This window comes from Callorhinchus milii, unplaced genomic scaffold (assembly GCF_018977255.1).
Source record: "Callorhinchus milii isolate IMCB2004 unplaced genomic scaffold, IMCB_Cmil_1.0 Scaffold7, whole genome shotgun sequence".
Classification (NCBI taxonomy): domain Eukaryota; kingdom Metazoa; phylum Chordata; class Chondrichthyes; order Chimaeriformes; family Callorhinchidae; genus Callorhinchus; species Callorhinchus milii.
The window spans coordinates 4,266,833-4,385,721 of NW_024704748.1; the positions used below are offsets into that span (position 1 = coordinate 4,266,833).

Genomic DNA, 118,889 nt, shown 5'->3' on the forward strand with positions numbered 1-118,889 from the left:
CTAGAAATTAGGTGTCGTGTTTGTAGCTATGAGGTTATGATTGCAATGAAAATGGATGTGTACAGTGACTTACCGCACTTAATACCAATCCTGGCATCAGTTGTCAACAGTGGAGATTCCCTCGTGGGGTTAAGACGACAAAGCCGCTTAGTTGAACCAGAACAAACCATTAGTCTAAGAAGCCTGGTCCAAACCGCTGTCTCACTCCAGATGTGGCAAACTGGATTGTGGACATAAGGTCACACGTTGGGAACAGTGGGCATCATCTAAACTCGAGCCTACGTTTGCAAAAGCAACAAGCAAGTGTTATCTTGTAGATCAATAGTTTCTCTAGAAGGTTGGGGGGATGGAGGGGGCGGGATGGAAATCAGAAAGAAAGGATTAAAAAAAGATTAAGAAAAGAAAAATTAATTGAACGGGGGTAGATGACAAAATACTGGTTTCATCCTTGTGCTCCCGCTTAATTTCTCGTCTCATGCATTTCGAATAGTATTTTCTTCATGCCTTTGTTTCAACATTCTGCAAGCCAAACCACAGTCCCAAACATCAAATTATTGTAGTTACCACTCGTCATCCGTTTTACCTCGACTCTTTTCCCCGTCACTCAATCCCACCACACACCCTGCTTTTCCCTTTTTTTTTTTGGTCGCCATTTTTCGCCTTCATTTGGTTACCTCATGGATTTTCACTCGGATTTTAATCACTAGCAAGTTATATATCACCAAAAAAGTGCAGTATTATTTGATAAAAAAAAACTATGAACACAACTCCAGTTTTGTATACTCTAGTGTGTTAATATCAGATCTACCACAAGCCTGTGTTAACCTAGGTAATCCTTAAGCAAGGCATTCCCTGGTCCCTCATTGTGTCATTAGATCCTTACGTTGCATGCTTGTAACATTTATTTCATTTGTATTAAAACTTTAAGGTAGAAACTTGCTTTATTGGTAACGGGTTAAGTCATCTGTGTGTAAATGTATAAAATACCCACGTTTTGGTGGATTTAGTGAGATGAGGTTTTTCCTTTTGCAACTCAGATTAAAATTAATTCCACAGTATAAGTGTTGCAAGTCTAGAATTCACTAGAACGTGATTTGATTTTGGCAAAAAAAAGGTTAATCACTAAAACAAAATTTGCGATAAAATACTTTTATGCCAGATTAATAACCCCTATATAGTCTTGCCCTTCTCTTCTATCCATGTCAGTGCACAGTCAATTGATGTTTAGCACGTTTAGCTGAACAACACGTCAGTATCAACCATTAAAGACTGACATCAACCTGACCAGCGTTTCAGTTGTGCAGTATCTTCACAAGCTGAGCCGTTACGCCTCCACCTTTTCCTTCTTTTTGTTCTTTTTCAGGAACGATGGGGTGCGGAATTTCTTCTTCTTCTTTGAGGGAGATTTGAGGGGGATCCTTCCGGGGAGAGGGTGTCGCTGGCGTTTGAATCTATCTTTTCGGCGGGCTTGACGGAGATCTCTACACTCTCCGCAGTGCTGGTCGTCAATTGGCTGATACGCTTCGTCAAATCTTCCGCTAAGTCGTCTTTTCCACCGTTCACCACCACGACTGGCCTAGCATTTCCCTGGTGATCTCCGGCCTCAAACACTTCACAATTTGCTTGAAAGGGAAAAGAAACGTTGTGAATAGAAGCGACGTGATCAGAGTGTCAGATTCCGCATCGCTGTTTAAAAGGATGGAAGGAGACAGAAAACTTCAAAACTGGAGCTTAAAAAATGGCATGAAAATTGGGACATCTGAGGTGACAATCAGCACTGGCGATAATTAGCATGTTATTGTTCTCTACAATAATCATTATTCAAACAGAATATATGCTGAAGTCTCATCAGTTGACAAAGGTGGGATTTCACTGATATGTCATATGTGGGTCTCAACTTAGTAACACTGGGAACTAATAGACAGAAATTATTCCAGTTACAGCAGTTGAGAACAGGAAACGGATACCGCACTGGAGGATACGTACAGGTGGAGGCAACCTGAATCTGCTATTGGCAAAGATATTTGTGTACATGCCTCGCTGTAAACTTGTCACTTTCTTTGAAAGCCGGCAATGCAAAGACAAAGTTGTCAAGGTAAAAAAGTGCCCTTGTCATCAGATCTTGACATGAGGCAGAGGGGACTAAAAGGGTTTGGCAAGGGAGTAAGGAGTGTGTGGGGTATAGATTGTGTGGAGTATAAACATCGGTTGGACTGGTTGCACCGATTGACCGGTTTACTTCTGTACGGTTCTTTGTAAATCTATGTAGATAACGACAACCATTAAACTACGGCTCAAGCGTCCCACCTTCTAACTTTGCTGCTGTGACTTGTGGGGATTGAGGTGGTGATATCGCAGAACCATCATCTGATGTTAGTTCCTGCTCAGTATCTGCAGAAGAAGAGTTAGTGTTTTTTATATAAAAAAGTGTGCAAAGATTTCATGCTTTTTAGTACAATGGAAAAACTGTACACGTATAAAGAATAAAGCCAGTTGCACTCTCATTTGTTGAAACCAACTTTGTCCGACTGTTCCTTTATGTATCAAAGTATTTTAGGAGTAAACAGTTTATGGTTGGTATGACATTTTCCCTAAAGAGGTGTGTAAATTAGTTACATAAATAAATCTACATGAATCATTAATCAGTTTCTGTGCCACTCCAACACCTCAAGTATTCTTGTGAAAATGGGGCAAATTCTAATTATTTTCTTTTCAAATTGCAATCATAATTATGTTTCAGGTTAAATGTCACCATTCATATCACTAATCTTCCCAAACCACCAATTAGAAACAGAAACTATTTCATTAAATCAGTCATCGTTTCCAGCTCATCTTAGCTGGCTTCATTAAATTTTTATTAGCCTTCAGTTCTGTTCATTTTCTTTTTATAATAATCCTTGCATTTGATATAGCGCCTTATCACGTCGTTGAGATTTCTCAAACTCTTCACAGAATACATTGTAAAGTGAAACGTCTGTTCTAAACACCGAATTCTTTGATAACTCCCATATGTGAAGCAACTTTCACCTTTCTCCTGAATATTTTACCTGCCTTCTTCTTGAAATCCTATTCGCAGCAAATCAAAATCAGAAAGCACACAGACAGTTTAAATTTAATTTGCCACCTGTCTGCTCAGTTAGTTGGATAAACATTCCAAATCCTCTTACAGATCTTTGACTGCATTCTCTTATCACTTTCCCAGACTTTTGTGCTGCCAGAAAATTTGACTGAGATATAGTTGGTTTCAACCTTTAACTCACTGAAGTAGATTAGAAACAAAAATAATTTGACCACTGACCCCGGTGGGACACTAACCCCCAGAATGATATTACAACTCTGTTGTCTTCGCAACTTGATGTGTTTGTCTACTGGCTTGTGTTCTTTGAACAACACGTACACATCGAGTCTGAGGTACAGTGAATCAGTGAGATTTCTCAAACATTGAACATGTTCCAACAATTGGAGAGATTGCATTGTAATTTGTGTCTGCTTGATATTCCCTCAATAAACACAGTCGCTTGTTCCCTGTACCTCAGACAGTGCTACAAGGTACATTAAGAATCAGTTAGTGGAAACATCGAAAACATGTACATTTCTATGAGAAGTGAGGTTACAAGTTAGTGAAGAATACATAGTAACTATACAACATGATGATTAATGTAGTTAATGGAGACATGGAACAAAAAATTACAGCTAAAGTGGTTCAGGTGATAAAATTGTACAGACAGAAATTATAGACAACTTGGGTTCTCAGTGAAATGTTACCTGGCTACATGCTATGGAAGAAAAAGCTTGCCAACCGTCGGTCGCAGTAAACTCAAGCAAAGCGGTTAAACTAGTTACAGCATGACACGCTCGGGTGTGTAACCTCACACTGAGAAAGCATGGAAACACAGTGCAGTGTTGTCTCTTACAACAAACAAGAGCAGTGACAGAGACAGGCAGTTTGGCTTCTCTCTAAACCTCCTAGTGACCAGCTGGATAGTGGCATTGGTAGACACTGAGTCCAAGAGGCCATTTGGAATGCTTATCTGGGAATTGATGCAAATAATAATAATAATAATCCTTGCATTTGATATAGTGCTTTTCACGTCGGGAGGACGTCCCAAAGCGCTTCACAGATCACACCGTAAAGTGAATTGACTGTATATTTGTGGGCAAACGCGGCAGCCAATTGCGCACAGCAATGTCCCACAAACAGTCGTAGATTGAAAATGACCAATTTATTATTGTTTTTGGTTTTGGAGGGATTATTATTAGGCTCTGTGTGGAGTAAGAAAACTTGCCCAAGGTTTCGCCCTGCCTGGAATTGAACTCAGGTCTCTCGCTTGCAAAGCGAGTGCTCTAACCCCTGAGCTACAGGACTCCACAAAGCAAAGGAAGATGAGGAAGAGGGAATCAGTTAAATTAGAATCAGAAAATTCAGAAGTCAGATTGTCATCAAACTCGATATAAATTAAAAAAAAACTACCTGACAGCAACTGAGAGTTGAGGGAGAGGTCCCTTGCCGAATGAGGCATTCAGCAGAAATAAGGTTGGAAATGGTGCATATGTGACAGGATTCATAAATATTGAACCTTGGCAGAATATAATGTGTGGCTCAATGACCTATGAGAACCCTGCATTTGGATGTGCAGGCAAAAAGATTCTGATGTACGCTATTACCAGCAGAAATTTACAATTCCTTTGGAAACCCTACATTTTCAAGAATGACTCATTCTTTTCCTATCAACCTTTATTCCCCCCCCCACCAAAAAAAAATAATCATGTGATGCATTTCAATTTGCAAATTTCTTTTGGTCAGCCAGGTGTCCTGACACATGTTGAAACCCACCACCGTACTGAAGAGTCTCCAAACCAACTGAGATTTCCATGTATCCCACCTACACATGGAAATCCCAGAGATAGATTGTTGGAATGGAAGGCGCGCTCTCTCCCTGGAGGGACGCCTCCTGCATACCTAATTCCGGAAAGTATGAGGCGCAGGTTGGCAAGAGCCAAGGCTTGGGGATAGTTAGTCAAGAGTGAAATTAATAGCTATGTACAATGTATGTCGAACCAGCAGAGGTCCCTATTTCCAGTTGATGAAGTTTTATACCAGGATCCTGGTGAACGCATGATCCTCCAGATCACTTTTCCACTTTTACTCTTAATGGACACAGTGTAAAAGATGTTGTTTTGCATATTGAAAGAAAAAAAAGACTTCTTATTAATATGCTAACTTTCTGATGAGTGTCTTAATCCAGTTTAGATAAATACCTGTATGGATAAATATCACCTAAATATCAGAAAATGATCTACAGTGAAATCCGTCTTCAACAACCTATCAGGGGGTCTGGGCTAAAGTGGTCTTTATATAAGAGTGGCCTCTGAGTAGTGCATGAAATGGGCTGTTCCCGGGTGGTTGTTAACAGGGGGTGGTTGCTGAATGGAGGTAGTTGCTTGAAAAGGTTGTACATATATATATTAATTCAATTTTATAATTATTTATTTAGAAAGGAGAAAAATCATAAAACACATCAAAAGCACCACATTACAACAGCCTTTGAAAGAGAAACGTCAGTTTTAAAATTCTAGTAAATTCAATCAGAACAATCTCTGCGGAAGGGTTTGTGAAAGTCCGTTAGGGAACACTGACTCGTGAAGAGAGAAAAAGAAAGAGGAAAATTTGGGAATCTAAAACAAAAGATGCTGAAAATTCACATCAAGAACACTGCATCCCAAACAGGTAGGATAACACCTGTGTTTTATCTTTTCAAACCTTACCAGTTTCCTCGGTACACTTTGTGTCCCCCCCCAGATATTTTGTGTTACCAAGTCTTCAACCTCTCTGCTCTAACTTTTGGAACTCCATTCCACAGTCCCTTCACCTCACTCCCTCCCTTGCCTCTTTCAAGACCCTCCTCTTTGACCGTGCCTTCGGTCACCCTCCTACCCCCACCCTCTCTGCCCTTTACCCCTCCTGATCCCATCCCCCAGCTCAGGTTCAAATCCTTGACTGTCCAGCACCTTGGGATGTCCCCCCGACCTGAAAAGCGCTGTGTAAATGTAAATTTGTTGTTATCTTTAATTGCTATAAACTGAACACAGTTGCATTTTTTCATCAAGTAAATCCTAATGCAGATATTAAATACACCATCGATTCCTTTACCATCTATTCCGAGCTGCCTCCGTTCAATTGTCTTTTTATACTCCTCCAGGTCATTCTCAGACAGGTAAGTGAATGGGTTTGGTGGGCCGGGTGGCACCAGTTCTTCCTCAGAGTCCAGCTGCATGGGCTAGGGAACAAATAAAACACAGAACAAAGGCCCATTGATGGATCTTAATGTTGTAATATTTTAACAAAGTCCTTTTTCAAAATGTTCTCTTCATTATCATATGCCTCTGTGGTTCTATGGGCACTGGTTGCACTCCATTACCCAAATCAAATAGCCACAGTCCATGTGTAAGCCTAGTGAGTTGAGCTTTGGCAGTATCAACTGTATAGTACAGTGTTGGCCAACCTGTGGCCCCTGGGCCAGAAGGGGCCCCCGAACATTTGTACAAGTCTAAGTAAGTCCGAGTTCGATCGGTAGTGTGTTTTTAGCTTTTTCGTGATTGAATATTTGCTGATTTATGGCATATGATCAAGGAGTCTTCTTAGTAGTCAAAGTACAAGGAGGATACAGGAAACCAACTCAGGGAAGCCAAATTGCAAAGAAGTTTACAATAACTTGTTTACAGGACAATCAAGACTATTCTGACTGCTTGACTACTTTGGTTTTATGCAAACTGTATGCTAGTCACAATTTTTGTAATCAAAAACCCATGGCTATGTATTTAACTTAAAACACAGAGATCACTTAATATTCCTTAAATTAGATAACTGGTACCCCTATTGAGAATTAGATTCAAAATAAAACCAATCACATTCTAGCCACAGTATCACACATCTGTCATTTTGTGGGCAAAATAGTGTTGGCATTGACTGGTCCAATAAAGAAAATGATTGTGAAATGTATAAATCCTGCTAATATTCATGGTTTGTAATAAAATAAACCGAAGGGCAAATGTATCAAAGCAAAGAGGGTAACCTTACCGGACTGCTTTTCTTTTCTATAACAATACCAGCCAGTAATTGTGACTGTGGACCTGCTGTCTTCAAATCATATCGATTCAGTTCACGAATCTAGACGGAGTAAACATCACGGTCAGTGGGCACTGGTTCAAACATGTATGTGTACAAGGGGAACGTGATACCCTCATAAACCTTACATGCCTTTGAGTTGATCAAAGGCTTTAATGCAAGTTCTCTTGGTTTCAATCAAATAAGAACAACATCTGGATCTCGGCTGATCAGAGATGAGATGTTATCCCTTAAAAGTTCTGGGGAATTTGGAGTTCAGTAATTTCCACTACTAATGTAAATATAAACAAACTGTTCAGATTACGCAATTGTGAGCCAATTTCAAATTACACACAGATCCAATCAGAGTATTTCACAAAAGGTATCCTTAAATATGATAAGATGTTGCATAAAACATTAGATCATAAAAAATAAAAAAACAAAAGGCATTTTAATTTTGTGGCAGAAATTATCTTTAATACGAATGTACTCTGTTTCTCCCTTCAGTCATCACACACAAAAAAAGTTGCTTATAATAATAATAATAATAATCCTTGCATTTGACATAGCGCCTTCTCACATCATTGAGATATCTAAAAGGCTCGATTATGGAAATTCCCTCATCGGCCTTCCCAACTCTTCCCTTCGCAAGCAGCACATCATCCAAAACTCTGCAGTTCATGTACTCTCACGCACCAGGCTCCGTGACCCCATCACTCCCACCCTCGCCCGACTTCACTGGCTCCCCATCCCTCAAAGGATCGAATTGTCCTCACTTTCAAGGCCATCCATGGCCTTGCCCCCTCCTACCTCGCTGACCTGCTGACTCCCTACCAACCCTACCGCTCGCTACGTTCAGCGGGCTCCTGCATGCTCCATGTCTCCCGCCCAACTATCGCTGGCTGGGCTTTCAGCCTCTCTACCCCCACACTTTAGAACTCCATCCCATGGTCCCTTCACCTCGCTTGCTCCCTTGCCTCCTTCAAGGCCAGTCTCAAGACCCTCCTCTTCGATCGTGCCTTCGGTCACCCTCCCACCTCTCTGCCTTCCCTCACCCCTACCCCACCCCTCCCCCATGCTCGGGCCTGACCCCTGACTGTCCAGCGCCTTATGACATCCTCCCGACATGAAAGGCGCAGCAAGTGGTTGCTTTAACAAGTTCGACAGAATAAAAACAAATGTATTAAATTGTTTAAAACCGAGACATGTACAGCAATTCAGGTTACCTTGTTTCTCTTGTCACGGACTTCCTTCGGGTCTGTGTTTAATGGAACAAACTGGTTAGGATCTTCAATCTTGATTGGTGTCCCACTGCTGATTTTTGAAGGATCGGCTGCCTTCATCCACTAACAAAGAAAAGAACCCCGGTTACATGGTGTTGATAATAACTGACTGGTGACCTACCTCTGCGACCTGCTACGCCTATGCTACCCTGAATACTCTCTCCATTCAGCAGACTCTGGCCTGCTCCAAGTCCCCTGCCAACCCCACCAATAGCGGTCGGGCTTTCAAGCCTCTCTGCCCCCACCCTTTGGAACGCCATCCCTTTGCTTCTCCTCCTCCCTTGCCTCCTTCAAGGCCCGTTTCGAGACCCTCTTTTTCAACCACCCCTTCGGTCACCCGCCTAACCCCACCCTCCCTGCCCTCCACCCCTCCTGATCCCAACCCCCAGCTCAGGTGCAAATTCTTGACTGCCTAGCACCTTGGAATGTCCTCCTGACGTGAAAGGCGTTATACAAATGCGATAAAGAAGATGGTGGGATTCTGTGTTTCTCCCTTTGCCATGAGCCAGCAGGACTGTCCCAGTTTCAGTTGTGTGTCCTCAGAGCCAGAGTGGAAAAGTTGGTTCAAAATATTTACGATTTTCCTAATGATTGAAATCTCAGGTTTGACACTTAACCTCCTAAAGCACTGCTAACTAAGGAAACATACACTGCATTTCCACACAGGATGACCACCTCCGTGTGAATTTATTAGTCAAAGTTACTGTGGGCAGGATAGGAACTTTCCACCCATGCTTCCTGAGACTGCAGTGTATAAACCAGTGTAGTGCTGCAACACCCCGCTGCATTTCAACTCTGGGATACAATTAATTGAGGAAAGTGAATAATAATAATCATAATTCTTGCATTGGTGAAGTGCCTTATCGCACCATCGAGACATCTCATAGAACTTCATAGGATACACTATATAATGAATTGACTGTATTTTGCGGGCAAAATGCGATAGCCAGTTTGTGCGCAGCAATGTCCCACAAGCAGCCAAGGAGTGAGTGACCAATTTTATTCAGGCAATTGTTGGCCAGGAAACTGGGAGAAACTTATTTTGAATAGTCCCAAGGGATATTTAACGTCACCAAAACAGGCAGACGGGACTTCAGTTTAACATCTCACACGAACGATGATATTATAATAGGTGATAGCATTCTGGGATGCTACCCGGCGTGAAGGACGCCATATAAATGCAAGTTGTTGTTGTTAATAGCATGAGACCTGTTGGTTAGGACAGGTAAATCAGGCATTCTTAGTTGAGGTGTGCTTTAAAATCCAAGTAATGCCATGGCATGTACTGTTAAGATAAATAATTTAAAATGGGGGATATTTACTTAAAATAAACTATAGTTTATAAAATAAGCTATAGTTTATAAAATAAACAAGTTTGTTTTCAGACAGATTACAATTCTTACATACCCTAAGCCCCATGGAAGAGTTGCAGAAGGAAGGTGTGGGAAGTGCTTTTATAAATGTTTATACATTTCGTCACCATGAATCATGTTTTACTGAACTCATTAAGTACCCATCCAGGCCCACAAAGGGAAGTTTCCTGGCACTTGAGGCAATGGAAAGCATTGTTGGTGGAAGCTATGTACAAGGAGTCAATTTGCAGCTGGAAGGCGACCACAGGAAAATAGAACAGCTTCAGCTGAAGGGGCAGAAACGGGGCAGTTAGCAAAGAAATATAGGGACTGGACAATTGTTCAAGGGAATGTGCGAGGAGTCGAGAGTTTATATTTTTATCGTGAACGATCCAAGTGTATGGTGGAGTACTTCTATGCTTTAACATTTATAAATAAGCAAGTTAGCAACAGTTTAAAACATGATCCTACATCAAAATCATTAAATTAAAGAAAAGGTTTGATTTTATTTCAAGTGCTCTGGGACACGAGGGGCGCAACTTTAATGCAAGTTGTTGTTGTTTGAGGCCAGTGAGTAATAGTCATTTTGCCGTCTGTATCAAGCAGTTGAAATGATTCAAATGTATCACCAGAGGGAGCTACTGCTCAGTAAACCAGCAATTCAAGGCTATAACCCTACAGTCTTGAGAAGTTTCAGGTATCACAGATGTACGCGACAGGAAAACATAGTCCCTATTGTTCTGACCCACCAGTTCGGTTTGGTGAACTCTCCTGGGGTTGTACTTGTAGTCATGAAGATCCTGTCTCACACAAATACCAAGTTTGTCCTCAAATATTTAACGCTTCAACTCAAAGGAATTGTGGTCAGGGTTACGGGCAGACGAGTGAATTATGAACCCTTCCCGCAAACTCAAATCCAGTTTCCCTTTGTCAGATGGTTGTGATTTTACTTAGTTGATTAAAATCACTGCAATAAAAGTAGATGCCCGATAACATTAATGTGTTGAATGGACCCAGATGTGCTTGTCGTGGACACCGTTCACAATGACCCTTGGCAAGAGGCCTCTGACTCACAGCATTGAACTTCCTGCTTGCGGAGACTGGCTTCGATAGTAAACAAGTTAAAAAGTCAGCTTTCCGCCAACCGTAAGGGGATGTGTCCAAAGCCATGGTCCAGTTTCTCGGACCGCAATGAGTACAGTGACAGTGGGCATGCGCAGGGGCTTGCAACACACGCATATCGAATTTCATTCGATACGTTAAATAGGAATGGTCCTCTTCACTGATTCCATTGTGTGTATAATGAATAGTGTTTAGTGATAAAAACGCAATTATTTTATCAAGAGCTTTAGCATATCATAATCTGCGAGAGTTAAGGTTGAGTAGTTTATAGCTATCACCTGAACCCTCGATTAGATTACAAAATGCTCCATATTATTGACGTGCAGAGCAATTTACACTGTACATTGAACAATTGTCACATCATTGCCAGACAACAAAGGGATCCACAGTCAACCCCCGGCCAGGATATTCTATGGCCAGAATATGGCAAAAAAAAGATAAATCCAAAACCCACACTGAATGTTGAATAAGTATAGAATATACCGTTCATTGTAACAACTAAACTTTTTTCAGGCTTATCACCAAAAATCTGGATTTCTCCCCCACATCCATAGGATTTTATTGACAATCGGGTGACTGTTCATAACCCTCTAACTTACTGTGGTTTTGGTCCTGGGACTGCTCTCACCGCTGGGAGATTCCCCTGGCACGTTGACTTTCATGTAGGTATTGGGAGAGTTCAGCCATCTTGTCTTCTCACGCTGCTGCTTCTGTGCCAGGTACTTGAGGGGAGAACGCTGAAGAGCATCATCTTCAAAGGAGAAGGCTGTGACGGTGGCCGGGATCTCCACCTCGCTTCTGTGTCGTTGCTTTTCTCTTAGAATGGGCTGCCTGTAGGTGTAGCCAGTTCTGTAGCCCTGCAAAAAACAATTGAGAAGCCAATACTTAATAACATTAATCCTTGTATTTGATATAGAGCCTTTATCGTGCTGTTGAGACGTCTCAAAGCACTTCACAGAATATACTGTAAAGTGGATTGACTGTGGATTTTGTCGGCAAAATGCGGCAGCCATTTGCATACGGCAGTGTTCCACAAAGGCGTGGATTGACCAAATCGTTGACCAAATTATTAATATTTTTGAAGGCTTTATTACCCCTGGAAAATCAATCTGCCAACCGGGTTCCTACTTATTGCTAGGTAAACAGAGGTGTATGGAGTAAGGAAATTTGCCTAAGGTTTCGCCTCGCCTGAGAATCAAACCTCTTAGTTAGAGCAGCTTTATCAGGTCAGCACAAAGCCATCATAAAAATAAGCCCTGATCAGCCAGTGGAAAGTACACTCAGAACTTTATACTGCAGGAGGGTACTGAAGACTGCTAGATCACTAATAGGTATTCCCTCCCCTCTTCATATTTCCTCAGGAGCTTCCTTATTTTCCTCCTTTCAGATGCCCTTTAATGCTTGTCGGGGCGGGGGAGCGCATGGGTGGGGGGCGGGCGGGCGATGGGGGGGATAAGCAAGGTCTCCTTGGAGCTGAAATGACTCCAAGATGGCATACTTGGCAATGGATCGTCAGAATTGAGCCAGCCCTTTGTGACGGTCTCTAATCCGGTTCCTGAGCCAGACGGGTCCACAATATTTCAGGGCACTTCTGATGACAGCACAGACCAGGTTCATCGTCAGGACATGGAAGGGCAGACCAGTCACTGGGGGTGGAGAATCATCCCACTCAGCTCCTGTTAACCCTGCAAGCCAAAGGCTCTCTAATTTCCAAGGTTATCCTTATTCCCTTTTTTATGAATTTGAGTTATGTTTCCCTACTTAACTTCTCCAAGCTCATATACTATAAAAATATCCACCCTGATAAGAATTTTTTTTTAGCCTCTGTCAAATATTAGCATTCAGTCCCGTCCAGAACCGCTGCCCATCAAAGTCATTTGTCTTAAAAAAAGGAAGTCAATTAAGTAAATGCTGTGAAAGTCTGCACTTTGCATCAATCGTATCACTCCCATAATGTACTCACCAGATTGTCCAGCATTCTCATCATAGCTTCAAACTCCTGCTCTCCAATTTTCCACTTGGCCAATGCTCCCATGTTGACTCCTTCAATAGCCACTTTGTGCGTGAAAGGCTTCATCTTTTCCAGATCCAACAGCACTAAGTTATCCACTCCCCCGGCACTGGCAAGAGCCCGCACCTTCAAATAAAACCACTCGATTAAACACCTTGATTAGACACCTTGGTAGAACACCTTGGTTGGGCTGATGGGTTTTCCAAGTGTATTAAAAAACACCAGTTTTTATTTTAAAAAAATCAAAACTCATAACCCCAAAAGGCAGTTGCAGTTGAGAGACCATTAACGTGCGACAGTTATTGCAAAATACAGTGAGGCCTGGTATGGTTTGTGGTTACATTCTAATTTAAAACAGAAGCGATTTGTTTAGCATCAATTATATAAACTGATGCAAAACAGAAGCCTACAATGGTTAAAACGACAAGAGTTTTTAAACTGAAGTTCAATTTACAATCTAATCATAGTATCAATCTGAAGCGAACATGATAAACAAATAATGACTTTACTGTAGGACAGCTTCTGCGTCTATTAATATTACAATATATGGCATGCTATAGACAGTCGTGTATTGATAACATTCTGCTAAGGAAATAGAATCACCGACTGAAATAATTAAGGCTGCTGGGATCGTAGAGATTTCAGCACAGAAGGAAGCCATTTGGATGTTGTGTATCGCACGTAATCTTTAAACGCCTCTACAATGCTCAATCAGCTGTCAGTTTTACCAGCTGATTGCCAATTTACTACCCATCTGACCAGTTTAACACAGGAAAGCACTGTTTATTCAAAATAACAATGAATAATTTGTGAACAAAGCTCCACCAAAACCCAACGCAAAACAGCAACGGGAACCCATTACTGTGCAAAAAAAAACAATTCTGCTGAATTAACATTTGTTCAGTTCATTCTGTGTAATGAAGAAACTCTTGTTCAGAGCCCTGCTTCACTAATTCTGTGAATAAAGCCATTTTGAAAGAATAGGTTGCATCTAAAGCAATTATGACTAATTACTGTAGCCGGTTGATCTCGGCTTCAGAAGGGAACTTGCTTCTGGCCAGTTTGTCAGACAATGTAATCACCGACTCAAATAATTAACAAGCTGTATTTTCTGTTACATTACCAGAATCATTTGAAAGCTCCTCTCTCTCCCCCTCCCCCGGTCGGTGGTGAGTGTATTGCAGTTCCATAGATGCAGGCAGTTCCTCAATGCCTTTGATACCATGCCCAAGTGATTGCTTCAAGGGCCGTTTACCTGTTTCAACTGGAGTAAGGGCTAATGGAAAGAACTGCTCCCGATCAAACACCTACATACATGCACTTTCCAGCATGTGTCACTGGATAACAGTAAATATACTGATTAATAATCTCCCCCCTTCAACTTGGAGATAAACGCTTTCTCCTCTAACCCTTGCACCGCCTCGTGCGGTGTTCCTCAGGGCTCTGTCCTTGGTCCCCTCCTCTTCAATATATATATGCTCCCTCTTGGTGACATCATCCGCAGACATGGGGTCAACTTCCACATGTATGCGGATGACACCCAACTCTATCTCTCTGCCTCCACCCTCGACTCCAGGACCCACTACTGTTCTGACAGAATGTCTGTTAGACGTCAAGTCCTGGATGAGAGTTAACTTTCTTCACTTGAACGTCAACAAGACCGAGGCTCTCTTGATTGGCTCCCGTCAGCGCCTCCTCACCTAAGGCGCTGACAGCATCACCATCCAAATATACACAGTCCACCTCACTGAGCCATTCTGGAACCTTGATGTCTTGTTTGACCCTCAACTATCTTCTCTATCCCAAATCCGTGCCGTGACCCTCTCTGCCTTACCCCACCTCCCCTCTGGCTTTTTCCTTGTACTTTGGTGGCTTTCACAACCTGACCTCTCAGGCTGCTTTTGAGAATCTCAAATTAGTACTGCTCATCCCTGTTGCGAATATTGCAAATGACACCCAATTGTATTATTGTAATACCTCAGCACCGATCAGGGATCAAACTTGATTGGTATCTTCCTGATCTGAAAAGCTAATGCAGCATATTACTTTTCAAACCACCAATAATCATGTGTACATCACGGGTTAAAACTAAGCAACTTTACGGTAAAATGTGCTATATAAGCAGTATGTCAGCGTATCCAGAGTGACACATATCAATAGTTGCATTACCTGGATTTCGCAGGCAAACTGAACAGTATAGGCATAGAGAAAGGCCTCTTCTATGGATTCACCAAGTGCTACCACTCCATGGTTCCTAAGAACCAATATCTGAAGATAAAACAAGAATTAGAAATGGCAACAGTTAATAACATACTCCAGGCTAAGGTTCATTTTAATGCATTGCAATTACAGTCACTCCACTTTACAATATATCCCATGAAGCGCTTCCAGATGTCTCAATGACGTGATCAGGCGCTATATTAAATGCAAGGTTCATTATTATTATTATTAATAAAATCATTGCAAACCAAAAAAAACCCAAATTGTTTTGAAGCGACATGCCACAATCTCATTGAAACTAATATTAAAATAAGTGCGAATTAATTCTAAAGGTGCATACCTGTTTAATAGCGTAACAGAAGATTGTTAATCAGCACAGGTAAGAAGTGCTCATTTTAATAATAATAATCCTTGTATTTGATAAAGCGCCTTATCACGTTGAGACATCTCAAAGTGCTTCACAGAATATACTGTAAAGTGGATTGACTGTGTATTTTGTGGGTGAAACGCGGCAGCCAATTGCACACAGCGGTGTCCTACAAACAGTCGTGGATTGAGTGCCTAAATGATTATTTTTTTCAGAGGGATTATTACCCCCGGAAAGTGAACTTGGGACAATTCAGGTTGCTAAGGAATCAGAGCCACTTCACAGTGGTGTTTGCCATCAGGGAAGCCAAAACCACAGAATCACATTAGATTCTGAATGGGTTTATGCTTCTCACGACCAGTTGCCCGGTCTCAAGGAAGCACTCGAGGAAGTCATAAATTGGACCGCTGTTTGCTTGACGCTACTACTGTGGATGGAGTGGCTCCAGTCATGCATGCGTGGCGCGGAGAGTGGAAGTGGTGCAAGCGAAAAATCGGCTTTGCCCAGCGGAAATTAACACTTTTAGTATTTTAAACATAACTACACGTTCAGGAAATATATGCCTATAGTTTTCATCCGGGTTGTTTCACAAAATGCGTGAATACCTCAATACCACCAATCAACCCTTTGCAATTTTCTGCAAAGCTTACTGAAAGTCCTCCACAATTTCGCGCAAATGTTTCCGCAGTTTTCTATTGGCCCAGGTCATAACCTTTACCTTGCAAGTTGTGCCGAGACACTTTTGGAGCTGAGACCTGTCACTCTCGTCGTCCAGTGAACCGTGATAATCGTGGTACGCCACATCACCCAGAATCAAGGCTTCTTGGGAAATTGGCAGGATTCCGCACCTCATAGTGGAAACCTTGTGAGTGTTGAGAAAAGATACATTAGGTCGCCGAAAGGAATAATGAGAAATATTGCAATGTTTTTAAAAAAGCAAAGAGGAATCATTACTTACAGCGGCAGCTGCCGGGGTGTGTATATGTATGGCACATCGAACATCAGGCCTTATTGCATAGATAGCAGCGTGAGGACTGAATGCTCCGTGGTCAATGCGGAGAGTTGTGCTGCCTTGATCCACCACTTCGCCGATAATATTAATTTTCACCTATTTAGAGCCAATACATGCTTTGGTGAGCATTTATGAACCCCATCACAACATTATTTCTCAATCAAGAATTGACAACAATAATAATAAACCTTGCATTTGACGTAGCACTTTATCACGTTGTTGAGGCGTCTCAAAATGCTTCACAGAATATACTGTAAAGTGAACAGACTGTATATTTTATGGGCAAATGCTTTGGAATAAAATGAATCATACACACGATGAAACATGTCCCATTAACAATATAATATAACAGTCTCAAATTTAAACAAAACAAGTTACACAACATGGACTTAATTACAATGTGCTAGTTTAACCACAAACATGCACACAGGGTTCAGAAAAACAGTGAAATCCAAACTTCCGAAGCTCATCATTCAAAGTGTTTTCAAACAATGAAAAGGAAAAGTTCAACGTGTAAACTTATCCCGGAATCAATGTTTGTTGGCGTGTCCTTTCATGTTTTATAAACTGGATTGAAAATTTTCAAGACTGATGAAACAAACTATTGAGTGAAAGAAACATAACAATAACAATTAGTTGAGGAACATCTGTACAATTCAAAAGAAAAAACTCCCACTGGGGTCAATGATAAATGATATACAATAGTGATGACTGGACTGAAATAAAACACATTACTGTATTTAGGTCACCCAGAAAGCGTCAATGAGCCATAAATTGGGGTTGTCTAAGGTTTCACTGGCATGGTTTTTACTGAAGCATGTCTATAATTATCAATCTGTAATTATCAGCGGTTTTCAGACTGTTCACATTTTCACACTTTGAAATGTAATAGTGTGACTGTGCTTACGATTGCTGCTTTCTTACCCCCTGCTCAACAAATACAGTTGGTATTGCTAACGTGTAAAGTCTAAGCTTAACCTGGCCTTGTAAAATTACTGCCCTTCCAGGGAAAAAGTACAACACGCTGCCAACAAGCATTGTGCAATTAGTTTATTTTGTCCATGGTATTGTGAAATTTTAAATGGAGAAAATATTGTGCGAGACCAAATGAGTCAGATTTTCCATGTGAAAGGAATGAGCAGAAGGAATGAATGACTCTCTCAGCTGCACGATTGAAATTTAAAATAGCTGAACAATAGTAGAAACTATACAAATTATAAGCTTGGAATTACTGTTGCACCTTGATGGCTATCATCGATTAAGATGAAATGGCTTTGTTAATTAACTAATTTAGATTAAGAACTCAGGACCAGTTGTGTATGTGGCCCACAAAGTATGCCCCAGGGTGTCACAGACAAGCAGTTCTAAGGCAAAAAAACTGCACTGAGAAGAAACTGACTGAGACACACCAGTAAAAGTGGTGTCCTGTAGCTTAGCGGTTAGAGCACTCGCCTCGCAAGTGAGAGGACCTGGGTTCGATTCCCGGGCAGGGCGAAATGTGGGGCTCGTTTCCTTACTCCACATGCCTCTATTTACCCAGCAGTAAGTAGGAACCTGGCTGTTAGTCAATTTCCGAATCGCTTTTCAGGGGGCAATAATCCCCTAAAAAAAAATGTGGTCACTCAACCCACAACTGTATGTGGGACACCACTGTGCACAATTGGCTGCCATGTTTCACCCGCAAAATATACAGTCAATTCACTACAGTATATTCTGTGAAGTGCCTTGAAACGTCTTGAAGATGTGATAAAGCGCTATATCAAATGCAAAGATTATTCATTGTAACAGTGGGGAATTCTCCTTTTATGACCATTTACGTTACGTTGCAATACGCTGTATCTCTCTCGTAAATTATAAAAAGACCCCAGGTAAAATAGCCTTTGTGAATGAAGAATCTGTAGATTTCTAACCAGATGTTGCAACAGAATCTTTTGAACAGGAAATCTTTCACCGTTTTCTAAATTCTTTCCAGAGCTGTATCATATGACACGCAAACTTACAAGGTTAGAAGCTGTGGCTTCAGAATACGACAGGCCCCTGGGAACAATGAGAAAGTGATCGTGTTCCTTGCTTACTCTAACCTGAGGGGCACAAAAAGAATTAAAATGTCATTAGGACACCATTTGCACAAAATGATCAGAGCTGTGAGGTTGCTAATTTTTCACCAATGTACAGAGTAAGATTCAAGCATATACAGGATATTATGGAGTCCTGTAGCTCAGTGGTTAGAGCGCTCGCTTTGCAAGCGAGAGACCTGAGTTCAATTCCAGGCAGAGGGCGAAACCTTGGGCAAGTTTCCTTACTCCACACAGAGCCTAATAATAATCCCTCCAAAACCAAAAACAATAATAAATTGGTCATTTTCAATCTACGACTGTTTGTGGGACATTGCTGTGCGCAATTGGCTGCCGCGTTCGCCCACAAATATACAGTCAAATCACTTTACAGTGTGTTCTGTGAAGCGCTTTGGGACGTCCTCCCGACATGAAAAGTGCTATATCAAATGCAAGGATTATTATTATTATTATAATGTGGTATTCTGGGTACATAAAATTTAACCCCAGGAAGTTACGAGTCCCACTTGCAGATCATGGAATCTCATGCCCAGCATGGACTAGCGAGCTTGCTGAGCTTGCGTGCAGGAAGCGGTGGATCAGCACCAATTGCGATCATGAGCGTTTCTCAGTGCTAGAAATGCTTGCAAAGCAGTTTGGGATAATTGTCTGGCTGCCTGCAACCGGCGTAGAAAGCCTGCCAATTATAGTTAACAATTTTCCAAATGGAGGGTATTTCTGAACTCACTATTCCCTAAAATATCTTGCTATTGAAGGTCTATGATATAGCATTGAAGCCAGTCATGTTACATGCTTGTTTGTAGGTGCATATGCTAGGATTGAATACAAGACAGATAATGAAACAAAAATTAATCATTATTAAATAAATAGTTGCATTTTAAGCAACAACTTCTAATAGACCTAACTTATAATAATAATGATCAGTTAGTTATAACACAGAAACCAGCCAGATAAAGTTCGCATTTGAACACAGGAATAGACAACAACTTGGATTTATATAGTGTCCTCCACGCCGGACGGCGTCTCAGAGCGCTTCACAGTAACGGATCCCGGGGCCGTTTACATTGCACAGAACTGTAGCTACAAAATTAAGCACTGGCTCAGATAACTAATTCCCTTGATTATGTTTTTACTTAATGCTGTAACCTCAGAATGCTTTGCCTGGTAGCAAAATCAAAAAGGCCACGAGCAGCACTCAGTCAGGAAGGGGGACGACACAAGAACTCACTGTTAAGTGACCAATAGGTTGCCAAATAACTTCCTGAATTTTAGGGGTAGGATTTAGCATTACTTCCGAAAGGAAGCAAAATGTTTCTCAGTAATGACACGCTAACCCTAAATTATAAATTGATTCACATGCTAGTGAGGTAAAAGGAGCTTGCTACAAAAAGTAAATCGGTTTCTGAGACACAAACTTACCGTGATATAGGTGCTAGCTAAATGTGCCCATCCAAATAGATCTAATACTCTGTATAGGCTTGCGATTTTACACCGAGTCAACTTCTCCCTTTCACGAAAGAAGCGGATTCCACACCACGTAGATCATTGATGGGCGTGACTGTTCCCAGACCTTAAGAGAAAATATTAGAAAATACGACAGTATTCATCAGACAAGGCCTTCAAGATGTAGGTCATAGTTAAGAAATACATTTACGTATTTCAGGCACTTACTCAATTGGGCTGTTGGTAATGAGGTAACAGAACTTGCCATTACAAAATCTGCTATCTGTCGTAAGGCAAGGAGACCTGCAGGGTTATTACCCTTTTTCATTTGTTCTTGAATGAGGGCCTCAAGCTCATCTCTGAAGGCCTAAAAATAAACACAAATGTTTTAAGTGGACATCCTCATGGACAGTTAAACAGACATTAAATATCATGAGACAAAATGCACGAGACAAACCATAAGTCACTTCGGAATTACTCCATTGCACTTCTTGGAGATATTTAACATGCTTCCCGGCTGGATGTGACATACTGTCATTTATTTACATTATACAATCAGAACCAATATGTGTGTTGTGGAATTATTTAATAGACACTGTTGTCCTTGGTGTTTTTTAATTTAAAAACACATATTGCTACACAATTAGCACAGCATCTAAGAAAATCTTACTTAAGTCAGTTAATATCAAGGAATGTACCACTTGTGCGATACATGCAAATTAGCAGCTCATATAATGTGCTTCAGATTCTGTCACGAGCTGAACATTCAAAGCCAAACAGAGCACTTCATTAAGACATCCATTTATTATGCGCCTTCAGCATTTCAACAGTCAACTCATAACTCACTAGCACTGATGAAAGATATTGCATTTCTAAATGTAACAAAACAGTAAAATTGTATAATTAGAATCTGAAATGAAATGACATTTATTTATAAGCAGTGTTTCTGTAACAGAAACATAGCTTCAAGCAATAGATTGATTTCTATTTGGGGGGGGGGGAAGAAAAGAGAGAAACATTACTCAGAAACAATTTTAAAACAAACTATCTCCCTTCTATATCAAAATATTCTGTGCTTTCAAAATACACTGATACTAAATTGTGCATCTGTCAAGCGGTTTGATACATCCTCCCGACATGAAAGGCACTAAAACTACAAGCACTCCGGGACGCTACCCTGCGTGAAGGCTGCTATATAAATGCAAGTTGTTGTTATAACAAATGTAAAGAGTAGCATTATTGTAGAGTAATGCAGATCATTCGATTCAGCTCTAACATTCCTTTCAGAAAATGATGCCTAAATAGTCTGGTTAGAGTTGGCACAATTGTGCATTGGAACTCAGGTGGTAAGTTATGGAGTGACACTCATGACCACCGAAGACAATGAGGTCTTGATCTCAGCTACACAAGTATTACGTGGAAGGCAGAATCTTTCTTGTACGGAGGAAAATTTAAGGGCCAGTCGTCCCAGTCTGTATTTAAGGGCAAATGCCTGGAAGCAGATTTAAAAGTGTTTTTTCAGACACAGGGAATGACAAAGAGGGAAAGTACGGCGCCATAACTTTTACAAAAAAGGAGGGAAACTTTAAGGTGTTTTGACCTTTGCCTCTTCCTTTCTTGTTGACTCCACTCACTACAATCTTCACGTCCTCCACACCCAGTGGTACGGCTGAAATTAGAAATTTACTTTAGGGGTGGGAAGAATGGGGACAATCACTTTGGAGGCACAAATCAATGTCCCGGAATTTCACAGTGCAATGAAAAGGATTGCTTTTACAACATACAATCCCATGTGTTACCTCAAGATTGTTTTGGGGTGAGAGGAGTAAGGAAAACGTGATGGTTAAATTAAAGAAAACTTGAAAGACTTCAGTATTACTGTAAAACTTCTGCTTAAAAAAAATGAATGACCCAACATTACTTTCTTAGAGACCACAATCAAAATTGCACCTTAAATATTACTAACGAGGGGAGATTATTCCTTCAAAAATAAAATGATAATTTGGACACTCAATCCAAGACTGTTTGTGAGACATTGCTGTGCGTAATTGGCTGCTGCATTTCTCCCATAAAATATAGTCAATTCACTTTACAGTATATTCTGTGAAGCGCTTTGAGATAAGGCGCTACATCAAATGCAAGGCTTATTATTATACACATATTACATGTATTAGTAAACTCACAAATGTGATGGTTCCTGCAATTTTAGGTTTCCATTTCAGTGGGATAAACTGAAAGATTTTACAGAGCTGAAGGCAAGAACTGAACAAATTAAAATCAAGACTTTTCTGCCAATATTCCAAATTGAAGCATGTGGGTTAGAATACAAGCCAAAAATAAAGAAGCATTACTCAACGGAACCCATCTTGGAAGTACATTGAACTGTTTCGCTTGAATGAAAAGCAGACATCATTTGTTACAAGCACTTGTAGCACTAAAACATTGCTGGCAAGAATAGTTTTAGCTGGAAACAGAACTATCAATGTTAGAAATAAAAACATTTACGCAATCTCGTACCACTGTCGATGTCTGAAGGAAGTCTAGAATCGTTACACTCTCAATGTTATGGTGAAATGAAAAGGAAGAAGTGCGAGATCATATAAATCATATTAATAATTAACATGAAAGCTATTACATATCGTCTGAACACAAATTTTGTATCAGGCACTTTCTACTACAGATCGACAATTACTTACAGAAGAGCATTAACAGCCAAATGTCACCACAACTGCTAACATTAGTCAGAGACAAACTCGCCTCAGTGACTTTCCAGGTTGTGCCTTGGGTTCGTCTGGAAGGTGAGCTTTATACCCTGAAGCGGGCTTCATTGAAAGGCAACTGAATAGACAATAAATTTCTATCTGATCCAAAGATTTATTGCGGTAATTTTTCTGTTTGTACTGTACTAAAAGGGAAGGATCGAACTTTGACCCAACGCGTATATCTGGGCAAAGTAGGCAATGAGATTGTATTCACACCTACCAGCCGAACCAGCTCTGAAGCAGACAGCATAATACAGTACATGAACCCCAAGGAAAAGCCACAACATGAAATCTCAGTCCAGATCCCTTTATCCTTAGTGCAATGTAGAGAAATGTAGGGGAAGCAGATTATAACAAGAAATAGCAAATAGGTGCACAAATGACGGGGTGTATATTAGCAGAGGTAAATAAGGAAAGGATCCGGGTGTAATTATTGATCTTTCACTGAAGGTCAACAGAAGCAGCTGTCAACCAACCCAAACAAAATACAAGATTGTGAGTCAATTTGAGAGATTTATAAAATTATAAAGCCCTTAAGCAGTGCTGGAGGTTAGAACATTTTTATCCCTCACATTGTGGAAATGTAGAACTCACTCCCAATAAAAGTAACCCACACTGGTGTTGAGGAACCCCTTTAAATACGTCCTTCAGATAAGACATTAAAATGAGGCACCAACTGCCTGTTCAGGTGGATGTTAAAAATACCAATGCACTCTTCGAAATGAGAAGGAAGTTTCTTCCAGTCTCCTAGACAATCTTTCCAATTAATTGGTCATTCACTTAATGGCTATTGGTGAGATCCTCTGTGGACAAACTTTGTCCACAGAAAAGTCTCACTTAGCTGTAATTATCCTGTAAGGTGCTTGGAAACATTTCAAACCCAGGTCTTCTCGCTCGCGAGGCGAGTGCTCTAACCACTGAGCTATTGGACTCCATGGTGAAGAAGATGGGTTACAGGAATATTCTGGGGCTGTTTGCTCAATTACATTTGAAGAACAGATTCAGTACAGCTGTTGGAGGAGGTGAAGTGTAATCCAAAGGAACAGGTCTATGGAACAAACAGACTGAATGACCACAATAAAATTACATTTGTACAGTGCCTTTCGAAGGAGGGTGACCGAAGGCACGGTCGAAGAGAGTCTTGAGAAGGTTATGAAGGAAGCAAGGAAGGGAGTGAGGGTCAGGTTTATTAGACAAGAGAACAGTATTCTCTTGTTCATTGCTTCACCGATTTACATTCTTAAGTTTCATCAGCTCTACTCCAGGTCACTAAATGGATTATTGGGTGGTAGCACAGTGTTCCATTTCAGGTAGAAGAAATCTCATCCCATTACAAAGCAGCACAACCAGTGAGTTCAGCGGAATCTACAACATCCATCATCCTTGCTATTTTGGATGAAAAGCAAAAATTGAGCAGTAAGGGTAAAAGAAAAGGCTATGAAATCTGTGTGATCTCACTTGCTTTCTATTTTATGTCTCCATGAACACTCACTGTTCTCTGCCTTTGGCTCTGCAAGAAGAAGTGTCCCACGACTGGTTGCAGAAGCTTTAAAGGAGAAATCAACGTTTCATTGGTAAAAGGGCGATATAACTGTCATGACATTGTAACATGAGAGGTCGTTGAGCCTGTTTGATCGGTTTATTAAATCAGGGCAGATCTTTTAATCCCAGTTTTCTGTTTTTCTCCTTACCCCAATACTCTTGCTTCCTAAATATTGATCTAACTTCTTTTAGTTATTCGAATATATTTTGCTCTATAGATAATGGTGTGTATAAACACACACACGTATACACACACCCACACAAAAACACAAATGGTTTTGTAATGCTTAAATTTAAACTAGTGACTGAATGCTGGTGTGAAGTGCCACAGATGCTGGTAACTGTCAAGATAATTGACCATTCTATAAATGCAAACGTGCTGAGACTCGCTGGTTAAACTATGTGACCACAGGGGTGGAGAACAATTGGGCAGTATATCTGATTCCAACCATTTCCTCATCACCACATCTACACACATGTCTGGTTACAGCTTGGGTGGGGGGAGTGAGAGGATGATTTCCTTTCCTGCTCCAGCTCAGGAACAGTAAGGGAAACTGAAACTGTCATTAAACAAAACCAGTCAAGAACAACAAATTCTTTGTGTATAATACTTTTCATGTCGGGAGGACATATCAAGGCGATGGACAGTTAAGGATTTGCGCCTGAGCTGGGGATTGGGATACAATATAAAATTACATTTGTAATGCACCTTTCATATCGGGAGGACGTACCAAGGCATGGGAATCTTTGGACATCCCAAGGTGCTGGGATCAGGAGGGATGGTGATCGAAGGCGCAGTTGAAGAGGAGGGACTTGAGATGGGCCTTGAAGGAGGCAAGGGTAGGGGGTGGGGTGAGGCAAAGGGACTCTGGGATGGAGTTCCACAGGGTGATGGCAGAAAGCTCGACCGCCTATGGTGGGGCGGACTGGGGACATGTAGGAGACCAGAGTCTGCTGAGCGGAGGGAGCGGACAGGTCGGTTTGGAGACGTCACAGATCAAGCATGAATACAAACTTCCTGAGCTGTGTATTTAACCACCATGATAGGTAGTGCAAAACATCAAACTGCAATATAGTTGCATAATAAAAAAATAAAACTGTGCCAAACCTAAAGGGCAACAATGAAGCTTTGATGTTTCGTTGACAAAGACAACATATTATGCAGGAAACTGCTCATGAATTGTTATTAAAAGTAAACTAAAGAGGATTCAAGAAGGCAATAGGTAAATAAATAAAGCAACTGTTAAAAAATGTAACCAACGAGAAATTCCTTCTTTTCTAACCTAATCTAGCCATCTTAAGATAATTTAAGTTCTGTAATTGCAAAATATTTAATGCCTTCTTTGCAAAGCATCAAGCTCTTATGCTTTTAAATGGTTATCGTTTGCTGTGCGTACTTCAAATTCAAATGTCTGTGCTACACATTCCCCTTCTGTAAGCCAGACAGTTGCATGACTGGGATTTCAATTTCCTTGCTTCAGATTTTTAAGTGCTACTTCTAAGCCTTTGGAAAAGCCCACGTGACTGAGTTTAGGGCAAAGTGTCAGTGTCTGTGCTGCCAAAGCACACAAAGGCACTTAAAGGACACAGTCTAATGTTCAACCCATACATCCAGACCCTCATTTGTAAACTAGACATGTGTAGAGGCAAAATTGACTGATTTACAAAATAAAATGTGAAAGACAAAAGTTGTACAATTCTTTCAAAAACTCTGGGTGTTCCAGGTTATTCTTGTTGAGGTTAAAGCCACTAAAGTTTAGCAATAATTGAGTTTATGGAAAGGTAATGAATACATTGGTAGGATTGCAAGGCATAGGCTTTTAGGACTGTGTTCAGTTATTCAGGTCCTTCCTTGACATTTACCTGCAATCTTTATTGCAATGAAAGCTGTGTTTGTTGAGGAGTCCTTGGCAGTAGTAAATGCTTCACTAATCATAAACTGGTCCCAAAAATGGTTTAAAAAAGCCAAAGTAGACCTGAATAGGTGAGCAGATGAAAGAATCACAGAAGCAATGCTAGGAGCTTGTTATACGGTCGAGATTCAGAGAACACACTAACACAATCTATCAATTTATCTATCTAGCATCCGCCTCGCAAGCGAGAGGACCTGGGTTCATTTCTCAGGCAGAGCAAAATGTTGGGCAAGTTTCCTTACTCCACATGCCTGTTTACCTAGCAGTAAATAGGAACCCGGTTGTTAGTGGGTTGACGAATCACTTTTCCTGGGGGTAATAATCCCTTCAAAAATGTTTTAATAATTTGGTCACTCAATCCACGATTGTTTGTGGGATGCTGCTGTGCGCAATTTGCTGCCACGATTTGCCCACAAAATACAGTCACTGCACTTTACGGAATATTCAATGAAGCGTTTTGAGACGTCTCAAAGATGTGATAATACGCTGTATAAAATGCAATGATTATTATTATTAACCAAGCCAAGTTTTCGTGAGGATTCCAACTTTCACAATCATCTTTGTTACTTGTCCCAGTGTGGATCACATATGATTAGCAAATGAAAAGGGGTTGCAAACTCTTGAGTTACTGGGCACTGCAGCAACAGATATGTGGACTTTATGTTCCCAGTGCTGAACACCATTCATCTATCTTTGATCAACTCTGCTCGTATTGTAGCTTTCAGACGTTAATTGTATATCTCAAGCAAAATGAATTATATTGCCACAGTAATTTAGATATTTAGTTCAAATAAAACTTCTCTATGTAGTTTAACACTTGGCATCCCAATTAATCATATTTGTAAAGGAACATTCAGCTTTTTAATGTGTACAAGATTCTATTTAATTCTAGTTTTAACACAACAAATATTCTTGGACTTAACAACCACTTGCGTTTATATAGCATCCTTCACACGTGTCATGTCACAGAACGCTTATACTATGAATAGTACATTTCCGACCATTTATAGATGACAAATTTAGAACATGCTCTCAGCTCTTGCGTGTTGTGGAATTACAACTTCCTACAATTGTGCAGCACCAATCTGAACATAGGTGGTCAGAACACTTATTGGTGACAAAGCTAGGAAGTTTCTTTTGCTTCCCTTCCTTCGCTCTAAAGGCTGGGAATCGGTTCCACTGGTGCCAGTTGTTCCCAGTGCTTCCCAAACATCCATTCTTCGTGTCCGAGTGTAGAGAGGGACCATCAATCAGAAGTCCTTTTGAGAGATCATCATACCTGAACCCAATCATGCTTTCATCTGATACACACACACACACGCAAACACACACGTGGCTTTTCCAGCAGTCATCCTGGTGTAGTGTTTTAGAGTGGGAACTCCAGCCTTCCCCTTACACCCCCAACGTAGAGCAGCCTCAATCTTTCTGATCGTTACATTTCAATTCTACACTAGTTATTGCCTTTGCCAATTGGGCCCTCGACAAGATTCTCCTTTGTTCACACACCATAATTCTGCACTGCAACGCCTTGGGACATCCTCCTGACGTGAAAAGCGCTTTACAAATGTAATTTGTTGTTTCAGTATTTTGACCCTTAATTTTTAATGGTTCGCATGACAATTAACGGTAGTATTTGATCTAATTTAAGCCTATGGGCATTACTCTTACAAAAGAAAAATTTGTTAATGTGTATTACTTGCATCAAACCCATACTGAAGGGTTTCAAATACATCCTGGCAAACAGTTGCATCTTAACCCTCAGCTTATATTGCTGGAAGCAATTTAAATGTGTTGCCAGTAGTAAATCAATTGGGGAAGGAAGCTGCCTTTATATTTCCTGCTCCAAAACAGCAATGACTAAAGGGAGCTCTGTGCATGCGCATATGCTGAATGCTGTTAAGCTTTATTTATGGGAATGCCTGCATTTATAATGCACATCGATTTCCTGGCAAAAGAAACATCTCCTCAGATAAATTCCATTTGCGAATGACTTCACAATCTCACATCTTAAACCCAACTGAAATGGAAGGTGGTGGGGGTGGTGTTTGGATTGATTTGGCACAATTTGCATGTCAAATTGACACCGTAAGTACGGAATGTACTACATTTGCCCTAAAGCACTGGCCATTACAGTCTGCAGTTATCATTTCATCTCAAATCTTACCAAAGATGATCAAAGTTATTTTCCATTATGTTTCTCCGAGTTAGTTATAGTCAGGTCATGTTGAACTGTATGTAGCTTGTAGCACGTGAGCATCATGAGAGCTTATATTGAAATGATAACATGTTTTGGTCGCCTTTAATTCCTTCTGTTGCAATTTGTACCATTTGGTGCAAGGAAACAAATGAACATACAACTCAAGCCAGTGTTGGGTTTGTAAAGCCTCCACAATGTACAAGTGAAGATCGGTTAAAAAAACCCTCAACAGTCTGCTCTGTGCAGCTGCTACTATATTTGCCTGTAAAGACATTCAGTTTTAGGGACAAATATAGTATAGCTGAGAAAAGTATGCAAGATTTCAGAATGATCTTCAGGTGAGCCAACCTGACCTTATAACCACAGTCAGTGGCGTAATGTCATTTTTTAGGTAATTTTGGGGGGGATGAGGGGGAGGAAAGAAGGAACTTGTAGTTGAAATAAAAAAAGCTGGATATAATAAATAATAATAATCCTTGCATTTGATATAGCGCTTTTCACGTCTTCTCGACGTCTCAAAGCGCTTCACAAAGTGAATTGACCATATATTTGTTGGCGAAACGCAGCAGCCAACTGCACACAGCAGTGTCCCACAAACAGTCGTGGATTGAAAATGACCAATTTATTATTGTTTTGTTTTGGGGGAATTATTATTAGGAGTGTGGAGTAAGGAAGCTTGCCCAAGGTTTCGCCGATATGAAACAAACCAGGATTTCTAGGATTGAGTCAATCTCCTCTAACAGATACTACAACTGTACCATGCATTTGTCAATTTATTCTTGACAGACCTTTATATCCAGAGGGATAGAGAATATATGTTGCACTTATACAAAACCTTGGTTAAACCATGATTGGAGTATTGGGCCAAATTCTGGTCTTCACACTATAATTAGGATATAGCAGCGATGGAAAGAGCACAGCATGGGTTTACGAGGATTATACCACGCGGGCAGACTACCACTATAAGGATAGACTGGATAGGTCAGGCCTTTGTTTTTGCTGGAAAAGATACATTTAAGTGGGGGACCAAATGGAACTGTTTAAAATTATAAAAGGGGTTAATAAGCATCTGTAACCGCGGACACAAACATAACCAAAACTTGATTTACATAGTGCCTCTCATGCAGAGTAGTGTCACAGAGCATTCAGGGATCTAAAAGCGAATTTAGGAAGAAACCACTTCCTGCAGAGGGTAGTGAGATTGTGGAACTTGCAGTCCGAAGTGGTGGTTGAATCAGATAGTGAAGACGCGTTCAAAAGGAAGCTGACCTTTCACATGAGGGGGAGGAGAATAGAAGGGTGTGGCAGGAAGTGAGAAGCGGGTAAAGGTTTGTGTGGAGTATAAACGCCAGCATGGACTGGTTGGGCCGAGTGGCGTCCCTGAGCTGTATATTGTTTGTAAGTAACCACTAATAAAATCTTTCAACCTTGGTTTCCCCAACCCTGCAGATGAAGAATAGTGTTGTCCATTTGTGGTGTAAAAGCTCTGCTGTGGTAACTATGCCAAATGCAAATCAAACCAATACACTCTCAGCCCATTACCTCACAATTGAAGCACATTAAAGTTCTCGGTCATATTTACATCTGGCCCTATAGCTACTGTTCCGTATTGATTTGAGGGTTACTTCAATCATGATTTCACTGTGGAAAGGCGATTCACGCAAATTAAAAGATTCTGGTGCAATGTAGCACACAATGCAGTTAAGGACTAATGTAGAGGCTTGAGAATATCCCTGCAATGGCACATGAGACATGAGACAGCCATTCAGCCGCTCTACTCAATGGGGTGTATATATTTAAATTCACTTTCATAATTCGTCAGTTTTCTATTCCTTTATGTATTTTTTTCTTAATCAATTAGTAACATTCGAGACTGGTTTTCCTGAACATCGGGCTAATGACTACTATGACATGAACCCTGAACCTGAGTTGGCTTATAAATTGATCCCGAGTAGGTAAATTCAAACAGAAGTACTAAATGAAACAATTGCTGTTGTACACAGTGTAGCAAAACTTCAAAAAACAAGTGTAAGATAGAGGTTGAGGGCATCAAGAAAAAATGCACAAATATTTGTGTAAAAATACACAAATAATACACAAAATAAATAATATTGTAAGAGAGACCATGTCAGTTCTCATAATAATAATCCTTGCATTTGACATAGAGCTTTATCACATACATTACAGGATATACTGTGAAATGCCCACAAATATACAATTCTTATTATGGATACTTACAGGACTTTGTAGTATTTGAGAAACTCGCTTCCTCTGGTCCATCATATTGAAGTCCTGTCTCAAGTCCGGGGACATGTTCCTCTCACGGATGTATTCAGGGTCATTCTCATCAAAGCGGTCAAAATAGCTCTCCTTGTGAACCATACTGGGTGGAGGAGGGGTAGTTATCACTCCCTGGTTGGCATCACTACTCATGGTACAGGTTTGTCTGGTCTCCTGCAACAATAAAACGAAAAGTTAAGTTGCTGATGGGTATTGTCCAACACGCACAAAAACAGAAACAGTGTAAGAAGAGGTCCGCAATTAAAGTTTGTAAAATAATATACCACAGGGAGACGTAATTGTCTTCATAATGTTCTCTACTCCATAGAGAGGTTTAATCTTGTGCACGACAAATTAATGAAACAAGCCAATGGATGTAACTTCCTCTGTCCCCAAAACACTATTGGAAAGCAGTAGCGCTGTTCCGTGCATTAAAAGTCTTGTAGAACAATGCTTCCAAATAACTCAGTTTGGTTTAAAACAAAATCGACTTACTGCTGAAAGGAGAAGGAAATACAACTCCCTGAAGCACGTATGAAGGGTTGATATTTTACTTCTTCATTCATCTCCACATAAATTGCAGTTATAACATTCGGCCTCTATGGGGAACAGTGCAGTTCCAGAGCCAGAATCGAGTTCATTAGGTGCCTTGGGTCCATAAAAATCAAGACACTGTGTTATAATAGCGCCTTGGGATGTCCTCCCAATGTGAAATGTAATTTTGTAGTGTAATTTAGTGTTGTATAACTTGTCCACGAAAAAATAGTCACAAGCATCAGCACAAGACTTAATGACAGGCTGACAATTCACCATCAGGTACTTGTAAAGCTTTATCTAATGTGCACAAGTCTCATAATAACATTTGGTATTTCCTTTTGGCCACCTGCATGACAACATTGCAAAACAAGTCTTAAAATGGGTTACACAAGTAAAACCTGTTTAAAAGAAAAACACACGGAACACATCTCTCTTAAGTGAATCTGAAGGCAGTAACCCAATCTCGGAGTTCACCAAAGATCTCCAACTTCAATGTTGTGGCCTCATGGTTTTAAATGTGGTACAACCTTCTATTCACCATTGGAAGTACAGCACTTCATCTACTGTCCTGTAGCTCAGTAGTTAGAGAACTCGCTTTGCAAGCGAGATTCCTCGGTTCAATTCCAGGCAGAGTGAAACCTTGGGCAAGTTTCCTTACTCCACACGCCTAATAATAATCCCTCCAAAAACAAAAACAATAATAAATTGGTCATTTCAATCCACGACTGTTTGTGGGACACTGCTGTGCGCAATTGGCTGCCACGATTTGCCCACAAATATACGATCAATTCACTTTACAGCATATTCTGTGAAGCGCTTTGAGACGTTGAGCAGACGTGAAAAGCGCTGTATCAAATGCAAGGATTATTATTATTATTACTAGTGGTTACTGGTCAAAAAATTATCTACACAAGACCGTAGGAATGCTTTTAAACCTGCAGTTAAAGAATTCTGTAAATGAAACTGTCGAAAAGAAAAAAAAATCTTATTTTCTTCCACAGTACAGATGAGAGAGAACTAAACTTTATTTTTTTAAAGCTAGGTTGGTTGAGTAAGAATCATTTATTTGAACAGGTTTCATAAATATTGAGAAGTTTGTTCATTTATGTGCTACAGAAATTCCCAGCTTTCTGGATTTTAAAGACCTCGAATTTTAAAAACGTCTATGATTAGAGGCAAGAGCATTCCACTTAATACTCCTAAAGCATTCTTTTCACTTGTCTACTTGGAGTCAGCTCTGTTCAACAATAAACCATCGGCGGTCAGGCCTTCAGCCTCTGCCACTACCCTAGGGAACTCCATCTCACAAGACCCACAAGGACAAGATCCCCCTCTTCGACCGTGCCTTCGGCCACCCTCCTACCCTCCCCAATCCTGACCCTAATCCCTGACTGTTCAGCGCTTTGGGATGTTCTCCCGACGTGAAAGGCGCTTTACAAATGTAATTTTGTATTGCAATATTGCAGTACATTAATACAGTAAAAAGAAGTTTTCTGCACAGTGCTACAAACCTGCACACGTCATTACAGCGCACACACAGTTTATCCACTAGACTAGTAAGGCCAACCAGTGAATTCCCAGAGCTCCGCTTTTAACTGATTGGCATTATATCAAGAACTACAAAAGTTTTGAAGCACGCCTTCTACACCACATTCATTCTATACTGTATTGCTTTTCAACAACAAAAAGGTATCTGCCCAAGGAAGCTGAACAATGTTCAACTACACTCTACGACAATGCACTCTATGACAATTCATTTCGATAATGTGAAAAGGCCCCAAATCAAATGCAAAGATTATCATCACTTATTTTATTTGAGGCTTCAAAAATCATTGAAACCATAGTGTATTGTATTGGAGTCACAAGCCTGATTATTAATACCTTCATCTCCCCATATCAGAATTGCCGAGATTTGGAAATGGTCATCCGAGGATTAGCGGGCACAAACCAGGCAGTAGCCTCAGATGCTGCTGACCCCCAATGTCCTGAGCAATTGACAGAATAGAGCTCAGTTCAACAAATCATTAAATATCATCTGATTCTCTAACTAAAAAGAAATGATTCTGCTCCTCAAGATGTATTTTTTTTAAAATCAGCTCATTAACCAATTCTTTTATTTCAGAATTTCTTTTGACTTTTTGGGGTGGGTGTGGGGAAAGCGAGAGAAAAATAATTCTGCTTTTTAATTTACCACAAAATTATTGCTCTTATGAAATAAATTCATAAGAGTATGATTCATAAACCGCAGGAGCGGTTAATTCATAAAGAGTATGATTTTCTTTCATGAGGGAGACGGTAGAAGCAGAAAGTGTTGATTCTTTCAAAAGCAAATTAGATAAGATTTATTTCAGGAAATAATATCTCGGGATACAGTACAGGAAAAACCTGGTGTGCGGTCACCTTGGTAATCCAGCCCCCTCACAATTGCGGGCACTTTTTCACAGTCTCTTTCATTGTCAATGTTAAAAGATAAGCTGTCAGTAAACCGGGCACCTCACTATTCAGGACAACGGTCGTTGCTTGTGGCTGCGACAGCACCCTCCTCCGCTTCAAACATGGTAGAAACACCCCACTCCGTTACTAACCTGTACAGGACACAGTGTGCTAGGCCTCGGGCTTCTCACGCTGTTTCCTCGGTGCTGCTACTGTGGGTGGAGTGAGCTCTGGTCGCGAACATGTGAGGAGTGTTGGGATCGTGGAAGCGGCGTGAGCGGAAAATCGACTTCACCCGGCGCCTGCGATCTAACCTGAGCTCCTGCGGCCAATTTTTGGTAATTGTTGTAAACATGCCACCATGGAAGGAGTTCTCCTTATGTGAAAGGGTGGACTTAATCAAAAACAATAAGGGTAAAAGTCACATAGACAGTTAGCTGTGATCTATGGCATTGGCAGAACACAAGTTGGATGCATTCTCAAAAGGTAGGCTGTATACGTGACAGCTTTTGTTTTAAATGTGACAATGTGCCCAACTCCACTGGTTTCCCATCACACAGAGGATACAATTCAAGATCCTGGTCCTTACCTTCAAAGCCATCCATGGTCTTGCTCCCCCCTACTTCTGCAACCTCCTAACCCCCTACCATCCTGCTCGCTCCCTCTGGTCAGCGGGCTCCGGCCTGCTTCACGTCCCCCGCCTCGCTCACCCCACTATTGGCGGGTGGGCCTTCTGCCACTCTGCCCCCACCCTCTGGAACTCCACCCCACAGTCCCTCTGCTTCGCCCCTCCCTTGCCACCTTCAAGACCCTCCTCTTCGACCGTGCTTTCGATCTCCCTGCTTCCCCCCATGCCCTCCACCCTCCCCGACCTCGGGTCCGAAACTCTGTCTGTCCAATGCCTTGGGACGTCCTCCCGACGTGAAAGGCGCTTTACAAATGTAATTTTGTTATTGTTGGTGTTGTATTTTAATGAGGTTGCAAAGTATGGTTGTTGAATGTTCATCACCCTTAACAATGCCCTTAATATTACATCAGTGACCTGAATCGCCCGACCTGTTTCAGTAATCAGGTCACCTCACTAAGTATGTGTGCCCAGTAACTTGAGTGACCGGATTAGTGAGGTTCTACTGTATACAATTTGGAACACGACATGCGCATGTGACTGCCAGTATGGTGGAAGGCGAACTGAATGGATCTTGGTCTTCTTTCGTCTAGCAATTCTTATATTCTTATAAAATAAGGCATTTAATTGTGAAAGATCTGATGGGACATTTGTCTCACAAAATCTTTCCCCTCTCCCCTTCTTAAAGCTATTCTTACTTAACGCTGTAACAACCAAAGGTTCAAGTGCTAAGATGAGTTCACAAGTAAAACCACAGCTTACTGCTCTGAAGCTTAAGTTAGTGGCTTTGATGAATCATTGTATTATCAGGTACGAATGAGACTGAATAGAAAAGCACAGCAACTGTAGATTTATACAGCACACTTTACAGTGTAAACATTGTTCGGAGCAGATTAAAAGTATTCAAGAATATAGTTTCCTAAAAAAACAACAACAGATATTTCTGAATCATCAGCAACAGCGCCAATGCTTTTGATTGCTAATTGTACTAAAATCAACTCGTTTCTAAATATTTCCTCGCTAAATGGTTCTTGCACCTAAAACTACAACAAACGATTAAACTCTTTCAATAAACTGACAAACTGACAACATCATAAATCGTAAATGGTTTCCAATTCGGGAAACAGTTACCTACTGTCTGCTCCCACTTTTGCAGCAGAACTCTGGTTTACATAATCACGCACACTGCCATGACAACAAGTGTTCCTATTACAAAGCATTCAAGAAAGGATGGTTCAGCAATTGTTGGGAGTGCTGTGTATTCCTGTACCATCTCCAGCTGGCACGAGACTGGGGAGTTCTTTATTTTCACGCACTGAAGCAGCACATTAAATAAAGGTACACATTCCTCAAGACTTCAGTACAACTTACGCTTTGAATATGATACTATTTTGACATTCAATACTGTTCGGCCACTTAGTGAGCCCTTCCCCGTGACCATCTGGCTATTTTTGGTTTGCTCGAATGCTTTGAATTTTTCGCCCCCTTCTCTTACCCCCCAGGGACACACAGTGGCTAGGTTAGCTATTGTGAGTTTCAGGCTGTAACAAATGAATGCGGCTTTCCAGCACAAAAGTAAAACAAATCGTGTCATAAAATATTTTAAAAGTTCCCGAAATTTGTAACGTGTGAAAGTGGAATATTATCTGCAACAATAACGGGTTTATCTTACCATAATTACCGTCACGAGTACTATGTCAGTCATGTGCCTTGTGAGCACTTCAGTTACTATCCACAGTGCAGTGAATGGAACCTTCAGATGTATGGGCAAAATACGTGTAAAAGAGCAGATCATCATTATTACTCTAACTATTGCATTTACAAGTGAATATCTTTTATAACTTATAGATATGCAATGTTTATGCAGAGGAGGCAGGCAGCATATGTCCCAACAGTACAAACGGGTACATCCCATCCTCTCATTCTAAGCACCGTGTGACTGAGTTTATTATTTTTAAGGAAGACGGGGAGTGAAGAATGTAAAGAGGTGATATACAAAAGATGATAGAACCTCATTTACTTGTGCAATGAGGAATAAAGAACACACATGTGAAGAGGTCTGAGATGTTACCTTACTGGTCATTGCTAACTGTAGTTGTAAACAGCAGCTCCCATTTGCACATATTTAGCACCTTTCATGTAAATATTTAAAGCTACAGTTTCCAATCAATAAATTTTAGGAGCAGGTAAAGAGACCTATCTCAAAATTGGTACTAAGCTTTAAAAGTAGATGATGATTGTTGTCAACAATATTGCAAAATTGAGATGCTGAGGTGTAATAATAAACACACTGGGAGCTGGGTATAAGAAATGTGCCACAGCTGGGTGCCACAGCTCAAAACAGACTCTAAAGTCCTCTCTTTAGAACTTTATCACTTTTGTAAAAGTGAGAATTCATTTTAAATCCTTTAAGAGATCATTGCATTTCCTAATTTGATTCTTAAGGGAATCAAAATCTCGAGGTTTGGCAAATGAAGTTCCATTTCTGATGTTTTTTTTAATTCCCTACCTCACTCTTCTTGATAAAGGCCTGTGGTCTGGTCAGGACATGCCGACAATAGCTGCTCAGTTAAACAAAAGCTATTTCCTTCATGAAGATAAGATTGGAAAAGCAAACATTTTCTCATGGATAGGTTCAATCCCAATTTGCAAACTCCTTTTTTTTTAAATAAACACGGTGTAAAATGATGGATTACACCCTACCTACCACTATACCTTTTCCTTTCCTTTCCCATTATTCCATTGCCATCCCAATGATACTAGTAGATTACATTTAGATCTGATTTTCATTGCATCTGTTACCACATCAATGTTGACATAACATTTTTTATAAAACAAACAAGTTACTGGAGTTTGTAAACGGGTGCAAGTTGTTCCTCTAACCTCAGGATGCTGCTTTTATCAGCTGAGATTTCATACCATGAAACCTGTTCTATCAAGTGTAAAACTCCTTTATGGGTCCGCAGGCTACTTTTCTTCCTGCTGACAAAAGCAGGATTTCCCTTTCATTAAATTCAGATAGCTACAAAATAGTTCTTCTTGAGAAACGTACTCGTCTTCAGACACCCCTCACCAGTCGTCGCGCTCTGAGCATGAATTAAACAGTATTGCCGAATGCATCAAAACCAGTTGTGTCTCTTTAATTAGTGCAGAATTGTCAACACTGAACTGAACCTGTTTCGTAATTATGCACTGAATTAAGTTTTGGCTTTAGACAGCCATTGAGCACACCCTTCACAGGCTCGGGTTGAATGACATTGACAGAATTTTGTACATAAAGAGCACAGCACCTGCCAGACCAACTTGCATAAACTGGTTCTGCAGATTCAACTTTTTCATCACGTGAACCAAAGAAAGTAGAAAACAACTGAAATGACTAACAATTACAATGCCGATAATTCCTGAGATTTCTTTAGCAGAGGGATTTTAGAGATTTTCTTATATTCATTTTAGGAAGTAATTAGAAGAGTTGCTGTGCTTTCTAAAAAAAATCCCCTGAAACTATAATAATAATAATCCTGGCATTTGATATAGCGCCTTATTATGTCGTGACGTCTCACTTTACCAGATATACTAAACTCACTATGTATTTTGTGGGTGAAACTAACATAACAATCAAACTGAGCAAGCACGCAATGAAAAGAATTGATCAATTATCATGGATTGTAACTCCCCCCTATCCCTACCCCATTCTCACAATAGAGGCATCTTTGAAACGCTCACTTCCTAACATTTCGAGAGAGCTGCTGTTTTGCATTAAATCTGACTGACATCAGTAAATATAAAGAAGAAGTCAGTGATTAATCTGGCAGACAACAATGAATGGTTTCTGCCAGTAAGTGGATCCAGTTCAATCCAGAACCATGGGAGAAAGCAAGGCAAATAGCTGTATTGCACACTGTAAACTTCCCAGCACAAGCCGTGTTCAGTTCCTGCTCTAATATCGGGAAAAAAACGTTGGAATTTGGGCGTTCAGTTTCCACAATGCTATCTGTGCACTCTTTGATGCTAAAAGGATTAATTAGAATCCGGCATGAGAACATGAAGAAAGCATACAGGCAGCCTTTTATCCACACGCCAAATAACCACATCTCAGCTGGCTCACGTGTTAAGTCTATCTTTATCATTGAGCCGCTGGAGAAAATACAAGGCATGTTGTAGAAGGAACATTCTGATCCCAAACAATGCAGACGTTTCTTCTGTAAAGGCACGGCAATGTCCTCAAGAGCTCTGAGCAATCTGCTCATTCATTTTGCTCCTCATGTCCAGCCAATGCAGATTTGGCAGCAAAATATCTGCTCAAGAGATTAGACAACATGGTCAGAAGGCACAGAACAGAATGGGATGCAACTTGTAAAATGGATCAAAATTGGCTGTATCAAGAGGAAGCAAGGACTAGCTGCTAGATGTACACAGCATTGTAATATCATGGAATAAGATGATGAGAAGGATAACTAGGAGATCACTACTTGTTTATATACTGCATCTGTATCACTTGAACTTGGAAACAACGACATGGCTGGGTAGGTTTGCAGGTAACTAATGCGAGATGACGTGCGTGTGAACAAGTGAATCATATCCAAAGAGATCTGGCTAAATGGGGTGATTGTGAGAGTCAAATGTGCATTGGAAAACTAAGATGCACAAGAACTAACTACAGGAAAACATCGGGGGCCTTGGTAGATACAGTACTTGAGATTATCTATGCAGTGTAGGATAGCAATAAAGAAAAAGAACTTAATAAGGCAACTAAGATTTGGTATGCCAGTGTAAATTTTCACGTTTTCCACACCAATCTATTTGCCTTGTGCCATTTTGGAAACAAAGCTAACCCTAACCCAAAACTATGGGACTCAGAACCACAGAAATCTACAACAAAATTGGAGGCCATTCAACCTGCTATATTTTTGTCAGGTGGAAAAAATTGGAACTGGATTGAGACTGAGTAGATTTATGTCATATAACCGCTTTAGAGCCAGTAAAGAGAAGGCTGCAATTTCATTCTGGCTTGGTGAAAGGTGCCTGAGGTCACAGAGCAATATTTTAACTCAACTCCCACCACCTTTTCATGATAAGAGTGCTTATTAGCAACACATATCTAGTTTACTTTGCAATTTATCCAACCACATAATAATCCCTCACAATTTGCTGTAATTTAGCTAACCTCGGAGTAGCTGGAACTTAGTAGTGCTGCCATTTGGTTACCTGGAATTTACAGCAAAAAAAATTACTTCAAGTGTAATGCTCTAAAATGATCTAACAATGGAAATCTGATTTTTTGACTTTAATAATAATAATAAAACCCATAAAAATTAAATGCAATGGTTAAGTGCCAATACTGCCCAGAAAGAAACAAGCTAAAATTGCGCAATGCTGCAGAAAGCAAAACAAACTGTTCATTACTTTAGCAAAAGAATACATAGCCAAAAAACAACATATGTGAGACAATTTCATTTCTATGTAAGGACAATTGAACATGCTTTGGTGAAAGAATATAAAAACACATTTTAGAAATCTTTTGGGAAATAGTGAATGAGACACCGAGTCAAAAAGTCTGACGAGCATTCTTCTTCCAATAGCCTATCCCACACAAGGCAACGTTACTCCATACTTCCATTTGCATAAGAAAATCACTAGGGATTACAATATTCAACAGTTTAAGTTACAGATCTAGCTTCAAATCCTTATTAATGGAGTCAGGCTGACATCAATCATTTTATTCTTCCTGCAAAGCCTTTTGCCATAGACGACTGCATGCCACACGAGTAAAATTTGTGGAGTCCTGTAGCTTAGTGGTTAGAGCACTCGTCTCGCAAGCAAGAGGACTTGCGTTTGATTCTCGGGCGGGACGAAACCTTAGGCAAGTTTTCTTACTCCACGCGCCTCTGTTTACCTACCAATAAGTAGGAACCCAGTTGTGAGTCGACTGGCAGATCGCTTTACTGCGGGTAATAATCCCTTGAAAAAAATAATAAAAATAATAATTTGGTCATTCAATCCACTGTTTGTGGGACACTGCTGTGCACAATTGGCTGTCACGTTTCGCCCACAAAATATGGTCAATTCACTTTACAATATATTCTGTGAAGTGCTTTGAGATGTCTTGAAGACACGGTAAGCAGCTATATCAAATGCAAGGATTATTATTATTAAAATACACCACTAAAACTGAATTGTGCAAACATTTCAGAGAAGTGTACTCGCTGTGATGCAATCTGGGCATCTACAGTAAAAGACAAGATTCAAATTCAGTCTATGGTCCCATGCAGCATTGTCTGAAAACTGTACACTATAGCTCTCTTTTACGTTAGAACATTGGCTGTAAAATGTTGAACGTTCTTTGGTTGAACCCAGCTACAATTTACATTTATATAATGCCTCTCACATAGGGAGAGGTTCAAAGCACTTAACTTTCATGGGTTAATTTTTGTTGGTTCGAGTCCGACAAACTTTTTTTTTAACTGACAGAGCAACTATATAATAGACGGTTAACAAATTCATATACCTTGACTATTATATCCATACTGCAATGAGTATCAAACCCATACAGCAAGTGATCCTTCTCAGGAAACCCATCCGCACTAAGACTGGTGTTTAATGAACTCTGAGATTATTAGAGGAAAACGCATGGAGTCAAGAAGACAAGATAGATATTTAAACTCTCATTATACAACAAAATCCTTCAGATTCAAAATCCTTGACTAAGCTTCATTGCGTCATGAAGCACCTGCCAAAACTGATTAATCTTAGGAGCAATATTTACTAAAGCTGATCAACCTTTTTTTCAATTCAACAAAAAGGAAGGAGTGTTCCAACCATCCTGAATACCAGTTACAACTTGGCAGAAAGAAATACGAATGCTGCATAAGCTCTTGGATTCTTTGGGGGCGTTTGAGGAAAAAGAAGGAGCGACAAGCTTAGGAACAGAACTTCGTTCTGTGCTGAACATATCGCCCTCTAAAAGGACTAAAGACAAGGGGCTGCATGTTCTGTGAACAAAGTGCACAGCGCACACATTCAACAGGCTTTGTCTTTTGCTACTAATAATCATGCAAATCAAAAAAACACTGAGAAATGGTGAATAGAGTCACGAAAAGGTTCAGACCTAAGATCTAGTGGTCACATTATGCTTGAAAAGGATCATTAGGCATAGAATGTACAATGTAAAGTAAATCTGCCGTCAAATGTTTGGAAAAATGAACACAAAGGAAACTTCTATAAACTCAAGTCAACCCTCTTCCATACCATAGACAAAAAATGCAACTATATTGGCCTAAGAAATTAGCTGGCTAGAGACGAGTATTAATTTGAAAGTTTTCTTCTGTTTGACCTATTACCTATATCACATTATATTCTGGGCCAGGTGACATACTGCTACACAGGGTGGTGCCTTTACCCACCAAGCCACGCTTCTATTTTAAAATAGCTGCTGAGGTGGCAATTAGCTATTCACAGCCTTACTTATAGTAGTTATTGTGGTTGAAAAGATTGAGTATAATTAAAAAAATTATCTTACAAAAAAACTTAGAAAATAGAATAAATTGGGAGAATTTGCTAAAAAAAATCAGTAAGTTGCACTCATTGCAGAAATCTTTGATTTGCTTGATAGATGCGGAACGTGAAGCTAATATCCTCTTGTGAGGTAGTGAAGAGGTCTATAAAATTCCAATGCACGCTGCACATCCATGCAGAAAACAGACAGTATCCCACACTACAAAATGCATTTCAGGTTAACCAGGTCACTGCCAATGTTTATTTTCCGGCACAATGTACATGTGCACTTCTTGTGCAGTAAGTGTCACTGGCATCAGACCTCAAACCCACCGTATGATGGAGCCTTATAAGGAGGTTCTAACTGTATACATTTGAAGGTCACAGAACTCAGCATACTGGTATGGTGATCCAAAGTTACCTGGAGGTCAAGTACTTTAAAAGACTTGAGTCCTTTAAATTTAGCACCATCAGTGGTTGGGGAGGAGAAGAGCGAGAAAATAGAGGCTGGATATTGTGTATATTGCGCATGTAGCTAGATAGCCAGAGATGTTTCCACTCCTCAGCACACTTACAAATAGTGAGGAAAGAGTTAGATCAGTCTAAAATAAACTGGTATATTAATAAGGTATAAGAGATCTACTGCATATCTTTAGAAACTGCTATACCATTGCTAAAAATCGACCGGTTAATTGTTCCATTGAATTCTCCTGAAACAGATTACTTTCCAAGCAAGGAGGATATTAATCCATAGGGCTTCACGATTACTAGACACAAAGGGTGAGTCCAAGAAAAACTCAAAAATCTGATAGGGAAATTTTAAATAGGAGTATTTTTTAAAATCCAAATTGGATACAAAATTTCATGACCTCAAATTGTGCCACAAAAGGAGCCCAGAGAATGGTATTAAATTTGCTTTTTGCAAGACTACGGTTATCAGAGTTCCAAAAACAACACAGTTTATCAAGTGTTTGATGCAGAGCTGTCAACGTAAGGAGTGACAGATTGCAAGCTGTGGCATAACAGGTCAGTAATTGTGAAAAACAGGGTGATGAAGGGAACGGAAGAGACAATGATTTTCATGCTAAAATCATGAAAAAGATTCAGACTACTTTGCCCCTTCTTTTTTGCACAATAGAGCTAGCGGATGACATTGTCGCAATACCATATGATGACTCAAGGCATCCATGCATACAAAAAAATTGACAAAGGCAATCTCTATAATAATCCTTGCGTTTGATAAGTGCCTTATCACATCGTTGAGACTTATATTGCTCCAAAGGCCATATAAAAGCATGTCACTACAGCTTTTAATAGCTTGGAGCCTCTGAGAATCACAATGGTGAAGTGATGTACAACTTTCCAGAAGTTGTAGATTTTAGCAAGTAACGGGTTAAAAGCCAGGCTTCACTCACAGCTGTGAGTTCTTTCTTAAACTGCCTTTTGCACTACACAAAGTTGTCAACACAAGTTTGGCTTGGTTGCTAATGCACAAAGAGTCCGTAGAATTCATATCCACCACGTCTAATGAGCGAAGAAAGAAGATTGAGATAAGCCAACTTTAATGGAGTGAACTTTTGTTCTTGAGACAAGGTTTCAAAGCTGTAGCATAAACCTTTTGTACTAACAGAGTAATTACTCCCCAATCAAGAACTTTTTAATGATCTTACAGTGTACACATTTTATTGGTCATATCGGTGATCAAGCTTTGAATGTCTTATTCCAATTGACTTTATTCTGCCATTTTGACTCGAGTCTCTGGGTGTGATGCAAGGCCATGACAATCTAGCAGGGAAACATAAATGAGGTAATTGTTAGCCTGCGGATATACAGCTTGCAAGAACACAGAAAGAGCACAACATCTGGATTATGGGGCAAAAAGGGTCCTCTTTACAGGATCAGCTCCAAAAAATGACATATGTAGACTGAGAAGTTGAAGCAGAAAATACTCCAAAACATTTTTTTAAAAAAACTGTAAGTTGTGTCGAGAGAATCGCATAACTGAAACGGGAGGAATGAGAGACAGCCAGATGGTTAAGCAAGTTGCTGAGATGCATAGACAATGTAAACATTAATTTAGATTGCAAGAAAAACAGAGCGACTCAAAAGATTAGCAAATCTCAAGGCTTGTGATAAGAACAATGCTCTCCCCCTACCCTCAAGGTCAAGGTTTGTGCTGAGATGATTATCATGCGTGAAACCAGAAAAAGGTTCAGAAGAACCAAACCTGCATTGTAACAAAGTAAGTTGTAAAGAGGGTTCCACTGCAATAATCTATTGTGCATCATGGTTTTGACATACACTGTTCCTGTAATCCCTCATTGAATGTAATGTAGTTTACCATTCACGACTGGAACAGTTGGCATACGAGGACACAAAACAATTCATCTTATTCCACGGCTAGACAAATTCCCTCCCATTAATGCGCTGAATTGTGCTCAGGTTCCTATTGGCATGGAATATTCCTGTATGAGCAATTACAGTATTCAACAAATCTTTGCACACTTAAAACTGAGGCTCATTTAATGCTTTGCTTCCCTTCAGTCCACCGATATTCTGCTTTTTAAAAAATATTCCGTTTTCAGCTGCCTTTGTCTTGAGCTGCTTTCACTGCATTACACAATAAGTATTTGTATTTTTACAATATTATTAAGCTCTAAATAACAGGCACACTCAGATGATAACAATAATGGATTAATAATAATGTAAAACATATGAATAAAGCATCAATTAAGAAACTTTACAAAAACGTGAAAAAAACTGCACCGGCCAACTGCATAACATCAAGCGATCTGGGAGACAAATGAATGAGGTCAGTTTTTACCTTGTTGAAACATGTGAAGTTTTTGCTGCGGTTGATAATGAATCCAATATATTCTATTTACAGATTTCAAGGTACAGAGCAGTCCTGTACTTTGAGCTCACAGTCAAGGCTGCTATTCCAATGTTTTTGTGTGCAATATTGGTGGAGGTGCTGTCCTTTGGATGAGACATTAAACTGAGGCCCTATCTACTACCTGTTCAGTTGTTCACAAAGAGAAATGAACTTTCACCTGGTGTCTTGACCAACAATCCGCCAGATTAAAAACACATAATTCACTTTGGGGCTGTTTGTGGGACACAGCTGAGTGAAATTAGCTGCCGCATTCACCTACACATAACCAGTCACTTTACGGTAAAGCTCTACATGCTTGTCTAACTGCGCACTTGCAAGGGGCAGCACGGATTTAGCTGATAGCACACAGTGAACATGCCATGAATGGCAATAGCTGAACCTATTGCGCCAGTGGCATGTAAGCTGCCTCAATCAAACTCCGAACGAATCACTGCTGACAGCTACTAAATAGCATCAGGTTTCAATGAACACCAGTACTCTGAAACCCCCTCCCTTCCTTGTCTTCCTTCAGGCTTTTCACCACATCCTGATGATAGATATGCAAGTCCAAATACTCAAATCTGATGCATCAAAGCAAACCTAAAACAATGGTAATGTTTTGCTTTCTGTTAAGGGTGTTCTGTGAAGCGCTTTGGGATGTCCTCCCGACGTGAAAAGCGCTATACCAAATGCAAGGATTATTATTATTATTAAGGGACAGACAGCAAATTCTAAACTACTGCAATTTTGCCGATGTGAAAGGCCCTATGTAAATGTAAATTTGTATTGGATTGTAATAATTATTTGAAGAAAATTTCAATAAAAGAGTGGTGTTCCTCTAATAGTTCAGCTCTAGCTACCTTTAAATGATATTCAAAGGAATATTACTTTGTTCTCTTAAAATTTCATTCCAAAAAAGCTGCAATGAAATTAAAACATCTAAACAGCATATGGAAATTTTTAGAACACACTCGAGCGTTCAAGTTTAACATCAGTTGATATTTAGACACAGTTTTCTATTACACTATTGCTTAAGTATCAGTGTTCTCTTCAATATGCGTCCGTTCTTTCTCCCTCACTTTCTTGCTCTCTCGACTGCAATGTGCTTCAGGCAAATTTCTTCAGTCTGACGTTTTCGAATCCAAGGAAATCAAAACGTCTGAATACCATATGGTAATTTTCAGAACAAACTTGTTTGTTCAGACTTTATAGCCGTTGATATTTAGAGTTAATAAATATAGAAAAGGTCACTGCAGTACATTTAACTTACGCAATACTTATAAAGGAAACTTATTGTATTAAGTTTAAAGGAGCAAAAGAAAAATACACAAAACACTTGCTTTATGACAAGTGACTCAAACGTATAAACGCATTTACGATAATGAACAAAGGAGACCAGACTGTGAAGGTTGATTTTCAAGTGCAACATTTATTCTCAGTTGAAAATAATGTCAAAAGACAACTAAATTTATTCCATCACTGGTTTCACAGCTCCCTGTGTAATGACTACTGCTACTAAATCAATACTATTTAAAGTTTAAATTTAATGTTAGGAGCCTTGGTAAATGCTAACTGGGATGGCAAGAACAAATGGGTGGCATTAGGACAACACTGTTATAATGCAGTGTCTTGGACCCACCATGTTAGAATGGCTACTGGGTCCGCTTATGGTTGATCAGATTGCTGCTATTATGACTTCCTGGTGGATATCACTCTGTACTTCCTGTGCAGCAAACACTAGCGTTATTTACTGTGCCTAAGCAGCATGCAAAAGTGACAATGTTGCTTCCTGTGCATAGCACAGAAGTGAAGACAACAGTGATCTGACAAACTGCAAGCACGGGAAGCTAGCTAGTCGGGAGCTCTGCTCAACTGGGGTTAATTATAATCCTTGCATTAAGCGCCTTAATCATGTCATTGAGACGTCTCAAAGTGCTTCACAGAATATACTGTAAAGTGAATTGACTGTATATTATGTGGGCAAAACTCAGCAGCCATAAACAGTCATGGATTGAGTGCATTGGTGTATAAATGTGTTCATTACTCTCCGACTTGTGAAACCAAAGAATAAATGCGACCATTTAATGCATAAGCAGAAATGTTTAGAACAATGTCCCAATGCCAGCGACGAGCATAAACAGAGTATGAATACCAGTTCTATACCAGTAGCCCTGTGCCAGAAGTTACAATGGCAATGGTGCAGATGAGCTGTGTGTACACTAGTTTCACAGCAATGTGAAGCTGGGCTGTGTAAATAGGCTTTTGAGCTGACTATACAGAGCATATTGCTATTTTGATCCATTGCCAACCACCCATTTCTAATTCTACCGAGAATCAAGTAAATATTGGCACAGGGAGAGTGCTCGAGACTCTAAATGTTAAACAGCTATTGTTCACGGCTGATTGACCCAGTGTTCTAAATTAAATAGCTTCATTTCCTGACAGGAAGTGAATTCCCTGCCGTGTGTGTCCTGGTCATCTGAGTCCCAAATGGAAAGAATGGTTTATCTTCCTTTTTACAAATCGGAACAATAGTGTGCACAGAAACACACAGAGTCAGCATTTATACTTTATAAGTAAAAGGAGCCCATAACTTACACTGGGGCCAAAAGTACAAAACCCCCAGTTCTCACACAGCCCCAGTGCATTGCTTTTTAGTAAAGTAATATTGCCTCCCTAGTATTTCCTGCCCGTCACAAAAAAAACGCAAACAGCAATAAGGTACACAATTCAATTTGCACGCAATATACTGTGTGACCTTCTATACAGTTGGCAATGTCCTCCTCCTATAAATGCTATTCAACAATTGTGAGGTCGCTTTGAAACCCAAGCTGACGTTGGCAGGAAGGGTGGGATACAGCAACAACAAGATTACATTTGTATAGCGCCTTTCACGTTGGGAGGACGTCCCAAAGCGCTGGACAGAGTACAGCATTTAGGACACAAACACACAAACTTAAATAAATCAATCCTTCAGACAGCACTAGTACGACAACAACAACGTGCACTCATATAGTGCCCTTCATGCAGCGTAGCATCCTGGAGCGCTTGACAGCGGCGGAGTCTGACCGCGAGCCAGGGGGAGAGAGAGGGGGGAGGTGACCGCAAGCACGATTAAAAAGGAAGGTCTTTAGGCAGGATTTGAAAGTGGAAAGGAGGGGCAAGTCGGAGGAGGTGGGAAAAAAGTGGTCCTGGTCAGGGAACGGATGTGGGGTGGAAAGGAAAGCTGGTGATTGAACCTGACGTCTAAGTTGCGCATGGGTTCAATGAGTCTGAGGGAGAGCCCAGGGAAGTTGAGGAGTTCAGACCTGCAGGAGAGAAGACATTGACGGGAGCCAAAGAGTATGGTTTCCGTCTTGCCGACATTCAGCTGCAGTAAATTTGTGCTCATCCTGGACTTGACATCCATCAAACAAGCTGACAGGACATTAGTGGACTGGGAGTCGCAGCTGGAGAAGTAGGTTTGGGTGTCAGCTGCAGCACTGTAATTACTCTAATATGTACACTACTTTCTACTTCTCATTAGCTCTTCCATTCCCAGAAACGTACCCCTGCAGAATGGGGAGGGAGATGTCAAGCAGGAATTAAAATAGGCGACGGTAACATCTGGTGTTTGCACCAGGCAGATCTGTCCTCGGAAGAAATCTGCCTCGCCTGTGTTGTGCAATGTTTGAAAATGTGCATAAATAACCCCACAGCTGCACTGTACAACTTACCCAGAGAACACAACTAAGGTTGCCACATCCCTCATGAAATAGCCTTTTGTCTAAAAATAGGCGAGATTGATTGGCAAAGGAGCAGAAATACATACAGCATTTGAAAACTGTGGTGGGAGTCATTTCACTGGGGAGGCAGAGCTAACCAATACGCCCAATCACATGCTGGAACGAGCTGGTCCACAGCATGATTCAAAGACGTCTGGGATGAAGCCACATACCCACCCTCTCAGCCACAGCTGGGCCTGAAAAATCAGGAAAGAAAACAGAAATTATATATAAAAATAATCTGGAGAGACTTTGGTGGGAAATAAGAACAACTTCCCCCCCTTGTCTGCAAACAAAGTCATAGTTTTCAGATTGTTTGATATGATCAGCTTTTGAAACAGGACTCCTTAAGCTTTACAAGATTGGAAGCTGTGCTTAGGCTTAGTAGCCCTTTCTGATTGCACGCCGCCTCATAGGGTAACAATGATCTTGAACCAATTATTTAGCACGCTAGAGTTTACATGGTGACCCAACAAACAAACCAGCTTCAAAGACGGCATTAGAACACATTATAATGCGTTGGTCCTGGTCCATAAGACTTTAATACTGAGCGCAAAAAAAAACGTTGATGCAGACTGTCATTTCCTGTGAGGTGCAGAAGCACTGTTGATGTTATTTCCTTCGCAAAGTGATGTCAGAGGTGCTTCCTGTGTAACTGTGCAAAGCACGCATACGTAGCCTGTAGGAAATGATATCAGTGGTGACCTGCTGACCAAGAAGTCAGCCAGTCTTTAGGGTGAGCAAGTAGGCTAAACCACATTAGAAGTGTCTTCCACTTCCTGTAACCATAGATTTACAGTATAGTGTGTTAAAAACAAACTTTTGGGGGTGCTAATAATGGAGTTTTCTTGTATCACATGCTAAACATTTACAGACTAAAACAACTTGCATTTACTTTGTCCCCTTCTTACAGGGTAGCATCTCGCAGCGCAAAAACAAAATGTTAACATTTCTTTAGATAACTTGTTTTGTAAAAATCTGATCAATTCAATATTTTACAGAACAAAAACAAAGTTTCATAACTGGTCATAAGCCTGTTATGAAATCATACACAGCCCATTTAACAAATCTGCAGTCATGAGCCTGAAATGTAGTCCCTTTCAAAACACACAGGAAGCACTTGCGACCAACAGATAGACCCATTGAATGAGCTTTGCATTGTCAGATAGAGAATGAGTGGTACAAAACCATATCAGACAGACGGCAAGTTAAATCTGATTCTTCTCAAAAGAATGCAATATAATTTGTACAAAAGGCTTTGGTTTGAAGATATCACACTTACTTTTGATTTAATGAGGTTTATGATACTTTCTAAATTACCACTTTAGAAATTACCACTTAGCCTAGGTATATTGGTTAGGCACATTCACACAACATAACTAAACATATCAGACCGCAGATATTTAATTCAATGCAATGTCTACAAGGAATCCACACAATACTCAAAAGACAATTGCCAGTCGAAACTGTTTGTATTTATCCAAGCAACAAAGGAACAAAACTAATTTGGTGGGTCACAATAACCCTGACTATCACCATACAACAGGTCATTGGTATAACTTACATTAAAAAACATGTGACCAGTATCAGACTAATATAATTCACTTTCACAGGTTGTGACCCTGATGGGCTTTTCTGAACTACATGAGTGAAAAGACATGAAATTCCCAAGAAATTACAACTCAATTGTTCATTTGGACTATTTTTACTCTTGAATACAATTGGATGAGGGCAGCACTAGGATAATAATATAATAATAATCCTTGCATTTGATGTAGCACCTAATCAGGTTATCAAGATGTCGTGAAGCTCTTCACAGAATATATTGGCAAGTGAATTGACTGTATATTTTGTGAACAAAATGCAGTAGGCAATTGCGCACAGCTATGTCCCACAAACAGTAATGGATTGAGTGACCGAATCATTTTTGAAGGTATTATTAGCCCGGAAAGCGATCCACAATCAGATCAACTACCAGGTTCTGACTTGCTGCTAGGTAAACAGAGGCGGAAGGAGTAAGGAAACCTCCCTGAGGTTTTGTCCTGCTCAGGAATCGAACCTGGGTCCTCTCACCAATATGTTACACAACTCCATGCTACAGGATTGCGTGCAATCGCCCTACATTCATGTAAACTACTGGTAGGGACATAAATGCAAAACCTTGTTTGCCAATGTAATGGAGAGCAGTCAATGCGCATGGAACCATAAACCATAATCAATTGGAGACAATGACTGTGTATTTGGCAACTCTTCCAGGACTTCGAATCCATCTCTCTTCCCTCAATAGGTGAATAGCTATTTTCATTACACTTCATAGAGGGCAGGGCATTGAAGTTTGCCAGAAAAAAGCCTTTGTGTTTCCAAGTGGCAACTCTGGGTCAGAGAATTCAAGCATCATAGATCTCACATGTCTGTGTAGGTGATGGACCAAACAATGCAACACATTCATTATGTCAATGCAACTCAGTGGAACTGAAGCACAAGAATGTTGTTTAACAATCTGAGCTTTTAACATTACTAAACTCAGTTCTACCGACATGGGTTTAAAGGCAAACTGGGTGGAAGATAATAATAATAATCCTTAAATTTGCTGCCAAACCTGGACTTTATTTGTTTGTGTTGGTAATGAGTCCCCAAAAATTATACTATACATTCAAATGTCAATTTTGCAATATTTATCCTATTCCAGTTGAGTCTCAGATTTAATAAGAACTTGCATTTTGTTACACTTTATCCTGTACAAATAACCAAATGGTTGAAAAACAAGGGCTTGATTTGTTTCCTCTCCCCAAGTGTGCAATGAACTGCAGGCATCACTCCTTGTTACTGTACAATTCCTGCTAACCAGGTACTTCATTTACTGCCAGGTTAGAAGGTCAAAGTTTGCCCTGAGGCAATCTCCTCAGTTACAGGCAGAATCTTGGTTGAAGCATTTATTTGTTAGCTGCTGTTCTCGGAGATGCATGTAATGCATCAAGTAATTCTAAATGCTTGAAACAACATTGAAATTCATCTTCTGTTGCTTCACTCACCACCAAAAGGATATCAACAAATTTTGAGTTTGATAAATATTTGAAGTACTGCAATATACAATGCAATTTACATTATATGTGATTTTCATATCAGGTGGTGTATCAAAGCCCTCAACACTGCTGGCTAGGTACCCGATCTGGGGGCTGGGAGCCAGTCTTGACAGATGTCAATCAAATAATCATGGACAAGTTAATCCTGCCTCAGTCCCCTAGGAATTAGAATAATCATAGGTATTTTGACTATGTCCACCTTATTGGCCAATGTATATAGCAAGTCTTGAAACTGAGGCACAGCGTCTCTTGAATTAAGTTTGCCTACAAAATAATTACTTAACAGTAAATCCTGTGAAGTGATCTGAGATGCCCTTCTGACATAAAAGGCTGAATAGCCAAAGGCATCAACTGACTAATGAAGAATGGGACTATAGATGATATTACATAGCCGTCAACAGATCTGTACCTCACTGTAAGGCACTAACTTCACCAAATGTATGGAGAAAATGTTTCTAATTGAATTTTAGTACAAGAAACCCATCTCAAAAATAGAGCAAATAGTTTAGTCGCTCTTGGTTTAAGGTACATTTTTCTCCCATTAATAAGAATTAAAAATACTGGAACTGAAAATAGTTTGTGGACGTCTTTTAATGGTTTGTTTGGGTGACTACACCACCAGATTCCAGTATCTGCGCCATCAGATATTTGTATAGCCGCATTTTTCCTTTGTTATGCAACTGATAACTGAAACGGTTAAATCTATGAATTGCTAATAGCAGATCTTTTATGGAGCATGTAGCCTGACAAAACCAAAACAGAGGCACAGCCCAGCAATATAAACACACACAGATTCACTTGATCCACCCATGCACACTTAACACAAAAGTAACTCCCTAGATTTTTGGCTCTGAGTGCCTCAAAAGTTGAGGGTGGAGCGTAAGAACCAACTGTTGTAGATTGCATCAAATATTCATTGTTTTAGTTCTAATAATATTTCTTCACACAAAGGATTGTGGAAAAGTCAAACACATTGTGCATAAGAGAAGGTCTTACCAAATTGATGATTAAAAGGGAGATAGGGGTCCTGTAGCTCAGTGGTGAGAGCACTTGCCTCACAAGCATAAGAGCTGGGTTCTATTCCCGGCAGGGCAAAATGTTGGACGAGTTTCCTTACTCCATACGCCTCTATTTACCTAGCAGTAAGTAGGAACCTGGTTGTTAGTCGATTGGCAGATCGCTTTTCCGGGGATAATAATCCCTAAAAAAACAATAATAATTTGGTCACTTCAATCCACCACTGTTTGTGGTACACAGCTGTGTGCAATTGGCTGCTGCATTTCGCCCACAAAATATACAGTCAATTCACTTTACAGTATATTCTGTGAAGCGCTTTGAGACGTCTAGAAGACGTGAAACGTGCTATAGCAAATGCAAGGATTATTATTATAGTCAGACAGAAACACATACACACACACTTGATAAGGGCATTACGGGACATGACGAAAGGTTGAGGGAATGGGATTTATAACAATCTGACATGATCGAATAAAATGGTGGTGTTCAGCAGACTGAATGTCCTCACAATATCCCAAGATTGGTTTGGATGAAGAAGCATCTTAGGCCCATTTGATCTCCTTCCTCCAGAATACCCAACATACTGTCCTCCCATTAAAGCATCAAGTTGCTTTTTAAACGAGTCCAGGGCCTTGGCTTCTACCATCCTTCATGGTAACACGTTATTGCCGTAAGAGATCATATACAAGCTACTAAAATATACACCTAGTGTAGGATGTTCCATGGAGGTTGAGCGGAGAGAGAGTTTATATCATATTTATCAAGGAATTGTTCATGCCAACACACTGGGCAGATAAAATTGAAATTCAGTGCCTGGGTATAAATTTCCATACCGACAGCTTCAATAGATAGTTGAGATGCAATATCTGGGATCAGAAGAGTGATATGATCGAACAGGTACTGCCCAGGTATGTGAAAATCTATACAAATATCAAACAACTAAGTTAGAACATGATTTTAACAGAAATATGCATTGTAACAGAAATGCCTGTTTGGCACCCCAATTTCTCATCTCCCCCCAAAAAGAACACAATCTGTAGCAAACCAGCTCAACTTATTCAATGATTCTTTTGAAATCACAATATTTACAAACAAAACATTAAATGAACTCCAGTGACTTTTAAAACAAAACATTACACAACTTCAGAAAATCCCTACCAGTATATTGTAGAGTCAGTAGTTACTTACAGTGAATGGAGACTTGCATTCATTGTCTAAAATATCACTCCCTCTTTACTCTAAGCAGAAGAATTATTCATGTGTTCTACAAGCGTTTAGATTGCTCCCGGGGTACAAAAGGGAATTCACTAAGGACAATAAAAAAATTAATTTGCGAATGTCCTTCAGTACAAAGTTTGTTAAATTCCAAACAAAGATCTGTACCAGGATCAAAATAAATAACCTAAAATTCAGAATGTGCGATAAGAAGCAAACAGTTTATTGTACAGTACATACACCTTTAAACAAAGAACCTAGCTATTGTTTCTGAGTCAGGAACATGCCTACTGCAGCTGCAAAGGAAATGATATCACAACACAAACAGTGCTAGAATGTAAGAATTCATTTTGTCTACAGCTGCAGAAAGCATTTGTAGATTTAGTACATTTCAGAAAAAAATGCCTGGGTGGGAAGCAGTTTATATTTCCCGTTCATCATCTTATTAGACAGCTGTTGAAAACCTAACACCCAGATCCAGGTTCTGGCATTCCACAAGTAAACACTGAAATCAGGTGATCGCTTCTCAAAGTTTTTCAGAATCAGCTGAATAAGGGGGTGAGAGGACATATGGGAGCATTATTTATCCAATCCTAAAACATCCAGATTATTGTTTCATACATTAGTCTTTTTATACGCAATTATTGCGTATTCTCAAAGATTCTCTTCACAAGAACAGGAGAGATGATTTAAATTTTATTTTGCGAGTCAATTCACTTTACATATATTCTGTGAAGTGCTTTGAGACGTCCCGAAGATGTAATGAGGCCCTATATCAAATACAAGGAATATTATTAATTCATAGAGGTCAAGGCAACACTGAGAGAATGCTTACATGTGAATGACATAATCCAAATTATTATTATTTCAATTTGGCATCTTGTTGCTGTATCCCTCTACCTTTCCACATTTTTTTTATATCCCACCCAGCTTCATCTGCTTTGGGTTCATAGAATTCAAAAAAATGTTTCTTTTGTGTCAAACCCTGGAAAGATGTTTGCTTTTAAACCAAATGATCCAACTGAGAACACAATTCACTCCAATCTTTGTGCGGCCAATAGTTTGTAAAGCAGTAATGGACACACCGCAGATAAATGGAGTTCTCTCATGCAGTGATTATCTTGCTCTTTGATGTTTTACTGTCAAGGTGAACTGGAGTAGCTCCTATCATATCTAGTTGTAAAGACCAGGTGCATTGGAAAGGTAGACAAAACTCAATGTAAATGTTAATGTACAACTTGTTGATATACGTGAAGCAATCGATCCTGTTATAAGCTTGGGTGCAAGATTTCGCAATGCATTGCAAAAAACATTCTAACAATCTCTGCTAAAGAGCACCCCTCTAGGTAATGAACAATTAACACATTCCAGAAAAAGAGTAAAATAGTTTATCAATTTAAATAAAACGGATTTTTAGGGGGATAATGTTCAGCCGTTATGACCTTCCTGGAGAGCATGAAAATGCTATAGTAATAATAATCCTTGCATTTGATATAGCGCTCTATCACGTCGTCAAGACGTCTCAAAGCATTTCACAGGACATACTGTAAAATTGATTCACTGTGTTTTGTGGACGGAACATGGCAGCCAATTGTGCACAGCAATGTCCCATAAACAGCCAAGGAGTGAGTGACCAATTTTATTTGGCGTATTTGTTGGCCAGGACACCGGGAGAGAGAAACTCCCATCTTTTTGAAACAGTGCCATGGGATCTTTAACGGCCACCTGAACAGGCAGAGTGGACAGAGTGAACAGGCATGCGCACGAACATTAGATTTGATCACTTTAAAGCAATTATATTATTTGATTAGTATTTTGTTTTGCTTAGATTATTTGATTATTTTAGGCTCGTGTTTGAAATCTGATCTATTGGCGAAGAACCATCAGCTAGCTACTAACTAATAAAAAGTAAAGTTGATGTTTTATTATTGGATATTATCAGCGTAATTGTGCTTTAGATTACTTTGGGCTTCTCCCAGCTCAAGTTGCAGCTTGAACAGGATCAAGATTTGTTAACAAAACAAATCCCACTTCTTGTTTTCTGTCTTGGTCCCCCAAAGTCTGAACACACCAATGTACGTTATTTGGGTTGAATTATATTTTGGAAATGGCTGAATGCTTTGGTGGGCTTGTCCGTGGCAAGGCTGAATTCAAACTCCCAGATAGACTGTGCATGTTGTGGAGCAGCAAGTATGGTGACCAAAACAAGACCACTGCAATTCCAGACATTTTAGAATTGTTTCGAAATATGACATTTCCTTAACGATTACTATTTTCAAGACAAAAAAACTTCTCCATTGAAAATATGGTAAATTTACATTATTGGCAGCAAGCCAAAGGCAAACAGACACTCGAATTTGGGGTTGAACGCCACATTCCCAACACAGCTCTTAAAATACACCATGTAACAAAATGTAAAGTTTAACTAATGGTAAAAACAACAATCATTTACAGTGCAGCCCAAACAGCACAATGTATAGGATTTGGGATAATTAGTCTTCAAGTACAGTAGTGGATTTGGTAGCCTGAATCACAAGATGCAAAAGAATAACTAAATTGTAAAAAAAATTGCTTGCAATAAATATCCTTACTTCTGGGTTTAGCTTGCAATCAAATGGATAAGGATAGTAAGCAGCTGGGAAGCTTGTTGGGTGTTTGCTGGCACTTTGTACAACACTTCCAAGCAAAAAAAAACAGATGTTGCTTGTCCAAAGTTTCTGATGGTTTGATTTTCTAAACACTCCAAAGTTCATGTTACTTTGAAATAGATCTATTGTTTTATTTTCCCCCTTTCCCAGGAAAAAGCATTATCCTGTAGCAACAGATGCACATCCTCCTTCCTGTATCCTCTTCCAATTTCCCATCCCTTTCGTTCAGTCAGTTTACACTGCAACTGTGGGACAGGATGTACAAATCTCATGCTTTAAGGGCACACCACATTGTCTCTGGATACATTAATGCAAACAGTAAGATTTTCTGAATGGAAATGTTTGTAACTTAATGGCATAGATAACATTAGACAGAAAACAGATCATAAGTGTACTTTAGTAATTAACCGAAGGATGTGCGTTTACTCTTGAAAAATATATTGCTGAGTGAAGTGAATGACTTTCAGTGTCTGGTGTTTTAGTACGTTCTGAATTTGCATACATCCCTTTACAGATCTTTTTATGGTTGATCCAGTTGATCCTACGATCAATTTGCTTTGTTCCACCAAATACATATTAAAAAGTAATACGTTTTAGGAAGAGTTCCAGTTGGCAAATGAGATTCTAATAACTTCCATCACTAAAGGGTTCTCGGTTAGAAACCAAGGTCTGTTTTGCAGTTAAAGCTAAAGTTCACTTCATGGATTTGTAGTTAATGAATGTAACCAGTACACAAGTGCAGGTGGTCAGGAGCATAATAATAATAATCCTTGCATTTGATATAGCGCTTTTTATGAAGGGAGGACGTCCCAAAGCGCTTCACAGAATACACTGTAAAGTGAATTGACGGTATATTTGTGGGCGAACGCGGCAGCCAATTGCGCACAGCAATGTCCCACAAACAGTCGTAGATTGAAAATGATCAATTTAGTATTGTTTTTGGAGGGATTATTATTAGTCGTGTGGAGTAAGGAAACTTGCCCAAGGTTTCGCCCTGACCTGCCTGGAATTGAACTCAGGTCTCTCACTTGCAAAGCGAGTGCTCGAACCACTGAGCTACAGGACTAAGAAGAAAGCCCAGCCACGGTGGACATTGCGAAAAAACTATTGGGACGACAAATTGAATTCAGCGGATTATTTTGTTCTTCCAATATGAGGTTGCTTTGGAAGTTCCTCAGAACTTAATTTATAAACAAGTGGGTAGTGTGCAACTCTCATTAGAATGTAATGTGGCCTAAAAATTCCAGCTTCTGAACTGGACAATAAAGGCAGCACTGAAGACTTTTGGAAACAGCAGCTCTTTTGAGAATTTACATTTCTATTTCTGCTTTGCACCATAGCAACAGATTTCATGCCACATAATTTAACTTACAACTTTCCTTTTCATGGAGATGTTGCTTTGAACAGATTAAAATACTAATTTCATTAAGAATATCTTGTGATTTTGGATATTAACATAACATGAAAATGACCAATTCAAACTTCAAATGGTGCCATTTTTCCCCCCACAAACTGCATACAAAAGTGGTGCTCCTCTATTTTACTGCTCCTAACCATGTCACTGAACAACTATAAACAGCCTCCTGCAGTACTGTTCAGTTTAAAATGTACAGAAAGGAGGCAAAAGGGAGATTGGGAAGGCTAAGAAAAGACAGGCAGCGAACAAAGTTATTTTAAGATGCTTTAAAAAGCCTTTACAAGATACACAAAGAAAATGTGGGACTACTTGGTGATAAAGTTCCAGTCGAGAATGAGAAATGGGAGTTTTTTCAATATATTTTGTCTTTTCACAGAATACAAGAGTGACAATGTAAGACTACCAGAAGAGGGTGTTGAGCAACACCACTAGGACTAGGGATCAAGGTATAAAATGTTTTTAATGCAGATATTTGCTAGAACAAGAAATGCTTTACCACATTTGGGATTTGAAGCAAGTCCATTAACAACAGCAAATTGCATTTACCTAACAGCATTGAACAGTAATTTGCTGAATACAAGAAGAAAAATATCATTATGGCTATGTAAAATGGGTAGGGAAATACGATTAGAACAGATAAGCTCCATTGGGGAAGCAAGCACTAGCACAGACTGACCGGTTGGCTCTCTCTGCGCTGTAAACAATCTATTAAGAGTATCGGGAATTCTTTATTTGGCAGCCCACGGCACAATAATGCATCCCATCTGAGAAAGTTTTAATGCAAGGCTTGACCACCAAGAAGTAATCATGCAAAATGTGGTTAAGTATATGGTAAAAAATACTTAATGTGACATGAATTTTCCACAACAAAGTAACACAGTTTAGAACGCTTGCCAGAGAACCATTTGATTGTTTTCCCTCTCCTCCGTGCAATTCTACTTTCTGGATCCAAGTCAGTATGATAATGAGATTGCTGATCACAGATGTGGTATTTGTGCTCTGAACTGACCTCAACATCTCTATGCAACTGCATAACAACCCCCAACACCCCCCTCCCACCCAAATTGCTATATAGTGTGATCCCTACTGGAGTAGCGACATCCTCTTCTGAACCCCATAACACCCAACGTCAGAGCAGCACAGGCAAAGGTCTCAAAGCCAGTCGTCTGCCCACTTAGGCAAGCAGGCATTGTGTTGAGACTGAATAGAGGGGAGTGAAGATATTTTAGAGATTAAGCGAAAGGCTTTGGAATATTGTCCTGTCCTTTCAGAACCTGAACTTGAATTCTTTGTGGACTGTTGGGAGTTAAACTTTCAATGAAGTGATGTAAGAAAACAATATTTGAGCATGCTGAACTCGACTCTGAGGGACCTGAGAGCATTATACCCTAACAACTAGCTACAGAAAATAGAAAAAGTGTCCCATTTCTCAGCCTTCGCCATGTCAAACATAAAACAAAAGCTATTAGCATTAATGAGTTTGACTAAAGCCAAAAAATATAGAAAAAATGACCACTTTCCCACAGACAGTGTGCCAGATCTTTCAATAGCAAACTGAACTCAACAAGATTTCCCCTTAGAGGGGCCATTACATGTGACTCAATTCTGCACTACAAAAATATTGAGGACTCGTATGCAATTACTTTCAATTAAGCTTATGGTATTACTGATTGATTTGCCAAGGGCGGCTGCCCAGACTCATTGCCAAGCCAATTTGTTACCTGAAGATTTGAAATATTTATTTTGAGATTTCTGGAATGTTTTAATATTGTGCTATGAAGTTCCGCAATCATTTCCAAAATATAAAACATTCAGAGATTTTAAAAAATCTGCGGGTAATACATTGACAATGTTGTGCGTAATTGGCAGCCGCGTTCGAACACAAAATAGTCAATTAATTCACTGTATAATATATTCTGTCAAGAGCTTCAAGACATCTCAACGACACGATAAGGTGCTTTATCAAGTGCAAGGATTATTATTAAAACTAGACTTTACTACGTTACGTGAATACATGAGGAAGAATATTGCTGAACTGTGGAGTTGGAGCTTTGATTCTCAGTCTATGCGGAGTAAATGACACTATTGTGTCAACCGCATCACTGTGTATCTGTCATTTACACAACTCATAAAATGATTTCATCACTTTACGAGGCTAATGGCCCTTTTAAATTTTCGTAGGATGTTCATTTAACTGGAGAGGACGCCACATGCTAAGAACCCATTTCCAAACGTTCGTTCCCCTGTGGGGATATGGGCGTTAGTATTGCAGTCTGCTTTATACATACCTCAACTGACAAACTAATGGAAAAACAGATGTGATGTCTGAGTACACAGCAATGTATCTGCTTCATGTAGGTCTCATTACATACTCAAATAAAATAAATCTTTCTAAAATAAATCATTCCACAGTCAACAACTGGAAACTTCTTAAAAAGGTGGGGTGATTTCAACGAGATTCACATTCAGAAAGCCAGCTGCAGTTATTATGAAGTTCAGCATTGTTTTGAAAGAAATTAGAAACCAGAGACCACTAAGTGACTTCAGATGTTGAACTCTTACTAGTAAATGACATCACCACAGGTAAACGTGCCAAGTGACATTTCATAAAAAAATTAATACACATGGTTTTTGACAAGGTTAGTAATGGGAATAGGGGAAAAATTAAGTTCATTTCTGGGACTGACAAAGGAACTTCCATCAAAAATATAAATTTTCATAGCTAATAAACAAATAAAAAATGCTGGAAAAAAAATCAAGATTGTTCTAATTCGGAACCTCTGAACAGGTTATAACCTTCAATCCATTGAGCTACCGATGCATTTTTAAACTTTTGGTAAACCCTGAAGACAATTATACACCACATTTGGAAAGTAAATTTTCATGATCAGAAAAAAGAATGAGATTAAATAATCTTCAAATCGGTATTCGACACACAGTAGAGTACTTGATTCAACCTCCTATGCAACTTCATATAATAATCCTTGCATTTGATATAGCACCTTATCACGTCTTCGAGACCTTTCTCGAATATACATTTAAGATCACTGTTCTGAAGCAAGCTGGATGTGTTCTACTCTGAAATTTTAAGAACTAGGTCTATTATGAGAAGAATCCCGCAAGTGAGCAGGAGAGATCTGGAAGCAAATGAGTTCCAGATTTAGAGTCATTTTATCAAATACTATAATAGCTGTGCAATGCAAGCATTCTCCAACGAATATACATTTGCTTTACATTGAAACCCAGAATTGGGGGTAAAATATGTTTCAACAATTGAACACAAACACCCACTTGTGAAAAGGAACTTTACCTCTAGCTGAACCACTCAATACAGAAATTGATAACCTGCAGTTTAGAAGCGTACTAAGCAGAAAACAGCACATAATAGTCCTACAAATGTAAAACAGACATACTAATGCTGACCCAATTTACCTGCAATTTTAGCAATTACTTTTCCCCCCTTCTACTGTTGCTTTAAATTCATGTTCGGCAAGATGGCAAAGATCCAGAAGTTTCCTCTTTCAAGCTGCATCTTACAATACTTAGTCCTCGCACTCTGATAGATACAGAATTCCCAGGCTCCGGATTGAGATTAGAAACAGAGTCCTAATTTACTGACAACTTCTCTTCCGACATGAAATGCTTGATCTCACATCACTGGAATCTAAAGGGGAATGCAATATGGATAACGTATCTGTACAAACGAGAGTCTGTCTCTTGGTAGGAGTGTTTTGGAGGAGGAGGAGAAGGAGGAGTAAAGCAGCGTTCATTAGAATTCTCTACAAAGTATTTTAAATGGCTCGTGATTTATTGCTAGATCGGATGAAAACGATTCATCTCATATTACCAGAGTACAGAATCTACTCTGGGAAGTATGCATAACAAATTATGGTTTTATCAAGAAAATGGCTGTTATATTTGCCTTAAATAATATTTAATAAATATATATAAATAAATCTTAAGGTTATCAAATGCAAGGATTATTATTAAATGTTCAGAAGAGCCTTAAATGTTCAGAAATTGTTTTATTTCATGAAGCAGGTCAGAAATACAAATAGAAAGTCCCACACAGTGTGCAAATTTGTATCTAAAATTCAGCAGAAATCAGATTTTGGTTGCTGCTTCACAATTCAAACTTTTAAAGAATAAAGATGCGAACTGCATTCACTGAATGGGGTGAAGAAGCGGTGAGTAAAATGCCCCAATCTACTAACCTTTCCATCTCAGCAAGTCACTATGAGACCAAACAGCTCTCTATGGGGACAGGGAAGTACAGAGGAAAGTTAATACCGGCTGTTTTGTCATACTCTTTTGCAGCTGGTTTAGAGCTCTCAAGTGGTGGAGTAAACCAGGAAGAAAAATAGACTTTTTGTTAAAAAAGAGAAAAGCACTCCAGACCAAAATTTAAAGAACTAAGGCATTATAATAAACAATCCTTGTATTTGATAGTTATGCGCATTGACTGTATTGGTAGATAAACGCGACAGCTAATTTACACACATCTAAGCCCCGCAGCCATGAACTAAATGATCAAATTTATCTGTAGGATTGTTGGCCAGGACGCTGGGAGAAACTCCCTTCTCTTTTTGAATACTGTTATGGGAATTTTACCTCGCACCTGAACATGAAGATGGGACCTCCGTTTAATGTGTTATCCAAAGGAAGATACCTAAGACAATACAATACTTCCCCAGCACAACACCAGAGTGTCAGCTGAGATTGTGAGCTCAACTTGGACCTACAATCTTCTAATCAAGAGGCAAGATTTTACATAGCGTTACATAAAGTGATACCACATGGAAAAAGGCCCTTCAGACAGAATTAATCATTCAGCCCCACGTGTCCTTGCTGAGTTTCTATAGTTCTGCACACGAGTTCCCACCCATTTCTAAAAGTCTAGGTTTAGACTAAGAACAACACTGTTGCATAGACATAAAACGTTCGCGGCCACAATTCCTCACACAGTACCTAAGCAATTTTGTGCTGGGAGGCTTATTGAAATCTTAGGCTCCATTTAGTTTACATAAACAATTAAGGAGCACACAATACTGTCGTTATAATCGTTTACCATTGATTAGTCATAATGTAAATGAGCTATTTCTCATTATCTGGTTGTTAATAATTATGCAACTGGTTTCCACAGTTGCATAATTATTAACCACCAGTTAAAAGAACCCATGGATAACTCAACAAAAGCTGAATTCACTTAGCATTTAAAAAAGTTATATGAATTTGTCTACCTTTTCAAGAAATGTGCAGAGAAATAGTAAAAGCTTTTCAATATAAAAGCCTATCTGACGGCTATAATTTCTAAATCTGTTATGAATGGCAATCCGACATAATAAATGCACATGTAAGCAGAAGTCTAAAGGAAGAGAAATGTAATACAAAACCCATCTTTACACAAGACTAGAAGTTGAGAGCTTTCATTTTGTACACCCATACTTGATTCTCCCTGAAATACAAACGCAGGGGTTCTGTGTTTCCGAGGTGGGGCGGGGGGATGGGGGAGAGAGAAAGGAGGCAAAACTTTTGCTGGTAACATTATGTAGGAATTCACTGTGTAAATCATTTAGCTTTTTTGATATAATAAAGCAATACATCTAATGCATATATTATTGTAGACTTGTTCCCATCAAAGACATCTGCCAGCCTAAAGTCTGTAAGCTCCTGGCCTTTTCAGTACTCCATTACTACTTGGCTTGTTCTGGTGGTTCTGCCTGTGTAAACAGCTTGACTTTACCAAAATATATACACTTGGTGCCAAGACGTCCATGCAGGTATGTAGCACTGTTGGTCTACTTGCTCCAAGCACCGACAATTTTAACTATAATGAAAAGCAATAACAGTTGCGGCTTCTCCTCCCGCTCTCACCTGGTTACCTGCGGGGTACCCCAAGGATCCATCTTCTTTCTGATCTACATGCTCCCTCTTGGGGATGTCATCCACAGACATGGCGTACATTTTCACATGTATGCAGATGACACCCAACTCTACTTTTCCACCTCTCTTTGCGACCCCCAGTCCCCTGATGTTCTGTCAGCTGCCTGTCAGATCTCAGGGGCTGGATGAGCGCAAACTTCCTTCAGCTGAACGTTGACAAGATGGAAGCCATACTCTTCGGCTCTCGTCAACATCTAAAATCTCAAGGCTCTCACCTCCTCCACCTATCCGACCTCCCCCGAAACCTCTCCGAACCCGTAAGCAACCTAGGCGTCAGGTTCGACTCCCAATTATCCGTCCTCCCCCACATCCGGTCCCTCACCAGCACCGCTTTCTTCCACCTCCGACGCATCACCCGTCTCCGCCAATACCTCTCCCCAAAAGCCGCTGAAACTCTGGTCCATGCCTTTGTCACCTCTCGGCTGGACTATTCAAAATGCCCTCCTTGCCGGTCTCCCATCCACCACCATCCATAAAATCAAACTCATTCAGAACTCTGCCGCCCGCATTCGCATCCGCACGAAACTCCGCTCCCCGATCACCCCAGTCCTTGCCAGACTGCACTGGCTGCCCATCCCAGAGAGGATCGATTTCAAGATCCTCACTCCCGTATTCAACTCCCTGCACTTCTCTGCACCCCCCTACCTCTCTGACCTCCTCTCTCCTCAGCACAATACCCGTTGCCTTTGTTCCTCCGGGTCTGCCCCCCCCCCGCCCCCCGAGTCCTCCGCTCCACCCTCGGCGGCTGTGCCTTCAGCCACTATGCCCCAAGGCTCTGGAACTGCCTTCCTCACTCCCTTCATCTCCCTCCCTTCCCATTTTCAGGTCTCTGCTGAAGACCTTTCTTTTCGACCACGCCTTTGGTCACCTTTCCACCCCTCCCCCTGGCTCGGTCCCAGGATCCTACACTGTAAAGCGCTCTCAAACGCTGTCCGGCGTGGAGGGCACTATATAAATAAGTTGTTGACATAGCATCTTTCACCATTTAGCTTCCAAGGCATTGGGATGTCCTGCCAATGTGAAAGGTGCTATACAAATGTGATTTGTTCCACGTCAAGAGGACATCCCAAATCTCTTTACCGGATTTACTGTAAAGTGTAGTGACCGTGTATTTTGTAGACAACCCATCAAGTTGAATCTCTCCTGGATGCTGGATACAATGAGTAATCAAGATAGTACATGGGAGTTTGAGCTGGGAAAAGTAAAAGTGATTTTACAGTAATAGTTACCTCTGGAAGCAAACCAGTTGTGTAAAAGCAGTATCAGAATTAAAACTTTAAACATTGTCAGGGTTATTTGGGTACAGATCCAGATACTCAATGCATTTATGCAACAGTTCAGAGCTGGAGAGAGATTACAATAGAAATCTTTCAAGAGTCAGTTAATGGGATACAACAGAACTCTTCATATGTGCACTACAGGATATGCTTGACGTTGTGCTGGAGGCCAGTAGTTTGATAATAGAACGGTTAGCCTTGCTGTGCAATAAGAACCAAATACAGATAACCAATACAAACAAACAGTCTGTTCAGCTTGCCACACAGAGATTCAAGTCAAAACAACTTAATAAAGTGCCTAAATAACATGGCAGCGATGTCCTTTCTTAATGTTAATTCGGTCAGGACTTTTTGCCTCAATACTGAAGAAAGTTTGGGTTCAAAACAAATTCTATTGTGGACAGCTCCCAATATTTAGTTCTGGGCGATAACTTTTATTTCTTCTACACTGAAGGCAAGTTTAAAGTAAATATCTTAAATTATTGATAGAAGCCATCAGCTGTTCAGCTGCCATAGTACCAACCGGAATACACAACAAAATATTCATGTAAAGTAGGAGCATTTGTTGAATTGGATTTCTGTTCCCCATCCATCTCATTATCCAGAAGCCCCATTTTAAAATGATTACAACTTCCCTAGTGTATATTGTGGGGAGAAAAAGAAAAGGATTCATGGGGACAAAAAGAAATGGGCCCATATGCACACACAAAAAATAATGCCAGCATTTCACACTGCCTTGGAGATCAAGTTGGAAGCAATCAGAGCCAGAAATGGCTCAATCTGTAAGTACCTGAGCTAGAAAAAGGCTTCTACCAGTTGAGCATGCCTAGCGGGATTTCCTGGCAATGTTCTTTCAAACTTGCCTCTAAACAACTTTGAAGATCTGACAATCTTGAAAGAATGCCACGACAACAATTTGCTCTTACATAGCGCCCTCCACGCAGGGTAGCGTCTCAAGGCGGAAGTAATGGAGGAGTGAAAATGTATTACAGGTCTCTCTGCTAACAAAGAGCCATTGACTTGCTTACCTTTACAAAATTAAGGACTAGATCTTCTCATCCAACCTTCAGTCTCTGTTCACCTGCAATTGAAAATTGCAGGTTAGTATCATCCAAACACACATTTGAACCAGTAGAACTCCTCTGTTGAGGGTAATGCTTCGTTAGGACTTTGTTTGTAAATGTTTCATGTAACTTTAAAATGAAAGCAACAAATACTAACCATTCACTTCAAGGCTGCTGTGTGCAAATTGGTTGCTTCCTTCACCTACAAATACACAGCCCACAGCATTTTGCAGTAAATTCTGTGAAATTGCTTTGAGACATTTTGACAACTTAATAAAGTACTGGATCAAATTCAAAGATGACTAGAGTATTGTTATGTTCTGGTAATGGTAGGGGTGGTTTCTTATCAAAATTAAACTGGATAGAAAGGTGCGATTACGGAAACTCCATCCTCATCGGCCTTCCCAACTTTTCCCTTCACAGGCTGCAGATCATCCAAAACTCTGCAGCTCGTGTACTCCCACCCTCGTCCGACTCCACTGGCTCTCCATCCCCCAGAGGATCGAGTTTAAGATCGTCGTCCTCACTCTCAAGGCCATCCATGGCCCCGATACCTGACTGTTCAGTGCTTTGGGACGTCCTCCCGCTGTGAAGGGCACTCCATAAATGTAATCTTGTTGTTGTTGCTCAGCACAGCTACTGCCCCACTGCCCTCCGTAACATCGCCCGAATCCGCCACTACCTCACCCCTCAGGCCGCTGAAAATCTTGTTCATGCCTTCATCACCTCCAGGCTCAACTATGCAAACGCCCTGCTTGTCGGCCTTCCCAACTCCCCCCTCCACAGGCTGCAGATAATCCAGAACTCTGCAGCCGTGTCCTTTCCCGCACCAAACTCCGTGACCCCATTTCCCCAACTCCATTGGCTCCCTATCCTTCAGAGGATCCAGTTCAGGATCCTGGTTCTCACATACAAAGTCCTCCATAGCCTCACCCCACCCTACCTCTGCGACCTCCTAACTCCCTACCAACCCACCCGCTCCCTCCGCTCAGCCGGCTCTGGCCTGCTCCACGTCCCCCGACCCACCTGCCCCACCATTGGCGGGAGACACTTCAGCCACTCTGCCCCCAACCTCTGGAATTCCATCCAATCACTCTGCCTTGCCCTCCCCTTAGCCTCCTTCAAATCCCACCTCAAGACCCTCCTCTCATGCCATCGGCCGCCCCCCTTCCCCTCCTGACCTCAGCTCGGGTCTGAATTGCTATACACTGTCCAGCGCCTTGGGACGTCCTCCCGACGTGAAATGCGCTATACAAATGTAATCTTGTTGCTGTTGTTGCCCCCTCCTACCTCTGACCTGCTGGCTCCCTACCAACCTGCCTGCTCCCTCCGTTCAGTGGGTCCGGTCTGCTCTATGTCTCCTGCCCAACCCGCCCTAGCATCGGTGGCCGGGCTTTCAGCTTCTCTGCCCCCACACTCTGGAACTCCATCCCAGGGTCTCTTCGCCTTGCTTCCTCCCTTGCCTCCTTCAAGGCCGGTCTCAAGACCCTTCTCTTCGATCGTGTGTTTGGTCTCCCTTCCACCTCTCTGCCTTCCCTCACCCCTACACCACCCCTCCCCCATGCTCAGGCCCCGACATCTGACCATTCAGCGCTTTGGGACGTTCTCTCGACGTGAAAGGAGCTCTATAAATGTAATTTTGTTGTTGTTGTTTACAGTAAAATACACATAAGATGCATCAGTCAGGATCATAATACGATTTACGCAAAGTGAGTTATAGGCAAAGTTGCATAAATCGTATCATCTAATATACAATTTAATCAATAATCTACACTGCGCATGCGTACTTCAAAGCAGCCAGTAAGGGCGCATGCAGTGACGGGTCAAGACTTTACATCCTGTGATTCAATGTACTAGTAAATGCGGTAGCTGCATTATGAGTTAGGCGATGATTTTCAGTAGAATTTAGGATGGATTTGGACCCAAGAAACGATTACGATTTAGCCATTAGGTCTGATTTATAAAATACGACCAGTACAAAGAAATCTAAAGTTTTTTTTGGTAGGAAACTGAATGGGACAAGGGTGCATGTACAATTTATAAAGAGAAGACTTATATGAGTTCTACTCTATATATTTCACCTGTTAAGCGTGAACATCTTAGAATAATCTCCTGCTGAGCTACTTCTGTTTTCAACATAGACTCCCACTGACATCTCCAATCATTCTGTTTGAATTTGGGCTGTGTGCTGGAGCAAAGAAGGTTTAAGCAGGATCTGACAGAGGTTTTTAACCTTGTGGGTAATTTTAATTATGTAAATAAATGATCCTTGCATTTGATATCGCGCTTTTTAAGTCTTCTCGATGTCTCAAAGCGCTTCACAGAATAGACTGTAAAGTGAATTGACCATATATTGGTGGACAAAACGCGGCAGCCAATTGCGCACAGCAGTGCCCCACGAACAGTTGTGGTTTGAAAATGACCAATTTATTATTGTTTTGTTTTGGAGGGATTGTTACTAGGGGTGTGGAGTAAGGAAACTTGCCCAAGGTTTCGCCCTCTGCCTGGAATTGAACCCAGGTCTCTCACTTGCAAGGCGAGTGCTCTAATCACTGAGCTATAGGACTATATTATATATAATAATTTAATTGGGTAAATAGAGACAATTTTCATTGATCTAAAAGTCAGCAACTAGAAGGCATCAACTTAGGCTCATCAGAAGAAGAAAAAGGAGCAAGAATGATTTTTACACATGTTCTAACAATTTTACAGTTGATATGAAGTTGAATGGAGTCCATAAAAGGTTAGAGGTTTTCTCCCCCTTTGCAGTTACACCACGATAGTTAAAAGATTTTTTTTATTTTAAAAGCAAGGATTAAATTACTTCCAAATTGCAACCTTTAGTTTCCTAAAGTAGAAAGGCTTCACGTTATTTTAAGAGGAAGACTCCAATTTAGCATTTCAGCAGTCACTCAATTTTCAAACTACATTTGAACCTCTGCTATTATATAGTGAAATATTTCTGTGCAGCAAATACTGTGAGCTACATGAAAAACCCTTGAAACAAATAGTTCACAACAATGACCTCTATTCATGCTCTTGCGACTTGTAGCCAGTAGTGCCAGCAAACAATTACATATTTATACTTTTAATTTTTAGCATTATTGTTATGATCTGATGCCTAGAAACAAATTCTGGGCATTCAAAAACAAAGTCACTTGCATAATCTCATCTCAAATCTATGACACTACTGTAAAGTATAAATAGATTGAGTCACATTGAAGGAATACAGCCTTTCGCCACATTACAACCACATTCCACTTTCTATTATTGGAAACAAGGGTTTGTAACTGGATATACAAGTCCAATAATTATTTTCCCGTCAGAATGTAGGTGAAGGACCAAGCTATCAGTGCAGTCAGTACATTACCAAATTTGAATGTTTAAAACAGATACTGGATCAGCCAAGTCATAGTTGAGTGAAGCCAATCTTAGAAAAAAATATAGATTTTATGAAGAAGAGAAAAGCAAGTTTCATATTCTTGAGGTCCTGGAAAATAATGCATTAGAAGCAAGAGAGAGAGATCCAATATTAACAGCGCGAGAATGCAGGGAGTGTGTAGTGTGCTTAGAAAGAATGAGAACTAAGTTTGGAGGAGCAATGATTATATAGCCGTATTAGTAAAAATTTTGAAGACATCTTGTATCCTGTCCAGATGGACAAGATAGAATATGAGAACAATATTCAAGTCTTGCTGGGTAAACAGGCTTTAGCTGTTGAGGAAAAANTAGTTTTCATGAATGCCTCTTCGAGGTTACTTAGTAATTAATATTAACATAATTTTATTGTTAGAGATCACAAACAGGAATGAAATATAGAATATAGAAACAGGAATAAGATATTCAGCTCCTTGAGCCTGTTCCGCCATTCTATATGGCTAATCTGTACCTCAAGACTAATTACCCGCCCCAACCCCGTATCCCTCAATACCCTGACCTAACAGATATCTATCCTCCTCAGTCTTGAAGATGTGAATGGATCCAGCATCCACAGCCTTTTGTGAAGGATGGCATGGAGTGATTTGAAAGAAGTTAATGAATCTGGAATGGAATCATTTGCAAAAAAAATGTACTGTATAGTTTAGTGACATGGAGAAAGAACAACGTGGGAGAGATAAAGAGCCTTGGTAAACCCCTGAGGTAAAGAAAACAGTCAGAGGATGAACGAAGAGACAAAAAAAAAATCAACACAACACAAATGCAAGGAGGACAGCTGCAACAGGGGACCAAATGTTCCATGTGGGATGTGCACATCTTTCCTTCCCCTCCCTTTCCACCACAAAATGTTGTAATGTCCAAAATGTATAAGGCAGACACATTGATCTGTGGCGGAACAGAAAATACTGTAAATCCACTGCAGGCCAGTCAGCGTTTGCAAAGAAAATATGTTAGATTTAACTTGCGCTATGACCTTTCATTTACAACACTGAACGGTCAATAGCTTGCAAGTCCAACAAAAATCTGCATTAAAACCGATGAATAAGTTTAGCACTCTGATTACCAACTAAATAAACAGTGGAGCCTTTAACTGTACAAACCTGCTCCTTAATGCCACCGTCTCCTCCTAAACATAATCAAATGCTAAAGTAATAGTGGGTTACCAGTGTGTAATTCTTCACTGCCCACAATGCATTTTGCTTTCCTAAACTTTTGCCAAGATGTTATCAGCGTGCAAGACCATCTGGTTTGTATTTGCTGTCACCCGAGGAATCTAATTGAACACAGACCCTCTGCCATCATTTTCCTTATCCTGTTTATGTAGTTATTCCACTCGCTACCCTTCCTCACACTGGAGTGTTGGATCACAAAACATCCCAGTTCCTGGTATAAAGGCCAGACGAGTGCTCCATAATCTGTCAAACAGCATTCTATATGCTGCCATGTTCCAATTTCCTGTTCGTGTGATCTAAATATTTTATTGTACACTATAATGGAATAAAAGATATGACACTGCATTGGCACAGAATAATCAGTCATCTTAATAAGTTACTGTAAATAGAATTAAAACCTGATTCACCATTATCGTGCAAAGTTACACTACCAGAACATATTCTTCCAAATTTTCTTATTGAAATTTATTTTATAGACATAAAGTATGCACACATTTTGTCCAACCAAAAATTATACTGTCCTTGCTCTTGTTTAAGCCTTCACGAGCCATCATGCTAGAAAAAAAACTAATAATAACCAAGATTCACAGGGTAAAATACATGAGAGGCAACCCATAAACCTTTTTGTGTACCTCACCATTTTTAAGTCGTTTTTGTATACCAGTTGTTTTTTCTATTTGTGAAACGTCCGCGGGCCGTATACGCAATATTTTTGTGTTTCCCTTCCAGAAACATAACCCGTAAGAATCATACAAAAATCCTAAGTTTTAAATTAATTAACTATTGTTTAAGTGACTATTATTTAATTTAACTATATTTAGTTACAATGGAAAGTTTAAATAAGTAATGTAATAATAATAATCCTTGCATTTGATATAGCGCTTTTCACGTCTTCTAGACGTCTCAAAGCGCTTCACAGAATATACTGTAAAGTGAATTGACTGTATATTTGTGGGCGAACGCGGCAGCCAATTGTGCACAGCAATGTCCCACAAACAGTCATGGATTGAAAATGACCAATTTATTATTGTTTTGGTTTTTTGGAGGGATTATTATTAGGTGTGTGGAGTAAGGAAACTTGCCCAAGGTTTCGCCCTGTAAAATTCTTACAAAATTTTAAAACATTACAGCTAGCGATAAAGTATCTCTCTCTCTGTATCTGTCTCTCTCTCTCTCTCTATCTGTGTGTGTGTCTCTCTCTCTATCTGTGTGTGTGTCTCTCTCTCTATCTGTGTGTGTGTCTCTCTCTCTATCTGTGTGTGTGTCTCTCTTGCTACTGGTTGGAAGTGACTGACGGGTTTTGCTGCTAACCCCAAGCTCTGGATCGACAATGCGACTTTTTGTGGGCCGGGGGAAATTATTCCACCAGCCGGATACGGCCCACGGGCTGCTAGTTGGATCATCCTCGCACTCAACAGTAAGTACTTTGCTCAGTTATAACAAACAGATGTAAGGAACTTTTGTGAATTTTACGAAAATATGGAATATTGTGAAGAGTACAAACGAACAATTATTACCAATAACTGAGCAGCAACAAAGATAGCTGCACACACAGTTGTTTCAAGGTCACCGACAGCAACTTTGGGTGGGGATCTTCCTTGCTCGGTGAGAAAAGTCTAAATATCAGTATAAGATAATGCAAGTTTAAGGTCCCAACATGGGTTTCACCCACCTTCTGATTCAAAGTCAACTGACCAGGTTGACACGAAAATATGACATAAGAGTGTCACAGGAAAGTAAAATTGTACGACACTAAAGCTGTGTGGAATACATCTATCCTAACAAACACATTCCCAAAGCAGCTGTTTGTGTCAACAAATTTGTCCAATAACGTAAGATTACTGGATCAGCTGATACAGCAGGGGGTTGATATAATCACCCGCTTACTGACAAATTCAGAAAATAAGGGAATAAATTTTTAAGCCGCAAATCTGCTTGAGTTTATGCAGTCATCAGTGGACCACGGAAATTAGTTGCTAATGCGAATTTACAAATTATTTAATAGTGGGCTGTCTGGCTTCACTTACACACCAGATGTTAAGAAATTCCATCTGAAACTAACTGACAAACATGTTTTTTGACAGACCCCATAGAAAGAGATTAACATATAGATGATTTGATATTTATGCTAAGGATTTGAAACTTTATAATGAATAAAGCAACAATGAATTTCATATAAAGCTAACATCACATTGTATATCATGGTTAATATCAAAAGTTGTTGATGGAAAAAAAAAGGAGTTTAGATTAAATTCGTGCCCGACTATTGTGCTACGCTCAAGTGAAACATTTGAAAAGTGCTAATGTGCTTTCAGGATGACTGAGTGAATTGAATTGTTGGATCCAAACTTTTCACTTTGGGAAACGTGTCATTTGTCAACACAAATAAGAGTTGCCACTTCATGCCTGTGGCCCCTCACGCAGGGGGAGGTGACCGTAAGCATTGTCGAACTAGGTCTTCCGGCACGACCTGAAGATGGGAAAGAAGTGAGCAAGGCGGAGGGATTGATGGAGTGTTCCAGAGCGTAGTGGCTGAAAGTGCGGCCGCCGGTGGTGGAATGGAGTGCATGAGGGACAAGCAGGAGCCTGAAGCCAGTCGAGCGGAGGCTACCATGTCTGCCTTAACAGGAAAAAAATTGGAAATGCTTTGAGACATTCCAACATAAGGTATTCATAGATTCATAGAATGTTACGGCACAGAAGGAGGCCATTCGGCCCATCGAGTCTGTGCGGCTCTTTGACAGAGCAACTGACTTTCACTAACCCCAATCACCAGCTTTCTCCCCATAACCCTGCAAACCCGTCTTCCCCAGATACCTATCCAGTTCTCTCTTAAAAGCTGTTATCGAATCGGACTTCGCTGCCCTTTCAGGCGGATCATTCCAAATTCGAACAACTCGCTGAGTGAAAAAATTTCTTCTAACCTCCCCTCTGCTTCTTTTGGTAGATATCTTAAGACTGTGACCACGAGTCACAGACACACCAACCAGCGGAAACAGCTTTTCCCTATCTCGCCTGTCGAAACCTTTCATGATCTTGAAGACCTCTATCAGGTCCCCGCGTACCCTTCTCTGCTCTAATGGGAAAAGTCCTAACTTTTCCAGCCTGTCCTCATAGCTAAGCTTCCCCATTCCTGGTATCATTCTCGTGAATCTCCTCTGCGCCCTTTCCAGTGCCTTAATGTCTTTCCTGAGGTAAGGTGCCCAGAACTGGACGCAGTACTCAGCTGAGGCCTAACCAGTGTTTTGTATAGATTAACCATATTATGTCAAATGCAAGGATTATTATTAGAACTTAAAATATTGGATGCAACACATTTAATGTAAAAATTAACAACAAAGATTTGAGTAAGTTAGTTGCTCTAAATCTTAGGATAAAATATACCAGGATTAAAAACAACACCACCTGGAAAGTAGTAGCTTCATTTAGCTGGTCCTAAACGATTTCTATCCTAAATATATAATCAGTTATGTCACAGTTATGTCACAAATTCACTGCAAAGTTGCATTTCGCTGTATAATCTTATTCATAATTCAGAAAAAATTGGCTTTACTCCATAATTTAATTGAAAGATCATGAAGATGACAGATGCGGAAAATGGAAATTTCTGCTGATGCAGTGGAGAGGGCACTTTTTCATTGAGGGTAAACATACATCAATATGGCAGCAGAGAAGAAATTTAAAACCAAATCTAATGTATATTATATTTTAAGTGAATACCAAGTACAAAACACAAAATGTTCAACTCACAAGCTGTTATTTCTCACCTTGAGTCCATTTTCAATGGATGAGAAATACTATCATCAACGTTGTGAGAAAGAATATACATGAAGGTGAAATTAAGGTTAGCCGAAGAGCTGAAATAGCTCAACGTTTAAGCAATACAGCTCTTGCAATGCACATTCTGCAGTGCTAATTTTAGCTTCACCTGAACTGGGAAACTTAAAAATACCCATCACGCACACTGAAAATTTATACTATTGCTGATTCCAGCAATGTTGATAGCTAAAAAAACAGAGGAACTCTAGGCTTTAAGCCCTTCTTCATTCATCCTGAACATTTAGTCTAACACACAAACGTCAGTTGTATAGACATCACTGGATGTATTTTTCTACACTTGTTTATAATCTGTTTTTTTTTAAGCTTTTTCACACACTATTAATATACTGGATCTAGTATTATTCCTGGACATTGTATAAGACTTCATATTTCAAAAGGGGATACCTAATTTGGGCAAGTGTTATTGGTTGTGTCAAATATGGTCATATTTCATTAGAGTTGAAAACATCAAACGTAACATCACACCAACATTGCAGTGATATAAATCATAGCTCAACAAATATTAAGGAACATAATTTAGTGGGTAAATTAATGGAAAACATACTCCAATTGAAACTAGAGCTAACGTTTTTGTACCTTCTCTATTTAAACAGAACCCAATTTTGGTAAATTTACCCTTCTGCTTGCAACAAGCAAGGTTGCCATTTCAGGGCGAAAAAGTACGGGCATAGCTTTTTACCGTTGACTCAGGAAGGCTCACCCGAGAAGTTCAGCAACATGACTAAAACTATAAATGCAATTATATATAATAACATGGCTCATGTTACCAGAGTGAAAGGCATCATACATTAGGTATAAATAGAACACTGCAGTTCTATGCATCAAAACTGAGTAAATTCTCCTAATAAGTAAGATATAAAGGGGAATATTCCACATCAAAATACGTTTCAGAGCGAAGTTCATACCACAATTCTAGTATAAACTTGATGTTTATTCCATGAGCTAATATATTAAAAGGTGCATCAGGTTACTTTATGGACCTGACTCAGGTCTCTCAGTGTTTTTGTATCTGAGGTGGCATAACAGGGAGTAGCCAAAAGAAAGATGTAATTTTACCCTGATTGCTAAGCTCACAGACGTTTTTCTTATGAGAATACAGTATTACTGAACTATCAACATGCCACTCTACATATTTCTCACAGCCTGTATTGTATGCTTCAGCTAGCTTGACTCAGCAAATTATTGTTAACTAAGCTGATTCGATGGTGGAGTCGATAGTGGTGGAAGCCGATTCAATAACAACTTTTAAGAGAAGTAGATAGTTATTTGGGGAGGACAAGTTTGGAGGACTATGGGGAGAGAGCGAGGGAATACGATTGATTTGGATAGCTCTTTTCAAAGAGCCGGCACAGACACGATGGGCTGAAAGGCCTCCTTCTGTGCTATGTAATTCTATGATGCAGATTATTTTTTTACTGCAGAACAGTACTGGGCAGTGGACACTGGGCGGGGAAACATTAAGAGTTGGCTGTGCAACACTTCATCACTGGTACAACAACAACGTGCATTTATGTAGCGCGCCTCATGCAGAATGGGTAACATCCTAGAGCCCTTGACTCTCTGGTAGGAATATGTCCCTCATTGGGTTTTGACCAATATTCCTTTTCGAAAAAAATAATTGACATTTATTTTCAAATGACTGATGAGATGAGCTACTCGAGTCCCAAGCCCAGTAAAGCAGTTGATGTAATTTCATTATATGTGACGTACAGTTCCCATGTTGCACACCTGTGCAATGAGCCCTGGGTCTGTAGAGAACAAACAAGTCATCTTAAGTGCTTACCTTATTCACATGCACCAAATGTTCAACAGAGGGCCAGATGCTGTAATAAACCATTTAAACAGTGGTGGAGTTCCAGAGAACAAGACAGAATGGCTGAAATTGTGGGGTTCATGGGGCGGAGACAAGCGAAGTCAGCCAGCCAGGTCACAGAGGTAGGGTGGGATGAGCCTGTGGTGGGATGTGATAAGAAGGATCTTGAACTTGACCCAATGGTGGATGGGGAGCCAGTGGAGGCAAGCAAAGAAGGGGGTGATAGGCTTGGTGTGGGAGAGGACATGGGCTGCAGAGTTCTGGATAGTCTACACAGCATGTATAGGGAAGTTATGGGGAGTCCGGTAAACAGAATATTGGATTGCAATGACAAAAGTATGAACCTGATGGAATGAACAAATCTTATATGTTCCAAAAAACAAACTACACATAACTAGACTAACATTCTCTTTGAGTGCAGTACATATAATCGTTAGAAGGGCACATTATCTATGACACCATTTAGACAAATTTAATTTTAGAGGGCAGCTTTTTAACCTTTTTCTTATGAAATTTCTTTCAGTGCTGCTCTAGATCAATGAAACAAGAATCCCTTCAGGCATATGTGTAAGAACACTGAGCTGGGAATTATGCACTGTATTAAACATATTACACAAGTTTATCCTAACTGACTTGGCACAATCCAAAGTATCACAGATGTCTGAAGCTGATTTCTGTGGATCGTGAATAGCAAAGAATGACTCTGGTACAAGTACTCAATATCAGTTTCAAATGCCATGTTTTTCAAATGGAATGTTTGATAAATAGATGAAGTACGCACTTTACTATACAATGCAAATATACAGGAGCCAGGATTTGCCATTCTAAACAAAACCAGTTTACAGGAAATATTCTGCTGGTTATACTGTAGTTACATGAATAATAAAAATATAATAATCCTTGCATTTGATACAGTGCCTTATCACGTCGGCGAGATGTCTCAAAACGCTTTACAGAATATAGCGTAAAGTGTAGTTGCTGTGTGCTTTATGGGCAAAACGTGGCAGCCAATTGCACACAGCAGTGTCCCATAAACAGTCATGGATTGAGTGACCAAGTTGTTATTTTTTCGAGGATTTATTATCCCTAAAAAAGCAATTCACCAATCATCTAGCAACCAGGTTCTTACTTACTTCTAGGTAAACAGAGATAACCGTGTGGAGTAAGGAACTTGCCCAACGTTTCGCCCTGTCCAGGAATCGAACTCGGGTCCTCTTGTTTGTGAGGCGAGTGCTCTAACCACTAAACTACACAACCTGATTCAAATGCACTTAATTTGGGGCAGGGAAGAAATGAATATGTATGCAATTGTATAATGTTAAACTAAATAACTGGCATAACTTGCATGAGTAATCTTTAAAATGTATTTATTATTTTTTAAATTCATTTGAATCTACTGTTCCACAATTCTACAACAAGGAACTGGGATAAGAATAGATAGATATGTGATGGCAACCTCTTATACTGAAAGGTTCAGTCCTTCATTTTTCTCTCACCAAGAAGGCAGCTACCATCAACCAGAACCAATTGCTTGGAAGGATATGTTTTGGAATTTAATTAGATTTTCTCAATTTTGCATACCACAGCCTACGTTTTGCTCGTGTGCACCAAAGAACTGGGCATGAGAACAGAAGTGAAAACCCCAATGAATTAAGTCAGCCTAACACTTGCAACTTTGGTCAGGTCCACAATGACTCAAACATATTCATTCAATCTCTTGCATCTATCCCTACACTACACATCGACATATACTGTATTTCTAGTTCATATTACTAGCTTTATAAACGCGATAATTGTCCCCATGAGAGAAGCATAGTAAAATGGTAAAAATACTGAACTTCTCATTTGAAATGAATCATCAATAACTGAACCTACCTCCATGACAAGGTGATCTTGATACATTTCAAAAGCCAGGACTGATTTAACCAGCTGATTTAAAGATGTTTTGTGAATGTCAATGAGCCTGGTCATTTATGAAACCAATCAATGAACTATGAACAAATATAATCATTTACTCTGTTGCAAGTAGGACACTTAAGAGTAGGCATGTGCTGTACTACCGTATCTCTTCACTACATAGAAAAACTGATGATGCACTTTGCCCACAAAAGCACTGGAGACTTGCATCTTAGGCAGTCATTCAATAATTGGTTTCCAAATTAATTGTAACCAACCATGCGTAAGTGATTTGATTTATTGGTTTGGCAACAAACTGTAGATTAGAGTGCAGGTTTAGAAAGCAACATTCTGGTAATATTTTGTGTTAGCAGGTTTAAGCTGGCATTTGCAAAACAGCTTTGCTGAGCAGGTTTCTGTTACAGCTGTGAGGTACCAGAAAAAGATTAGAATCTCAATATTTTAACCAGTAGGGTACATGTGTTTATGCAAATGACACATGTCCGCTTTTCAAACTGCTAAACTATCTACGGAAACTGATCTGTATTCTTAAAGAAATGTGACAAACTTCAAAGATTTTCCTTTCCATCAATCTGGAAATTGTTTTTGTTAATGTTCCTACTTTCGCTGATTTTTTTTAAAAAGAAAAATAGTTTCGTAAAATGTAAAGTAGTATTTGATGGAAAGGGCACCGAGAGACAAAGAAAGGCAAGCATAAACTTATCTCTTGTATAGACTGAGACCTAGGACCTTCATCAAGGATCAGGATTCAAATGAATGCAGACAGATGTAATTTAGCAGTTCTGCAGTATTTACTGTCAGGTAGTGCTTGATCACTAAGACATGCAGAGAGGACATTGAGCAAATGTGAGGTGGAAGGGAATCTGCGTATTTGAGTTGCGACTCTAGACATCTGCCATGCCAAACATCAGTGCCTTAAGATGGTGGGTGTGTTTGTGTCAATGTTAACTTCAGGCTCTGGATTCCATTAGCACATAGAGGTTGAGATTTTAGTCTATTTTGCAGCAAAGGCAGATTCCTTTGATTGTCTCCATCAACAATCAGGAGCCTGAGATCCCGTCCTTAATCCAGATCAAGCATTCTGTGGGACAATTTGGGTCGATGGACCGGTCTGAGCAGGAATCACATCAGAGACGAAAGCAGTCTCGGGAAGCTGCTTATTATTAGCAGCTGTCTAAACATAGTTTTGATTTAAGTGGGAGGATTATTCCATGGGGCTGCTTTGTAGAGGATTTTTGAAGCAATATGGTTGAAGTTAGAGAATATTGTGGCTACATCTCACTGAATGGCCTTTTAACTTTGGCTTGGGGAAAAAAAATCACCTCTTCAAATTCGTAACAGCACTGGAAGAGAGATCGAATAGTTATTTTAAAAAAAAGGACTGCCCAGAAGGATTGTTTTTTTTGGTTGAATTGCATTCCTACGTTCTACAGATGGTAAATTGATTAGGCCTTTGATTTTCCAAAATAATCTTAAATGAAAACAAAAACTTTCAGGTGTTATTTCCTACTGTGTAAATGAAAATTGGTTTATCTAATGGTGTTGATGAGCCAAAGGAGCTTAGTTTAGAGTTTCAAAATCTCTGACCACAATACAAATTGCATTGCATTAAATCTCTTCTGTTGTATGAACTCGAAGCTCAGGCAAATACATAAAAATTAATGGATAGTTGCCAAAGGATTACAGAGACAGGGCAATAATCCAGTCAAAAGTTCAGGCGCTATCACAGAGCACAGCTCAAGCAGCTTGTTGCCAGCTAAAAACAGAAACTGGATCACTTTTTGCAATTTACAACAGACACCCACTGTTCATGACAGCAGTGATTTTATTCATTAAAAGCGTTTCCTTAAGATAGCTCCATATCCGAGCCTGATTGAAGAAATCACTACATCGTGCTTTAGGTTCCCAGTCAGTTGTGTGTGAAGTGCGTTAAGATATCCTCCCAATGTGAAAAGCACTATAGAAATGTAAACTTCCACAGTACAATATAATCTTCCTGTTGAATAACAGCAGAGGTCAAGATGGTAGAGGGAGCCCTGGTCTCAGATGGACAAACATGTTGTTTGTCACTTTGACCAAAGCTGTTTCTGTGCTGTGGGCGGCACGGAAATCCAATTGGAGGGGATCATGAAGGGAGTGGCGAGAGAGGAAGGAGCAAAGCAATAACTTGTTCCAGGACCCTGGAAAGGAAAACGAGGTTGGAGATGGGAAGTGTGAGAGCAGGGATGGTTAATCTTCATGGCTCTGTCCTTGAATGGCTCCGATCCTACCTCTCACACCGTCTCATCTCCACTAACGGTTTCTCCTCCAGACCCCACACCGTCTTGTGCGGTGTTCCTCAGGGCTCTGTCCTTGGTCCCCTCCTCTTCAATATATATGCTCCCTCTTGGTGACATCATCCGCAGACATGGGGGTCAACTTTCATATGTATGTGGATGACACCCAACTCTATCTCTCTGCCTCCACCCTCGACTCCAGGAGCACTGCTGCCCTGACAGAATGTCTGTCAGACATCACGTCCTAGATGAGAGCTAACTTTCTTCAGTTGAATGTCAACAAGACCAAGGCCCTCCTGATTGGCTTCCGTCAGCACCTCCTCACCTCAGGCGCTGACAGCATCACCATCCAAGGATGCACACTCCACCTCACTGAGCCAGTCTGGAACCTTGGTGTCCTGTTTGATCCTCAACTATCGTTTCTACCCACATCTGTACCATGATACGCTCTGTCTTCCCCCACGTCCGCAACATTGCCTGTCTCATACTGCAGGCTGCCGAAACCCTCATACACATATTCAGGACATCCAGGGCTTGACTACGCAAACTCCCTGCTTGTCGGCCTCCCCAACTCCTCCCTCATCCAGAACTCTGCAGCCCATGTCCCCTCCCGCACCAGGCTCCTGACCTATCAACCACATCCTCACCCAACTCCACTGGCTTCCAAGATTGTTGTCCTCACCTTCAAAGCCCTCCATGGCCCTGCTCCCCCTTACCTCTGTGACCCCCTAATCTATTTTACCCCTTAAATGGTTAGCGAGTTCAGGGAAATTTCATTTTCCTTGGGTAGGTTTCTTACGTTTTTAGTTTATTGTAATGCCGATACTCAGAGTTTAGGAGAAGCTTTATTACTGGAATATAAAATAATGAGCTTTACAATCATCTTTGTAAACTATTCTGTTCACTTACCTTCTTCCCTTTTTTTAAAAAAAGTTTTAGCTTTACTTTTTCTCTTATCTAATCCACTTATTTTTGCTTTTCTCCCCACCCTCAACTAATCCACTCCTGTTTTTGCTTGCAAACATTCAAACAATAGATTACAATTCTAATTCTAATTATTAAAAGACAAATGAATGGACAAACTGGTGACAGAGTGCCCAGCTTACAGGAGATCAAGATAGAAAACTGTCTCAAGTTCCACTCTTGGTTCTACTAAATTAACAAAACTATGTTATGTGAAAGTAATGTACCTTTGACTGGGTTACTGCTTTTTGCACGTAGTTAAAGGGAAATATCAAAATGGTGGTTTTTGGCCAAAGAAAATGACCAATTCTTCCTTCACTAACAGCTTGCTGGAGATCTCCCACATCACCTCTCAAAGCCAGCTGAAAATTGCCAGCTGACCTGACGAACAGACTGCCAGCAAATGACCACACAGATTGTCGGTTAATACATTTTATTTGATCAATATTGAATATTTAAGTTACCGAATACTTCAAATTCACCTACAGGGACAGGAGTGGAATATGGAATATGGGTCCAACTTTATGGCAAACCTGATGACTTTCCACCAGCCAGTGAGCAGTGAAGACTTCAGTCTTGCACACTTCAGCAATTTATCCCACCTTCTCCCAATCTGGTTACATTGGGTAAACATACAGAATGTCATACACTACTTTTATTCTTATCCTGTGCTGATAAAATCAATTAGGTTTATCATAAACAAATTTGGAAAATAGACATATTCATTACTTAAATAAAAATTGCATACCTTTCTGCTAACACAGGTACAGTGCATAGAAGACATTCAAGCATCAAAAAGAGGAATGACAAGGCTAAGAGAAATAAACTGAAAACCTCACACACACACAAAAAAATATTCTGGCGTATTTAGTTTTGCTTTCGCGTGTTTCTTAACAAAAGTGTGTGTGCAAAAGCACATTTGTGTGCCAATAATCTGCTTTATAGGGTACCGCTGGAATACTCAATGCAAGGAATTTGGCAATTGTGAACAATAAGAAAGATTCTACACAAGGGGCAAGAGCCCTATCCACCCAAACAATTTTGTATTATGTTTCTAACAGAAATGCATACAGTCTATCACAAAGAACTACTTGAATGAAAGTGTTTAATTGTCACAGGCTTACTTACGATTTGTACAAATTTTTAAGACTTATTCCTTTCTTGAGAGTTCAAACCCTTTGTTTCAGATGTCCTGGCTTTGATGCTTGGCAAATGGTCAATCCCACAATCACTGGGCAAATAGTTCACCTTTTACGACAAAAGAAAATGAAGTTCAATGATTTTGATGCTTTGATCAGCATAATTTAGCTCGTATTAAGATTACAACCCAGTGGTTTCACATTGAGTAATTAGATTCCATGCTGTGGCTTATGTACATATGGCTAAAATAAAGAAAATTATGTAGGAAAATGCCGTAAAGCTAAAACAGAATTACAATTAAGTGATCAGCAATTACTTACCAACGCAATAGTTTTATCATTGAACATTTCAAGATCTGGAGAAATCAGTGCTATAATTACAGATTGATACTTCATACTGAACGAATAACATTCAGAGCATTCAATATACACCCAAAGTATGCAACTTCAATTGTTAAACTGTGGATGTTTCATAGATGCCAATATTCTGGTAATGCTATTTTGAAAGTGTTAATGTTTCATAGTTTCTACAGTTTTAGATGAAAGTATCTTCCTATAAGATTTTCCAGGGGTAATAATCCCTTTAAAAATGAATAAAAGATAGTAATAATTTGGTCACTCAATCCATAACTTTTTGTGGGAGACTGCTGTGCGCAATTGGTGCTGTGTTTCGCCCGCAAAATATACAGTAAATTCTGTGAAACGCTTTGAGACGTCTCGAACACATGATAAGGCGCTATATCAAATGCAAGGATTATTATAAGATCCAAGAGACTAATTTCAGCACAATGGCACATTTTAGATCATTAGAGCCAACCACACATACACAGTTTAGTTAAAAAATGGATTAACACTTTCAAAATAGCATCACCAGAATATTGGCATTTCTGAGGATCAGATATTTTCTGCAAATGAAACATTTAAGGATATTACATATCTTTCCACAGTCTATGCTTGGACATTTTTGTGTGCGCAACAGAAAACTAGACTTTGGAAAAAATTAAATGCACAATTGAAATGAAAATGAAATGCTCAAAAAGGGTCAATCAAATTTAGCACCTCAATTTTAATATGGTTCAAGAATCTGATGGGGAATAGCAATTTAAATACATATAGAAATCTATGGTAATGCCCTCAGATTGAATTAAAAATAGGAGAAATTACCTGGTGATGGGCATCTTGTCAGATACCCAGCTGACCAAAAACAACAACAATAACTTGCATTTATATAGTGCCCTTCAAGTGGAGTCGTGTCCTGGAGCGCTACCATGCGTGAAGGACGCTATATAAAAACTGCAAGGTCTGGGAAATCCTATTCCCTAACCCACTCTGGATCTCAGGCTCCTGCTCAGACTTTGCAAAACACTTTGAGATGTTCTCCCTTCATCAAGAGAACTATAAGAGTACATCTTGCCGTTGTTGTAAGTCAGGACTGATCCAGAAATAATCCAAGTGATCCTGTATTAATTACGTTTGCAATGTGAATAAACGTACACAAATCAGAGTTTAGAAAGCATTGGGTGACAAAGTCGTTACCAAGTGTGAAACAGCCACACTAAATTCCACCATTTGAACTCATCTCTGCTGAGATGGACATTGCAGGGCTTTTGCTCCTACACTGAGCCACACCAAGCACATTGTAGCAGCAAAGTCATGACAATGAGCTCCAGCAAAGCACTTTTGGGCTCGGGAAAGGAGAAAAAAAGAGTTAAGATCCACAGTCCTCACCATTAAGCTGTTAGCTCTGCAAAATGCATGCAATTAGGCAGGTGGCTAAAAATTGGGAAGCTGTAATGGTTCTCATCTCATCCCCCCCATCAATATGCCAATAATTCCTGTCTAAGCTTCAGGCAAAGAATGTGGATTTGGATGTAGTAATAGAGAGTGAACTTCATGCAACCACAAGTATGAGCCCTTGGGTTAGATAGATGATTTGAAAAAAATCTGCCAAGATAATAATACAATCAAATTAGTATTTAGTAATAGTTCAAAATAAATATCTATGAACAGCTATGTAAAATTGACTATAATATAGAACTGCATTGCAGGGATTTTAAGATAACAAATTTGGATGAATATGGCTTTACAGTTTTGTAACAGTTTGATTTGCCCCTCCTCCCAAGCTTTTCTTTAACACAATCACGTACATCTTTTTTTATGGCACGGGATTACATTGGAAAACCAACTAGCTCTGCAAAGCATTTGATTTATGATCATTTGCAGCCTCATTGGAAATCTGCACTGCAGCATTGCAGGTTTTGGAAGAGGAATGACAATTGAGTTGGGCAACACCAGAAATAGAGAGTACATACTGATGATCAATAATTATTTTCCAACACATCTGTCTTTGTCCTACTGTGACAGTTTTAAGCCATAAGGAATTTAGTCATACCACTGCTTTTGTCTAAGCTAATTCCATATTGTAATTGATGTAATGTTACAGAACAACCTATTAGTGGTTAAGGACTCTATGCCAGAGTGACATAGACGGGTTTGCACATGCAGTTTCCAAAGAACAAGTTACTGACTTCAATTGTGCAGTCAAGTAACTGAGTGAAACTTAAGCTCTTCCACCACAGGGAAATTAGTCCACCGCGTCACTTCAATTACTCCTTGTGGCTATCTTAAGAGTAGGGTTGATTGAAATTAATCGAATAACGGATGATTAGTTTTAATTGATTGTTTTTTGATTTGTTGTATTTAAAAATGTTTTTGCACCTAGCAGACACTGAATAAAGACGAATGAATCACCAGACAACTCAGTAAAACCCTGCGATTTGGACACACATCAGTGAGTCACTCTCAAGACAAACACCAGTGGTAGTAGTCACACTAGTGCCCCTACGATTTTCAATGGGCAAATCAATTAACTATATCACTAACCTTTTTATTAATTTGTTCAAACTATCATAGAGTCTTGTAGCTCAGAGGTTAGAGCACTCTCGCCTCGCAAGCAAGAAGACCTGGGCTCGAATCCCAGCAGGCCGAAACGTTGGGCAAGTTTCCTTACTGCACACGCCTCTGTTCACCTAGCAGTAAGTAGGAACCCGGTTAGTCGATTAGCGGATCGCTTTTCCAGGGGTAATAATCCCTTAAAAAAATTTGATCACTCAATCCACGACTGTTTGTGGGACACTATTAGCTGCCGCATTTCCCCCACAAAATATTCTGTCACTTTACCGTATTCTGTGAAGCACTTTGAGACGTCTCAAAGACGTAATAAGACACTATATCAAATGCAAGGATGATTATTATATTCGCAGAAGGTCACCGGATCTAAGTTTTAAATACAAAACAACACATGGATTATAATATGAGGATTATACCATTGTGCCCTTCAATAGAGGAACACATGTATACAGTTCAATGAGTGGGTGTACATTAGTAGAAGCAGTGATGGAAAAAAGGTTTTAAGTGTTATTGACAAGTTGCTGAAAGCAACCCTTATAGAGTTATGCCACGTATAGATGGCACCCCAAGTGCCATTGAACAGCTGGTTTTAACCCAATAAATCTAGTGGTGTAGTAATACTATATTAACAACACTATGTGCAATTTTAGGCATGCTATCTCTAAAAGATGTGGTGAGGTTTCAAAGAGCGATGAGGACAATAGAGTAAAGAATTCTGTGCTATGAACAATGATGCACGGAAAAAGATTAAAATGCAACATGATCCCGCTCTTTAAAATGTTGAAAGACACGAATCGTGTAGCTATTAAGTGAACTTGCAACCATAGACCTGGAAGGCAGGGGTATAATTTTTCTCTGCAAAGCTTTTTCTCTTCCCCTACCCACCCCACTCAAGCCAGTGAGTTGTGTGAAGTGCTCTGGGCTGTGAAAGGCACTAGTATATACATGCAAATTGTTGTTGAAAAAGATAACTTTAAAAGATTGAACCATTTAAATCATATTTGCATCTGAGTGCAGTCTTGCACAATATACCTGTTTTGGGCCTTTATTTATTTTCAATATGTTTTTGAAAGAAAGACAGTAGCCATATCTTGGCATAATTTACCATCACTTGTTTAACACTTGAGGTAGTACCTCGCTTACATGCTGAGTTACTTATTTGATGAAAAAAGTTGAGTGAACATCTAATTATAAAATTGATCAAATGCTAGAGGTATGTATAAACAGAGTGCAGCTGGACATGATTGAATAATGTAGATTGATATCCTAGCTGTATTGCCTTTGGAGGTCATGGAGAATTTTGAAACTATATCATATTCAAAGCTTTGCCTGTGGTTATTCACCTCTCAGGAGATGAAATAGACCAATTTCATGACAGTGCATTGTACAGATCTTTAGAAGGAATGAGCAGGATTGACAGATGATCTCTCATTCCAGACTTTATATTCTATCCACACAGAAACTAGTGTTGTAATCAGGACTGCTATACATTAAAAAAAGGACAACACATCTCTAGACTTTCCAAATCAGTTTCATAGAACCCAAACATTAATTATTTTACTTTATAGCTTTATGGCAACCACTACAAAATCAGTTTCAAGGCATCACGGGTCTTTGGGAGAAAACCCAGGGTTGTTGTTCCTCCCCTCAATTATTCATGCTGCGGTTATTAACCAAACTGAAGTTTATTGCAGGATGGTATGTACAGCACTGTTTTGCTGCAGTTAATGACAACAGAGACTATGATAGAGATCCTTCGTGATATCGAAGTCACCCCTCTTGGTCACAACCATCTGGAAAAGTGACCTAACTGTTCAAACAGAAAAGAGACTCGACAGCATGCATGCATCTGCCATGTAATTTAATACCTTTCTGAATGCAAGTAAATTAACAACCGGGGCACATGGGAAAGTGCAAGAGTGCATTAAGTGATCATCTTGATCTTGGTGGTCTGTTATCTTATACAATTCTCCATTGTAAACAAAGCTTTACTCCCAGACTATCATCAAATTAGTGACAGCCTCCAGATACCAACAATTTGTTAAAACGTTTCTTAACTCTGCAGAGAAATCCAGATGCCTCACACAGGAGGAATGAATGAATTGAGGAGTGTGAATTTATTGAATTGCACCCCAACAGGGTTGAAGTGTGCATATTTAATTACAATCATGAGCATCAGATAACAGTTGGTTTTAAATATTATCCAAATACATCTTTACCATATTGTAAAACACACAGCATTCGAAAAAAAATTCACAATGCGATTCACAATAGTTTGCTACAAAATTGAAGTAAATTAAATAGTTCAAGGTTTTGAATGAGAAGATTTTCAACATAAAGCCAATTTGAAAGATTAAATGTAGGTTAGTGGAAATTGAGTCCAATATTCTTTTCAATACTGCTTCAATATCATGGATGTAAATTCGCCCACAAAATATACTGTCAATTCACTTTACAGTATATATTCTGTGAAGCGCTTTGAGGCGACTAGAAGGCATCAGGCTCTATCAAATGCAAGGATTATTATTATTCAATCATATGTTGTTGTACTTGTGGTTAGTGGCTTATCCATGTAATTATATTTTTAAATTTACTGGAAGTCAACTTGTTCACTCAATTCTCCAATTCTAGAAACACTGGTAATGAAAGCAGAGAGAAGAGTGATGACTAAAACATTATCTCAATTTATCCAGCTTGCTTAGTAAAATGTTTGAAACATGCTGGATAGCTGGTTTCTAGTTAGCCCAAAGCAACCTCGCCTTGGGAAGAGGAATGATCTAATCGTTCAAACATTCCCTCTTTCTGTATTTTACAAATGGACAATTACACTGCAGGTTTTCTTTCTTGGACAGAAAGAGTGAAACTTATGCAACTTATTTTGTGCAGATAAAAAAAATTACTGGGCTTATTTAGCAATATCAGCTCGATACATTAGAGGTACATCACCAAATATTTAATGCTCCCATAATTGATTCTCCCACAGTCGAGTTCTCAATCACTATGTCTACAACACTTAAGAGACAGTGTGATAGTTATGGCTAGACACCTTATTCATGTTGCTCAGCAAAAGCTTGATCACTGTTATAACTCACTTCATGACTGTTTGTAGGGCATTACTGTTTAAAATTAGCTGCCACATTAGCCAATAAAATACAGTCAGTAAGTAAATTTGATAGTAAAATTTTGTGAAGCACTTTGAAACGTCCTCCTGACTCGAAAGACACGATATCAAATGCAAGCTTATTATCATAATCTATTAGGACCATATTCTTGCTAAGGAGTAGGGCTGAAGTCTACAAATATTAAGGTACCAGTCACTCAATATGCAGAGGTAGCATGAGATACAGATAATGGAGGACTAATGAGGAGTGGTTGGGCAGTACTGAATGCCTAATTCAACATGACAGTATAGTGGGTGGGAGCCCCACCGTTGGCAAGGATTTGAAACTGAAAAGAATCGGACTGGTTAGCACTGTTTCATTTCAGCACCACATCCAAGGGTGGTTCTCTAGACTCTGGTCAATTGCTTCTAAATGCTTTGTAAGCGGTGAAAAACAAAATATATCAGCATTAGTCCTAGATCAAATTCAAATAGATGGGAGAGAAAAACACTCGAGACCAAGTATTTTTCACATGCTGGGCAGATACTCCCAACATTAGTTTCAGCATAATGGCAAAAAAAAACAGGCGCGATGAATTATTAGCATTTGGGGCCTCGAAATTTGTTCAACAAAAAAAATCTACCCTGGGGGCAAATTTACGTTATGCTTAGGATGACTTGAAGTACAAATTTCTGAGTTTACACTTGCACCTAGAAATCAGTTTTAGGGAGCTATCAAGTGCTCCAACTTCCTATTGCTTATATAAACAACTATCAGCAGGAGTTATTTCTGGCTATAAAGGAAGATCTCTCACGCAGTTACTGATCTCAACAATAAGGCATTGAAGTACCAAATGAAGGCTATGGATTTCCTTAATAGAAACATTAACCTCTCCTTTTCTTTCAGATAGCATTTGACTTGCCGTATGTTCACAGCATTTTCTGCAGTGCGGGAGGGGGGCGGGGCGTGAGTGGTCTTTTAACCTAAACTCCTGAGCAGTTGAATTTGGCTCATCTGCTGCACTGTTTTAACATTTGTACTTAGGTGAGGTGGTTACAGTACTGGCATTTTACATTAACCGGAGCAGAATGCATGCCATGGAATTGCCTCCAAAGAGCTGGAATCTTTATGTCAGAACTGTTTTACCAACCTGGGGAATAAATAAGGTCCTAAATGTTTGCAATTGTGCAAACAGAGCAACAGTACTCCAACCCACACTCTGGATTCCCCATGCCTTGCCTCCCTATGTCTAATACTTTCTGCAATTAGCTAAGCAGGAGGCATCCCTCCAGGGAGACAGTGTGCATTCCATTCCATCAATCTAACTCTGGAATTTCCATGTGTAGGTGGGAAGCATCATGGTGATGGTTTTCCGCATGTGTCAGACACCCGGCTGACCCCAAAATACAAGGAAAGCTCCTGTTTTTCAGGTAAGTGTTAGACATAGAACTAAATTAATTATGGGAGGGAAGGGAATCTGTGCAGAATGACAAACTCAGAATCAAATCTTTGTTAAAACCACTTTAAGTTTTAATGACTTTTTTTAAACATCAAGGTGATTTTAACACTCCTGATTCCACAGGAAATAGATTTTCTCTCTCTTTCCGGGGGTGCAATCAAAATAATGGAAATCCAATAAAAAGCAATTCAAATTGTAAATGAAGCTGTTCATTGTATTTGAGTAAATTCTTAGAAAGCTAGTTTAACGTCTAGCTTCAAGACACGTAGGATTGTAAATATATAAATTGCAAATTTATAAATGTTTAAACTGTAGCTTTAACAGTTTACTGATTTAGTGACACATCTGGCAGCTTCCCTAAATGAAGCAGATGTAGAATTGAAAGGAAGCACAATTTTTTTTGAATCCTCAAAAGCTTCTACCGGTATACTTCATAAATATTTAGTTCCCATGATTGTCTGATAGAAATTTAATCCAGCTCGGTGACAAATTATTAAAACAAACAATGCTTTGGAGTTTGTGCATTTACTACAGAGGCTGTGGAGCAAGTCAGAAAATAGCTGAAACACTTCATAGAATCATCGAATTATACAGCACAGAAGGAAGCCATTTGGCCCATCGTATCTCTGCCGGCTCTTTGAAAAGAGCTATCCAATTCAATCCCACTCCTCGCTCTCTCCCCAAAGCCCTGCAAACTTGTCCTCCCCAATTAATTATTTGCTTCGCTCTTAAAAGTTGTTATCGAATCAGCGTCCACCACCCTTTCAGGCAATGCATTCCAGATCCGAACAACTCGCTATGTGAAAAAAACTTCTTCTCACCTCCCCTCTGCTTCCTTTAACAACTATTTTAAAATCGGTGTCCTCGAGTTACCAACCCACCCGCCAGTGGAAATAGTTTCTCTTTGTTCATCCTATCGAATCCCCTCATAATTTTGAAAACTTCTATTAAGTCTTCTCTTAACTTTCTCTGCTCCAAGGAGAATAATCCCAGCTTCTCTCGCCTCTCCTGATAACTCAAGTTCCTAATTCCTGGTACCATCCTGGTAAATCTCCTTTGCACCCTCTCCAATGCCTTGACATCCTTCCTAAAGTGTGGTGCCCAGAAGTGAACACAGTCTCGAGCTGAGGCCTAACCAGTGTTTTATAAAGGTTCATCATAACTTCCTGACTTTTGTATTCTGTGCCCCTATTTATAAAGCCTATTATCCCATATGCTTTTTTAACAGCTTTATCTACCTGTCCTGCCACCTTCAAAGATTTACTTATATGAACCCCCAGGTCTCTCTTCCTTCACCCCCTTTAAGATTGTACCATCAGCTGATATTGCCTCTCCTCATTCTTCCTCCCAAAATGCATCACTTCACATTTCTCCACATTAAACTTCATCTGCCACGTGTCTGCCCATGTTACCAGTCTGTCTGTCCATTTGCAGTCTGCTACTACCTCCTCACTGTTTACTACTTTTCCTAGCTTAGTATCATCTGCAAACTCCCTATACCCAAGTCCAGGTCATTTATATAGATCAAAAACAACAGTGGTCCCAATACTGACCCCTGGGGGACACCACTGCACACTTCCCGCGAGTCAGAAACATAACTGTTCACCACCACTCTCTGCTTTCTATCTTCTGGTAAGTTCTGTATTCATGCTGCCACTGACCCTTTAATACTGTGGGATTCTATTTTGCTCACAAGTCTCTTATGTGGCACTTTATCAAACCCTTTTGAAAATTCATATAAACTACATCAACTGCACTACCTTCATCCACCTTCTCCGTTACTTCATCAAAAACTATCACTTGGATGACGTGCACCCACCATAATGTGGAACAACAAACCTACGGCAACTCAGTTTATATCCATGTACAATAATAAACAGAATACAGATAGTGCTTGAAAATACAGTAACAGAATAGGGATTAATGTGAATTATTTATAGCAATCACACATACAACTATTTCTATACCCTTTCACATATAGGTATCTATTCTACTATCCTTGGTCAAAATGGCCCAACTTAAAAATTCCTAAAGACATCATCATTAATTCAAACAAGAACGCATCAAGACTAGATAAGCAAAAACATTCAGCTAAGTGGTTCACCCAAAACACATTTTCAAAACATCTAGAAAGTATTAATAGGAAAATAAAAATAGAAAATTCTTCTTCTTCAAATTGACAAAAAGCAGCATTCTCTTTGATCTCTCATGGTAAGAATTGAACATTTCTAACTTATGAATGAAAACCATTGTACATTTTTTAAATTAAAAACAAGAGTTAGCAAAAATTGCTTTTCTACTTTAAAAGGGTGTGCCTAAGAACTAAAACATGCTTATACTCTAACACGCTAACAAAACACCTGTTGTACTTCTGCAAAGTTTCAGTGGTCATCAAGCAAGGACATTTCCTTTGCACTTTTTCATTAAGATAATTATCTACAAACCACTAAAATTAACTCACCACTCCTAACCTGGCAACAAATGATATGCAATTCTCATGAAGATTTTCCCCACTAGCTAATTCCACAATGATACTCAGCGAATAGAAATATAGAATTTTCACCTACAAAATACACAGTCACTGCACATCACAGTAAATCCTGTGAAGCGTTTTGAGACATGCAAAGAGCTACATCAAGTGCAAGGATTATATGTAAAGTTTATACAAAGCTTTCAGGTTTAAACAACTGAACCCGCATCCCTTTAATAAAGATAAACAAGATCCTTCAACATCAGATATTACTCAGTAGTCACCTGTAGATTTAGAGGTTACGATTTTCATGGTTATCAATACAATCATTTTTAGCAACCGATGACCAACGGTTCCTGAAAGTTCAATTCGTAGGATCTTTAACATCTACCTGAACAGACACACTAGTCCTTGGTTTAGTATTAAAGCTAATAAAACAGAAGATACTGACAAAAGATACAAACACAGAAAGAGATCTGATCTGAAAGAGATAGTCACATTTTCCCATCTTTCTTGCTTGGACGCTAATATTGCTGATAGTGCATCTTGCAGGGAGAGACCTAAAAGAGGCATAAGATTCTTAACAGGAAAGAGAGAATAAATGGATGCTTTGAGGCCACGACATGGCCCAACGCATTTGAGAAACAACTAGATGCTGTACTGGTAAGATGGTGCAGCTGAAAGATGGATCCAAAATTTTGTTTACACCTCTTGTAATGCTGACCTGACTTCGGGAAGTGTCCGTAGAAACACAGCTTTTTGAGGTATGCAACAAGTTGTTACAAGTTTGCCACTGATAGAAACAATTTATAGTGATGAATTTGATAATACCATTCAAATTTAACTCAAGTGCAATGTTATGTAAATATGTCTAGTGAAGATACCGCTTGCTTACCTTTCCCACGTATAGTACCATGTGATCTTTCAATTTCTTTGACCAGAGAAAGATAAATTATTTATATCTCTCAAGCATTTTCATTAGACTATTTTAAGAAATGCAACTTCGCTACATCATTCTTGTCCTGTTTTTTCTGTTTCATTCGTCATGTGGTCTTGAAGCAGATGTTGTAAGATCTTGCCCGAATCCTGTCTGATATTCGTCTCCCCCTCACACCCACCTCTCCCTCACTAATCTCAAACATTGAACCAAAATGTAGTGCTCTTTCTCCCGCTCTCTGTGTGGATCAACTCACTTAGCAGATAATAGAATAATATAATAATATGATAATAGAACTGCACCAATGAGGATGAAGAATTCTTTTAAGCTGTTTAAAAAGTCTTTGAGGATGATAAAAGACATGAGGTGGAAGCATTTTAAGCAAGAATTCTAGGGAGAGGTCGGTAGTGCCTGAAAGCTCAGCTGTCAATGATGGAATAGAGAATGTGCAACAGGCCCAAATTAGTGGAGCAATACTTTTTAAAAAAAAGAGTGAGCCAGCAATTTTCAATCGAGTCCTTTCGAAAATGTATTTAAAAATAACACAAGAGTAGATGTTAGATGCATATGATTTTTTTTGGACACTAAATCCACTATAGACAAAGTGTTGTTATGAATTATGGATTTTTTCCCTCCATTGAAAAACATTTCTTTTCAAAAACGTTTCCTCAGTCATAAACTTAGTTCATGAAAGCCTGAACTTCAAAGTTGGCACTCATCAAATTCCCATGGCTAACTCCAACTCAGTCACCATAGTGAAGTACTCCAATGTCCAAAAAAACAGCACTTCCACCTTCAAGGATTTAAGTTTGACAAAGTCCAGCCAAAGTACACTGGCAGTGGTTTTAACCAGGTTTAGACTGTAATAAACAGTTTTGCAACTTTTTGTTATCTAAAGTCAGCCTATTGCGCATTGGCAAAGCAGATTCAAGTAATTATAATTCTATAACTGAACTCAAAGTATTTTAAAACCAAATATTTGACTATATACTTCATCACTATTACAATAATCCTTACATTTGATATAGCACCTCTTCTAGACATCTCAAAGTGCTTCACAGAATATACTGTAAAGTGAATTAACTGTTCGTTTATTTTGTGGGCGAAACACTGCAGCCAATTGCGCACAGCATTGACCCACAAACAGTCGTGGATTGAAGTGACCAATTTAATACTTTTTTTTTGAAGAATTATTACCCCCGGAAAAGTGATCCGCCAAGCAACTGACAACCAGGTTCCTACTTACTGCTAGGTAAACAGAGGCGTGTGAAGTAAGGAAATTTGATAAACATTTTGCCATGCCGGGAATCAAGCCCAGGTCTCTCGCTTGCGCGGCGAGTACTCTAACCACTGAGCTACAGGAGTCCACTTATGACCAATAGAAGTTAGATACAGAAGCAATAGGTGATTTAATAAGTTAGAAGTGTTAAAAACAGCAGTGTTTTATGCTGTGGAGGAAATCAAACCACAGACAAAACTACTTTTTAAAAAAAAAGTAGCAATTTTTTAGCTATTAGAAACTGTATAGATTCAAATTATCCTTGCATTAAAAAAGTGAATCAGAATAGTGTTGGGCATGCACCATTTATAAACCAACAATGCCACTTCTTCCTTATTACACCATTATGAGCAAATTTAGTTACCAACTGGAAAGAATTGAAGGCAGATACTTATGTACTCTGAACATTGATTGTCTGTCCGTATAGACCCCAATATTTGGCAGACTACTTATGCTTTAGACTGCTTTTTATTCTATCTGCACATAATTTGGGCCATATAAATGTTATTAATTGTAGGTGGAGTTCACTGCATTCAACAGAATAATTCTAGAATTCTCTGGGTTGAACAAGTCTTGAAATAGTTATTTGGTTTCATACCACTTTCTGATGCATTTTTCAATATTTACTCAAAAAGTACAAAGGGGAGGAAATTGAAGTTGGTACAAAATACTGCTCAAATAATTAATCTTTCCAAGCTTTTCCATTCTCTCCGGAAGGCCCTGACATGTGTTGGAAGTACAATTCAATGGGTGAGGAACTAGAAGAACACTGATCGAATGTGCAATGGTCATTCTTCTTGGGTGAACCTAGACACTGATGGACAGCAAAATCTGATCGTCTCACCAGATGTCTACACACATTTCAGCAGGGAGTAGCTGGAATTGGATCCGTGGATAATTCTGCAGAATAGTAAAAAAAATCTGACAAGAGTTGCAAGTATGTGAACTTGTGCCAAAATGGCGTTCCAAAAGCAATGAAAGGTGAAGCTTTGAGTGGAGCCTGAATAGAAAAATGATCTGAATAAAAACTAAATGATCAAACAATGAATTTCAGTTTCTGCTCATCGACATAAACACAACATTCATAAAAGCTGATGACTGAAATGGATACCATGATGCAAAGAATAACCTTAGTTTCAGAGTTTTTATTAATCGTCTTAAAGAGTATCTTTTTTGTTCAAAATAAAGTTACAAGAATTAGTTATTCAACCTATTTTTGCAATACACTGTCAAAGACTGTACTTGTGGAAAAATCAATATAGCAGTTTTTGGTTAGGTAAGGGTAACAAGGAATATATATAATCCATGCATTTGATGTAGCACTTTTCACGTCTTCTAGACTTCTCAAAGTGCTTCACAGAATATACTGTAAAGTGAATTGACTGTATATTTATGGGCGAAATGCGGCAGCCAATTGTGCACAGCAGTGTCCCACAAATAGTCGTGGATTGAAGTGACCAATTTATTATTGTTTTTTTTGAGGGATTATTATGGAGCAAATGTGGGTAAATGGAGTTGAGGTACAGATCAGCCATGATCTAATAGAATGGCAGAACAGGGGCTGAATGACCTACTCCTGTTCCTATGGTTAGCTTATGACATCTTTCCTAATCTATACAAAGATAACGTCAAACATGCAGGGTGAGAAATTCCTCTCGCTGCCTAGTATCAGTTTGGTATTTATGCCCAAGGCAGTAGTTTTTCCTAACTAAAAATGTTCCCTTTTTTCAGTATAGTGGAGCATTCCAGTCCTTCCACTTGCTTTAGAATTGTTAACGTCACTGGAACCCCCGCTGAAGCATTAGCAGCTTGGATACACATTTCTGCTCTCGTCATGCTACCTTTGCTCAGACCTTGCTGCTGTGAAGTGTTCAAGAACAAACCGGGTAAGACTCTATCCCATGGGAGAAAGACAAGGATTAGGAACTCAGTACAACAGAACAGATATTAAAAGTAAAATTTTTAGATATCATACACATTAAACTTCACCTTTAGGTCAGAAGGACATGGTTTCAAGGTTTCATATCTGATCCATAGCTATATCTAGTCAACAACAAAAACAACTTGAATTTATATAGCATCATTCCCGCAGGGTGGAGTCTCGGAACGCTTAATGACTGTCAAGATTGGTAGTCATGACTCGAGTGCAGAAATGGGGGAATGTTGCTGGAGGTGCTGTGAAACCAAGGTTCCCTTTACCTGTTAATGATCCCATGGCATTATTTTGAAAAGGAAGTATGTTTCTCACAGTGCCCAAGCAATCCTCCAAGATAAATTAGTGATTCAAATATTTGTGCTCTCACACTCTTATCCCAGTTGGCACTATCCTTGAGCTGTTTATGAGTTTAAATTGTGCACAAAATGGCTGCCACAATTGGCTACAATTTTTTTTTATATTGTTCACTACAATGAACAATAATTACTGTAAGGTGCTTTGAGACATGTTCATATGATTAGATTCTGTAGAAATCAAGATCTTCGTTTGCTGTCCCTCTACAACTTTGAAAAACACCTGCAAATTCCAGTAAAATAGCAGCAGCAAAATTAATGCAAATGAATCATTATCACAACTTACTTCAGACTCAAGGGCCAACTGGGATAAGAGTGTGAGAGCACAAATATTTTATAACCAAAATGCTTAGGAAGAATAAATACATTTTCGAAAACAAATATAGTCGTTCAGATATGAGGACTCGAGATAAGATACATACCGATGATGTGTTGTTATGTAAAGAAACCTCCCCAACATTCACATTTCATTGGAGTGTATGGAGAAGTTGCAGGGTACGAGTTTAATGTTTAGTTAGCAGACTATAACTTTGAAAGAGTAAGAGGTTGCTAGTTCCATTAGAAAGGAATTTCCTTAAGTATGAAAAGCTCACAAGGTCCACATTATTTGGGGTCTGTATCACCCATGTTTGTATGGAACCACCCAACCACACTGGAGGGAAAAGTATGACTTGACTCACAAGCACTGAGGCTCATTATTATTGTTGCCAAAAATTGAAACAGCGAAGCCAGCACATTCATACATTACATATGTAGTCTGTGAGCTCTTCCAAAAATCTTAACCACAACACGTTAAGCCTTGCATCAGTCCCAGTATTTTTTTTCCCCCACAGGAGAAGAGGGAGGGGTCGGTTTTCCAATATACTCAATTGTTAGGTTTGACAGCTACAAGTTCTGCACATGTGGCACAATTGCAATGTACGAGGCAATTGGCTGCAGTAAAATGTCCACTGTCAGAAGTGCTCTATCTTAGAAGGTGGTGGACCAGCAGTTGGTGACTGGATCATGCTTTTGTAGTCCATAACTACAGGGTAGAACACGTTCTATATCTTACTTACACAGGTCAGTCCCAACGATCAGGCAACAAAGTTGACTGGAGCATTATGTCAGAATTGTTCAGTCAAGAGCTTAGAAGTTGAAGCTTCTGCCCTTCCCAGTTTTTTTTTGCTCCCTCCAGCATTTACAAATGTAGTACTACCATATATCAATCCCATCAAAGAGAAACATCACTAGATCACATTTACGTATTATATTATTAACATTTAAATTTGATTGATGGATGACATTGTTTGAATACTATCTGGGGATTCTCAGTGATTCACTGCAAGTCCAAACCAAGTTGGAGCTGTCTCTGGAAAATGTCATGGAACGGACCCATAAAAAGTGGGAGGTACCTGACATATTACAGAAACAGTCTGTCCTAAGACTGTGATTCAGTCAGTCTGTGCAAGACATGTGAGATACAATTTTGTAGTCCCCACCACAAGTGCTGCACAACAGCTCAATTCAAACACTCACTATTGTGTTAGAGGTACTTACTGTGGAATAAATCTAGCCAAAAGGCCCTTCTCAGAAATGGTGAATAAATGTAAAGTCACATTCACTATCCATTTAAGAGAAATAGTAATTATTCAGCACAATACAAGTTTTCATGGAAACCTGCATACTAAAGCTCTCAGTTTTAACCGCGCCAAAGATCTCTGCTTTAGATGCCAACAAAATGAATGGATTATTTATTCATTAGAGACAGAATTATTTAAATAAAAGGCATCTCATCTTCCATGTTACGAGTATGAGTGGAAAGTTTATGGATATTGCATTACGAGGGGCAAATTTAAAACGGAGTCGGAGAGTAAATTATTTTTCTTTTGTTACATCTCGATCTGCATAATGATATACTTTTTGGATGCATTTAGGTTGTGAAGAAACTTAATAAAATATCTTAAGAGTCATATTAAATGGCAAACTAAACTTAAATAACATTGGGTTTAAAGTTTTGTCTAATTTACAAGTATTCATAAAAAACAAAGGCACTTTCTTTATCGCCATGAAAAAATACATGGACTTGTTTTTCCATCTGAAGCATCTCTTGTTACAAGTGACATCCAGTAACCTTGAAAACTGAAACTTTCTGAAAACTCCACCTATCACATCAGTTTCAAGCTGATTTGTTCAGATGGAATTTGGTTAGAGGCCAGAGTAAGAAACCAGCAGGTTCAGGGCTGAAGCCCACCCTTATGCAGCTGGGAGGTTTAGTCAACATTTGGCTTCCATGAGGCTCATATGAGAAATGGAATTTTGTTTTGGTATATTACAGAGAAGTGCTGTGGCAGCAAGCCAGTGTCCAGTTATTATTTTTGAGAAGCAAAGTCAGGCCAAATCTTTTTGAAAGAAAAGCTACATTTTGCTTTCTCAGTTCTGAGTCGATTTGAATGTGCGGTGTCGGACAAACATCGCAGTAAATTATTTGGAAAATACCCAATGATACAGTTGTTACAGATTTTGGTTGACCAAATATCTGTACCATTTTCAAAACAAGGGTTAACAGTTTTTAAAAAAAATGTTTTGGAAACATTACTTTACTCACACACCCCTTTTGAAGTCCTGCAACTAACAGTATTTTAATAATGTTAGTTTCCAGCTCGCAAAGCTGTCTGTATACTTTATCATGCAATCTTGGAAGGTTTGTTCAATGCTCTTTGTGTTTTACCTGGTCTTTAACCAACTCCACTTTCCACCTTCTTCTCAATATTGCCAACATGGTCCCCAAGGCTTCATCTCCTCATCCAAAACACAGCACCTTGTATTCTATCCCGCACCAGACTCCCGAAATCCATCACTCTCCAACTTCTTCAAGATCCACTAGTTCCCAGAACTTGTAGCTTAAGGAAAACTGCTGGGGATTTAACTTCAATTAATTAACCAACGTAGCTCAGAAACCTGTCTGCTTTGTATATTACTGCCTCAAGATTTGAAAATCTTAACTCATTAATCAAAGAACATTCCTGGGCAAGCTACACCACATTCACAGGGTATTTTCACTTCAAATATGCAGTATTTTGCCTAACATCATCAAATTGGTATTCAATTTCTCTTTTGACACATAAAAAACAGTCTGACTGGGTTACCTGCCAGTACCCAAGCTCATCAATGCCTTCAAAAGAGGAGAGAATTTAACACAATCGCCTTTAGCAAGCACAATTTTTTTAAAAAAAAATGAAAATGTAAGATCTGAATATAAATGTTCTGGTTGTGAAAACAATTATTTAAAATATTTCCCCCACAAAGAAATTTGACATTTTGAGAAAAAGTCTGCAAATTTGGACTTACAAAACAGCGATCCAACAGTATAAAAGGGATTAATGCTTTCTTAGTGGCTACTTGTACCAATTAATCACTATTAAGCAAACAGGCCCTTATATTCTAAAGTGCTCTGACGATAACCATTCCAAGATTGTTCACCACATAACAAACCTGATGCCAAAAAGTCACAGACTTACGTCTGGTTTCTTGGGAGTCCAAATGAAATAAATGAATGACTGAGAGTACAGGTACAGAATATTATAGAGCTGCTCAGTGTACATAATTGCCTGTCAGCAAGACATTCTTAATCAACACTCACTTTGGACATCATATATCACAGGAACAATTGCAGGTGAATGGATAAAAACAATTATACAAGCAACAACTACCTTCTCCAAACTGACTGCCTTCATAAAACCCATTTCTAAAATGATTGCCTTCACACAACCCATACGTTTAGTTTATTCAGTGATGGTGTAAAACAAAATTACACTGGAAAGGGCGATTTAAGCAAATAAAGCTCTACTTTGACCCATAACAATCAATAAAAAAAAACATTTAATAGTTTTGTAATAGATGGATGAAAAATGTTTTTTTAAAACATTTTCGACTTGAGTGAAGCAAATTTGTTCAAGATCAAAGCAATCACAAGACTAGCATAGATGAAGAAGCCTGATCAGTCATTCAAATGCTTCCTTCCAGAATTCCCAACAACTTCCAATTACAGCATCAAGTTTTTTTAAAAAAGGAATAAAGCATCCTGACCACTTTCTGATAACCCTTGACTGGACAACCCTGGACCCATGCCTCTTTCCTGATGACTTGGTGTATTGCAAGTATTTTTCCTCCCGACGTGAAAGGTGCTCTATAAATGGAATCTTGTTGTTGTTGTTTTCTGGATTTACTTTGCAATTCAATTCCATATACACACCTCTGTAAAGTCCCTTCTGAGAAATCTCTTTTCAAGCCTGAAGAGCCTAAATCTACCTAGGCTTCAAAGCTCATGTTCTAACACAAGGAATCATTCTGTTTGCTCTCCTCTATATATTTTAGAGCCTTTGCTACCCCCTCAAATGTGCTTAAAATATTTTGAGGCCACACATTGTGCAACTAGCTTTTATCTAGCATTCAGCACCAAATACAACACCTAAAATGCTTCCAAAATTTAGCACAATTTATCTTTATCTACTAACCTACCAATATGTCCTAAAATGCCAGAATTGTTCCTTTTGCACTGTTTGAACACGTATGGCATGTTTGCAATCACCATTTCTCCATTTTCCAGTTATGTAAGCAAAATTGCTTAGCTACCCAAGGTGAGCTGTGCACACTTCCAATAAATCAGCATGGAAACAGTGCTGGAAAACGTAGAGAAGGTACAGATTCAGAAGAACAAATAGGGCATAGGACACAATGTTTTCTGTGCTGCTGAACCTGGCAAGGATGAAGAATTTTTTCCTCAATTCCTTTTGGGATCCAAGCAGAATTTGTAACGGATCTAGGAGATCAGAATGGAGGTAGAGTCCAACAGATTTTAGTGGTCTATGGAGATGTACGTTTCAGTCTTTATTTCTTGTTTTACATCCTTACATTGAATATAAAATATATCTTATCCAATTTTTTTAAGGTATAGTGAGTTTCAGGTTCACTGTAATCACACACTGAAAAAGTGTTGACAAGTTAAAGAAATTTATAGAGATAGTGCTACCTTGGAAACGTATTTTCAAAATGTTGAAATACTATTATTGCTTTTCCGCTTCAATAATTGCTTCTTGCAGCCAACTAGGTGAAACATTTTTGCCAGAATCCGTCCCATAGTCCATTACCTATGTATATGGAGCGTGCAATATACCCTAGAGAATTCAACAGTGCAGTGAAGCCTTCCCAACGTCAATTCAATAAAGTCTTATTGGACCAAAAAGGAACCTCATTTCACACCTTAATCCTTCTTAAAAATTCTGTTCATTACAAACATCTCACCCACTTAGGATACTGTAATTGTAAAAAAACAATTTAGGGGCAATTTCACTCCCTCTGTCCCTCCCCCAATTAAAGGCTACATTAGCACCAGCAAAACACCTGCTTTTAAATTCACCAGCTGTAGTGATTTACGTAAAATAGGTGCAAGGCTTGAAGGATGTTGGAAGTTGTCTTTCCCTGAGTATAGCTAATGAGCATAATAAACTATTACAGAGATAATCACAAGCAGCATCTAGCTCAATATGCTGAGGTACAGATCAACTGCAGCCAAAATGAATATCCAAACCTCTGAAATCCTACAATTCATCATGTGTTATCCAAAAAACTCACAGGCAGTGCAGTGCCAATCATCACTATAGCACACTAGAGTTGCATCGTGAATTGGTTAGTTGTAGCATTAGCAGATCCATGGCTATAATTTGGTGTGGATCACAAATAGAGCGGAGATTTCTCTTCAGTTATTTGCTTTGAAGATCAGGATTTGTACAAGGCTGTAAATCAATAAGAGGCATTTATATTTGCCCTTCGCGCGGGATAACATCTTGCAGTGATAATAATAATCCTTGTATTTGGTATTTGGAGTCTTCTAGACATCCCAAAGCGCTTCACAGAATATGCTGTAAAGTGGGCAAAATACGGCAGCCAATTGCGCACAGCAATGTCCCACAAACCGTCATGGATTGAAAATGACCAATTTATTATTTGTTTTGGAGGGATTATTATTAGGCGTGTGGAGTAAGGAAACTTGCCCAAGGTTTCGCCCTCTGCCTGGAATTGAACCCAGGTGTCTCGCTTGCAAGGTGAGTGCTCTACCCACTGAGCTACAGGACTCCACAAATGCACAGTGGCCGGGTTGGACGCCGAGCAAAGGAGAAGGTGGTAGGTCAATAGGTAGGTCTTAATGACTAAATCAGATAAATCAGCACGATAGGATTCTGGTATAAACGACAAGAAAAGCAACAAAAAGGAAATTTTCAATTCTGTTTTTATCCCTTTTAATCTGGATCTGGGTTTATTGCTCTTGCTGTTCTCCATCTGACCTCAAGAAAAAAAACAGCATGAGTAAACTAAGACCAATGAAATCAGGAGACCAGTATAACCCTGTACGAGGGAGAATCAAACTGGAAACACAGAATGCAGAGGAAGTGGCCATTTTCAGTACGGCAAGAGAGGGAAGGTAAAACTAGTTGCATAAGATTTAATTTAAAAATTGAGATTTTCTGGATCACTGTTATTTTACATCTGCTGCAAGAGCTCCATGTAAAATAAACAATATTCCTCTTCACAAAGTACTTCAATCAAGGTCTAGATGTCGACCAGAACAATGCATATAGTGATATTTGATCTCGCTAAAGGACAACAAAAAAAATCAAGATTAACATGTCATAATGATAAAATGAATCTATTAGAATTATAGGCTCCATTACTCCTTTCAAGGATTTCAGAAGACAGGTTATGGTTTCCTCATTAACTACAAGATATTCTGCAGCTTCCCCACACTGTTAAAGGCATTATCCTGTACAACACCAGCCCATACATGCCAAGAAGTTTGCTGAGCTAACTGATCTCAGCAGGGGCAATGGGTAATGGACACAATTGGTTTCAGTGCCTCTTGGTTAAGGAGTCCACAGAAGCCAGAATTTCTGTTCCAGAATGATATTCAAAACTCCACCTGGAAAGTCCACATCTGTGCATAACATCTGGCTAAGGTCTGATGCCCCCCCCCCCCCCCCCTCACTATAAAGTTTCATACATTAATAATGTCTACTGGGGCAAGGCACCTGAGGGTGAACAGCAACCATAGAGTTTGTACCCTCCTAAGGAAGAAAGTCAAATGCCTTTAGCAGAGAAAGAAAATGGCTTTAAGATAAAATAAGTTTAAATTTAACCAATTTTTTTCTCTTTGCCACCAATGAGGCCCACGGTGTGAAAATACCAACTCTGTACTTGAAATTGCTGATACCAGAATTAAAATAGGTGTAACTTTGAAAGATTTGAATGAAGGTCTATTGGAGAAAATCGGGTCTATACAAGTGGGATTATACAGATAGAAAGATTTTACAGAATATTCAGTAGTTTAAATATTCTTATATGCTAAATCTACAGAGTAAAACTATTTGCAATAATTAGGTTTACAGATAAATTTCACTGAATTAAGGATTCTAATTCTGTTCTGCATTAAGTATGAAAAATATCCACTAGCTGTACATGTTACACAACTTGCATTTATATAGCCCCATTATATAGCATTTATTTAGCATGCGCGAGCGCTATTAACAATTAATAATTCTATGCAAGTTGTGCTAAACCATTTTAAAATGGATTTCCAATCCAAAACCCACCTTCAAGGTAATGAAAATGTTGGGAAAGAAAATTAAATGTGCATTTCTGGAATGCTGCACCAATAGTCAGTTTAAAATGTAGACACTTTACAATTCAGATTTAAAATGTGTATATCGTGAAAACTGACAGTTTCAATACATAAAGTAGCAAAACATACAAATCTACAAATTTCAGAATCAATCATTGTTCAACCTGTGATTCTTTTCCTGCAGTTTAACATGTTTAGTATAAGAATACAATATAAAATATTCTGCGAGCTACTCAGCAAAATAGTCAATGTTTAAGCAATATAATTTCATAAAATCAAATTTCAGACATCTTACTTGAAACAAAACAACAACAAATGTCATAGCGCATTTCACTCACATCCCAAAACAGAACTGCTATATACAGATATTATCAGTAAGATTGTTGGGTTAGCCTGAAGCTTCCAGCTCGAATTTGAACCCTGCATTTAGAAACTGTATTTGTTGGCAGCAATCACCAAACAAAAATAACAATCATCCAATTCAAACTCTCAAGGGCTTTGTTGAGACTTGCAGGACAGAAACCACCAACCCCCACCCCCTTCCTTCCAGGTGCTTTACATTTAATTTAATTCTTGAATAGATATTTCTCCAATACCAAATTCCTTCACCCAAAATTGAGAGAGACACAATAGTATAATCGGACCATAAATCTTATCATTATTACTGACATGTAGCCTCTATGAATTATACTTCAAGGAGTCTGCATGCAGGGTTTCCCAGAGAACTGGAAACAATCATTTAAAACATTGCTCTTGCCTTTACAACAGGTAGGTAATTGAAGAAAAAGAAATTTGAACACCTTGCACTTACATAAGCACCTTTCACAAAGGATAATGATTGAAAGTGCTTCACAGAAACTGAATGGGAACCTTAGCAGAGGAAGAGATGGTGGGTTGTAGGAGGGTAGCGACCAAATAAACGTGCAAAACGCAAATAAAAGTGCAAAGCAGGTTATTAGCAGAATTTTGAAGGCACACAGGGAAAGTGCAAGACTAAGGGATTTCAGGAGAGAAATTCAGAGAGCCGAGGAATAGTGTCTGAAAGCTTGCCCACCACAAAACCAAGTTAGAGTGGAAGGAGCTGGCTGCAGAGAATCACATAGGTAAAATGGTGCAAGGGCATGGAAGAAGCATTTCAAAGAACGAACAAAGATCTTAAAAGTCGATCTGCTGGGGAAAAAGGGAGCCAGCGAAGCCTGGTGAGGATTGAAGCGATGTGCTTGCAAAGCCTGATGAAGGACAGAACACAGGTCATTCCTAAGGGTACGGTCATTAATACTAACTTATTCATCTACAACAACTGAAGCCCAGAACCTACTGAAAATATTACAGTACTATAAGAGGAGAAAACAAATATTTATAAATCAAATTAAGTTAGATAAAGCAACCTTTAAGATTCATGCCAACTATTTTCAAGGAATAATGATAAAGCAGATGAACTTACTGTATCTTATTTATAGTTCACAAATGCTTTTTGAAGTGGTTCTATCTACACTATCAGCTGCATTTATATTGCAAGGCTGTTTCTACAGCAACCAGATTCACATTAAAAGTCTGAAGCAGATACTACAGTATTTTCCAGGGCTGTTATCTCACACTCAGCATCATAAACTAATATATGATGGTTTATAAAATGTACTTTATTAGCACAACATTCTTTCTTTTTCCCCATCCCACAAATGTCCCCCTTCTGAACGGGACATTTTCAAAAACCTGTACCCTCCAGTAACATGTCCAAGTGGCTAGTCCTGCTCCTACCTCTGCACACCAGCTACTCCCACTCTGTCCTTCTCTCCCTCCTGGTCCCCACCATTACTTCCCTCTGCTCCTACCTGGGCATCCTCTGCCAGGCCCATCGTGGCTCCGGTGTTAGTTGCCCCAGAGCAGTTACCTCAACTGTCCCATCACTCTCTCTGCACCAACAGCCTCCAAAAGGCAAACACCCCTTCCCTCTCCCTCATCCATACCCTCCCCAACTCTTCCTGCTCCTCAAACTCCCCTCACGGCTACACTTTTCATGTACGCCCTGCCCCAACCAACGTGGCAGTGGAGTGGTCCTCATTTCCCAAGCTTCCCTTGGCTTATCTCCCTATTTCTCTGGCTATTTCTCCTCTTTTGAGAACCACATCCGCTACCATCCCTTCCCTCTCTCTCCCTCGAAATCCTCCTAGCTTACTGCCCCCTCCCCCAACCTCCTGGCTCCTTCCTCACTGATATCTCCTCTCTCTTTTCATCCCTGTCCCTCTGCACTGAACACCTGCTCATAATGGGTGATTTCAAAGATTCACCACCAGCTGTGTTTTGAGCACCTACCCACCTTTCACAGGCCAACACTGACTTTGACTCCAAGGTCATCCTGGAGGCACCCCCCCGCCACACCCACGTTCCTCTTCACCCCACCCAGACCATACACACCACCTTCTGCCTCTGCCGAGGCCACTGCCACTCTTCCCTCCTTTGCCCCCATTTCTCCCTCCTCCCTCTCAACCACAATCATCTGCATGACATTCACCACCACCAACTGCTGTCTTGACCCTCCTTCACATCCCGACATGGTCCACCAGTTTCTCTCCTCAGGCTCTGTTCTACTCCCACTGAAAACCGCTATTATCACATCCCTCCTCAAAAAACCCACCCTTGATTGCTCTCATCTCTCACACTACTGTCCCATTTCTAACCTACCATTCCTTGCCAAAGTCCTGGAATGCATTGTTGGAAGTCAACTTCGGTCACACCACTCCCTCCACGAGCCGCGGAAGTCGGGTTTTTGTTCCGCCCACAGCACAGAGACAGCGCTTGTCAAAGTCACAAACAACGTCCTCTCTATCTGTGACCAGGATTCCCTCTGCCTCCTCATCCTCTTGGATCTCTCTGCCGCGTTCCACACAGTCGAACATGCCATCCTCCTCCACCGCCTCTCCTCTCTCATCCATCTTAGTGGGACCGCACTCACATGGTTCGAGTCCTACTTAACCAACCGCCTCCATTTCACCTCTGCAAATGGTTTCTCCTCCCACCCCCGCCCAGTCACCTGCAGGGCATCCCAGGGCTCCATCCCTTGCCCTCTTCTTTTACTTATCTATATGTTCCCTCTGGGCGATGTCATCCGCAGACACGGGGTAACCTTCCATATGATTGTGGACGACACAAGTCTACATTGCCTCCTCCAGTACCAACTCCAGGTCCACCAATGTTCTATCAACTTATCTGGCAGACATTAGGGCCTGGATGAGTGCAAACTTCCTGCAGCTGAATGTGGACAATATGGAAGCCACACTCCTTGGCTCCCATCAATGTCTTCACTCCTGTGGATCTGAACTCTTCAACCTCCCTGGGCTCTCCCTCACACTCACCGAACCAGTGCGCAATCTAGACATCCGGTTCAACCCCCAACTGTCCTTCCTCCTCCACATTTGGTCCCTGACCAGGACTGCCTTCTTCCACCTCCGCCCGTACCTTACCCCAAATGCAGCTGAAACCACCGTGCATGCGTTTGTCACCTCCCACCTGTACTACTCACCGGTCTCCTCAGATCCACTATTCAAAAGATCCAGCTCATTCAGAACTCTGCCACCCGCATCCCTACCCAGACCAAACTCAATACCCACATCTCACCAGTTCTGGCCAGGCTCTACTGGCTCCCAATCACCGAACAGATCAACTTCAAGATCCTTACACTTGTGTTCAAATCCCTTCACTCTCTGGCACCTCCCTATCTCCTCACTCCCCAATCCACCACCTGGCACCTCCGCTCGACTGACACCGGCCTCCTTCTCATCTCTCACATCCTCAGCCCCACTATCAGAGATCACGCTTTCAGCCACTACACCCCGAAACTTGGAACACTCTTTCTCAAATCCCCCGCCTTGCCCCCTCTCTCACCCTTCTCAAGTCCTCTTCAACCGTGCTTACGGCCACCTCCCACTGCCTAGCTCAGAGTCAGGCTCCGCCACTGTTAAGTACTCTGATACACTATCCTGCGTGGAGGGTGCTATATAAGTTGTTGTTGTTGTTTATGTACACATCCAGACACTAATGTCAGAAGGTTAGTGGATCGTGAAGGACATCACAGGTCAGCCTACTCATGATCGCGTCCTTACCCAATAGCTCTCCATGCATATATTCCAGTAGTGCTCAAGAAAGCGGAAAGAGAACAGACTCTTGACCCAGCCATTTGGCGGAAAAATGCTTTGGTGATGGATGCATAACTGCAAGGATAATCTACCAACATAGCAAACAGTGTATGAATTAAAATTAGTTACTGCCTGGAAGCCTGCAAAAGTGCCTTTACGGTTCCAGTCTAGGAAGCAAATACAGAAAGGAGGCTGCTCCAAAAACTAATAGGCAACTATTAAAATGTAGTTATTAAAATAAAATGCAAGGCCACTGGGAGACTTCTTGTAGAATTTAATTAAGATTCCACTCACATGCTTTCTATGTGGACATGCCACACACACATTACCCAAACCATCCAATATGAATTTTCCACGGTATTAAAAAAAGTAAAATGATGAATGGGAATACCACTTTTCTGTAGGTAATACACCAACAATAAATTTGCACTTGTATGGCAGCTTTCTCAAAACACACCACATGAATGACCTTGGGTGCAGTGCAGAGGGGAAAAGGTGGGGGGGGGGGGGTTGGGGGGGGTAAGGTAGATCGATGGTGTGGGACACTGTGCTGGAGAGGAAGGCAAGTACAGTAGGTAGAATCTGACCAAATAAATGCACAGTCGAAGCAGCAGGATATTAGAAGGGCTTTGAAGACGGGAGAGAGGGCACGGGGAGAATGTAGAACCACCTGAGTTTACAGAGTGAAGGAAATGGGCAGGAGAAGGAGCAGGAGGTAAGTGGGCTATGTGGGGATTTTGAAGTGAGGATGAGGATCATGACCCACAGGGAGCGAGTGGCACCTGGTAAAGATGGGGCCAACGGGCACATGGAGGGAACCTTGTTGTGGGGTTGGGGTAGAGGGGTGAAAATATAGGCTTAAGAGCTCTTGTTGAACTGGAGCCAAGATTTCAACACTGCAATTTTGCACATTTTGAATCATTTAAGGCCACTTGCAAAACCTGCTCTTAGAAAAAAAATTGCACGAGCACCATAATGCAGAGAGGGGTTTTCAATGAAAACACGCCAATCTCAAAATGTGTGTGTGTAAAAAAAAGCTGAAGCAAAAGCAACAAACAATAAATAAGTGAAAACACCCACTGCTTCCTCCCCACCTTGGAAAAAAAATACAATCTGAAATCCCCCCACCCCAAAAAAAAGGTAAAATTGCCCCAATGGATAAAATACCATTCCCTTAAACTGTGGGGAAAAAAACACTATATATAAATATACATATATAAAAAATACACAGTATAGATTTTTTTTAAAAAAAAGGTGCCCCACACACTGTGCATCGAGTTGCGGTTTAGAAGATCAAAAAAAACACCATAGGATCACACGCCAAAACAGCGATTAAATTCTTCCCTCTCTCTCAGCCTCAAAGATACCAATCCCCCCCCCACCCCACCACCCACTCCCCCTCCACCCACCACTCTTTTCCACCCACCACGACTCAGTGCCACTCCACCCTGACCTCTCTCCAACCGAAGCTATTCATGCGACCTCTTACACACTGAGCAGCTGATTCACACGAGAGTTGGTGGTGATGGTAAGATGTGTGTGTGTGTGTGTTGTATGTGTGTGTGTGTTGTGTGGAAGAAGAGAAGACGAGAACACACGTTCAACTCTCGCTTTCCTCTTCCCCCCAACACACACACACACACACACACCACCACACCATCACCACACCACGATGGGCGAAGGAAACCAGTGCAACAATCACCGTGTGCGTGTGTGTGTGTGTGTGCGTGTGTGTGTGTGTGTGCGGGAGTCGCAACCCCCCACCACCACCACAAAACGTACAGAAACCCCTTTTTTTTAATACATATACACACACACACATATACATATATATATATGAGATGAACCCGGAGGGAAATGACGGGGAAGTAAAATAGAGAAGACGGTACCTTGGGCTTATTTACACGAACGATTCTGCTTCGTTTTCTACGCTCGCGCTCGCTCTTCACTCCTCCTCTCCCCCCCTCACCACCTCCTCCTCTTCCTCCTCCACCACCACCACCTCGCGGTTCGGCCGCATTAAATCGTCTCTTGACTCTTTCCCTCCTCCCTCCCTCCCTCACACACACACAAACAGCGCCAACCGCTCCGAGTCCGGCCGAGGCTCAGTTCAGCGGCGCTCAGTCACTCACTCACTCGCTCGCTCGCTCGCAGACGCCGCCAACCCCTCCGGCGCATGCGCAAACCCCTTTCCCGCAGTGCCGTCCCCTCGCTCGAGCCGCCCGTCCCCCTACCCGACCCACCGCGCGCTTGCGCAGTTCCCGCCCTCGCGCGGTTACCTCGGGTAACCGCGGCTTCGGGGGTGCGGCGGCGGATTGGGCGGATTTCACGCCCAAATTGTGCGTGTTTTAGCGACGGAATGCGCCCAAAGCCACCGTGCGGTTTGGGGCGGGGGCGGGGGGGGGGGGTGTCCCTGGGTTTTTAATGTTTTGCAATGTCATTTAAACCGGCAAAACGTGTGTGTTTTTTTTTTAAAAAAAGAAAGGGACTTAACGACTGTAAACTCGGCCGCTCTTCCATCCCCATCCACGGGAGTGCAGTGCGTTAGTGTTGGGCTACTTTTTGGGGGCTACGTGTTTGGCGGGTCGTTGGGCTACAAACGCGACGCCGCGAGAGCGCCCGATCGAGCCCTCGCGCGGGCGGGCGGGCGGTTTGCTCCGTTTGAAAATAAACGGTCACTTTTAAACCGTTATCTCGAGGGTTTTCTGTATACGTAGATATATATGTGTGTGTGTGTGTGTGTGATCTACATTAAATAATCAATTTGTATACATAAATTTTATCCACGTACGTGTGCAAAAGAAACGAAATGTTGACCAAATAAGAAGCTCTCTGTGTAAGTACCGCGTTCGTTTTTTTTCTGCTTAAAGATATACCCCTTAGAACAATGGCTAATAAATAAGGAGAATAATCCTCGCACTGGACGCGGCGCCTTATCACGTCTTCGAAACGTCCCGAAGCGCTTCACAGAATGCACCGGCCCCGCAGCGTAGTGACCGCGTGTTTTTGCCGGCGAAACGCGGCAGCCGATGGCGCACGGCGGCGTCTCGGGGAACCGAATGACCCAAAACGGTATATTTTTGGAAGGGATTGTTGTCACCCCCCCCCCCCCCCCCCCACCCCCACCCGGAAAGTGATCCGCCAGTCGGGTTACGATGAATGCGGTACTTGGCTAATCACCGTTGAGAATGAACTTGCCACTGAATGGTCCCTATTCGCAGCGCGGAGCATCTCAAAGTCTTACGAAGCCCAACTCGTTTCGATGCGTCCTTCAAATATTCTATCACTCTGAACTTTTTTCAGCCCCGACAGAAACCGTTCGCTGATCAATATCGAGATTGAACGAAATGCATCCAGCATTTTTGACTACTGGTGAGGTATTTATTATCAAATGGATTAAGTGAGTCGGTTGCAAGTGCACACGAGTGTGAGTGTGAAACGCTCTAACTGGCCATTGCTTACGTTTGCCGAGTGCGACGGGAATATCCCATCTCCTTATTTTCCCTGAAAGCGTGTGGATCGAGGCCATTGTTTCAACAGATCTTCAGAAATTCAGGTGTTATTCACTCTCGTTGGCTGCTTCACGAGGTTATGCGGTCGCAGTTCATATATCTATCAGTGTCGGCGACGAACAGCGTAAGAATCAAGTTGCATGTGAAGTGAAGTATAAATCATTATGGCGCTCTTGACAATCAGGAGCACATATCCTACACTTCAACGAGAATATAGTTCTGTCGTAGTTCTGTCAAGAATTCTGTTCCCATGGAAATGTTGATGTTTTGGACCAACAGCATTCATAATATTTCTATAACGTCAATAAGAGGAACTTAGCTTCACTTAGCCTTCGTTCTTCTTGATACCTCCCGGTTCTAGAACAAAGAAGGCAATCTCCTAATACTTGTCTGACACTTAGAGCAATAAAAACAGACAAGTTAAGTCATGATAATAATAATAATCCTTGGATTTGATATAGTGCCTTATCATGTCTTTGAGACGTGTCAAAGTGCTTCACAGAATATAATATAATAAAACTTACAGTAAGGTACGTTTTACTGATTGAATTATAATGGTATCAACTTTACATCTGCAACTTTTCCAAAGAAACTGGTTGAAGTGGTGTGACCTAATCCAAAAAGCAAACAGGTACAGTAGTTAATTCCTCATTTTCAACTTTCATTAAAACCAGTCTTATCAGAGCATGTCCAGTTTTGAAAAACACTTACATAATTCACACAAACTCATGGCAACAGCACATTAATCCAAAACAACAAATTACAATTGTATAGCACCTTTCACGTCGTGAGAACGTCCCAAGGCGCTGGACAGTGAGGATATTGACCCACTGTAAAAACAAATTGTGAGGGGGACAAAAAGTACAGCTTTTTAAATTGTTGCTATTTTGCTGTACATTGTTGTTAAATAGGAAAACATAACAGTTATCTGGGTCAACAACCTCCCAAGTCACAACCCAGCTTCATATATTTAGACCTGCTTTGCAATAACAATAATTTGGTAAACATTGCAGTCTTACACATACTTAAACATTCAAAATCTAAACGATTAATTGATTTTGGAAATAAATTTGGATTAAAAGACATGAGATACAATTTAACCTGGAGGAAGACTTCATGTTAATTTATAACAACAAACCCAGACCCTTTACGCCCAACTGATTCACATCATGAGAAAGAAGGAACCTAAAATTAATGCTATACTCATAGAATGGGATAATGATGATCTGGAAATTTGTATGTAATTTAGACTGATGTAGATAGTAACCCCACATTGGGATCTATGGTATCTGTGATATTTCTTAATGAATTTATTATGTTCTATGAATAAATATTGGTACCAATTCCATTATTTCCAGACAAACATTGATTCTATTGGGGAACACCAAAAGTACTGTTAGGAATCTTTTTTTGCCACAGAAATTCAAAATTTATAGGAAGACGCATTTAGAGAAATAGAGTGTTACAAACAGTTATCAGTTTGGGCATTCTACAAACATGAGGGTGGATATTCCTACACAGAAGGATAGAGTTAGAACATTTTCAGAAACCTTTAAACATGTCTCATGAACTTGGTCGACTCCCTGGACTGAATCCGTCTTTATATATTTGGAGGCCCTACTTTGAAGAACACTAATTTGGTAAACAATTCTCATGGGCAATGTAATTTTTAAACATTCAATATCAATTTAAATAATTTCAATCCATGACTGTTGGTGGGACACGGCTGTGCACAATTGGCTGCCGTGTTTCGCCCACAAATATACAGTCAATTCACTTTACAGCATATTCTGTGAAGTGCTTTGAGACATCTAGATGACGTGAAAAGTGCTATATCAAATGCAAGGATTATTATTATTATCTAAAAGAATGAAATCTACATAATCTGAAGGATCACCTAACCCTAATTAATAAGATAAAAGTTTAGTTTCACCTGCTGTATTCCTTTGCAATTAGGATTGTTCTCAAACTGCTGCCTTCCTTCCCGAAAACTACTGGTATCCTCTTCTGCGTTCACCGTCTGGAAGCTGACTGCAGGTTCATTGCTCTTTTAAGACTGTCCCAAAGCAACTCCCAATGCTGTTGTTAATTGACTGTGATACTGCAGTTATACGTACTCTTGTTGCTGCAATGCCCCTCCTCAAAATGACTGCTATTTTTCTTACATCCACTGCTAGCCTCTGTATCCAACATATTTAATTTTAAAATCAACAGAATCTTATTTTAAAATTATTTCATTTCCAATAATATTGATATAGAACGTTTTTCAATTTGTACATAAAAATTTGCTTTCTGGAAACCCTGCCATGGAAAATGTGCTCCCCCCATGAATAATAATCTCCCATTCTTATGCACAGGTACTAGAGGACCATGCATCAAAAACTAAATGAAAACAGACACTGAGATGCTATTGATATACATATTGAACTGTGGATATCATAAAATAAGATTTGAGCGCCATCTTTTGGACAGTTCAACACAATAAAACAGTACATTAATTAAACGTATGATGAACAGTTGCTCTCATATCCTCTATATGCTCTGTATGCTATTGGCCTCATATGCTCTGTATGCAGTTTTCTTCCCTAATATTCTGAAGGCAGTGACTTTGAAAGTATTCCAATAGTTTCACAGTTACACAGTGTACAGTGTTTTACCCAAGTAGTCTTTTTTCATGTATTAGGCCAGATGTAATTACCAGAATGTTCGATCACGGGACACATCTCGGCAGAGGCTTTTCCTATTCTCCACAGACATCCGCAAACATAAATATTCTTGTTACTGTTGTTTCTCTTTTTATTACATATAAATTATTAAAAGATAAAAACGTTTGATTTAACCAGTGACTTGTTGTCAAATGAACATAAAATGCTTAAATGTATAATGTAGTTGTCTGATGAACAGAAGCAGCGTTTCTGATTGGGATTGCTCAAATAAGAGGCATGACTTGATATTATAATAATAATGCTTGCATTTGATATAGAGCTTCATCGGGTCTTCGAGGCGTCTCAAAGGGCTTCATAGGATATACTGTAAAGTACTGGAAAGTTGACTGTGTATCTTGTAGGCGAAACAGGGCAGCCAATTGCGCACAGCAGTGTCCGTGGATTGAGTTACCAATTTATTTATTGAACGAATTTTCCCCCCCGATATACTCAATATAATTAAACTAATATTTTGGTGGACACTAAAGAGAGAAATAAGCAATTTAAAAGCAAAGACTGAAGATAGTTGAAAGCAGGACCTTAAATTAATTTAGAAACAGATTTAGTGAAGGTTGACAGGGTTGGTATTTTGAAATGATGAGATCAGATGGGCTATAAGGCTTTCTTCATCTGAACCTCAGTTGTAGATCTCATAATAAAGAAACTGTTTGCTTGGTTGTTGTCTTGGTGAGTCATTTTCTTCTTGGAACACAAATTTATGCCCATGGATTCTGTGAACAAATTTGACAGCTTGTATCTTGAGAATTTCCTAGACTAAAATTCTAAAAAGTGGACAGATATGAAATTACTGTAGATTAATGTAAATCTATTGCTGTAGATTTATTTTAATACAAATATTAACCATTTAATGTTTTGAATTAAATATTTCATTATTCTACTGATGACATACAAATTGGAATTATTTGCTGCCTCAGCTACAGTTGAAACAATGCTGATGCACTGATGAAATTCAATTGATTGTTAAAATCATTGAGAAAATGTAATCCAAACAGACCGGTAATATCCCAGGTAAGGTATCCTCAATTGGATGAGGGAGGGAAGAGGTAGCTCTGAAGTGACACTCCTGACAATAAAAATTGGAATCGAGTACAGCCTTTGTGGTGGTCTTAGTCAATACCTGAATAAGGCAGGACCACAGTATTCCAGAGCATTACTGATGATTAACCTGCCACATGACTCTTGAGTAGAACGTAACGGTGCAGAGGAGTTAAGGGGGGTGATGCTGCTCGTGAAAACATAGCCCATTATAAAGCACTTGATTCCAGAAGGTAGTAGTAGGAAAAAGGTTAGGAAAATTACTGACTTTCCATATTTAAAAATGTCAAACATATTATGCAACAGATTTCACTCTATATTTTCATTGACGGATTCTGAATACTCGACACAACATCTGATACACTGTTGAATTTCAAACGTAAAGTTGTCTCTCTGAAATTTAGTTTCGTCAGTTCACTATTGTAGATGTCATCACTCTTTATACCTATAAAAACTCATTTGATATGTAAAAGATATTCAACAGTGACCCCATCACTCCCACCCTCGCCCTACTCCACTGGCACCCCATCCCTCAGAGGATCAAATTCAGCAACAACAACAACAAGATTACATTTGTATAGTGCCTTTCACATCGGGAGGACGTCCCCAAGGCGCTGGACAGAGTACGGCATTTCAGATCCGAGTTGGGGTCAGGGGGTAGAAGGGAGGGGAGGGGAAAGGAGGGTTAATTTAAATTCAAGATCCTCGTCCTCACTTTCAAGGCCATCCATGGCCTTGCCCCCTCATACCTCTCTGACCTGCTGACCCCCTACCAACCTGCCCGCTCCCTCCGTTCAGCGGACTCTGGTCTGCTCCACGTCTCCCACCCGACCCGCCCTACCATCAGTGGCCAGGCTTTCAGCCTCTCTGCCCCCACACTCTGGAACTCCATCCATGGTCCCTTCACCTCACTTCCTCCCTTGCCTCCTTCAAGGCTGGTCTCAAGACCCTTCTCTTCGATCGTGCCTTTGGTCGCCCTCCCACCTCTCTGCCTTCCCTCACCCCTACACCATCCCTCCCCCATGCTCGGGCCCCGACCCCTGACTGTTCAGTGCTTTGGAACGTTCTCCCCACATGAAAGGCGCTCTATAAATGTAATCTTGTTGTTGTAGTAATGCAAAAGGTATTCTATAAGGGGAAAAACAATTCTCAATTATGGTGAATTGAATGAATTGTGTGGGATAAATTCTCTCTTGTATATAGGGTAAAGAATGACAGGCGAGGAGACAACTCCAATGGTGTAGTGGGTAGAGCTGCAGCTTATAGACCAGGAACTTGCTGGTTTGCATCCTTGTCCTTGCTGGTCTAAGCCCGGCCTGTATAGGGAGGGTTAGGGAGGCTGACAAAGCAGCGAGGTTTGCTGGTCCTGGTCCCTCTTCAGTACCCTCTACTGGAAGGGTGCATGTACTAATAATAATCCTTGCATTTGATAGAGCGCCTTATGTCTTCGAGATGTCTAAAGCACTTCCCAGAATACACTCTAAAGTGAATTGACTAAATTTTGTGGATGAAACGTGGCAGCCAATTGTGCAAAGCAGTGTCCGACAAACAGTCATGGATTGAAGTGACCAATTTTTCTTTAAGGAATTATTACCCCCGGAAAAGCAATCCGCCAATTGACTAACAACCAGATTCCTACTTACTGCTAGCTAAACAGAGGCTTGTGGTATAAGGAAACTTTCGCAACATTTTGCTCTGCTGGGAAATAAACCCAAGTCTCTCGCTTGAGAGGCGAGTGCTCTTAACCACTGAGCTCCAATGTATGGCAGCTGATTGAAGCTCCCAGGCAAAATGCAACCATTTATCACAAAGCTTGTCTGTATTGTTATGGAAAAGTTACTATTTAACCTTTTAAACATTAATTTAACTACATTTTCAATAAATGCTTCATCTTTGAGGGGAGTAGAAGGAAAAGATTGGAGAGGTAAAAAGTATATTTCTGTTTTTTTTAATGGACTAATTGAGATAAATGAGATGCCAGTGATGAATAATTAAACTTTGATCATTTTAGCCTTGCCTGTTTGAGATTTTTCACTTCCCTAGCCACTATCTTCTGGTTTCTGTGAAATTGGCAATCTGTATTGATTTAAGGGAAGTTTTGAATTCTGATCTCACATCACAGTGGAACTTGTCTGCGGCTGTAATTATTTCTTGTAAGACTCTACATTTTCATTGCATTAGTCATTTTCATTGCATTAGTCATTTAATGGCAAATCTTTGTTGTTTTAGGAAAAGGGAATAGAATAATATTGGAGGGTCCATGTGGAGCATAAATGCATTTGCTCTGAGACACTATTTTGCATGAAGAAAGCTATATCTAAATGCAAGTTGTCTTTGGAACTCCATCCCACAATCCCTTCGCCTTGCGCCCCAAACCCCCACCCCCCTTGCCTCCTTCAAGGCACATTTCAAGACCCTCCTCTTGAACTGCACTTTCAATCACTCTCCTACCCCTACCCTCCCTGCGCTCCACCCTTCCTTATCCCAAACCCCTGTTCAAGTCCAAATCCCTAACAATCCAGCGCCTTGGGATGTCCTCCTGACGTGAAAGGTGCTGTGTAAATGTAATTTGTTGTACTGAAATGGATTAGTTAGGCCCGATTGCCTGTTTCCATGCTATAATGTTCTCTATAATTCTATTTTTTTAGATAGTATTACAGAATTGAGAATGCTGACAGTGCACCGCTCAGTTTCCTCATTTGAATAATAATAATAATCCTTGCATTTGATATAGCGCCTTATGTTTTATCACA

General features: G+C 40.0%; 1 protein-coding gene across 1 annotated transcript; it reads right to left on the reverse strand.

The window, feature by feature from the left end:
- Positions 1–479: 479 nt before the first annotated feature.
- On the reverse strand, positions 480–111,055 carry add3a (adducin 3 (gamma) a). The gene is given in 19 exon segments (XM_042336601.1): positions 480–1,410; positions 1,413–1,622; positions 2,308–2,391; positions 6,152–6,278; positions 7,079–7,168; positions 8,332–8,451; positions 11,462–11,719; positions 12,826–12,999; positions 15,043–15,141; positions 16,179–16,322; positions 16,419–16,568; positions 18,473–18,553; positions 19,967–20,052; positions 20,055–20,117; positions 20,219–20,357; positions 30,643–30,858; positions 66,038–66,090; positions 82,621–82,740; positions 110,753–111,055. Coding segments are annotated over 16 exon segments (2,106 nt in total). The 5' UTR covers positions 30,838–30,858; positions 66,038–66,090; positions 82,621–82,740; positions 110,753–111,055; the 3' UTR covers positions 480–1,324.
- Positions 111,056–118,889: the final 7,834 nt, after the last annotated feature.